General features: G+C 42.0%; 2 protein-coding genes and 1 long non-coding RNA gene across 4 annotated transcripts; all 3 read right to left on the reverse strand.

Annotated features, from left to right (window-relative positions):
• Positions 1-6,926: 6,926 nt before the first annotated feature.
• LOC105921640 (centrosomal protein of 120 kDa) lies at positions 6,927-57,124 on the reverse strand. 2 transcript variants are annotated; one of them, XM_036144288.1, is made up of 22 exons: positions 56,605-57,124; positions 54,555-54,736; positions 51,663-51,810; positions 38,065-38,221; positions 36,395-36,509; positions 36,163-36,310; positions 31,360-31,508; positions 29,624-29,821; positions 29,334-29,552; positions 28,411-28,612; positions 28,158-28,335; positions 27,925-28,074; positions 25,882-26,055; positions 25,710-25,806; positions 25,335-25,514; positions 23,414-23,503; positions 23,248-23,340; positions 21,231-21,392; positions 19,874-19,996; positions 19,688-19,786; positions 9,879-10,024; positions 6,927-7,731 (listed from the first exon to the last, which is right to left on the reverse strand). In XM_036144288.1, exons 1-22 carry the CDS (start codon positions 56,909-56,911, stop codon positions 7,515-7,517), a joined length of 3,534 nt encoding a protein of 1,177 aa, XP_036000181.1. In that variant the 5' UTR covers positions 56,912-57,124; the 3' UTR covers positions 6,927-7,514. The 2 variants fall into 2 exon arrangements, with proteins under 2 accessions (XP_036000181.1, XP_036000182.1); XM_036144289.1 differs by lacking the exons at positions 51,663-51,810; positions 54,555-54,736; positions 56,605-57,124 and adding an exon at positions 40,239-40,648.
• Positions 43,793-49,992, reverse strand: LOC118564901. The gene is made up of 2 exons (XR_004932082.1): positions 49,516-49,992; positions 43,793-47,357 (listed from the first exon to the last, which is right to left on the reverse strand). It is a non-coding gene; the product is annotated as an uncharacterized LOC118564901 (long non-coding RNA).
• A 98-nt stretch (positions 57,125-57,222) lies between the features above and the next one.
• Positions 57,223-106,049, reverse strand: znf608 (zinc finger protein 608). The gene is made up of 4 exons (XM_036144290.1): positions 105,535-106,049; positions 77,264-77,534; positions 65,517-65,604; positions 57,223-60,339 (listed from the first exon to the last, which is right to left on the reverse strand). Exons 1-4 carry the CDS (start codon positions 105,955-105,957, stop codon positions 57,879-57,881), a joined length of 3,243 nt encoding a protein of 1,080 aa, XP_036000183.1. The 5' UTR covers positions 105,958-106,049; the 3' UTR covers positions 57,223-57,878.
• Positions 106,050-112,832: the final 6,783 nt, after the last annotated feature.

The raw sequence follows: 112,832 nt of genomic DNA on the forward strand, positions 1-112,832 counted from the left end.
TGATGGCTTTGCAGCAATCCCTCATACTGAGCATGCATGAAGCGACAGTGGAGAGGAAAACTCCCCTTAAACAGCGAGGAGAACCTCCAGCAGAACCAGAACCAGGCTCAGTGTGAACGCTCATCTGCCTCCACCCACTGGGGCTTAGAGAAGACAGAGCAGAGACACAGAAAGCACAGAAGCTCACATTGACCCAGGAGTACTTTCTATGTTAGATGGTAATGGAGGATGATCTGCCTCCCCTGATGATGTCACAGCTAACAGAACGCCAGACCAGGTGTACCTTCTATGAAGAGAAAAATGGACATTCCTAATTTCCTAACATCTGTCTGATCATTCAGTTCAGAGCTGGATTTCAACTGGACTCGTTTACAGATTCACTTATGATGAAATTAAAGCAAATTATTATTTTTTTGTTGACTATTTAAGCTAATCAAGCTTTTATTAGTGAACGGTTCTGGTTCTGATCAATTGAAAAACAATCTCAGCACAAGAACTGGATCAGAACCGTTTGGGTCACTGACAGAACGGCTGCAGATTTCCTTTTCATTTAATTAAAGCAAAAAGCGGAAGAGTCAGAAAAGTTTAAACAAAACTCAACGTTTTTATGCTCTACATCATTTTGTTCTGAACCCAGATCCTGGTTCCGTGAGGCCCACTGACCCGCGGGTTCTATGCTTCCTGCAGCACACCTGATCCACAGGATCGCGTTACCTCTTCAGAATCCAGTCGGGTTCTACAGAACCCAGTTTATGACCCGTTCCAGAGAGACCCGCGGGTTATTTTCTATAATGTGATGAAAATAAAAGTTTGTGTTCAGACGTCTCTAAGAAAAGTTTTTAAAGCTGTACAGACTTGTTTTTTTTTTTTAGTAAAGGCATTTTGTTCCTGAGTGAAGCATCTCTTTATTTAAAACACAGAGCTGTGGACGGAGCCGGTAAACAAACTGGGATTTCTTCATGATGAATCAGTGGAGGAGAGGATAATCTGAAGCAGACTCATGATCTGTTCCCGCCTGTTTGGATGTCTGACATGAGCAGCTCGGTTCTGATGGCAGCAGATTTTTAAAAGCCTCCCGTTTAATAAAGGAGCTTCCTGTCAGCTTTGCAGGACGAGGTTAAAACCGTCGGAGTTACTTTGGGTCTGATCTTGTCTGCATGGTTTTCCCTCTTCTTCTTTTTTTAAAAACAAACATACAGTGACTCAAATAACTTTGTTCCATTGGAAATAAAACTAAAGTCCAGTTTTGATTCTTATCAGCAACGCTCTCTGATTTTTTTCCTTCTGTTCTGATCATTTAATTTTACAGCCTTATATTTTTACAGCGCTGTTCAGCTCACAGCAAAAATAATGTGGCGTTTTATCTGTATTAAATTTAACAATCTGGGTTCTTTCAACTTTACACACCAATAACATCCTTTATCCAACATTTCTTTATAGTTAGCTACTCTTAATCCACACCATTTAATCCATTATATTTTCCTTCCTTATAATCACCCACAAATGAGACTTTGGGATGTTACAGGTTTTAATTAAAAAGCATCAAAATACATCGGAAACTAAATCTTAGGATATACCATAAAATGAAGTAAGAATTTCTCCCCTCAGACTACGTTGCCCTCAAATAATTTGATATAAAACACGGGTATGTATTTTATTACATTTTTCTCACCTCATAACAAAATCTAAATAATAATAAGTGGATAAATTTAGACGCAGAGAAATACTTCAGAAACAGAGAAAGGTCTCAAATTCAATTACACTCCTTAAATCACTGAGTGCTGCACTTTTCAATTATTGGGTCCACCACAAAATACAAAAAATGTTTTCCTTAATAATACAAATAAAAATGCACTACAATGCAAACTAAAACAAATTGTTCTAAGTGATCAATTAAATAAAGTGATAAGCTCCTGGAAAGCTGCAGTAAACAGCGATGTTTTTAGTTATGATTTAAAATCCAGGGATCTGCAACCTTTAAAAGCCATTTCTGCCTCAGCCCAGCAAAATAAAACTCGTTTAGAGACACTAATGTCATACAATAATTTTTAATTTAAAAAAAAGACGTAATTTTTGACAAATATCTGCAACAGGAAATTTGTCGTCATTTTTAAACAAACACCTTTTTATTTCTTTAGGTTAAAAGAAAGACAAACATTTAAAAAACACTTGCAAAAAGAGGATGGTTAGATTGTCTTGTATGGGCTGTATTTATGAATAAATCAAAATGTATTTACAAATATAGCCCATGCAAGAAAATGGCTTTTCTTATGTTAGAAAGGATTAAGAAAGCACATGGGTTCCACTATAGTAAAATTAAAAATAGATCTAAAAACTATCACTGCTACTTTTAATGTCATTCTGTTGTGCAAATTCAATGCAAGGACAAAGCTGCAAAACTGCTAAAACGGGTTTTAGTTACTTTATTTATGTTTAAATATGGTTGCTTCTTTAATTGATTTTTTGACCAATGCTATTAAGAGCCATTTTGGAAGGTCTAAAGAGCCGCAGGTTGCAGAGCCCTGGTCTAGTTAACCTTAAATTAGCTTTAAGGAAACACCAAAACCAGAAGATAAAGTAAATAAAATTAAACAGTGGAAAAAAGCTTAACAGTGGAAAACACTCCAGCCTGTTTATGTAATATACCATAATACGATATGCAATGTGCATAATAGTACAGCAGCATCCCAAAGTAGCTAAGGCTTCTGCAAGTTTAGCTTAGCGTAAACGGTAAATGATCGGATCAGAACCTGTGCAACGTTTAGCGTGATGTAAACGGTTTTTATGTCTGTCGGGAGCAGCAGAGATCATGAAGTCTGGGAGGAAGGACCTGTGGAGGCGCTCCTCAGAGCATCTGGGATGCAGCCGTCTGTCACATGTGATTGTTTGTCCAGATTTATTCTCACTAAATCAGAAACAGCAGCCTCTCCTCTTAAATAAGTTAGATCACTCATGTCTGTGTGATGTCAATAAATTAGAATAAATATAAATAAATTAGGTTCTGTTAAATCATTTGTCTGAAAAAGGGAAGAACAAGTAAACAAGTTCTGCTGATACTCAGAAATTTACTCCTAAACTAACTGATTACACAAACAATGTTTTACGACTTCAGTTTCTGAAACATGAAACTCAATAAAAGAACAAATATATTTTTACAGGTTTTCTTCATTACATTTCTTCCCTTTTTCCGTCAGAAGAAATGTATTTGTGCTGATTTGTAGATGCAGGTTTTTACCTTCAGCGGTGCTCAGTGTTTCAGGACCCTTAAAGTCACTTATTCCTAATTATCCGGCGTTTACCGTGACGTTTCTGCTTCATGACGACTAAATCACTTCCAGAGTTTATTTGCTAACTGGAAAAAAAAAACATGGATCACCCAGAGGGATGGAAGAGAGGATGCTGCCGTACTGCGGAGGGTCTGGAGACCAGCCACCGGCGAGAGAAGAGGTGGTCCTGATCAGACTGGGTGGAGACGCCTGCTGGACTCACGGATTCCTTTATAAATAAAACATCAGTTTTAAAGAATACAACTTTTTTACAAGAATTTATTTTAGTTGTATTTATGCCAATCAGAATTATTTGTTTTGGCTGGGTTAAATATTTATTATAATATTTTAACTATGCATGCAAATTTTCATTACATGAAAATATGGATGCAATTTTTAAGGGATTTCAACACCAGAGAAATAAAAAAAAATACCAATGCAGTTTAAAAATATAAAAAAATATTTTAGATGGGAGTCAACTGCATAACTAGAAAAAGCTGTTCCTGCGTAACAGCGAGTGAGAATGCTAGTCGGCAGAATGATTTGAGCAGAAGATGCAGAAGATCCATGCAGAAGAGCTGAAAAACATTGAAATCAGATTTGAAGAATTTGAAAAAATTGAAGAATTTGAAGGTATTTGAAGAATTAAAAAAAAATTTATTTAGAAGAAATAGAAGAATGTGAAGAACTTGAAGAATTTAAAAAATTTGAAGGAATTTGAAGAATGTGAAAAAATGTGAAGGAATGTGAAAAATTTGAAGAATTTGAAAACATTTGAAATAAAATTAAAAATTTGAAGAAGCTGAAGAATTAGAACAACTAGAAGAATTGGAAAAATTTAAAGAATTGGAAGAATGTGAAGAAATTTGTATCAATTTGCATTGATTTCAATGGGAACAGCCAAAAAAAAAAAAAATAAAAAAATCGCACAAAAAGTGAAATATTTTAAAAAGGGTAAAATTTAGCTTAACCATGAGATATAGCAGTCATGCCGGGAACGAGCCGAACGTTTTGACACCAAAATTGTTGAAATCGGTTGAAGTATGCGGGAGTAGTTAGACGCCGACGGAATAATAATAATAAAGAGAAACAGGAAAACAATCAGTGAGAATGCTGTATAGCATTCTCACTGATTAAATACAGGAGGGCACCGGGTTTTATTTAGCTTTAAATACTTTATGAAGATCTTGAATAAAAACATTAAATCCTCCCAAAGATGCACGGCCAGGTAAAATCCGGCCGGTCACATCAATTCAGCTAAAATTACACAGAAATTAAATCCTGCAAACACAAAAAAAGGACCAGGATGAAAGAGGGAGATGTTATTGATAAGCAACTGTAAATGTATTTTCTTTAGCCAAACTGAGCTAAATGCTGGTTGAGGTTTTATTAAAACGTTTAAAGGTTATTTTAATGACTGGAGGTCTTATCCAGGCCGACCAGCTGCCAACATTCAGGGCCACACGGAGCCCTGCAGCCTCCGACCTCGGCTCCGTCCGTCTGCAGGCTGCATTTTTCCACTTTCCAACTGATTCCAGAGATTATTCCTGCGAGGATTCAGAAATATTCCCCAAAACAAACACGGTCGGAGCGCTCAGACATCCATCACGGCTGTTTTCTCACTGTGAGAACCGGATCTGAACCCGCAGCCCAAACAAATGATCACACAGCAGCCAGTTTCAGGACTTTTTCCTCTTATTTAAACGAGGCCAGATCAGGTTTCATGTAATGAGATTACAGCAGTGATAGTTTTAATTAGGAGCAGTTAGCGCGAGAGAAGGAAAACAAACTGAGAGGAACTGCTGACGGAGGAGGAAAACCGTCGACTTTCATTTGTTTGAACAAGTTTGAATGGAAAAAAAAAAAAAAAAACATGAAGAAAGACAGAAAAATTAGACCAGATTGGCTGATTTATGACATGAAATTATATAAAACATATTCACACACTTGGAGATTTTCTCGGACTATGGCGTTCTCTGTGTCTGCAGAACTTCACCGTCTGGACTGTCGGGTGATCAGGTGACCGCCTGATGACCCTCCGTTCATCGCGCCTCAGCTCCTGCACTCACAGGCCCGCTCTAACACCGCAGCTCCTTATCAATTAAATGCTTCACAGTAATATATTATTATTATAATTTTTTTTTTTTTTACAAATACAAATCCATAAATGTGTCTTATTTCTTCGCAATAAGCCCCGTTTACTCCTCCACCTCCAAATAAAATCCTCTGCAGCCGGTCGTGTCCAGAAGCTAACGTAGAACATAAATACATCTGAATACCCATCCAGATGTTCTGCTTCTGGCCTCAGAGGTTCTTCAGAGAACATTAGAGAACATGCAGCATCATGGAGATCCAGGTCCAGGTGGAAGTTCTGGTCCAGTTTACAGCAGGATCAGGTTCTACAACAACATCCAGAGCTCTGATCCATCCATCATCTGGACCTGGAGAGAGGATGGACCACCTGCAGACCTACCAGGACATGGACTAGAACAGTGGGTAATAATGGCACAACAGCAGCAACAAGCCAGGACTAACAGTACAATGGCGCGATCTATTGGTCCAATTATTGGCAATAATTGGTCCAGTCATAAAACTCAGACCACCACCATCAGCTTGTCTTCCATGTTGGATGAAAACATCTTCGCCTCCACTGCAGTCCTCGCCACATCGTTCCAGTTCCTGATTGGTTGCCAAGACGACGGTTGTCGAGGCAACGAGACACAAAAGTTCAGATTTTTCCTGCGGCGTACCTGTAGGTTTATGATGTAAATCTGCAGCTCGGTCTGCCACATTCAGCTCAGTGTGAACTATTATTAAAACTTTATTCTATTTCTGATGTCTCAGCCTTGGCGGCTGCCTGCTTTAGGGACGCAAACTCCTTTAAACCATTAAATGTCATGAACTGAGCCTTAAAGCGTAAACTTTACTTTTTACTGTGAGATCCAATCAGGGCAGATGTTTGTTCTGAGCTCAAAGCTTCTTAGAACCTGAAATAAAAAAAGAACTGATCACTGAGGTGATCCGTTCAGCCTGAACTTCATACGAAGCGTCTACAGCCGTGTCAGTTAGCGTGTTCAAGCACACGCGTGACCTCAGGCTGGTTTTTTATTGCCCATCACCGGAGCGACCCGTTTCTAAAACATAATTCACCTGATCAGTCATTTTTATGGCTCATCGAGCTCAAATGCCTGGTTTCGTCAGTTTAAAGAATTTAGAGTTTTGGTTTTATATCAAATCTGTTTATCCAGCAAATAAACATCAGAAACACATTCGGAATAAAAGACTAAAATGATTCTGCAGCTGCGAAGAAAGTGGAAAAAAAATAAATGAATAAATCAGGTAAAACGAACAAGATCTAAATTTGATACAATTATTTCTAAATATTAGAAAAGAGCTTCACTGTAAAAACGACATTAACGTTTCGTTTAATGCAAAAATAATTTATTCCAACCAACCAAAGATTGAACCAAACAATAAATAAAATGCGAGGCTACAGCGCCACCTGCTGTCAGAGGATCTTAACGTTAACTAACGAGTTATTTCAGGTTTTATCGCCCTGAAGAACGTGTCTGCTGGTTCTACTTCCTGTCACATGATCGCTTCGCTGTTAAAGCCACAAGATTTCACTTTTTCAGAGGAAATTTACATTCAGAGACTTAATTATAGAAAAACTTACAGAACTAGTTTTAATCTGAAGGTCTACAGCACCAGGAAAGTGATTTTAAGAGATCTGTGTAACAGATGCAATAACTTAATGACTAAAGGAAAACTTTAGTCACTAAGACATGAAAGGTAGACGTTCTGGATCCGGAACCGTCCAGCGTTGCATCAGCAGGACGAACGGCGTCGACAAAAACACATAAATATATCTTTAACCAAATTCTCCCAGACATACAGATTTATTCCTGCTGCTCTAAACAGTCAGGAAATTAGCCGAGCTTTATTTCCCTGAAAGTCAAAGTTTCTTTACCCAAAGAAACTGAGTCGGGTCCAGTTGAAGGTTTCCAGCTTTGGTTCCTTCTCGCTGCTTAGAAGGTGAGAAACGAGGCGACTTATTAACAGAACGTCCAGCAGATCTCAGCTGAGGAACGTCTTCCTGGTAAATTCTCCTCATTTTACCTGCAGATGCTGCCGATCCGACCAGAAACTAAAAAGTTTTATCTCTTAACGGAGTGGATCTGCGGCTGATCGGACTTGCCGGTGGCCTCAGGCGATGAGCCGTCCTCTGATTGGCCAGTGCAGCGGCTGTCAGAGCTTCCTGTCCCTCATGGCTTCCTGTATCTGTCTGTTGAGCTCAGCAATGATGCGGTCTTCGTGCGTGTAGACGCCGGTCCTCAGCAGGGTGTCTCTCTCCTCCAGGAGGCGGCTCAGGTGTTCCTCGGCGCTCTCGTTCAGGTTCAGGCTGGGGGCGGAGCCTGGGTCTGCGGGGGCGGGGCCTAACCTCTCTTCTTCCTGCTTTTTTAACCTGTGGGGGACGACAACATCCAGTAGTTTATACCACTTGTCTGATCGTAAAACACAAAAACAAATCTTTTATATTTCCGTTCAGAACAGGAATATTAAACACATCACGTCAGCGCAGATTAACGTGTTTTTCAAACTATAAATCGCTCCGGAATATAAACCACATCAGTCAAAAATGCATCATGAAGAGGAAAAAAAATATATCTAAATCGCATTTATTTAAGGATTTATTTCACACAATCCAAGAATAAAAACTGACATTTAATCTGGTAAACCAATATTTTTAAATTACACAGCTGCATCCACAACCGGCTGAATAATCTGGAACATACCTGGTAGGTTGAATAAATTAGCATAACAAGCCACCAACTGCAACCAGCAAAGTTCTGGTCAGAGCATTTCGGTCTAATTACGCCTAAATCAGACCGTGAGCGTAACGGTCCTACGTGCTAAGCTAACAGTACGACACGGATGTTTCAGAGCAACTTGAAGCTCAGGGTTTTGGCTTAATTTGCATGTTATCTAAGCCATAACAAGGCCTTTTTGGGCAATAGTATAAAAACTTGGACCTCCACACTAGTCCAGACATTTGAACTGAAAAAGCTTCTTGGATAAGAAGCGAAACGTCTTCAGACTTCGCAAAATAGTTTTTTTTAACCTTTTTTTTGGAATGACCATGACCTGGATGACTGAGAATCTTCACCAGCATAAAGCTCACGTTCATCAGTGAAGTTGTAAAGCGCCCAGACAACAGAGCTGTAAGCTAGCGCTAGCTGCTGTTAGCTTCACAGAGAGACCAGTAACAGGTTCTGTCTCAGTCTGGTTCCTTAGAGCTGCACCACTCAACGCTTTGCTGTGTGAATAAAGACTGAAACAGTGAAACTACGTATAAACATGTTCAGTCTTTGTTGTCTATAAGTTAATGTTCAATTAATGTGTAAGTGGTGAAAGAGCAGGATATTTTTCACAGGCCTAGAGCGCACCCTTGTGGCTATAGCTGGTAATGTTTACTCCTTGGTTCATGCTGCTCATTATTAATTACCATTTAAAATTGATATACAAGTCACACCTGAATATAAGTTGCAGGAACAACCAAACTATGAAAAAAAGTGTGACTTATATCTGAAAAATATGATAGTTGTTTAAACCAGGAGTGGTGAACACATGCAGCTCTGCTTCCTGTCCTGATCTGTCAAGGTTCTCATTTTAACTGCTGCTTGGTGGCATTTTATTTAGAAAAATCACTTTTTTTTATCCAGCGAAGACGCTTTACACACAGCTCTGCCGTTCAGCCATCTTTGTTGCAGTTGCATCAACTGAGTTCAGTTAAACCATAATGGGGGGCAGTTCTGCTTGTTGGCCCGGCCCAGTGGGGAGGGAGGAAGCCGGAGTACCCAGAGAGAACCTCGGCACGCACACGGAGAACATGCAGAAAGAGCGCTCTATAGATTTAAGGGTTTTTATCCTGATTTCAGCTTTAATAAATGTGTAGAACGTGTGAAGGACCAGAGGAGAACTAGAACTGCAGCTAAAGTGTGAAGCCTGAGCTGCTGAGAGCAGAACCAGCTTCATAGAAACTGAACCGTTCCTTCAACTTTACTAGATGAACGTCTCCTGTCTTACAGTGACAGCGTCATTTTGCTCACCATGACTTTAAATAAGATGCTGGAGATCACAGGGCTGGACGACGTAAAAAAAAAAAAAAGCATATGGATAAAATAGAAATCATATTGATCGATATCGATAATTATCAAAAAATTCAAAACGTATATTTTAACTGCAGCCCTGGCCATTTTATGCTGTTGCTTAGCAACCTATTTTTAGTTACAGACACAAACACTGAGTTCAAACTCAAACCTTTGTTCAACCAACTTTTTACCAAAACTGTAAGCTTTTAAAAAAACGCGTGCTCTCTGGACTCTCTGAAGGGGGCGGAGCTTGGTTCCTGGGTCTGCGTTGTGATTGGCTGCCAGAATGTAATGATGTAACATTAACCTACACGGCTAGAATGCATAAGGAAGGAAAACTGTTATTCTATTGAACTTTTTGACCCTTTTTTCTATCATCGATAAATATTGTTATTGCTCTGGGAACGGAGGAGCGACTGGGCCACACTTCCTGCCGGGACCCGGTTCTGGTCCTCCTCACCTGTTCAGTTCGTTCCTGATGTCATCCAGCTCCTGCCGGTCCTGCCGCACCGCCTCCTTCTCCTCTGTTGCTAGGTAACGCAGCCTCATGGCCTCCAGCTCCGCCTGCTGCTTCTTCAGACGGGCCATGGCGTTCTCCTGCTCCCTCTGCAGACAGCAAACACGAAACCCACAAAGCCCGTCAAAACCAGAACCAGCGAGCGGCTCTGAACTCTCACATCTCAGCTGAAATCATTAGAAAACAACCGTCTGACCTCGGCACTGACATGCCGGAGTTTCCCTTAATTAGAGCGCAGAGAGCAGCCGTGATAAATTTGTCTGCTTTTACATTTTCATAAAAACCTCCCTGAGAAACAGAGAGGCTGTGAGAGCAGACAGAAAACTTCATAAAAAACACCCCAAAGTCATATTTCTCTCAGCCGCTCGGCCAGACTGACCAGGAACGCTGGTCTGAGGTCAGTCTGCCGACTCGTAAATCAGAGGAGCCGTCTGAGGGGGGAACAGAAACAATCTGGAGTCAGGGCTCCTCTCTGCTGCGCTCACGTCTCTAATAAAAGGTTTCACTGAAATCCAGCAGGTTCAGATCTTCAGGAGGACGGCGACTGAAACGACCCGTTGGTTCCTGGGCTGCTCGGTACCAGCAGAGAGACCCGCAGAGCTAATCAGCACCAGACGTGTTCTGATAAAATAACATGACACCTTTTAGGCTGCAGAGAACCAGGTTTAGATTTTAGTCCTGAAAAACCTTCAGACAACATCGTGAGCTCTAAACGGACCGTCGGCTCAGAACCAGGCGGGTTTCCTCTGAGCTCGGGTCGCTTTGCCTCCTCCACCGGATCGGTGCCGACGGCTCCTTCTCCCAAAATACTAGTTTAGTCTCAGTTAAAACCGATCAGTGATCGTGAGGAGAAGTGAGGAAGAACCAGAAGGTCCACTGAAAAAAAAAAAAAAAAGAAATCTGTTGAACTAATACAGATATGAATGAGACTGGAGCGAAGGTTCTTTAAGCCCGTTTGCTGCTGTGATAAGCCGATAACTGAGAATTTTAACAGACATCAATGAGAATTAAAGTAGAATACATAAACAATAATAAAAGCTACAATAAAATACAGTTTTAGATGCTTTTTGAACTTTTTCACTGAAATTCTGTTCATTACTAAGAGCATCTGTGTGACTGGCTGCCTTGCTGCAAGAAGGTCCTGGGTTCAGACAGAACCGACCATTCCTTCACTGATATTTAGAAAGACAGAGCGCTGAAGTCTGGTAAAGTGAATAAGAATTAATCTGCAAATTGGAATAAGTGGTAAAAAGTATGTTTCCTTCACCCTGATAAATGTAAAATACAGATTTGAACATGTTGAAGTGTAAGTCACTGCGATGTAAAAGCATAGCCGCGCCCCCAGTCAAAGTTTAAAAACTATAAATATATCAAAATAATAAAAAGAATAAATAAAAAACAATAAAAAATAAAGTGGACGGCGCCAAGGGACCCGGAGGGGCAGGGCTAAATGTGGGGGTGTGGTAAGGACGAGGGAAAGTAATATGTTGAAGCATGAAGATGACCAGGGGTCGCTCTTTTGAGGTGGAGGGTTTAGTTACTAGTTCAAACCACTTGCTCAAGGTGCTGAGTCAGTGAAGCCGGCGCTGTGGAGGACCGGAGGGGCCCAGTTAGAGGACTAAAGCAGTAACGCTAAACGCTCGTGGTTCAAACCCAAGCATGAACCGTTTGGACCAACAGGAAAATTCAACCGCAGTAACCACCGTTCAGCCCTAAGAGGGCAGCACTGAGACAGAACTTCACAGTAACTTTAAATGCGGTACCGCGCACGTGACGTCACCGTCTCAAGAGCAACGCCTCTTTTGCCGCTTAGGTAGGGCATACAGGAGAGAACGCACGGATAACCCAGCTATTACAAGCGCAACAGAAACAGCGATATGACCGACTTTACAGCCGTTAAACTTTCCCAAGACGATGTCCCAGGCACACGGTTTACTGGTCGCACTGTCGAAGAACACACCAAACTTCAGCTCAAACGATGGCTTGAGGTTCGAGGGCTTAAAAAGACTAGAAAACTGGCCGAGTTGATGAACGGTAAGCTTTGTTTTTTTTTTTCCTGCGCGGCGATCATGGCGTCGTCGCCCGTTTTTTTTTGTTTGTTGTTTGCAATCACCGTCCAGGAATGGGTATATGTTTAATGTTTGTCTCATTTGAAATGTTTTTGAGTAAGCCTGGTAGCAGGCTATCATGTTAGCGCCTGCTACCATGATAGCATATAGGCTATCATGTTAGCTCCTGCTACCATGATAGCCTATATGCTGTCATGGTAGCAGGCGCTACTTTATTAACATGTCGGCCACCAAAATACTCTTACCTTGACTTGATGTCGCTGGAATTGGGTCAGGATGTTCTTCGGTTGGGCCCTTTCCTCCGACAAAATGCTTGCTACATATGTACTTGAATTTGGTAACTTTTTCCGAGTTGAACTGTTGTGTAGGCCGACCGCCCCGGTGTTCCAAGCGCACACATTTCTCCTTGGCAGTCTTGAAGAAAACATCCTTCATATGCGGCCGATCAGCGTAACTCGAGTCGCTGTTGCACGTTCCATAGCAACAATGTTTAAAAACCATGGTCTTAGATTTGGAAAAAGCAGTCGTTTACCGAGTAAAACCTAGGCTAACGCACGTCTCTTTTACAGCAAAACAACGGCGGCTTTCCGGAGTTTGCCCCACTGCGTACCACGTGATGTGACGTCATCGTGACGTTGTGTTTCTAAAAATAGCTCGCGCGCGGTACCCCATTGGAGCCTTTGGGTCCATTTTATACAGTTTATTCTGCAGAATAGCTGATGTTGGGTTGAGTTACACTTTAATGTTACCAGCAGTGAAAATCTGCTGCTCCTGAATCGGTGCAGCAGACGGACGACGTTGCGGTTCCAACGAGCGTCGGCCATCAGGAAGCGGCTCGCTGTGTTTTGCTTTGATTAGTTTATGATCAGTTAAATTTCAGCAGGTTTTAAATCCAATCAAAAGAAATTGTGTGAAATAAGTGATCAGTTCAATTAAACATGTGAACATTCCTGTGATAATTTACCTCATTGACACCACCTGGTTTACCATCTATGCTTTTATAAGTTGATTGATATATTTAGAATCCATCAATTTTTCAATAACATGTTAATCGTTGACATTTTAGGCGTTTATTTTCTCAAATTACATAATTCTGTCATTTGGAATATGAAACTATTTGAAATAATAAGCATTAAACCAGATTCATGTCATTGTTCCTGAGTGTCTCCCCTAATATCCCTGGTTCTGCCAGATTGGATCACCGAGACGCATCAAGGCGTCAGAGCGGTTCCGAAGGACCAATCAGAAACGCAGCGACAAATTAAAGTCCGATTATCTCTAAATGATCAGAGTTAAATTAGGAGAGAAATGAGAAACAAGTGAAACAATTTTCTTTATGTTCGGGTTTCTGTCAGAACACGAAGGACGGCGGTTCTGAAATCAGTCAAATTCTGCAGCCGTTGGACTTCTGAGGTTTCTGGATTCACGTGCAGCAAGTTTAAAACACGCTCCAGAGAAAGTTCTGATTTTGGGTTCAGAACCTGAAGAAGAGACGTTCAGAACCGGGTCGGTCCTCCAGAAACATCTCGTTACTCAGCAGCTTCAGCGAGCCGGTGCACTGGGTCCTCTGACAGGATGGAGGTGCTGGTAATAAGCAGGTTCTGGTGATACACAGCAGAACCGCAGCCGGCCCGGTCTGAGTTTCAGCTCAGCACCACCTGACGGAAAACAGCCGCAGCAGAGTGTTGACTCAGGCCCGGTTCTCTGTGGACCATGTGACGTCTGTATGCCCAAATGTTTATCTGCCGTCAGCGGCCAAGGACAACCCGGGTCCGAATGCCGGAACGATCAGGACCAGGTGATACCGAGGCTTCAGTGGTACCGAGAGAAAGAAAAACCTAGAGCTGGAAGCAAAGTTCTGACCCAAAAACAAACCTCCAGCTGAGAGACGGAGCACGACCAGAATTACGACCCGATGGGAACAAAGAAAACCGTTTGAAACCCAAACCAGAACCGAGTGTCTGGCTCCGTCCTTCACCAGGAACAAACCTACCCTGGTTAAACCCGGTTTATTGGTACCTTCTACAGCAGAGGGTCCAAACGGACCTACGGTGGAGCAGCAGAACCGTGCATGGAGGCTGCCGTCACAGGAACGTTTAATTTAAGAACATTTATTCTAATTCATTTTTAAAAAAAAATTATTTTCAATATTTGAATTGACAAACAAAGTAATTGCTGAAGAAACAGGATCTTTAAATCCTGCTGATCTGAAAATAAAACGGGTTTCTGCTTAAATTAATTAGAATAAAGCCCAAAATGTATTTGGGTTGAATGCAACCAGAGCCGGGTCTAATAATAATAATAATACATTTAATTTATACTGCACTTTCTATCAAACAATCTCCAAGTGCTACAGAAAAAAGCTTCTGGGTCACGCTTGCTGTGTTCAGACCTTTAATGATGGAGGTCTGGTTTGGAGGAAAGGTCCATGAACGTCTGTCCTCAATTTTACAGTTAAAATAAAACCAAAAATCTTAGTAAATAAAAAGGAAAAATAAGATTTTAAAGTGTTAAAAACAGTCGATCTGCATCAGGCGGCCGGTCAGGGCAGCAACTAATCATCATTTTAGTATTCGATTAATCAGTTGATAATTTTTACGATTAATCGATGAATCGGATGAGAAAAAAGTTTAATTTCTATTTCTTTTTTCCAAACTTTAAAATTTGGAATGAAAGAGCAAATAAAACACAAATTGCTACTTAGGTGTTCGGTTACAATATTATTAGGTAATGAATAATTTTTTCTTCAAACAAAGAAGCTTAATGTTAATTTTATTGTCAGTCAATCATTTAATAGTCAACGTTGTCTATATGAACAGAGATTTAACACAAAAGGGAAGCTGTAAAACTGGGCGGAGTCAACGCAGTTTGGATGAACCTCTCCTTGCTGCGTTTACGTCGCTCTGCAGCCAGTCAGCCATCTGCTCTTCTTCTTCTTCTTGGGTTTAATGGCGGTTAGCAAACATCTTTTCAGTGTGCATTACCGCCACCAACTGGTGAGGAGTGTGTGTCAGCTAGCAATGACGACCGCCCGCATGAGGTAAACGGCTCCGCGACATGCAGAGTGATGCATTAATTGCACGACGCAACGTATCGATAACGAAATTCGTGGCCAAACCTTTTGTCGATTTTTATCGATTTTATCAATTCGTTGTTGCAGCTCTACGGCCGACGTTTCGTTCTTTAGCCTCCGGACCGAACTTTGTTTTAAACGAGCCAGAAAGCGGCTTTGAACTCTTAACCTGTGGAGGTTCCTGCTTGGAGTTCAGGAACCAGAGCGCCCCCTGGAGGACTTCAGGAGAGTAAATAAAACAAACAACCCGGCATTAAATTAAAAATTTATTTGAGCTTTTTAACCACCCTGCACTTCTCCTACCATCACTGAACCAAACAATCCAAAAGCCGATCACCTCCACATATGTTTGCTGATTATTTATTGAAACGGGTCATTTACAAGAACTTAGATGCACATTATGACTCTGCAGCTGAATGACAAAGTCGGAGCGAAATTTAGTCGCAGTCAGACTGCCTGACTGTAATGTCTGAACTAGAAGTGCATTCATGTAAGGCAGCCTGGAGTACGCATTAGCAACAATAAACCTAGTAAGTTAATTGAATATAAAAGTTACGTTTATTTTGGCCTTATGTTAGAAAAAGGGCAGTGTAGTCCAACTACCACATTTTTCAGACTATAAGTCGCATCAGTCAAAAAATGTGCCATAAAGAGGAAAAAAACATAAGTCGCATTTATTTAGAAATTTATTTCACACAATCCAAGACTAAAAACACTGACATTTAGTCTGGTAAGCCAACTTATTAAATTACTCAGCTGCATCCACAGTCGGCTGAATAACGTGGAACATACCTGGTAGGTTGGATGGAGTAAATTAGCGTAACAAGCGAGAAACGGCAACACAGAAAGTTCTCGTCAGAGCATTTCGGTCTAGTTACGCCTAAATCAGACCGTGAGCGTAACGGTGCTACGTGCTAAGCTAACAGTACGACACGGATGTTTCAGAGCAACATAAAGCTCACGTTCATCAGTGAAGTTGTAAAGCGCCCAGACAACAGAGCTGTGAGCTAGCGCTAGCTGCTGTTAGCTTCACAGACAGCCCAGTAACAGGTTCTGTCTCAGGCTTGTTCCTTAGAGCTGCACCACACAACGCTCTGCTGAAATAAGCAGCCCTGTAACTTTAACTTGAGTCTGAGAAAGAATTGTTTAATTTGAGTATAAAATGTTAAACAAGAAGACAAAAGTAAAATAAAAAATAATATTTTCTATGGTGGTAATTCTATTTCCTAACGAGCAGAACGAAGCAGCCCAATGAGTGACTGCAGGGAAGACACTGATTGCTCGTAGACTCCTCGCAGAACCACACCTTAACAAAAAAACTAAAGTTTCTCCTAAATTAATTTTCTCCGCCCAGATAAAACTCGGCTGAATGTTTGACGTTGAGGATTTCTCAGCTTTAAAACGGTGTTGAACTGCTGCCCAGCGGGAACAAACTGCTTTCGGTTCCTTATCGGACATCAAATCCTGCAGAACTTTCCTTCTTTGGCTGCGTTCTGGCTGACCTCTTTGCTCCTGTTTCTATTTACATTTCTGTTCAGACCAGCAGCGTTTTTAAAAAGTCTGGTTGAGTTTAACCGACCTCCCGCTCAGCCTTTAAAAAAAACAAAAAAAAAACACCAAATTTAGCTCTCAGCCTCAGATCTTTAATCTCTTTGTCCCAATATTTTTCCTGAGGGAAGAACAACTTGGGGTCCTTGTCCCAATATTTTGAATTCATGAAGACAGCGGCCGGCGCGCCGGTCCAACACCGCGGTCCTGTTTGGGCTTTAACTCTCCGGCCGGCAGCGCCTCCCGGGTCGGGAAGCACATTATTCCTCAGACAGGAATTTTTATGATCCGACGTGAGCTAAACAGGAGGCGGCGCGAGGTGCTGAGAGCAGAGAACAAATCGACGAGGAGCGCCAGAGAAAAACCAAACAGGAGACGACTTTAAAAACAAGACGGATGGTCGTATAAACACGGGCCTGAGATTTCAGAGAGAGACGTCTGAATAGTTAACGCCTGACTCGCTTATTGCTCAACGGCCCCGCGGATGATTAATAGGCGGGAGGCGACACTCGGCACCAAACCCCCTTAAAGATGCATAAATCACCGCGTGTTTTCTTTGCCGTGATGTGGCACTTAGCGCGGGAAGGAAAGAGGCAGAGATAAGAGGAAAACGACGTGAGAAAAAAAAAACGGGAACGTTTGGGAAGAAATGCTGAGAACGCGGAGGAAAGTTCAGGGAGAAAAGGACGGAGATCAGGAGGAGGAGGAGGAGGGACCGTCAAAGTGAAGAAAGAGATGATGAAGAGGAGGGAGGAGAGCAAAAATGTGGGTCCAGCTTTCCAGCTGCTTCCCGTCAGTAACAGTTTCCATCAGGTTCAGTGGGACTACGGCCTCGTCCTGCGCCCTTTGACCTTTGGGAGGAGCAGAGAAGGCTCTTATTTACACCCCTGCCTCCCCAGCAACATCGATTATCAGCGACTCCTTTCTCTCTAAACTTTATTAAACCCGATAACTCGTCATGAAATCTCTATTAAAAACTGAGGGAAACGGCTGGAACCAAGACGTCCCGGCTCAGATCTGAACCTGGAGACCCAATCAGAACCGGCTTAATTTACCGGGTGATGATATACGGGGAATCGGACTCTGGGTCATAAAACGCTCACAGAGTGCTTATTTAGACAATAATGCAGTTATATGAACAGACCATAAACAAGCAGACAGACTGAGACAAAACTGCATTAGTGCAATGAGCAGAAAGCAAAGGATGCAGGTCTAAATATTATCACAATAATCATTATTATTGTTGTCGTCGTCATTTTATTTTTACCGTTGTCGTTATTTTATTTTTACCGTTGTCGTTATTTTATTTTTACCGTCGTCGTTTTGTTATTTTTACCGTCGTCGTTTTGTTATTATTACCGTCGTCGTTTTGTTATTATTACCGTCGTCGTTTTGTTATTATTACCGTCGTCGTTTTGTTATTATTACCGTCGTCGTTTTGTTATTTTTACCGTCGTCGTTTTGTTATTTTTACAGTCGTCGTTTTGTTATTTTTACCGTCGTCGTTTTGTTATTTTTACCGTCGTCGTTTTGTTATTTTTACCGTCGTCGTTTTGTTATTATTACCGTCGTCGTTTTGTTATTATTACCGTCGTCGTTTTGTTATTTTTACCGTCGTCGTTTTGTTATTTTTACCGTCGTCGTTTTGTTATTTTTACCGTCGTCGTTTTGTTATTTTTACCGTCGTCGTTTTGTTATTATTATTATTATTATTATTATTATTATTATTATTATTATTATTATTATTATTATTATTATTATTATTATTATTAACAAAGTGTCGGAGGTGAAGTGATGTACAGGAGCACAAACGCACACAAACCGTGGGATGAGTGCAGCGAAGGTGGCGATAAATAAGTGTTAAATACGGTGTTATGTACGTAGGGATGGGTACCTGAACTCGGCATCAGAACGGCCCCGGGGCCACGGCGGACCGACCAGCTTCAGCCTCATCGTCCTCCTAACGGAGTTTTTCAGGGAGATTCAAACCCAAACGATGTTTTTTTGTCGATCTTCTCCTCAACAAACACGCTGAGGCGACTGATGGGAGGAGCTAACGTTCTCATGATCTCCTTGCTTACGTTCATCAACACTGTTGACAACTATTCAGCAACTTTTCAGACCGCTCTGGTGACGTTTTTATCTTTTTGGTGTTGTTTGAGGCGGCGGGCACAATACAAATAAAATGGAAAACATCTCTGATAAAAACACATTTAGGATTACAGGACTGAGGCGCTCAGTCAGTCAGAGACGAGGAAACGAGTCTCACATGAGCAAAGCTGCGCTAGATTACAAAGCGGGATGTAAATATGTTATAAATCTTTAACGGGTAATGTTAATTTTTTAAATAGATTCTCCCTGTAACTGATTCACACGCAGCCTCATTTATTCAGCTCATCCCCTCTGATGCCTCTGCTATCTTCGGTTAATATTGATAGTATGAAAAATATAGTTTTTATTCAGGTAAAATATTATTTAATCCTTAATTATTTTATAGAGCATTATTCAGTGTTGATACTCTTCTCTCCTACAACATACGTTGTATTCAAGATAGTGTTTTAGCGTTCTGTTTATATATAAAGTTATTTGTATGTTTTCATTACTCTAAATCTATAAAAAAATATATATATTGTGCTTTTATTTTGTTTGCTTTTGTTCCAAAAGTTTAATAACTAAACCAGTCAGTGATCATGATTTGTTTTTCAAAAAAGTATCGATAATGGCAACGATAAAATACCGGATCGATAAGGAGTATCGTTAAAATAAATCCTTAATACCCATCCTCATACGTACATAAGGATTGAGTATAAACAATACGACAATATGAACAGAACAGCTGGTTTTGTCAACCTAAGAATCTAATTTAAAATGTTTTTTTTTTTTTTATTCAAACAGATGCCAGGAGGGAATCTGTTTTATATTCTTAATTGTATGTTTAGAAATATTCAGGAAAGACCATCTTCATTGCTGCTACAGCTTCAGCCGCTCGTTTTCTGCCCAGAAGCAGGAAGAACGTTTAGATCTTTTAAAGAACCCAGAACCCGCTCCTCCTCCTCCGTTACCTGTTTGAAGCGAGCGAGCTCCTTCAGGGCGCGCCCCCACTGCTGCTTGTAGTGGAGCTTGGACTTGGTGGCGGACTCCAGCTTCCTCTCCAGTTCCACCTGAAGAAGAACCAAGCGGGGGAGAAGCGGTCAGAACGGAGGCGCTGCGAGCGGCAGAAGCAGAACCTCTCCGTCTCTCCTGCCCACCTTCTCCAGCGTCAGCAGGTTGATCTCAGACTGCAGCCTGAACTCGGGCCGGACGTTCTGCTGTTCTCTGTAGAGCTGGAACTCCTTCTCCAGCTGCTTGTAGCGAGACTCTCCGTCTGCGATCTGAAAACAAAGCGAACGTTTAGGAGGAGGAACGGCCGGCGGAGCAGCGGCTCTGTCACTACCCGATCCGTACCATCAGCTCATAACTAAATATTTAGCTTTTCTTTTTGAGGCAGGGGTTTCTTTTTGTATGTCTTTGTATTTGCGGCAATATTGCATATTCTAAAAATTAAACATCAGCAATACATAAAAAAATACATTGTTTTTTTGTTTTTTTAATAGCAAAAATGTTTCCCAGTTGTGGTTAGGGAAATAAATGTATATAAACAATTTCTTAATGTACATAAACCTCCAGCTATAAACACATATGAGTACAGAAACGTATTTGGTTTTGAATTTTTTTGAAGTTTGAAGTTTTTTTTAAATAATTTATTTGATTTGCATATGTATGTATTGTGTGCTTAATAAATGTATTTTAATAAGGTATGCCTTCGCTTTGTGTGTGTTCTTTGTTCTATTCCCTGTTCGTTTTTGTAAAACATAAAACAACGAGGTCTTCTCTAGTTTATGATACGCACTGCAAAAACAGTACTAAAAATAAGTCAAATCTTCTTGAAATGAGTGCATTTGTCCTTGATTTGAGCAGGTAAATAATATGATTTGCCAATAGAATAAGATTTTTCCACTTAACATAGGAACAATTCATCTCCATCATCTTATTTCAAGTGCAGGATGTCCAATTATCTTATATTATATTAGGGGCAAAGATACTCATTCCGCTGGCAGATAATCTTATTTACCTGCTCAAATTAAGGACGAATAGACTAACTTTAAGAACATTTTACTTGTTTTTAGATCCGTTTTTGCAGTGTGTACACCAGAGGGCGCTAAAATCTCAATCGATAACTTTAACTTTATAATAAAATAAATGTTTAGAACAAGATTATTTGTACAATGAAATTTATCGTATAATTAAAAGGATGAAATATTTTTTTCCAGTCCTGTTTGAACAAGCAATAAAACTAACAGATAAACGTTACGCAATGATAACTTCCTGGACTTCTGAGCATAATCCGATGATGACGTCAAGCAATACAATGGAGAGAATGTAAAACGCATCAATTTCTTTCAGAAAAGTCTTCAATATTTTATTTACGATTTAGCATTATTTAATGATTTAAGTATAGAAATAAGTATTTTCAGTACCGTAATTAGATTATCTTTTTGGCGACCAGGAAGTTATTCTGTTCGCGCTTGCGTAAAGGAGCTGATGGTACGGATCGGGTAGCTCTACCTGCTGCTGCAAACGGCCTCGCTCTTCCTCCATCAGCCGGGCTTTGTCCCTCTCCAGCGCCACCCGGTGGTCGCACTCCCTCTGCAGCCGCCTGCTGGCCTCCTGCAGCTCTTTCTGGGTGAGGTCGTGCTCAGCTCTCAGCTCCCTCTGCAGCCGCTGGGTCTGCAGGGAAAAAAAACAGAAACCAGGAGGTGGAACCGAAGCAGCCGTCGTTACAAATAAGACTCAGATGAGAGGAAAACATGCCATACGCGATACTTTTAGCAGATTAACAGTTGTCAGAATAATCAATATCTCCGTATAATCAGTACTAAAAAAAAAAGATTATTCTTCAAAGATACTCGTTTGTGCCTAAAATCATTAAAACCGACCTGTTCCTTTGCCAAAACTGTCCCGTTTCTTTGCTCTAACGAACTCAATCTCCCTGCAGCCCAATGATGATCCACTGCTGGAAGTTTAAACTGTTCTGACGTTTCAACCAAAGTCAATTTATGAGGTAAAAATCTCCTTTTAAAGACAGACTGCATGCGACTCCAAACTGTCCACTTGTGTTCAGTCTATAAAAAGCCTGAGAAGACTTGAGCCTGGGTTCTACGACGCATTGAGAGATTTCTGAAAAGGCCGACATGGAGCTGAGAGAATGAAACGTTTGTCAGCAGCAGTGCTTAAAAACCTCATATATAAGTTTATATATGGTCTAAATAATCCAGAGGAAAAGATTCTCCAGGCTTTAGTAAACCTGTGGTGCCTTCTCAGCTGTTTCTGTTAAACTTTTAAGTAAATGTTTGAGATGACTGCAGATGTGTAATTGTGTCATCTTGTTTTTTTTTTTTTAGCAGGATCATGATTCTCAAATTTTGTATCAACAATTTCATCTTTTGATATTTTTTACTTTTTAATCCTGGGTATTATTTATATAGTTGCTGTTATAACTAGTTTTTGTTGGCGTTTGTGTTTTCTCACAGATGTACCTTATTCTGACCACTGGGTGGCGCTACAGTTCTAGGAATAAAGAGACTGAAAAAAAAAAAAAAAAAAGGAATAAAGAGACTGAAGCAGCTCGTTTTTTTAAACGATTAAAACCAAAAATTACTAAAATCTTCTGCATGAATGCTATGAATCTTTTTTAAATGTGTTTTTTCAACAGATTTAGCAGAATTCAGATGATTCTTTAGAAATATTGGAGAATTAATGGGTTTATGTTTCCATTTCTCAGCTGTTTTAGTAAAAGTATCCACTGGACATCAATTTTAACAAAACACCGTAATAGTTAAGGTCTTCTCTCAGGGAGTTTTGTAATTCAGGGTTCCTACAGCACAAGGCAAGTTAAATTCAAGACTTTTTAAGACATTTTAATGCCACTTTAAATAAAAAGTTAAGACCAACTTCACGATAAACGAGATAAACCTGGTTGCGACAACTTCACCCAAATGTTTATTTTAACATAAACCATTACTTTCTGGCTCAGCAGACATGTTAAAGATTTTGAAAAACATTCCATATAGGAAGAAAGCTAAAAAAAAACACACAAATTACAGATTTATTTTTAACAACTACTGAACTGAATTCACAAACTTTGTTTTGTTACTAAAATAAACTATAAATCAGTGCCAACTCTTTTTCACAGCTATGGTCCGGCAGCAACAGTTTTTATTGGTTCTGCTATCGGGACGGAACCAATAATGGTTACATTGAGCCGTTCAGTAAATTAAAAAAAATATAATTGTGTCAATTATTTTACCGTTTGGTAAGGATTACAAAAATAAAATCCTATTTATGACATGGTAACAATTTTAAGACCTAAGAAAGACTGATTTAAGACATTTTAATGCCAATTAAGGCCTTAGTTTTATATTATAGAATTCAATGCCTTTTAAGACTTTTTAAGGATCTGCAGGAACCCTGTAATTAAATCAAAGTTTTTAGCATGTTCTCCCAGTAAAAACCACCAAAGCGGTTAAACTCGGGGGGGGGGGGGGGGGGGGGGGGGGGTGAAGTGGTTTGGAGGAGCTCTGACCTGCAGTTCAGCTTCAGCCAGCTGCTTCTCCCTCTTCTCCAGGTCTGACAGCGTTTTCTGAAGCTTCTCCTCCAGCAGGTTGAACTCCAGCTCCTGCAGACAGAGGAGGATCAGCTCAGCGCGCCGTCGCTGCCGTGAAGGTGCGTCTCGCTGCTGAACTCCTCACCTTCTTCTGGACCAGAGCCTCCCTCTCTCTGTCTCGCTTCCTCCACTCCTCGGCCAGCGCCTGCATGTGCCTCAGCTCCTTCTGCTTCAGCTGAAACAAACGTTTGACCTTAACTCCACGTTCACAACAGCAAACATCAGGTCCACATGACCACCGCCGCACCAGAACCACAGGATGTGATGCTGAATATATGTTTAGGCAAATATATTGTCAAAATATTGTTAAGTAGAAACTTTTTTTTACCATAATACGAGGTTCTTCATTTACTTATTTTCTTTTTTTTTCAACTTAGTTTGAAGTTCACAAGTGCAGTGGAGCCTGTTCTTAGCTCAATGTGTAATACCACTAGCAGCAAATGTTTTGTTATATTTTCATTGTTTATAATGCCACGGCGGCCATCTTGTTTTACAAGCATGTTTCACAGCTTGTTTTTAGTTGCACTTTGAATTCAGGTCAACTCCCTGATGAAATGCTTGACCTAAAAGCAAGGTTTTAAAATAATTTCTTTAATTTCTTTTTATGAAACAAAAAGGAGGAAAAAAAAAATTTGATTAATCGGATTTGGTATGATAAAATCGGAGATTTATTTTTTAATCCATATCGCCCAGCCCTACCTCAGGGTTAAACTTTATTCTCTGGTTTGATGAAATGTTTTTTTTTTAATATCTCAGCTGCTATTTCCGTTCCGCAGTAACAGCAGAGATAAAAGCCCTGAATCACAGAGGAGACCTTTCTAGAGGAAACAGTTACGTCGACGTCTTCGTCAGCGAAGCGGCTCCCTGCAGACTTCCTAAGAATCACGACACGCCTCTTTAACGTTAATTTGTCTGAATAACGCTGATAAAAAAAAAAATCCATGAAATGTTTATTTTGGATCCCCGTTAGCTTTAGCATGGCTCTTCCTGGTCCGTCCACGTCACAAAAATATTAACTAAATAAGCTGAGACGTTTCCTTCATTTGCTTCCTATAAAAATAAAGACTAGAATTTGTCTTTTATTTGAAACGCCTCCATGTCTGAGAGCCACATTAAAGTTCCAGCTGGGAGAAAAGCTCCCGGTGTAAATAAGCTAACAGGCTAGCTCTCACCCTGTGCTCCTCAGGTTTAATAAAACTGATTATATTGCAAAGGCGATTAACCGTCCAGCCCTACTGTCAATGATATAATGCTCATTTTGAAGTATGGCATCAGAAGGGGTTGATTAATTGGTTGATTGGAAACGACAAACTTGAAAACACATTTGTCGAATCAGTTCTGGCGTAGCTTTACCTCAAATGACCGATCGTTTTTTTCTGTTCCCTGATCTCTGGTCCGCGCTCGTTACCAACGTCTACTTCCTGTTTATTACAGCGTAACGAATGACGATGTTATGGTGTACATCTCCTGGTTGATTCGCTACAAACCAGGAAATGGAAACGCGTATGATGCTAATTTTAATTTTTTTGTGATATTTTAAAACTTCGCTTAAAATTCGCATGAGAGACCTAGGAAACAAGCCCCGCCCCCTTCATAGAGTTCAGAGAACGCGCGTTCTTTTTAAAAACTTGTAGTTTTGGCAAGAAGTTGTTGAATAAAGGTTTGAGTTTGAATTCAACAGTATAAAATGATCAGGGCTGAACTTAAAATATATGTTTTGAATTTGTTGATAATTATCGATATCGATCAACATGATTTCTATTATATATATATATATATATATATATATATATATATATATATATATATATATATATATATATATATATATATATATATATATATATATATATATATATATAATCCAGCCCTGGTTGAGATCATTGAAATTGTTTAACAATCTCAGTTTGAATCTAAACCAGAAACTATGTTGGATAAAGTTAGGCTGAATTGAACAGACGCATCGTCATTTTCCTTAAATCTGTGAAGTAGAGTTAAATTTCTACCTGATCATCAAACAGGTCCTCCTGCTCCTCCTTCCACATCTCCAGCTCCAGGGCCGCTCGATACTCCAGGGTGTCTCTGGTGTCTCTGGGGGCCGTGGGGGCGGCGGGCCCCTGGGGGGCCGACGGGTGTTCAGGTGCCGCTGGGTGAGACGGCGGCTGAGGGACGGCCGGACCTTCATTCTTCAGACACAATACAAACAAAATGGAAAACATTTCTGATCAAAACACATTTAGGATTACAGGAGATTTTAGAGAAAAACTAATAATTACAATTATTCTGAAGTTTGTTTCCAGATCAAAGCCTCATGCTGGTGGTTAAAATAAGAAGCTCGCTCATTTAAAACTAAAAAGTCCAGCATGTTTACCTGGACTCACCTGTGAGGAGTCCGACACCAGGACCTCTTTGGCTTTGACGAAGCCGAGGTCCTCCAGCGTCGCCGCGTAGCTCAGCTCAGCCACTCGCTCTGTGGGGCTGAAGGACGGAGACGCTGCCGTTAGACGCTGCGCGGCTCGTCGGCCCGATCAGAACCGTCAGAACCGTTCCTACCGCTGAGGGTGGACCACAGGGACTCGGTCCTGGTGGGTCTGCCTCCAGCGGGGCTCCCCCGTCCACGCCGTCTTCTCCGGGCCGAGCAGGCGATGCAGCTGGATGGAGGCCAGTCCCACCAGCTGGTCTCTGCTGCTGGAGCCTCGGTCCCACAGCTCCACCACCAGAGGAACCCTGCCACCCAAACCGTGAGAAGACAACATGGCCGCCGCCGATATCACAGCAGGTTCATCCTGAAGCGGAGCAGCTGTAATCAGCGCCGCACTAAAAACCTGATCAGAGGATCCATGACGACCAGCCGGCCAATAAAAACGCACTAAACGCAGGGCTGGACGATATGGAATAAAAGCTTATAGATAAAATAGAAATCACATTGATCTGCATCGATAATTATCAACAAATTCATAACATTTATCCTAACTGGAGCCCTGGCCATTTTATGATGTTGCTTAGCAACCTGTTTTTGGATAAAGACACAAACACTAAATTCAAACTCAACCCTTTATTCAACCAACTTTTTACCAAAACTGCAAGTTTTTTAAAAATAAAAAAAGAACATGTGCTCTCTGAACTCTGAAGAGGGCGGAGCTTAGTGACAGAGCGTTTGTGATTGGCTGGGAGGATGTAATGATGCAATATTAACCACTGAGCTATATAATACACTGGAGTGCTGTTTTTGCCGAAAAACTGAAGTCACTGGCCGCCATCTTGCTCCTCCCTACTCTCACAGAATCCCACAGGATTTGGTTGCAATAACAAGCAGTTTTCTGGCTGCGTGAAAACGTTTCACAGGTAATTCTACAGTCAGTGGATGTACTAACACTATTAACTACTAGGAAATTAGGTGCTGAAATATTTTACATGTTATTCATATTAAATATATATATATATACATATATACATATATATTGTTATTTATATATTTATAAATGTTAAACATATATATTTAAATGAATAAAATGCAAAATATTTCAGCACATGACTTTCTCAGTACTTGATAGTTTTAGTACATAACATAAAAGTATATGGCATTTGACATTTTAAAAATCTTAAGCCCCCCTGAACATGAGAAAATCCTCGTTATTCGATGCTGTAGCGCACATATTCCCTAGTTACTGGGGGGAAATAGGGAGTACCAATATGGCGGCTGGTGGCTTCAAAGCGACTCGTTCTAACAGCGGGCGATTAGCACTCCAGTGTATAATATAGCTCAGTGATATTACAGGGTTCCTACAGCATAAGGCAAGTTAAATTCAAGACTTTTAAGGCTTTTTAATGCCACTTGAAATAAAAAGTTAAGACCAACTTCACGATAAACAAGATAAACCTGGTTGTGACATAAACATAAACCATTACTTTCTGGCCCAGTAGACATGTTTAAAATTTTGAAAAACATTCCATATAGGAAGAAAGCTAAGAACACACAAATTACAGATATATTTTTAACAACTACTGAACTGAATTCACAAACTTTGTTTTGGTCCCTACTAAAATAAACTATAAATCAGTTTTTAAAAACCACAACATAACCAGTGCCAACTCTTTTTCACAGCTATGGTCCGGCCGCAACAGTTTTTATTGGTTCCGCTATCGGGACGGAACCAATAATGGTTACATTGAACCGTTTGGTAAATTTTTAAAAAATTATAATTGTGTCAATTAATTTACTGTTTGGTAAGGATTACAAAAATAAAATCCTATTTATGACCTGGTAACAATTTTAAGACCTAAGAAAGACTGATTTAAGACATTTTAATGCCAATTAAGGCCTTAGTTTTATATTACAGAATTCAATGCCTTTTAAGACTTTTTAAGGATTCGCGGGAATCCTGTATTAACCTACATGATAGAATGCAACAGGAAGGAAAACTTATTTTATTAAACTTTTTATTGACCCTTTTTTCTATTATCGATATTTATTGATATTGAATCATCGTCCAGCCCTAACTAAACTACAACTAATTAGGTTCAGAAACCATTTTTCCTGACATCTGACCAGATGTGCGGTCCGCGGAGGAATTGAACCATCAGCCGTTGGTCTACCTGAGGAAGGTGTCCTGCAGCTGGTGAGGCAGCGCGGCGAAGTCAAAGGCGCAGTAGGACTGAGGCAGCGACGCCTCCATGTTCCTCTGCAGCTCCACGGGGGGGTTGGTGATGATGGGAGCGGAGCTTCCAAAGAACTGGTACGAGTACCTGCAGAGCAACGAGCAGCCGATGAATCAGGGAACAGGCCTGTGACGTTCTGAGGCGGTCCGGCGCTGACGAGGAGTTTTCACCTGAGCGTGGCAGCGATGGGGTGAGGCAGGGCGAGCTTGGCCAGGCTGCGCAGGTCCAGGGAGAAGCAGTAGTGGTGGGCGGAGGAGGGGATGGACACTTTGGGAGCGGAGACGCTGACGGACGACGGTCCTGCTGCAGCTTCAGGCTGAGCGGGCGGCGGTGCAGGAAGCTCAACATCTGGGTCCATAAACACAGCGTCAGCAGGAAGGCTCAGAGAGAGAGAAATAAGGGAGATGAGGGCGTTAGCGTCACCTGCTGTCTGCTTCCTGTGGAGATCGAGCTCCTCCAGGAGACTCTCTGCTTCGCTCTCAGTGCGAGAGGAAGGAGGAGGAAGAGGAGGAGAATCAGGTTTCCGGACTGGAGATGGACTTGGTGCTCTCTGCTCAGGAGGAGCAGCAGGAGGAGCAGCAGGGAGAAACGGACCTCTGATGGGATCTTTGTTCCCCAAAGACGCCTGAAAAGATAAAATGTCCACAGAAATGTTTCCCCTTCAAACGGCCCAGACTTTTCTTTAAAGCTAAACTCGCCCCAAATCAACGTTTCTCCCAATAAACTGTTAACAGGCTTGTTCTATAGCGCTGTCTGCATAGCCTGGTCATTATTCTGACCAATTTACTGCACATTTGTTGAAATCCTGTCTCTAAAACTGTCAGTGTGGCGCCATCCTGAGGTTAACGGTGGTATTGCATTGAATTTGGAATCAGTGTTGCGATTGGTTGGTTTTTGTGACATCACTCAGTGATTTATCAGCTTAGCATTCACTTGGTTTATTTAGCATTTCTTTAGCTTTTACTAGTAGTTAAATACCTAAATTTGATGTTAAGACAGGAAAAACATCAGGGAGACACAGTGCTGCTGAAGGTAAAAATGGCTCTGAGGGTTGGAAAGGTTGCTGCATTGGTATGAATAATAATAACAATAACAATAATAATAATAATAATAATCTATATTTGCTACTTTGTCCGTTCCAATGAAGCTTGTCGTTTGCATTAACTCTAATGGAGATGGGGGGGCTGCCCCTGTGCTGCTGCATTTTATTGCAGCCATGACTTTCACATTAACTGAAATAAATAGATGTGTTAAAAAAAAAGCTGATATTTTGATGAAAGAAGGCCAGAAAGCCGGGATATTTCCTGATATCCTCTCCTGAGCAGCGCTGCCATCACGTGGCGTACCTGAGGCACTAGCTCCTCCCTCCTCAGGGTGACGGCCACTCCGACCGTCGGCTGCAGCTCCGCAGGAAGAGGCGGCAGCTTGTTGCGTTTCGGAGGCTGCAGGACGAACGCTCCCTCCACCGTCGCCGCCGTGTTCTCCAGGTCGACAGAAGCAGCAGCCAGGGCGGCGAGGGAGACGTCGGTGCTGCCCAGGGAATGATTCCCACAGCACAGATGGATCTGAGGAGGCACCAGAGCGTGAGGACCAGGACGGGACCCTGAGGAGGCCGCGGCCCGCTGCTGTGACTCACCTGTAGGCCGGGCTGCTGCGACAGGAAGGACCGCAGGACCTGGCTGCTGCTGCGGAGGCGCACGGAGGCGCGCTCCGGCTCAAAGTCAGGACTCAGGAGGTTGTGGAAAGGCTCGCTGGTGATGTCGTTCCCCAGCAGGGAGTAGTAGAAGAAGAACCCGGAGTCGTCTGCTGTCAGTTTCTTCGTGCTGGGAATCAACTGCAACAACGTCAGAAACGTCTGATTAGTTAAAAATCACTCAGAAAAATTAAAATATACAGAATAAAAGAAGCAAAGAGCTCATAGAGCCGCCTTTAGCAGCAATAACCCTCAAAACTAAGACGAAATTAATTGACACTCCTTTCATCAAATATGAGACATAAATGTTGACAGAGACGACATCCAATCACAACCTATTTAATTTTATGGTGACAGGGAGAAGATCCAGTCATATAAACTTTAGATCACTGATATTTACATATATAAACAATATTTAGAGCTTTAAAATGCAGAAATTAAAAGGTGTCATCAACTGAGGACCTGGAAACTAAAACTTGCACCTGTTCCAGTTTGGTAGCGAAGGCCACGGTGACGGGACCTAGCTGTCATTTTTAGTTAAAAATCACTCAGAAAAATTTAAATAAAAAAGAAAAATATACAGAATAAAAGAAGCAAAAAGCTCGTGGAACCACCTTTAGCAGCGATAACCCTCAAAACTAAGACGAAATTAATTGACACTCCTTTCATCAAATATGAGACATAAATGTTGACAGAGACGACATCCAATCACAACCGATTTAATTTTGTGGTGACAGGGAGAAGATCTAGTCAAATAAACTTTAACTCACAGAGCTGAAATGCTAATATTTACATATAAAAACAAATAAACAATATTTAGAGCTTTAAAATGCATAAATTAAAAGGTGTCATCAACTGACGACCTGGAAACTAAAACTTGCACCTGTTCCAGTTTGGTAGCGAAGGCCACGGTGACGGGACCTAGCTGTCATTTTTAGTTAAAAATCACTCAGAAAAATTTAAATAAAAAGAAAAATATACAGAATAAAAGAAGCAAAAAGCTCGTGGAACCACCTTTAGCAGCGATAACCGTCAAAACTAAGACGAAATTAATTGACACTCCTGTCACCGAATAAAAATGGGACATAAATGTTGACAGAGACGACATCCAATCACAACCTATTTAATTTTGTGGCGACTGGGAGAAGATCCAGTCAAATAAACTTTAGCTCACTGAGCTAAAATGCTAATATTTACATATAAAAACGAATAAACAATATTTAGAGCTTTAAAATGCAGAAATAATAAATAAAAAGGTGTACTGACGACTTGACGACCTGGAAACTAAAACTTGCACCTGTTCCAGTTTGGTAGCGAAGGCCACAGTGACGAGACCTAGCTGTCATTTTTAGTTAAAAATCCCTCAGAAAAATTTAAATAAAAAGAAAAATATACAGAATAAAAGAAGCAAAAAGCTCGTGGAACCACCTTTAGCAGCGATAACCCTCAAAACTAAGACGAAATTAATTGACACTCCTGTCACCGAATAAAAATGGGACATAAATGTTGACAGAGACGACATCCAATCACAACCGATTTAATTTTGTGGCGACAGGGAGAAGATTCAGTCATATAAACTTTAACTCACTGATATTCACATATATAAACAATATTTAGAGCTTTAAAATGCAGAAATTAAAGGTGTCATCAACTGACGACCTGGAAACTAAAACTTGCACCTGTTCCAGTTTGGTAGCGAAGGCCACGGTGACGGAGAGGACGAACATGTCGTTGCAGCGCTCTGCAGGACCCACTTGATGGTACCCCTGGTCCGGGATCAGCCGGGCCTCCAGCGTCTCAGGGAGCAGCCCGCTTACCGAGGCGGAACCTGCAGCGGCGTGAGGGCGCAAACAACGAGGAATGAGAACGGCTGTCAGGCAGGAACGGCGTTAAACTGAAGGCTGAGCGCCTTTCAGACACGACCCAGGGCCCGACGCGCAGACAGCAGGCAGGACAGGTGTAGGTACCAGATCGACTCGGGGCGGGGTCTGCGCTTCTCCAAGACGTCAATATATGGCAACTCATCTCAAACACACTACATTGCGCCCGCACTCTCCATTTACAAATCAATTTTATTTTGTTAATTTATGGTTATTTATTTTCCCGTAAATTAGTCAAGATACATCACTGATGATGCGTCCCAGTGCATCCATGAGGTGTATCTTGTATAGTTATCATCTGGCACAGCCAGTGACTCCTAGGAATAGACTAGGTGACAGCCAAGAAGAGTTTGGCCGACTACTGGAGAGACAGTGGACAGCACGGAAAGACGGCACTCGGGGCAGGTTGGGGTAGCATCCCAACCTGTATCTTTCGCGAGAGAGAACCCAAATCAAGCTACGGAAAGCCCTACAGTAAGATACCCCCAGGAGATCCCGAGAGGGGGGGAGGATGAGATCTCCAACCGGACGGACCACACGGTGATGACCCAGGCAAACGGACAAACGACGAATGTGACATGCATTTGCGGAAAGCTGTGCAAGAACCACCGAGGCCTGAAGATCCATCAGGCTAAAATGAAATGCCTGGACAGAGACAATGAGGTACAACGCTCAGGTCTTGTACCTGGTGAGACGCAGGAGGAGCCCGGCCAGGAGGCAACCCACAGAGCCCAGTCCCTCCACGTACCTCAGACTCTCAACCCTAGCAGAGTAATTCCACAGCAGCGGATTAAGTGGCCCCCAGCCAGCAGGAGGAGCGACTGGCAGCAGTTCGATGAGGATGTGTCCAACATCATCCAGGCCACAGCCAAAGGAGACGTGGACAGCCGCCTTACATCGATGACCACTGTCATTGTCAGCTACGCCCGGGAAAGATTTGGACAGGTGGACAAAGGAAAATCGAAATCCACTCCCTACACAATTAGCCGCAGAGCCACCCGGATACACCATCTACGCCAGGAGCTTCGCACCCTGAAGAAGCAGTACAAGGCTGCTACGGAGGAGGAGAAACAACCCTTGGCGGAACTGAAGAACATCCTGTGCAAGAAGCTGATGACGCTTCGTAGAGCAGAGTGGCATCGGAGAAGGGGTAGAGAGAGGGCAAGGAAGCGAGCAGCTTTCATCGCCAATCCCTTTGGCTTTACCAAACGACTCCTTGGGGACAAGCGCAGTGGCCGGCTTGAGTGCTCCATAGAGCAAGTAAATCAGTTCCTCCAGGACACTGTGAGTGATCCGTTGAGAGACCAGGAGCTGGAGCCTAACAAAGCTCTAATCAGCCCTGATCCCCCTACAACGGAGTTCAACCTGAAGGAGCCAAGCCTAAAGGAGGTTGAGGAGGTCGTCAAGGCAGCCCGCTCTGCATCAGCACCAGGCCCCAGTGGAACCCCTTACCTGGTCTACAAGCGTTGCCCAGGGATTCTTCGGCACCTGTGGAGGATCATGAAGGTGATCTGGAGAAGGGGAAAAGTGGCCAACCAGTGGAGGCATGCTGAAGGAGTTTGGATCCCCAAAGAGGAGAACTCACAAGACATCAGTCAGTTTAGATCCATCTCACTGTTGAGCGTGGAAGGGAAGGTGTTCTTCAGCATCGTCTCAAGAAGACTGACAGAGTTCCTCCTCAAGAACAGCTACATTGACCCATCTGTACAGAAGGGAGGGATCTCGACTCCTGGCTGCTTGGAACACACTGGGGTCGTCACACAACTCATCAGAGAGGCCCATGAGAATAAAGGCGACCTAGCTGTGTTGTGGTTGGACCTGGCCAACGCCTATGGGTCCATACCACACAAGTTGGTTGAGCTTGCTCTCCACCTCCACCATGTTCCCAGTAAGATCAAGGACCTGATCCTGGATTACTACAATGATTTCAGGATGAGAGTTACTTCTGGGTCAGAGACTTCGGACTGGCATCGTATTGGGAAGGGGATAATTACAGGCTGCACCATCTCTGTTGTCCTCTTCTCTTTAGCCATGAACATGGTGGTAAAGTCAGCTGAGGTGGAATGTAGAGGGCCCCTGACCAAGTCAGGTGTGCGACAGCCTCCCATCAGAGCCTACATGGATGACCTGACCGTAACTACTACTGCGTCAGTCCCAGGGTGCAGGTGGATCCTGCATGGCCTCGAAAAGCTTATCTCCTGGGCAAGGATGAGTTTTAAGCCCTCCAAGTCAAGATCCATGGTCCTGAAGAAGGGGAAGGTGATGGACAAGTTCCGGTTCTCCATCTCAGGAACTGTCATCCCAACCATCACAGAGCAACCCGTGAAGAGCTTGGGGAAACTCTTCGACTCCACCCTGAAGGACTCAGTAGCCATCCAGAAGGCCAGCTTGGAACTTGGAGCCTGGCTTACCAAGGTAGACAAGTCTGGCCTACCCGGTAGGTTTAAAGCCTGGATCTACCAGCACTCAATCCTGCCCCGCATCCTCTGGCCTCTGCTGATTTATGCAGTCCCAATGACAGCAGTGGAGTCCCTAGAGAGGAAGATCAGCAGCTTTCTTCGAAAGTGGCTGGGACTTCCTCGCAGCCTCACCAGCGCTGCCCTGTATGGGACGAGTAACATCCTGCAGCTTCCTCTCAGTGGCCTCACAGAAGAATTCATGGTGGCACGCACCAGAGAAGCGCTGCAGTACAGGGACTCGAAGGACGGCAAAGTTTCAGCAGCTGGCATAGAGGTGAGAACAGGAAGGAAGTGGAAGGCCAGGGAAGCGTTGGAGCTGGCAGAGTCGCGCCTTCGACAGAAGGCACTAGTGGGAACTGTGGCAACAGGCAGAGCAGGCCTGGGATACTTCCCAAAGACCCTCATAAGCCAGTCACGAAGGAAGGAAAGGCACCACCTGATCCAGGAGGAAGTCAGAGCAGGTGTGGAGGAAGAGCGTGTGAGTAGGGCCGTAGGACTACGGCAACAGGGGGCCTGGACAAGGTGGGAGAGCGCTTTACAGCGAAGGATTACCTGGACAAACATCTTGCAGCCAGATTTCCAGCGGGTTCGCTTCCTGGTCCAGGCTGTCTACGATGCCCTGCCAAGCCCAGCAAACCTCCATGTGTGGGGAAAAAGTGAGACCCCTTCCTGCCCGCTATGCTCTGGTAGAGGCTCTTTAGAACACCTCCTTAGCGGCTGCCCGAAGGCTCTGGCTGATGGTCGCTATCGCTGGCGCCATGACCAGGTGCTCAAGGCAGTCGCTGAGAGCGTAGCCTCAGCCATCAACTCCAGCAACAAACAACAGGCTCCAAAGAAGGCAATCTCCTTTGTCAGAGCTGGAGAAAAAACCCAGAGCAAACCAACGGGCTACAATAGGCCTGCTTTACACAGCATCTGACTGGCAGCTGCAGGTCGACCTGGGTAAACAACTAAGGTTCCCCCAGCACATCGCAACAACAACCCTCCGCCCAGATATGATCATGACCTCTCAGTCATCAAAACATCTGATCATACTGGAACTGACAGTGCCCTGGGAAGAAAACATCGAGGAAGCCAATGAGAGGAAGAGGGCTAAATACCAGGAACTGGTGGAGGAGTGCAGGGGGGCAGGCTGGAAGACATTCTATGAGCCTATAGAGGTAGGCTGCAGGGGTTTTGCAGGGAGGTCCCTGTGCAAGGTCCTCAGCCGCCTGGGCATCGTAGGAGCGTCTAAGAAGAGGGCCATCAAATCCGCAAGTGAAGCCGCTGAAAAGGCCACTAGGTGGCTTTGGATAAGGAGGGCAGATCCGTGGGCAGCTACTGGGACGCAAGTCGGGGCCTGATCACCCCCGGCTGGGTCGCCTGGGTGAGGGTGTATGATGTTGCGAGACCCGAAACACCCAATGACCCCAGGATACATCACTGATGATGCGTCCCAGTGCATCCATGAGGTGTATCTTGTATAGTAAGGCATGAAAACTTTTAACATCATTTTGCAATGTAATTTTGCAGGATCAAAGTTACAACCTTAGAGAGATTTCATTCCTCCAATTTTTTTTAAGTTGTGAAGGGAAACTAAACCATGAACTCATTTCATTTTTAATAAAAGTCAGCAGCCAAATTAAATCTTATCACGGCATTCATCACTTTAAAATCAAAACGTTCATTCCTCCTTTTTGTACTGATGTTGTTCTTTCTGATCACGTTTTTTTTATTATTCCAGATGAGATTGTGATGAATTTGATTATTTTTTTATTGTGGTATTTGGTACATTGTTCAAGCTTTTGAGAAAAAAGAAACCGCTAAATTAACTTAACAAAATTGATTCGTTACAAATGCAGACCGCGGGCTCAATGTAGTTTGTTTGACTGGCGTTGCCATAATGTGACGTCATCGGGAGGCGCATGGACAATGGAGAATTTCTTCGTAAAATTGTCCATTTACAAACGCAATCCCGCTCTCGAATAAAACCTACACCCCGCTATAATTACTTTAGTAAGTTGTCCAGACCAATTTCAATATTTTGCGCAATTGAGCAAACGTTAAACCAACTATGTATAGTGACGTCATCAGAAGGGGCAGGACCCGAGTCGATCTGGTACCTACAGCGGCCTCCTCTGGGCAGCGTGGAGGTGAAGCTCACCTTGTCGAGGCGGCGCCTTCTTGGCTTTGAACGTCTCCGCCGGAGACGGTTCTTCGGCCTTGGAGTCGTTCTCCAGGATCACGGAGACGAGGAGCGCTGGTTTCTGCTTGGTGTACTTACTGCTGAGCAGCTGGTGCCAGCGAGGCTCCTGAAACAAACCCCGACGGTTACGGCGGGTTTCTAAAGAGACCGAACCCTCACCTGGTGCTGCAGCGGCCGGGCGGAGCCTCACCTGTCTGACCTCGGTAACGGAGCGCAGGTCCAGGACGACGTAGCCGACGTTCTCCTTCTTCTTGCTGCTGGGGTCCAGAGCGAAGCACTGGAGCTTGATGGGAGTCCGCTGCAGCCTGACGGGACAGAGACGTCAGCTTTGAAATTCAAATTTATTTATTTTTTACATTGAGTAATACAAAGTGACAAAAAGAGGGTAAGCAATAGCAGGGCTAGGGCTGTACAATATAGAAAAAAAGCTTATAGATAAAAAAAAAAAATGCATATTGATCGATATCGATAATTATTGAAAATATGTAAAACCATATTTTATGTGCAGCTCTACCTGGACATTTTATGATATTGCTAAATGATTTCATTTTAATAAAGAACAAAAACACAGAATTTCAATTAAATCTTTAACCAACTTTTTTAACCATAACAGAATTAAAAAAAATAAAATAAATAACTTAAGAGACCTGAGCATCAACTAATATGTTAGGCTGAAAGGAAGGAAGGAAAAGTGTTTCTATCAAAGTTTTATCAACCCTATTTTTTCCTATCGCGCCACACGTCTATCGATCGATATATATTGTTATCGAATTATCGTCCAGCCCTAAGCAGGGCTGTGCATAAAAATCTATACAAAGATTAATATCAATGTTTTTAAAAACGATTTAATATTGATATTCTACTTTCAATATCAATATACCTCCCATCCCCTAGGGGGCATTATTACAGCACACCATTAGCGTTCACAGCGAGGAAGAGGAAGTGAGACGAATTTGCTTAACAGCCGACAGGATCTTAGAAGCACCTTCGTCCCTAAAATCAGACATTTGGAACATTTTTGGTTTCTGTGAAATGTTAAATGCATTCATGCTTTTGTTAATATATCAATATATAAATATAATATTTGGCTGGTTTGGTTGATTGAATTACTGAGTATTAATTTGAAAGTGATAAATATCGACATTGGAGTCAAATCAAATCAAACTATATTGATAATCGTATCATATCGGCTCATCCCAGGTTAGAGACCAGAGCCATTTCTGCCCTCGGTCCAGCTAAACAAATTTTGTTTAGAGCCATAAAGTTACACGTCTTTGAAACAAGCTTGATTTTATAGTATACTATAGGAAATTTGTTTAGATTTTTTAACTAAAGATCAACAGTTATTATTTAACCAACAGTATTTTCTATTTTATGTTTAGGTTTAATACATTGTCCAAATTGGACATTTGATTTTTACAGCAAATGGCATCAAAATTATGAAAAAACAAGTCGTTTGCAACCTACTGACAAAAAGACACTTAATTTATCTATAGTAAAATATTTTACACACCATTAGCTTCTTTCTTTCTGGAAATGTTATGCATATATGGCAGAACTAAATGCATCCCAAAGCTGGAAATTTTGAATTACCTTTACATTTAGAATGTTTTTTTAAGAGTTTAAGAGTTTAAGAGCCAAAGCTGAAGGTGTGAAGAACCACAGGTTGCAGACCGCTGTCCTGACTGATACCCAGGCCTTTACAATAGCCTGCAAAAGTATTCTGCCTCCTGGAATTAAGCCAGACTTTCCAGAACCACCGTTTGCTCCTAGTGTCTCCGCTTCAGTCTCTATGAGCCGATATTAACCGTTTATTCCTCTAATTAAGCCGTGATAATGACAGGATGAGTCCGGACGCACCTGTGCTGGTGCAGCGTCTTACGGTCCAGCTCCCAGGCCAGCTCGGTGCAGAACTGGGGCTGCTCTCTGTGCTCCACCGGATCCGTTTCCAGATGTTCGCCGTCGAAGCTCGCCTGAACCACCAGACTGAGGCGCGGCGTCTTTGGAAAGTGGCGACCTAAAAATAAGATTTCAGAGTGAGATTACTGTTAACAAGAGTCGTCCCACATTTATCGTTTTCTTCCAAGCTGCCAGACTTTCCAGCTTCTATCTAGGACTGGGCGATAAATCGATTTAATCGATTAATTCGAATTTACAATTCTTTAGGATTTCATTTTTGGAAAATCTGGATTTTATTTTGCCAATACACTCATTAGGTTTCCATGAAGAGAACAGCATGTGATGCTGAATATATGTTTAGGCAAATGTATTGTCAAAATATTGTTAAGTGGAAACTTTTTTTTACCATAATACGAGGTACTTCATTTACTTATTTACTTTTTTTTTTTAACTTAGTTTGATGTTCACAAGTGCAGTGAAGCCTGTTCTTAGCTCAATGTGTAATACCACTAGCAGCAAATGTTTTGTTATATTTTCATTGTTTATAATGGCACGGCTGCCATCTTGTTTTACAAGGTTTTAAAATAATTTCTTTAAATTCTTTTTATGAAACAAAAAGGAGGAAAAAAATCGATTAATCGGATTTGGTATTATAAAATCGGAGATTTATTTTTCAATCCTTATCGCCCAGCCCTACTTCTATCTAAATTGGTTCTGATCAAAGAGTTCAGAGAGCATGTGTTCTTTTTTCTTTTATAAAAACTTGCAGTTTTGGTAAAAAGTTGGTAGAATAAAGGGTTGTGTTTGAATTCAGTTTGTGTCTGTATCTAAAAATTGTTTAATAAGCAGCAGCATTAAATGATCAGTACTGCATTTAAAATATATGTTTTGAATTTGTTGAAAATAAGGGCTGGACAATGTATGAAAAAAAGTATATAGATAAAATTGAAATCCAATTGATCGATATTGATAACTACCAACAAGTTCAAAACATATATTTTAAGTGCAAAAGAAAGGAAAACTGTTCTATGGATTTTTTTTTATTAACCCCTTCTATCATCAATATTTATTGTTATTGAATTATCGTCCAGCCCTATTGATATCGATCCAATATGATTTCTTTTTTTTCCTCTACATTGTCCAGCCCTACTTTACTGAACGTTTTATGTTGCTGTCAAACATCGAGCGTTTCACCTAAACAGTCCGGACCTCAAACTACGTCTTTGGGATGATTTAAAGCAGAGGCTGAGAGCCAGGCCTCCTCGTCCAGCATCAGCGTCTGACCTCAGATACGAGCTTCAGGAAGAACGCTCAAAAATCCCCACAAACACTCCAGAACCTCAATTCAATTCAATTTTATTTATATAGCACCAGTTAATGACACACTCTCAAGGCTCTTTCCAAAGTCAGACTCCATCAGATCCTCCAGGTTGGTCAGAAAGTTTCCTCTCTAAGGAAACCCAGCAGGTTGCATCAAGTCTCTCCAAGCAGCATTCACTCCTCCTGAAAGAGCGTAGAGCCACAGTGGACAGTCGTCTGCATTGTTGATGGCTTTGCAGCAATCCCTCATACTGAGCATGCATGAAGCGACAGTGGAGAGGAAAACTCCCCTTTAACAGGGAGGAGAACCACCAGCAGAACCAGAACCAGGCTCAGTGTGAACGCTCATCTGCCTCGAACCACTTAGAGAAGACAGAGCAGAGACACAGAAAGCTCAGAAGCTCACATTGACCCAGGAGTACTTTCTATGTTAGATGGTAATAGAGGATGATCTGTCTCCCCTGATGATGTCACAGCTAACAGAAACTTTTGAGTAACAGCTAAAAGCAGAAGAGTTTCTAAATGGAACGCAGCCCTCGTCTATTGTTCTGCGGGAGCAGAACCACCAGAACCTCTCCACACATCTGTACAGCCGGTGTTTGTTTGGGGATTAAAAAAGGCTTTAAAAATAAAGATTAGAGACCAGTAATGAGCGGCGGTACCGGTGCAACCCAGCAGAACCGAACCAGGTGCAACAATCAGGGAGGAGCTGCTGACACGGAGGACTCTGAAACGGGCTAACTCTGCCAGAAACACGGCAGAGAAACTAAAGAATATACGGTGTGTCACCGTTTATCCCGCATTAACCGGCTTACCTTCCAGAATGGACACAACGATGAGAAGTTGCTCCGACCTGGCAGCCATGTTGACGGCGGCGCTGCTTAAAACCGGACGGACTTTACGCCAAAGTGGGGAAAAACACGCGTCTATCACGGCGTCGCTTTCATTCCGGGCTCCAGGGTAGACATTAAACTCTAACAGTTGATGTTTGATCAAAGCGAAGCGTCACCGGCCGTTACGACGTCAAACAGCCGCTTTGTTGTCAAGCTTTGGCGCCACCCACCTTGTTTAAAAGCTGAGAAGATGATGGAGACGTCAATCAGCGCCCTCCGCCGGTTGGAGGTGGAACTGCAGTCACACTATGCGGTCCTTCAATAAATCTGAATATTACTTATTTTAGTAATTAGGGGAATACGTTATGTATATTAACACAGACTGATGATATTTTAAAGCCTTTTTTCTGTTAAGTATGATTTGTTTTCATTTCCAGCTAATAAAAACACAGCATTTAGGAGTAAAATAATGCATCAGAGCAATAAAAAAAGCAGAAATTTTAATGCAGAAATCTGTGCTTAATGTTGACAAGCAAGCAAGCAAAACAAATTATCTCTCTCTCTCCCTCTCTATCTTTGTATATCTATATCTATCTATCTATCTATCTATCTATCTATCTATCTATCTATCTATCTATCTATCTATCTATATATATATATATATATATATATGACTGGATGTGAAGTGGGCTTGTTTGGCCTGTTGGTTTTCAAATAAAGAGCCATAAGACAATATTTTATGTGATTTGGCACTGTGTATATAAACTAAATTTAACTGAACAGAATTATTTAAAATAAATCCTCTTTAAAACATAACAAAACAGGACATTTCTGAGAGCAATGATGACCTTAAAGCTGTGAATGATATTAGGTTGTTGTTTTTTTGGATTATAATTACAATGCATTTGTGTTTAAACCAATGACAAATAATAATGAACCCTTAATTAGAACGTGCTTATAGGTGGGCCTATTGTTATGGCTAATCTACTGTATTTTTCCTTCATGATGTTAAGTATGCTTTGTTTTCAGCTCCAGCTAATAACAACATAGCATTTAGGATTAAAATAATGCATCAGACCAATAAAAAAGCAACAATTTTCATTTCACCTTTGGGCCAGGTGGAGAATATTGCTGGTAAAAAAGGCATGTAGAGTCAATAAAACCTGTAGGATAGACAGCATCCAGTCCTGTGTTGGAAAGACCGAACTGTATAACTAAAGGACAGCCAGGAGATTTGAGGAGATACAAAAGCCTTCTGTGGACTTTCTTGATTGTTATGGTGCACATTACATCTAGTATTGTAACTCTTGTGTTTTTTGTTGCTGTCTGTTTTGCCTTTTTTTAGATTAAAAGGTTTTGTAAAATAATGTTTTAAACAATTACAGCACAGGATTCTACACATTAGCAGTAGATTTCTACCTAAAGATGAGATTAGATACATGCACGTTACTGTCCACAAGTGACGGAAAGAGGGATCAAAAGATATAGGCAGATCGGGGCCATGTGTGAAGTGCGTTGTGTTGCTCTGTCATTGTTAAGAAAGAGCGGAGCCCAAAATTGAAGCTCTCATTTTCTTGTTTAATCTATGTTTTAGCTTTTGCCTACTGTTAAAAGAGTGAGATCCTAGATCAAAAGAGATGAAATCATCTTCCTTTGTAGAGTCCCTTTGAAATGAGGTGAGAGCTCCATCCAGGGGGAGCTTGGCGAATCGCTGCAGCTCCTCTACATCAAGCGGTGTTCTCTACAGTAGTTCGATGCCCTTCTTTTGCAGGTTTCCCAAAACTCCCACTGAAAGGATGCCAGTAGAACTGCATTTTCTTTCTGGTGTAGAAACAGCTTGGGATCTATTGTAAAAGGCCAAAGAGTTTCTTTGGCTACGTGTTTCATCCTGAACCTCCCTGCAGGAAAGACGGGATCCCCGGATAGATCCATGCAGAGACTTTAACAATGCCGGTATTACTCAGGTCCGGTACTGACCTGCTGTTGTGGGAGAGGATTTAACCTTAAAAACAGACAGACGAGACCAGACACCACAGCTTCTCTTCAGTGACCAGCAGGGGGATTCGTTTATTCTGGACTTACAATCATCTTCATTTCACAGAAGTCCCAACAATCCCAACAATATGGGGTAACTTTCAGCCTTTATAGGGATACAGTATGACGTAAATGGGAACATGATATCTTACTGTGTACAGGCGCTGCTCTGGACCAAAAGCCCTCCCTCCCTAGTTGGAGGGGTGTGTGTGTGAAATGGTGTGTGTGCTGCTCTTCCATTTCTAGGAAGTCTTATAAACAGATCTTTGGAAAAAGATAGTAGGAGCCAAGAGTAGTTTAACTAAAGTTCCTTTGGCCTTACTTGTTGTGATTCAGTGAAACATTCTAGAACTAATCATTCTTTGGGCAGTGATTGCAGTTATTAAGACAAACAGGGTTCCACCTTGACAATATTAAAAGATGAAATCCACCATACTGTTTGGGCCATAAGACCAAACAACCAGCCCAAAGCTTCCCTCCTGTTGCTTGAGGCCACAGAGAAGTAGCCTTTTCTTTCACTTAGGCGCTCAGCAAGGTGAGCTCGTCTGTATCTATACAGCCAACCAGCACCTTGCCCTCTGGTAGAGGAGTCCGACACCTGGAACTGGGCCGTGTGTGAAGGTGAGACTGTGGCCCGGCCCAGACCTGCCACCACCAAAACCCACGACCCTCCCCACATCCTGGATGTTCCTCCTTACCAAGAGAACTGACACGTTTCTTTCAGTAGATCTTTTACTTTTAAGACTAATCTTAAAAGTAAAAGAAAAGAAGCTTCTAGTCAGAGTGGCTCATGTTACCCTGAGCTACCTCTATAGTTATGCTGCTATAGGCTTAGGCTGCTGGAGGACATCAGGGTCTATTTCTCTCACTCTGCTGAGTTCTACTGTTCTCCAATCTGCATTGTTTGTCGTCATTTCAGCTTTTAACTTTTTGTTCTCTCTTCTTTTTCTTTCTTCATAGTAGGTACACCTGGTCTGGCGTCCTGTTAGCTGTGACATCATCTAGGGGAGGCAGATCATCCACTGTTACCATCTAACATAGAAAGTACTCCTGGGTCAATGTGAGCTTCTGTGCTTTCTGTGTCTCTGCTCTGTCTTCGTTCACACTGAGCCTGGTTCTGGTTCTGCTGGAGGTTCTCCTCCCTGTTAAAGGGGAGTTTTCCTCTCCACTGTCGCTTCATGCATGCTCAGTATGAGGGATTGCTGCAAAGCCATCAACAATGCAGACGACTGTCCACTGTGGCTCTACACTTCTCCAGGAGTGAATGCTGCTTGTCGGGACTTTGAAGCAATCAACTGGTTCCCTTAGATAGGAACTTTTGGACCAATCTGTATAATCTGATTGAATTTGATTTTGTAAGGTGCCTCGAGATGACATCTTTCATGAATTGGCGCTATATAAATAAAATTTAATTTAATTGAATCTTTTCTTAGTCTTAGTATCTAGATTGTTATGTAAGACAATTAAAATTGCAGAAATGAAAATAAAGAAATACAAACTGGTATATATATAAACATCCTTTAATCATGATTGCCAACCATATGAATTAAGGCATATACAGTATAAAAAAGCAACAGCAGGACTCATGTTTATACAGTTTCTGAGTGTTATTCACTGGGTACACCAGGCGGATGAACTGAACATACCAAGCAGCCTTTATGAGACAACAATGGTCTCTCCAAAGAGTAGACAGAAGTTTGTAAACAGAGTTCATAGCACTAGATTCAAGTAATAAAATGACCACTGATACTATGAAGGTAAGGTGTCGTGTTGGTGAGGCAGAGCCGCTGATAGATATGCTGGGGCATTGGGGTGTTTGCTCTCAGCCTAGTTTTTTTTTTTTTTTTTTTTTAGGTTGTTGCTGTAAGTAAGAGTATGAAACTAATTACATAAAGGTTAATTTAAAATAACATTCGGTAAGTCCCTCATGATGTGAGCCCGGAGGCCTGGGAGGACCAAAGTGCTGCAGAATGCTTTTAACGGTCTAATCAGCCATATGTGAGGAAACCTGCAGAACTCAGTGCACTGCAGGGCTTCTGTCCTTTTATACCTGCTATTGGTCAAATACTGAATAAAGAGAACAATCGATAGTTTTCAAATGAAAAGCTTTGTGACCATCCATGTGATTGTGATGCTGGCAAACATCCAACGGGCTTTGTTTGAGTGAGATAATCATACACTGAGTTAGTCGATGGACGTTGAATAGTTCTGGAGGTTTGGCGGAGGTTCAACCCTCGAGGTAAAAGCTGATTGTGTTTATCAGAGGCTCTGCTGTGAGCTGCTCAGCTGGTAGGAAGAATGGGAGCAGAGAAGGGGCAAATCATCCAACATACTAACGATACAAATGTATGCCTTACACTTTCAAAGCTTTTTTTTTTTTACTTTATGCATCCATTTACCATCATCAGATATCAAATCAGCCATTGTTTCCTGTAACATGGCAGTTGTCACTTAATAATTAAGGAAAATAAAACATTCCTAAACCTGAAATGTTCAGGTAAAGCTGCAAACAATGAAATATTTAACAAGCTGTGTGTAAAAAAAACAAAAAAAAAAGAAGAAGAAAAAAAAAAACAACTCGTCTTGAGCTGTGAAATACAGTCCTGCTGCATGTAAATGTTCTAACAAGCAAATTAAACATTTATAGGAACAAGATATTGAAGAAATTAAACTCTTGTAACAAACAACAATGAGGTTTTTGGTCAAAATTTCCTAGTTTACCTGAACAAAGATGCCCAGATCGGTTTGTAAACATATCAGTTTGACACTGATTCTTATTTAAGATTTTTAAACAAACTTTATGTTGAGGTAAAAACTTAATGTTTGGGGCTACATTTTTTTTTTTTCCCATATCTGTAAAAACATGTCAGTGAGAAATGGTGTTTAAAGCTCATGTTCAGATCAAAAGTCTGGGATTTAGGGCAAACCAGGAATCTTATAACTTACAGGTAATGGATTAATAATACAATTAATTTTTTCTCTCCATTGTTACCTTATCATTCCTTAAGATGGGGACAGCTAATTGGCTGGAATTGGGCTGTTGTCTGTCTTGCCAAGAACACTTTTGTAAAGCATTTATTAGTTTTTTTTTTTTTTTTTTTTTAAGTTTGAATCAATAAAACTGAGAACCTGACTTTTAGGCACAGAATTTAACAGGCCCTTTACAACGTGTATGAACATTACTGTGACTGACTGGATGTGAAGTGGGCTTGTTTGTCCTGTTGGTTTTCATATAAAGAGCCATAAGACAACATTTAATGTGATTTGGCACTGTGTGTATAAACTAAATTTAACTGAACTGAATTATTTAAATGTAATCCTCTTCGTAAGATAACAAAACATTGATGACCTAAAAGCTGTGAATGATATAATTTTTTTTTAGTTACAATTACAATGCAGTTGTGTTTAAAACAAACTGCATTGTAATAATTAGCACCTGCTTATAGGTAGGCCTATTGTTATGGCTAATCTGCTGTATTTTTCTTTCATGATCAGGTTCAGTTGGAGCAAATACATAAATTAAAATATTAAACTGTAAACATCCTAGAGGATTGAAATGTATATAATGTAAATATAAATAAGAGTCAAACCTAATCCACTTGTGTCAGCTAACACCCTTGGCCCGCAAGCTAACAGCTAGCCAAGCCAAATCACTCCAATTTTATTTACTTAAACACTATTAACACCAAAGTACATATCATAAAATAAATATTAAAAGTTAAAGTAATTTCATGATTTATATTAGGATTTTAATATATTTTGATGTTGCAGTCAAACATCGCACAGTGAACATGCTACCTGCTAACTGATGCGCTAATATAGACGTGGCTGCGGCTCCTGTAGTAGATTTTGAAACCAGCCACTCCAACATCTCTTAAAAGCACTGACTTCTTTTTATTTTAAAGCACAGTAAACATGTTGTTCCTTTAGCTGTCTGTCAAATTAACATTTTTATTTCAACACAAAATGATCAAATCCGTGTCATTAGCACGAATACCTAGCACTCAAGCTAGTAATATAAAGGGTTCAAGCGGTTAGCAGTTTTGTCTAAATTTGGACTAATTTGTATCAAAGCACAATTTTAAAAAAACAAAACAAAACAAAACTGAAGTTTGATATCTGATGTTGTGATAATTCAGAACAAAATTTCTTTTGGAGATTCAATACATTTTGATTTGAACTAAAATGTGTGTTAATAGAGTAAGCGTGAGGTTTTACTTCAACCAAACGCTTTTGATAAAATATGTGACTTAAAAAATAAGACGAGGAGGGAAATAAACAGATAGAGGTTCTGTTTCCTGTTGGGTGCTCCCGCTTTGCCCCCCCACACCCTGCATGGCTGATGGTGGTCAACAGTGAGCATTTTGGTGCTCTGCCATAAATCTGTACAGAATATATTTACACCACTGGGGTTCGTAAATGGCACTGGGTAGGTCGATGTGAAAGGTTTACTGCCACATAAAGACAATACAATCAACATGGTTACACTCAAGTACAGGTTAGTAATACAAATGTAGCGTCAGCACTATGAAGGAGGGAGGACCACTTCAATAATCAGAATGAGAACAATAATTATACACTTTTTAGCTTCCTAATGCTGTTCTTGTCCCAACGGGGCTTTAAAAAAAGAGGATCCACATAGTTGGAACACTGTGAGTTATTACCTTTTACATTCAGTCATATTGTCATTATATTACACTACAATAAATGTGCATTTTATAAAGTTAAACACAACAGCAGAGGTAAAGCTGAGTGCACAGGGCTTTAGGATGTATCATCTTATACACAACATCTGCTTCTCTCAAAACTATGACGTCTGGGTTCATACAATTAGTCCCGCCTTTGATTTCTGCGATCTGTCCCTCACCACCTGACCTGCTCCTCTGTGACGAGTTATAAAACCGGTGGCTGTCATCAGTAAGAAATGAAAGAGGTTTGTTTCTCTGTTTGCTTGTTCCCTGCCTCTCAGCGAGGCGAAGCTTTTTCCACACCAAGGAATTGATGTCTGATAAATCTGCCGTCCCTCATGTGAGTCCCTCACATGGTTCTACTTCTTCCCTTCACTGTCTGTGGAGACATGGAGACAAAATAAAGATGTTTAGGAGAGAAACCAGTCAGGGTTTACGTTTAATAGGAAAATCTTTCTGGGGTTGAAGAAACAGGCTCAATAGACCTGTGTGGATTTCTTTTCTCATTGATCCTGCTTTATTCGGATGGGATGGCAGCTGGAGCCTTTAGAGACAGACCAACGACATGACCTTATGTGTCTTGATCTGACAACAACAGGTCGTTTAAAAAAACGGCCTAAAATTCCTGAATCTGAGTGAAAAGACATGGTTTAGTGACTCATTTTATAGTAAAACCCAAATCACGTACAAATCTTGAGAGGCAGGAGTTGTTTCCAGTGTTAAAACTGTTTAAACTATACCAATTCCCAAGTCGTTCAAACACATTTTCTATCGGTATTCACATTTTCTATTCTAGTTTTCCATCCACTTTAAACTCACTTTTTTTTGTTACACCTGTTCAGTTCATTGTTAACAAAAGAGCACACCAGCCAATCAAATGTCAGCAACACACTGCCTTTAAGCGTCTAGAAGCGGCAAATAAAAACTTTCTGAGGTTTGTGACGAGCATCAACATGGGGATGTTAAGTTATAGTTTGTAATCCTGTTGAGAAACACTTTTTGTTATACTGGATAAAATGGTCCTTTCATCCTGAAAGTAGTTAATAGATTATGTATTCAGAAAAAGGAGGTTAAAAAATAATCAATCTCTGTGTGATCTACAGGCCTGATTGCTGGCTGCGCACTTCTAGTGTTTACGTATCCAGTTAGCTTAGCTGTTAGCTTCGGTGTTAGCAGGTCATTGTAGCATTATGAATACATAATGTATGGACTATATTATGTATTCAGTATAACAAAATCTGAACTATAGCTTTAAGCGGATGATGTCTTCTTCTGTCTTAGCAACAGGATCTGAGAAATTATGAAGAACTGTCAACATTTTGATTATATTTATAATGTGGCTTCTTTTGAACAATTTACAAATATACTAAAACTCTAACAATTTTGTTTTCCTCAGAAAATACATTTATTAATAGGTCAGGAAAGCAACAATATAAGGCATATTGTCATTCTCTCTGACGGTCTTCTATCCCTGGGAAAGAAAACTTATGATGGTTCAGTTGCTGCGAAACGCAACACGGGGAAACTGAACTTGGCCCAACTCCTTGTTTAGAAAACTGTTTTAAACAATTATAAAATGATGCAAGTTAAGCGTGGGTAAACCTGGAGGGATTTACCACTAAGCAACCAATAAAATAAAACATTTATATAAAACCTCAAAGATATGGTCAAACTACAACTTTGAATATTAGATTTTCTTTGTTGACACAATTTTCTAAGGTTGTGTTGTGATCATAGGAAGGACTCATTTACAGAAATAATTTGATGTAAGCATCTAAACCAGTTATGCATCAATAATTACTCGCTATGCAACAAAACGGTTGTTTGTTAGGATGAGGAGAAGATTATCTGCCTGGGTTCCTCCTCCGTCTCCATCACTTCTGTTAATCTTCCTCACAACAAGTCACAGATACCCGCCATGTTTGCCGCAGTGGCCAATCATCACATGATGCTCTCAAACTTCCTGGCAGATTCCCTCTGCATTATTTTACACTTTCAAACAGATGAACAGAAACGCTGCAGAGAGAGTGACGCTCCACAGGAGGATAATTTATTCCACAAGGTGCCTTTCTCCAGAGAGGAGAAGTTCAACAGTAATATTTATGAAGAAGATGAGACAATTCTCCTCATCATTTGTTCTCTGTTTGCATTTTTATAATAAAAAAACCCCTCTGCTGATTTATTCTGGAAAACTATGAGTAGATCTATCCACTAAAAACACTTCAGTTACTGACATCTAACAATACCTGCCATCTTTTAATATATTTTATGTCATATTTTAAATATGAAAAATTAAAAATGAATTACTGCGTATCTATAAATAGAGATTTGTCTTTAACTTCAGTAGTTTTGATACTTCACTATATTTTATATTTCATACAAATGGTGTATAGCAAGGTCGTTGCATGCTCATTTTGTCTATTCGGTGTTTTCACTTTTTACTGCCTTTTAAAGAGGAATATATCGAATAAAGTAACTTTTTTCTGTACAGGTTTCAGGTCTGCCACACGCTCTCAGGTCCAGAGTTTTAACCATACCTGCTGAGGAGTGTCCTGACACCTGCTGAGTGGAGACCAGCGACCTGGAGCTCAAACCTTCAAAACATAGGAGAGAAAATCAGCTGCAAAACGCTTCAGCATAAAATATCCTGAAATAAAATGTTTGCACAAAAAATAATATTTATTCCTCCCAGTTAGATCAACCATTTTATGTCTGTTCCAAACCCATTTTAATCTGATTCACACCAGGACACAAAGAGTCTGATGAGCAGGTAGGTTTTATAAAATAAAAAGTAAGGGAAAGTAACATCTAAATGCACATAGAAGAAAACCTGTAAATCATAGCCACTATTACCTGGTTATTAACTAAAAAAAAAAAAAAACGAAATCAACTGGTTCTGTAAAAGCAATCCATAAATTCTGAAGACCGAACCTGTAATATCTGGAAAGCAGTAAGTGGCGGGGAAATGATCTCTACACTAAGATTTTTGCACTTAAAATAGGAACAACTCGTCTTATTTATAAGTGCAGGATGTCTAATTAGCTTATTTTAGGGGTAAAATACTAATTCCTTTGGCAAATAGTCATATTTATCTGCATCAAAAATACACTAATTTCAAGAAAATTGTACTTACTTTGCAGTGTTACTTACTTTTACAGTGCAAATTAAAGAGAAGTAACCTAACTGTGGCACCCATGGAAAAACGAACAATTCCTAGAGAGAACCCTCAGAAATGCAAAAACACAATATGGGAAAAAAATGTTATTTAACTGTAGGTCCTGCTTTGTAACTTTGTTTCTGGGGCAGAAGGCTGAAACTCTTAAAAAGTAATGAGTGCATCAAAAAAGGTCACCTGTAAGTGGGGGGGAGGGTAAGCGGTACATTCTGCAAAAGTAATGAAGGACTCTAGATAATTAACCTGTAAATTGAGAAAAGATAACGGGTACATTTTAGGGAAGAAACCTGTAAGTCCTAGGAAATTAATTTGTTAGTTTAGGGAAACAAATGTGAAGTTCCAGAAAGTAACCTTGCCTGCTGGTGGTATTTGTCTGTTCACAAACACACGAGAATCAATCTCGCATCGTTTCCGGCCTCAGCTGTTTGTGTCCGAACCAAAAACGGTTCGGGCCAATCACGTTGCAGTATTCAGATTTAAGGCGGGACATGAAAGCAAGAGCTTAGAGCCGACAGCGAAACCAAAATAAACATAGCAGGCAGGAGGATTCAGACGTAGCGGCTGCTCTCACATCTGTTTGTTTTAATCACATTTTACAGTTTTGATACTGTGATTGGCTAAAACCAACCTTTGGTAGGCGGGCTCTAGGCGTTGCTTCACCCAATCAGCTCAGAGAGTTCTGCTGAACGTCCCTCCTTTCCGATAACGGATTGAAATGGACCCAGATTGATGATGTGCAGAACCTGCGTGCTACACATCATCAATGTGGCTGGCAGGTTGCAGGGAAAGCACAGCGTGCATAAAGTTTTGCAACCTGGTTTGTTTTTACTGCAGAACATTTAGAGATTCTAAGGCTTAATTTGGGCAGTAAAACAAAACTTCTCACCAATTCTGACGGAAAATTTCTAAATGAGTTACACACAAATACTACGGCCCCAAGATCGGATCGACCAATCAGAACACTGGATATGCACATGTGACGTTTACGTTCTGCTGGAAAGTGTGGGACCATCTAGGCAGATTTATCTGTAGATCACATTTCAGTACAAGGACAATTCAAAGTGCTTTACATGATTAAAACATTGGAAAGTAAAAAAACAGTTGGAATTAAAATGTGGGAACATTTAAACAAAATAAAACATAGGAAAATGGAAACAAAAAGCAAATATTAATCTAGTGATGGTCGGCCTTGCAGGATCATTAAAGGATGGATGTGAATCTTTTCTGTTCAGTAAATGAATATTATGAGTGAGCTTTATTTATAATTTTATGTATAAAAATTTTATTACATTTAGCTTATATAAAATGGCATTTGTAGAGTGTTGGTTTATGCTAATTTATCTGTTTCATTTAAAACTGATCAAAGTGAGGTTGTATGCATCACAAAAAAAAAAAAACTGTTGCTGCTGATAGGTTTTGAGTTTTTGTGCCCCACTTGAAAACATGAACGCTTCAAAGCAACTAGGCATCCTTTAAAACGGGGGATCAGATTCTGGCGGATCTCCGTACCTTGGTAGATATCGAACTGTCCGGACATCAGGTTGTAGCTCATACCCAGGTGTGTGTGATGGTGCGTGTGGAGGTGTCGAGCAAACGACACGTGGTTCCTCTCCCGTTCCACGTCTCGTTCTCCATCGGGCGATCCCTTATCGCCAGGCTGCGCAGAAAACAGACAAACACGCGACTCGTTCTGAGTTTGCAAACTGCTGCTTCAGCACAAAGTCCATCGGGTCACATGGAAAGCTCACAGAGCTGCAACACAGCGGCGCCTCCAGAAATGTTTCATAAGGAGGGCAGATGGGCCTCTTAAACTCTTGGGGTGGCACTGAAACTAAAAGCCATAATTTCAGCATTTTATTCTACTGTTGTAGTAAAGCTGCTATAGACAACTATCTTAAAGACTCAAGTAAACGCCTACTAACATCTTTTTGGTTTATTGGTTGATTTTTAATGTTACTAATTATCTAATGTGCGTAGACCAATAACAGTGCAGTTAACATTCTGAGCTGAGCCACAATTGCTTTTTATTGTGTAATTATATTAGGAATAAGGTGCACATTTATTCATTTATTGAAAAACAAAACAAGAAGAGCAGCTCCTTTGCTGGCTGTGCATGAAATGCTAATTGATGCTACTTCAATTTACACTGGCCAGTGGGAGGGGGGGCAGGGGTGGCCACGGCCCCCCGTCCCTTGTCCTGGTGGCGCAATTGCTGCAACATGTACTTAACCTGCAGTGTGTTTAGTTTTTAGAGTTCATGTGTATCAAGGTAAAGAATAACTAAATGCATTTCAGTATTTAAGTCAGGAAATGACATCAGCTGATCCTCACACATCAGCCCAGCCTCAAGTTAATGGAACAGGAGATATTTCCCTGTCTTCAAATCGATTTAAAAATACTTTAATAACCCCAAAGGGAACTGAAAAGCTGTTGTGATCTGGAGGTCTGTCTTACAGCAGCGCTGAAGATGCCTCTGACTGAAGACGCTCTCCTGTTGACAGTCTGATGAAGAGGGACGCTCAGGGTGGTCCAGCCTTCGTTATCAGCATGTTGGCCTTCCTAAAGTCCTCGGCTCTGGTGCTGCGACCCAGCAGATGATGGCAGAACACATCACACTAACTCCAGTCAGCGTTTAGATCCGTCTCTGCTTCCTCACACCTGACTCCAACATGAGCTCATTAGCAGAGTATAGGGGGGGGTGCAGCCTTTGGATTCAGGTGTGCAGGGCAAGGGACACACCTACAAGTCGCAGGATACCGGCCCTGGAAGATTGGCGTTTGAGACGATCTGCAGCATCTTGCTGGATTCACTGAAGGACTAAGCTTCCTCAAGACGTCTGCTCTGTCCCTCCTCCAAGATGGCACCTTGCCCAAGATGCTTTCATAAATCTTCATTTCCTGATTTTCCTGCATTTGTCTACTTTGGTGTCATCTGTCCAGAGGGCATTGAATAAAAAGTCGAGCCAGATGCAACTTTTCAAGCCTAGAAGCCACAACGTGTGATCCGCTAGAACAGACCTTTGTTTTTTTCTCTATGGTTGCGACAACAGAAAAAAACATCATTTTGCTCTTGCAGCTTTTTCTCAACACGTTTTCTGGGCAGAAATTGTTTTGTTGTGCGTTTTTCCAAAAAGCATAAAAAGAAGTGGGTGTGCTGCAGCAGGGGACATATTTGAAGGCTTCCAGAAAGTCCGTACTTGGGTTCTGGTGAAGGATGAAATGTTCTGGCCAGAGAGAACGTCTTGTTTGGCAGCCATGGCCCGGAACGGATGTCTCTGTCCATGTGGAGCACATATATACACTCCACATTTAATATATATATATTAGCCTTTAATACTGCTGCTATTTTGTTTTTAGAGAGAAGAGGCTTTCCTTTTCTACTTTTCTAATTGACCTTTAACCTGCTGACTGAGGCCTGTAGAGTCTGAGGTGGAGCTCTTGGGTTTCTGGTAATTTCTCTGAGCTTCCCGCTCTGACGTTGGGCTGAACCTGCTGGTCGTCCATCCTGGAAGTTTGGACGCTGCTGAGATGTTCTCCTCCTGGGAATAATCTTGGAGAATGATGGTTCAGAAAGTTTGGAGACGACCTGATGAACCTTCTCAGGTTGATGGGCAGCAACGGTTGCTGCTCTGAGGTCATTGCTGATGTCTTTCCGTCTTGTTAACACACACGGCACGCTCCAGAGCGGCAACAATAACAATAAAAACGCTGTAATTTTTCATTTATAATCTTAACTGGCATGTTTTCATCAGATGCAAGCAGAAAATCATTTTTAACAGAAATAAAGGCTTTAGATCATCAGTCTGTGTGTAATTAATCAGTATAATGTGTTTCACCTGGTGATAAAGTCACTGAAATAAATGAATGTTTCAAAAATATCCTTATTTATTGAATATGACACAGCAGCAGTGCTGCTACGTCATATTCTCGTAGAAGTACAAAGGATGTATTTCACTACAGTTGCTGCTGCTGCATTTTGATCTGAAAACCTGATAAGAACCAGAGAAATTCTTTGAACTTAATTAATCCTTAAACCTTAGAATTAAACGTGCTCAGATGTCTTATAACTTGACCTGAGCTGCCCTGGACATAACCGCAGGCTTTGTATGGAAGGAGTGTTCATGTTTGACATTAACCAGGATACATTTAATATATTTAGTGTTGCGTGGTGTTTATGCAGAAAAATAAAGGTCAGAGTAATTGCCTGAAGTTAGAACAGACTTTTTCAAGAGCAGATTAAACATTTGCTTCCTGTTGTGCCCGTCTTGTTTTTAATCCTTTTCTTTTAATCCCTTTGTTCTTGTTTTTTTAGCAGCAGTCAGATTGAATGTGAGGAAAAACAAACATCAGCGGCGGGACGCAGTGAGCTGCACTGAATGCGGCCGTGGGGCCCGTTCCTCACCGCGGGGGATTTTCCGTGGAAGTGACGGCTCGGCTGCTGCAGCAGCTCCACGGAGGAGGAGGAGGAGGACGATGAAGATGACTCTCCGATCAGCTTCCCGCTCGCCGTTTCTCCCCTGCTGGGCGGAATCACCTCCGACTCCTCCCGGCCCGCCGTCTTTCCGTACAGAGGGTAGTGGAACCCTGAAGAACATGTTAAGGATGCAGACACAGAGAAATGTGGAGAAAGTAAAGAACAGTTCTGCACAGAATGATTCTCCCTTTGTCGCTGCTACGGATGCCTTGGTACTAAAAGTTCTATTTTATTGTGAAGGCACAGGGTTCTTTGTGGGTAAGAGGAAAATGTGATTAATTACAAGGCAAACTTAACTTTAAACTTAACTTTAAAAAAGGACATATCCTGCAAAATCCACTTTTTTTAGCCCTTAAATCCATGTTGTGTACTTGAAGTCTCTAGGAGAGCAGAATGGTTGAGCGTAGTCTCTCCATGAGCTGCACAGATATCTTTATATTCTGTTATTATCATGTTTTCTCTGTTCTCCGTTATGTTTTTAGGACAATTAGGTCACAGTATTTACAGAGGAGCTGCTAAGCAAGGCCATTTTTTATTTCTCGGAGCGAATTTGTTGTCCGACACGAAGGATGGCGAAGCTAAAAGCGGATCAGTCGTGGGTTCAGTCAGTAAATTATTTAAAAGTTTAAAATCAACAATACTGCGGTTAAATAGAAGCATTCCGTCTACATGACAGGGATGTAATAGTAATAATTATCACTACCATATTCATCCAGGTTATCAATATAACCTCAGCCAAAATGCTTTTTATCATTACTACCATTAATTCTTGAAATTGATTTGAGGTTTTTAGCTTAAGGCTCTTATTGTGAAGTTCTAGAGGAAGTTGTCGCAGATGATTCGCTATAAAACAAACTCTTGCCCATCGTCTTCAGACCCATGTTATTATTTTTGGCAGTCTGGTCCAGTCTGAGCACACCTTCAGGTAAAGTTCTGGTTGTCTGAGCTGGTAACAAGTTAAACAGCCAACCTGTCTGGACATTCGCTAATTTTTTAAAGACGGTTTGAATAAGTTAGCCTTTGAAAACGCTTCGACACTGATCCAGAAGTCTTTGTCAGCTCTAGCGGCTCACACTGAGCAACCTGCAGTTGTAGCGCTGCTGGTTTTAAGGACATGGAGGCCCTTCCTCCTATGCTCAGGGGCGGTTCTAGACAGGGGCCAACAGGGGCCCATGCCCCTGTAGAAATAGTCCTGGCCCCTGTTATGGCCCCTGTACTAAAGACATGATATTAAATACACTTCTCATAATTATTTGCAATGGCAAAGAAACCATAACTGATTGGTCACTTTGAAAAATATTACTATTTTTTACCTATACAGTTTTACTCTAAAAAGAATCTAAAACTTAAAATGTTTCACGTTTAGCTTTAGCTGTATTGATCTCGGGGAAAAGTTTTCAACTGCTAGATCAGGGGTCAGAAACCTGCAGTTCCAGAGCCAAAAGTGGCTCACTTAATATTATTACACAATTAAATATTGCCATTTTATTTTTTTTTTTATTTTTTTTTTGTGCCCCTGTGAAAAAAACACTGGCCCCACCTTGGCCCCCCTGGTAAATTTGGTCTAGAACCGCCACTGCCTATGCTCACTCCAAGTCAGATGCAGAGCGACGACCAACCCGTCAACGTAGGAGGACAAAGACTTCTAGAAGGGTGTCAAGGCATTTTCAAAGGCTAACTTATTTAGCGTTACCTGCTAGGCAGCAGGAAGTAGGCTGAAAAAGTTATAAATATATGCGGAACATAATGAACTGCTCTAACAGTCATGATATCTGTTATTTCTTAAAGACTCAATGATTGGAAACCTTTCAGTATTATTTGCCTCCCACTGGTCAGTAGATTCAACGCAGGCATTTTCTCCCCCCCCCCCCATTGGCTTCATTTTGTATTTATTTTAATGTGTGGAAGAAACTGACGTGTAAGTGCTCCACCTGTTGTCTCCCTCTAAATGCTAAGCTGTTTCTCACTTCGGTCTTACCTGGGTAATTGTGGACCAGGGTTGGGGACACTCCCCTGTAGGAGCCCCCGCTGCCCTCGCACATGGCCAGGTAGGGAGAAAAGGAGGAGTGCTGGTACTGGACGTAGGGCTGCTGGGGGGTCATGGGAGGAGACACTGCCGCCCTAGCGCTCTGGGACTCCTCGGACAGCCCTCCCATTGGCTCCCGCTCCTGGTCTTCCAGCCCCTCGTGCCGGTCCGCATCCTCCGTGCCAATGGCAGGTGGGAAATCCTGGAGCCCGTGAGCTCGGGACTTTTTAGCGTCTACGCCAACACCACCTGAGGTCATCTGGGCCCCAGCCGGCTCCACGGTAGCTCCCCACTCTTTCCCAATGCCCGCTTCCCCCTCCTCGACATTCTCCCCGTGCTGACTCTGTAGCTCTGAATATTTGCTGTGCGCGAGGCGGTGCGCCCAGGCGGGGCCGTCTGGGGACTAGATTGATGGGGACAAGAGTTGGTGCTGGTTCAGTGTTTCCCCTATAATCCTTCGTTAACAGTGGTGGGTGGGAGCCATATTTCGGGTCAGTTCGACGTCAGTCCACGTCTCGGTGCTGCAAGACGCCGTTCTATTTAAACGTCAGCAAATTGTCTCTTTAGTGCTTTTTTTTTAAGGGGAAGCGAAGGATAATTTATGACATTCGTCTGTGCTTTTTTTTTTTTTTTTTTGTTATAGATGAGGACAATTTCTCTGAGCAGTGGCCCACCGCTGCTGCACGACTATAGAGGAAACACTGTGGTTGGGTGAACAGAGCCATAGACAGACCATCTATCACCGGCTCTGGATGGGATGTTGATGAAGGATGACGACGTTTCAACAGCAGGCGGCCATTCAGCGGTGAGATGTGAGGAGGAGAGTGGCGTCTCACACACGATCGAGTGCAGAGTTTAGAGCAATTTGGAGGAAAAAAAGAACAACCTCTCCAACACGGCTTTCATTGTACTCGGGTTAGAGGGATGACGCTGGTGGAAAAAAAAAAAAAAACAACAACAACTGTACAAGCTTTTTTGTTCCTTTGCAGCTAACGTTGGACAAAAAACCACATTTCCTCCAATAAATTTGACTCTAAACGTAAAAAAAAAAAAAAAACATTTGACAGAACGGAAGTAGCATGTCAGAGTGGAGCTATGGCAGCACAGAAGCCACGTTGGTCCTTGATGTTAGCACCTATTTGTACACAATGTGAGGTTAATCTCTTTGTGACACTCAACAGCAGTCGGTAAAGCACACCAACAACACCATCAGCGGCGGCGGCGGGTTATAAACAGAGGGAGAAACTTACACTGGAAAATGAAACATTTGAGTCCAGATCTGTCTGACTGTTTGGATTGTGGAGGGATGAAGAGGAGGAGGAGGAGGAGGAAGAGGAGGAGGAGGGTGACTTGATGTCATCGCAGTCTTTCATTGACACCTGGTGCTGGTCCACCATACCACTGTGCACCACCTTCACGCCCAGACTCTGCCCCCTTTCTCCCCTTTCACTCATCTCCACATAGGAAAGCACCGGTTTGGCACAGCAGCCTTTAGCACCGTCTGGACCTTTACCTAGCACGGCTCCACTGGCTGACACCCCCACCACATGTTTAACATCCTCGCCGTCCCTTAACCCCTGTCCCCTTTGCTTGGCGGTGAGGGTCTGGTCGCAGCACTTGGAGGCCAGTAGGAGTTTCTGGTCCATGTAGAGTCCTCTGGAGTACTGGCCGTAGTACAGGGACTGAGCCAAAGCCGTCTGGGTCTGACTCATGGCGAGCTGCAGCTGAGACTGAGGTGGCCCGTCGCCTTTCTTAGGGTCCGAGAACTCATGGGAGGAGATCTTGACGTCGTCTTTCACCTCCTCTTTCCTGTCTTTGCCTTTGCCGTCGTGGGGGGAGTTTTTGTGGAAGGCCACGGGCCCGCCGCTCTGCCTCTCCGGCTGCATGTAGCCCTGCAGGTAGTAGGGGTCGTAGCCGTGGTAGTACGGGGACTGGGGCTCCTTCAGGGCGGTGGGAGGGGTTTTACCCGGGTTGGCGTGGTTGCTGCTGGAGCTCACCTCGGAGGAAGACGAGGAGCTCGACTTAGGTCTGAGCCCGTCTGAGCGGCACTCTGAGGAGCCCCCGTCGTCCCCGGCGTCTGAGATGTCGGAGTAGGCGGGGCTGTCGTTCTTGCTGCCGCCATCTGCCGCCAGACTCGAGTCAAGTCTCGACGAACCGCCGATGGACGGGCTGGGGGCGTTGTCTGTGAACGTGTAGACCTTATCGGCCTCTGCTCGGATGCTGGCCATCCTGCTCTCCTGGCTCTCCGTGAGTCCGTTCATTACGTCCTGTTTGCTAAGGTGCTCCTTCAGAAGGCTTCCCGATATCTCCTTAACCCCACCTTTAGGTCCAATTCCAGCCTCTTCCCCTTTGAGGACACTACTGTCGCCGTTGGAAGTCCTGTTTGCTGGTTCTTTGTTATGTTTGTCCTTTAGCTTCCGTTTTTCTTTTTTCCTAGTCTCTTTGCAAGCGACCATTGTGGCTTTAACAAGGTTTGGCTCCACTACGATGCTAAGCTTTGGTTTAATGGGTTTTAGGGAGAGGTTTTTACTGGTGAGGCCTACGGCAGCCACCGGGGACGGCTGCTGTGGGGGTGCGACATCGGCTGTGCTGGTTGGGTACGTCGTGTTGGGTATGGCGATCAGCTTCGGTGGCGCAGGAGCTGGAGCGATTGGACGGTTGGTCCTGGACTTGGATAGCTTTTCCACCTTGCCGTTGGCCTTCTTGCCTTTATCGGACACCCCTCCCTTTTTATCAATCAGCCCTTCTGCCTCCAGTTTGGGCATCTCCACAGAGGAGCTTCTGTCCGGGACCATGCAGTTCTCCAGCACCACCGTCATGTTGGAGATGATGGGCAGGTTGCTGAGGTCGTCGATGAGCCCGTCTTTCAGCAGCGAGGTTCTTCTGGTTTTGGAGTTGGCCGTGGGGCTGTGGTCGGCGCTGAGGAGCAAACGTCTGTTCTTGGGAGACCCCACCGTGGTCACCTTGTAGAGAGGAGCAGGCTTCTTGGTGGAGCTGTGGGCGTTTGTGCTGTTCTCCGGGGGCTCGTACGTCACGTTGCTGATGTTGTCCTCGCAGTCTGATAGTCGATCCTCGCTCTCTCCGTCCTTCGGGGGACCCAGCTCGGGCTTCCTCTGCTCCTCCGCCTCCAGGTGTGCGTGTGTCTGGTGGTAGCGCAGGCCGTTGATGTGCTTGTAGCGTTTAGTGCAGTTTGGATGCGGGCAGTCGATGAGGATGGGCGGGGGAGGAGAGGAAGCGCATCCGCCTCCCGGATCCATGAAGGACGGGTCGGATTTGCCCAGCGGCGTCGACGGGGCGCTCCGGGATTTCGCTCGAATCCGCTTCCCGTTCCCATTTTTGATGTCATCCGAGGAAACGTGACTGAGGTCCAAGTCGGCTGGTGGTTTGTTCTTCCGCTTGCCGGCGGGGATCGAGGAGGTCATGTTGGGGGATTTGACGTCATCCACAGTGAAGAAGGAAGGAGGCGCTCTGCCGTTGCTGTTGATGAGGTTCAGGCTAGCCCTCCTTCCCTTGCTGTGGATGGATCCCGCCACACCGCCTCCACGGCTCCTGTGGTGGGAAAGTCCCCTGACTTTGGTGGCATGTGACGGCTCCATGCAGGACCGCTCAGACATGGCCATTCTCATCCGTTTCCCTCGTCCCCGGCCACCAGGGAATTCAGGATCACTGCAAGGAGACTCGCAAAACCTGGAGAAACAGAGAGGAAAACGTTTAGATCGTCTGTTTTAATAATCCTAATCTGATGGGATTCAGCAGGACTCGCCCTGTGTAGGTTCTGAGGCAAAGATTGGGGAGATTCATTAAGTTTTGGACACATAGTGCAGGTATAATTCACTTTTTTTTTACACTGCATCTATCAATGCACACATAAATGACCACAAACCAGTTCTTCTCCCAAAAGCCCAACAGAATTTATTAAAGAACAATGTTTAAAATTAATTATACTAAACTTATTCTACTATCATTGTACATACAACACGTAAAGAGGACAATGACCTTAGGAAGATCAGGATGTCAGAGTCTGGTCCTGGTTCACCATGGTGAAAAGCTTTTAACGTGTGACTGATGTGGGCTCTGTTAGGAATATATCGAGATTTTAAAAATATCAAGATTTTTTTAAAGGGATATAAGATGAGGCTATATAGTTTATATCACAACGGTCTATGTTAGGTTATATTCTTTGGCGTCTCTGCATTTTGGGCCAGATGTCGCTGTGGAGCTTTATGTTCACAATAGTCAGTGGGACAGGATCATTCTTTATAGAGTAATATTGTAAAAAAAAAAAAAAAAAAAACATTGATTCCCTTAGCAATAAAGTTCTGTTATGAACATGTGTGTCTATATATCTAAGTCTGTCAGAAAACTGACAAGCTCAGTAGCTAAATCCTCCTGAGGCGCCTTGATATTGTGGCCGGCCCCCTAACGTTTGATATATGCCTTTTTATAGTTAATTTATGAAAAGGAAAAACATATTGCGATAAATATCGGCATTCAGCCTAAAAATATTGATATACTGTATTGCGTCCATATCACCCAGCTCTAGTTTCTTTCATCAGAACCTCAGGCAGATGTGTCCATAAAGAATAACACCACTATTGTTCATGATCCAGCAGTGCATTTTAAAGACTTTTTTTAAGGACTTTCCAGGCTCTAGTGTTTTTTGTTAAAAAAAATCTTTCAGCTGAAAGTCTCAACTTTCTTCTGAATACTGATTCTAAAGTTGCACAGATTTTCAAGGGGTTTTCTTTACTATATGATGCTGCAGTCATCATCTGCAAAGATTTTCCATGACCTATAGTCCCTCTAGGCTTTCTTTAATCTTAATTGTATTTTGCAAAGTTAATTGTGGCTATGTGAAGTTTGCATGACAATCTCTAAAGGTTAAGCTATTATTTTCAAGGCTTGTAATAGCTTCATAGGCACAGATCTGCTCTTCATATGCAGCAACAATGACTACAGATTTTAAGCTCAAATATCTTCTATATGAGAAAGAATAGAAAGATTTATTGTCTCACGGTGGGGACATTCAGGTGTACCAGCAGCGAAGTGCAAATTTACCACAAAAGAAAGAGTATTGCAAATTGCATACTCCAGAAATTAAAAAAGGGACAGTTCGTGACATTGCTGCCTTGCAGCAAAAAGGTTCTGGGTTTGAATCCCAGCCTGGGGTCTTTCTGCGTGGAGTCTGCATGTTCTCCCCTGTGCTTACCTGGGTTCTCTCCAGGTACTCCAGCTTCCTCCCATAGTCCAAAAAACATGACAGCCAGGTTAAATGATCTCTCTAAATCAAGGCTGTCAAAACTTTTTATCACGTGGGCCAAAATTGTCACATCAATAGTACCCGAGGGCCAAAAAATGGAAATAGAAAAACAAATTTTTAAAAGGGTTGCCCGATTTTTGTTGGTATATTCTCTGGAATAGGAAGAGAACTTCAGTCGGTCTTTCTTTGAAAACAGTCCCTGTATTTAGCCAATTTAAAAATAATAATAATTAAAAGTCGGTTTTGGTGCACTAAAGTCTGCATTTGAGTAAAAGTCATTGAACAAATGTTCTATTTCTACTATGAAATTAAAGATACTTTGTGTTATACCCAACAATTTCAATTGTAAGAAAATGTAACTTATTTATAACCATTTTGTCCTCAAATAAGAATAAAAAGTCTCCATCGGCATTACTCAGATGTGCTTGTGCGTCTAATAATTGTTGAATTGCAGTTGTGGGCCGCACAAAATCAGTCCAGGGGCCGGAAATGGCCCCCGGGCCACGCGTTGGACACCCCTGCTCTAAATTGACCTCAGGTGTGAGTGCCTGGTTGTTTGTCCTGAGTGTCTCTGTGATGGACAGAGCCTGTCCAGGTGTCCTCTCCCCCACTGACCACTGGGGATAGCCACCAGCCTCACCGTGACCCTGCATGGATCAGCAGGCATCCATTATGAAAGGATGGAAGAAATTAAAGAAGTGTGCAACTGAATATGGTGATTTTAAATAACGCGAATGTATATTCATGCATGAAACACCAACAAATTACTGCAATTTTCCAGCTGAATGAAAACACCCGAGTGATAAAGTGTTCCCAAACATCTGTAGAAAACGGGTCATTTCTAAATGATCTCAAATTAAAGTGTTGGACTGATTATTTTATTCAAACTGCTTGGCTGAGCATCTTAAAATGACGAGCAGACGGGTTCAGACATAATGAAGGGATCTGTACGTTCCCCATTCATTCGGTTCCTGAAAGGTTTTTTTAACCAAGTAAGATCAGATTAAAACTCAAAGTGAACCACTTCACCCACACATTATGCACAAACATGTTTTTTTTTTCCCTCCCCCGGTACAAAGCCTGTTTCTCATTTGATAACATTAAAGAATCGGTAAAATCCAGCGTTATCTCCGTCTTTTTGACACGGAGTCGTTTTGTATTCGCGTGGCGTTTCCCTCTACCTTGAAGTCTTTTGATGCTTTTCACTGCTGCGCGTTGCATCTTAACGCTGCTTCTCTACACTCACATTCGTGCTGTTATTTATATCAAGAAGCTGTCTGCCGTGATGAGAGCGTGCAGCCGCCGCTCTGCATCAATAACGACCCTTTAATGCAGTAATCGTGGCACTTTATCACAGGACCGGATGGTGTTTAACCCCTCTGAGTTGTTTTTTTTAATCCTCGCTGTATCAAAACGATGATATCTCCCATTTCCTGGGATGTTTTCCATTGGTTTTCACACAGCTGCTGCTATGGCATGTGACAAAAAACAAAAAAAAAACATATTTATTTGACATTTCAAGGATGTTTCCTGCTCTTGAGCCCTTATTTAACAGCGTGGCCGAGCTTCAGAAACGTGTTTCCCATGCCAAGTTGGTCTGGTTGTATTTAATCTTTTTGTTCACTTAATTCAGAAAATGAATCAACAAGAAGAAAAAAAAAATCGGCTTTATTCCATTGAATTACATTATGAAACCGCAGTCAGTCTCCGCTGAGAGACGAGTTCAAAATGAAAAAAGCAATTTAGTCCCCACTTTTGGAGATTAAGCTGTAATTGCCATGACAACTATCACTTACATACAGGAGCAATAATTGAAAGGTTTCAGCAGAGCGAGCGAGGCGCCGTCACATTTCCCACTCAGCAGCAGAGAGAAACACTCACGGTTTGTAAAAACGCTTTGGACACAGAGCCGAGAGTGTTTTTATTAAAGCTCATCGTCCAACAACGGCGGAAAGCCTCCGAGACAACTTAGACCTTTAATCATCCCTGCAGCAATAAAGAAAATAAGAGTTTTTACCCCCCCCTTAAACACGCTGGATCTAAATGAACCGAGCTGACACAGTTTGAACCCGTTTCCCCGGTTCATTCTGTCTCCATTTATGTTCGTTTATGTCCAAAGTCATTTAGAAAACCTAGAAATAAATAGACGACAGATTTCCGCCTGCTGTTATGCGCCAAACAAAGATGAAGACAAAGAAAAACGATTGCGTGAAAAACCCAGAAGAGTCCTGCTTAAGTCTGAATTTGTGAGCCAGGCGAGGCTAATCGTCTGTTGATTAGCTGATTGTAATCAGGGTGACGCCGCAGCAGAAGTAGCTGTTTGCTTTAGTTTGCTGCTCTGTGGCGTACAGAGGACAGAAGACTGCTGGGTTATCGGCTCGTCTCCACAGCATCTGAAGTCCACCGCCCTGCAGAGAGGAAGAGTCTTTGCAGGAGGAGAACGCCTCTGCAGAATGGAGGTCCAGGAGGTTCAGCCCAACGTCAGAGCGGGAAGCTCAGAGAAATGAGCAGAAACCCCAGAGCTCCACCTCAGACCCTGCAGGCCTCAGGTAGCAGCTTAAAGGTTGAAGCAGGACAGGAAGGATTTATCACGCGTCGTGAGGTCATAACAGGGAATTCTGGGATGCCGTCCACCGGATCTGGACACGGTTTATGCAGCACTGTCACTACACGATCCGTACCGTCGACATTTTAGCGCATGTGAAAACAGAAGAACTTTGTTTTTCTTGCTTTTTGCAAAAGTCTTATTTTGGCTGGGATATTTCTTGTTGCATTTCATTGTAAGTATTATGTTACAGCTCACTCAACGAGTTTAATAAACAATTTTCTAATACATTATATTTGTTGTACAAAATATATTGTGAACCATAGCATTTTGTGGGAAAGGATGGAAATACTTTTTTTCCCCCAGTCCTTTTTAAACTAAAAAAATCGCATTAAACGGCGACCCGGAAGTTATTCTGCGTGCGTGAAGGAGCTGATGGTACAGATCGGGTGGTGACAAGCACGAGTCCAGAAAAATCTCCACACAGATCCCAGCCAACCTGGGAAACCATGCAGGGACATTAAATCAAAAACTAACAGACTTACAAACAGCTTCTTTCCCAAAGCTGGGAGAGCTATCGCCCCCTGCTGGTAATCATTAAACCAACAGCCCAGTTCATGGCCCGTTACATGATTACAAACATGCAGCTGGTTCCACAGGTTCTGAGCCGATGAGAATTATTTACACTGTCTCTCTCTCATCATGCTGACGTCTGTTTAGTCACTTCAGTTTCTCAGGGAATGTCTGATTGGACCTCCGTGCAAACTGAACAGTTCTGTAACTGAGGAGGTAAATTTATTGTGCAGTATCTTCCTGTGTGCATGAACGTATCAAACGACGGAGCGTTAATGTGATGCACTCATGCAGCTGCACAGCACTCTGCTGTTTGACTGGAGAACGAGTCTTTCTAGATGCTAAGGACTGTTTGCACATTTAGAGTTGGCGCTATCAACTGGTTTAAAAAAAAAAGGTTTGGAAACGTTATGTCTAGTCTGTGTGTAATTCAAATTATTAAATGATGAAATGATGAAATGTCTGTTATCGGCAGCGGAAGGTTACCTTGGAGGAGCCCAGTCGTGTTTGGTGCAGTCCAGCAGGGTTCCCACGTAGGTTCTCTTTCTCCAGGTGACGTTCACCACCAGAACACCTGTCAGAGACAAGAGGAGGACATGGAGTTAATCCATCCATCAATTCATCCATCCATCCATCCATCCATCCATCCAGGCAATAAAAATGTCCTGAAGGTGGGACAACGTAAGCAGAAACCTGACCGGAACAGAAAAACACTGATAAAAAATACTGGATAGCATGAAATGTGCTTCAGTGGTTCACATCCTGATAAATCACTATCTAATCACTGTGCAACACAACAAAACTAAAAACATATTGGAATGCTTCAGGGCAAACACTCAGCATGATCTTCAGACTCATTCTTCTGATGGATTTTAGGATTATTCAGTAAGGCAGGTGTTGGACAGCTTATTCTTCTGAATATCAACGGCCTGATTGTCTGAGAAGAGCTTTTCACCTTTTCCCCCCGGCCCCTTACGTCCCTGCAGAATTTCTCATTTCTTTGTTCTCGCCTGTTTCTGATGAAGGAGGACGCGCTGATGAAAGGAAAATGGGCCGGGGACATGAAACAATAAAGCAGCAACAATCCCCTCTGATGACGAGGAGTTTGAGTCGTTGTGACAGCTGAGGAGCTCTAAACGAGAAGCTGTTGCAAAGCGAAGCAGCGTTCGCGTTTTAAGAGGCTCCAACTGGTCTCACAGCGACTTTGACTCGTTCAGAACTCTGTGTAATGGACCGGACCGGGTTCCTTTGGAGAAACCGGAGCAAAAACAGCAATCCCAAACTGCTGGCAGGTTCTAATGGGAGAAATGTTGCTTTCATGCGGACCATTGAGCGTCTGGCAAGACTTTGTGAACCTCTGTGAACGTGTGATTAGTGATGGACCTGCAGCTCCCAGACAAGCTTTCACTGCAACTTCTAAACATTTTATCACGTCTGATGGCGTTCACCAAACACTCACAGATACATTAGAGAAGAGAAACCGGATGTGTTCAGCCAGAGGCGCTAAAGCTGGGAGGTCCAACATGTGGCCCGGGGTCCATTTATGGCCCATGGACTGATTTTGTGTGGCCATTCTAGAACAGACGGCTGATGTGGATGGAAACTTTTTAAAGAATTTGAATATATTTTAACTGACATTGGAATTCCAAATGTGTGTCATGCTTTGGTTTAATAATTCCTAAATTCAGACGAACTGGCAAACGCAGGATTTTAACAATCAGATACAAATGAAATTTAAAAAAAGCTTCCAGTGAACAAAGAAGCAGAGCAGGGGGCAACACAGAGTCAACCAAGATCCAGAACGGAACAACAGAAACAAAAGGCAGCAGTGAGAACCAGAGAGCTTAGCTACAGAGGGAGGTGTGGAGAAATGTGAGGCAGAAACAGGGGAAAGCAATCAGGTGGAGATGAGGAACCGCTGAGACTAAAGAAGACAGAGGAGCTGAGGGGAGAGGTGTAATGAGCAGGAAGTGAAAGAATAAAACATGGAGGAAATCTAACAGAAACAATAAAAATGTAAAAAGAATGAATCAAAATGACAGCAACCAGAAAATTCAAACAGGAAAACATAAGGAAACCTAAAATCTCAATCGCCCAAGGATTGTGACAAAATATTTGGAACAAAACATTCATTTTTGATCAAATTTCTTATTAAACAGAACCATGAATACCCAGGGAATGGATGCAATCGACCAGTTAATTGATTTATTGAACTTGGCCAAATACAGCAAAAAAACATTTCAAGCAAGAGATGCTAAATCTGCTCTTATTGCTAAGAATAGAAAAGAAAATAAAAATAAGCCGGCCCCTACTTAAGAATTGACCAAATGTATGACTTTGTCTTAACAGAGCAAACCTGATTTTATGTTTTGGATCCACAACGGTTTACAGATCGCTGTCCTCAGTAATGACTGCTTGGTTTACTAAAGTATTACACGAGCAGTTTGGACTCAACAGAGGTTTTCTGGGTGCAGGACAGCGCTGGCCTAAAGTCTCCTGCTAACGTTTGAAATAACGACTTTTCACATGTTTAGGATTCTTCTTGATGTGAAGCAGCAAAACGAGGAAACAGTGGAAATAAATTAATTTAGTTTCAACTTTGCTTTAAGCGTCATTCTTCCCTAAAGGGTGGTGGAAGATGTTCTATCCATTCATTCATCCATCCATCCATCCATCCATCCATCCATCCATCCATCATCCTTCTATCCATCCATCCATTCATCCTTCCATCTGTCATCAATCCATCCATCCATCCATCCATCCATCCATCATCCTTCTATCCATCATCCTTCTATCCATCCATCCATTCATCCTTCCATCTGTCATCAATCCATCCATCCATCCATCCATCCATCCATCATCCTTCTATCCATCCATCCATTCATCCTTCCATCTGTCATCCATTCATCCTCCCATCCATCCATCATCCATCCATCATCCATCCATCCACCCATCCATCATCCTTCTATTCTTCCATCATCCATTCCTACATCCATCCGTCCATCCATCCATCCATCCTTCCATCATCCATCCTTCCACCCATCCATTCATCCTTCCATCTGTCATCCATCCATCCATCCGTCCATCCACCCATCCATCCATCCATCCATCCTTCCTTCCATCCGTCATCCATCCATCCATCCGTCCGTCCGTCCACCCATCCATCCATCCATCCATCCATCCATCCATCCATCCATCATCCATCCATCCATCCATCCATCCACCCATCCTTCCATCCATCCATTCATCCTTCCATCTGTCATCCATTCATCCTCCCATCCATCCATCCATCCATCATCCATCCATCCACCCATCCATCATCCTTCTATCCTTCCATCATCCATTCTTCCATCCATCCATCCATCCATCCATCCATCCATCCATCCATCCATCCATCCATCCATCCATCCATCATCCATCCATCCATCCATCCACCCATCCTTCCATCCATCCATTCATCCTTCCATCTGTCATCCATTCATCCACCCATCCATCCATCCATCCATCCTTCCATCATCCATCCTTCCACCCATCCATTCATCCTTCCATCTGTCATCCATCCATCCATCCATCCGTCCATCCATCCATCCACCCATCCTTCCATCCATCCATTCATCCTTCCATCTGTCATCCATTCATCCACCCATCCATCCATCCATCCATCCTTCCATCATCCATCCTTCCACCCATCCATTCATCCTTCCATCTGTCATCCATCCATCCATCCATCCGTCCGTCCATCCATCCATCCATCCATCCATCCATCCATCCATCCATCCATCCATCCATCCATCCATCATCCATCCATCTGTCATCCATCCATCCATATGTCATCCTTCCATCCATCCATCCATCCATCCATCCATCCATCCATCCATCCATCCATCCATCCTTCCATCTTTCCATCCCTCCCTCCCTCCTTCCATCCATCCATCCATCCATCCATCCATCCATCCATCCATCCATCCCTCCCTCCCTCCCTCCCTCCCTCCCTCCATCCATCCATCCATCCATCCATCCATCCATCCATCCATCCATCAATTTCTACAGCTAGTATCAAGCTCACAAGAAAATGAAAAACAAAGAAACTGACAAACAGCAGCTGAATGTGGAGCATTTTTCAGAGATCGCTGAAATAGCAAAACACTGATTGGACCACTGGTATGTGGATAATTAGATAATGACTGCTGCAGAACATGACCTTAAGAGAGAGGAGAAGGAGCTCTGCTTGATTTACTGAGGAATCCATTTAATGTTGTGTTTTCAATGACGAAATAAAGGAAAAAAACAGGTTTTGTTTCTGCACTATTCAAGCCAGAGGAAGTCAGGTAAGAATTACATCTGCAGACCCAGAACCTGCAGGATGAACGTCAGCAGCGAAGGTTTTCCTCGTCACTCTGACAACCCCCCGATGCTCCATCAGGTCTGAAATGTGGCAGAGTTTCTATTTTTAGCCTCTCTGTCTCCTTTTGGGAAGAAGCCAAAACACTCGATGGCTCAACAGTTTGTGTCTCGCTGCTGGAAATGTGAGCCTTGATGCCAACATCAGGATTTTTTTAAGACCCTCAAAAACAAAATACCTGCTATTTTTTTAAAAGCAGATAAAAACTAAATGTACCAGCATTAAATCATGTTTAAGAGCGTGCCTTTCGCTGTTGGTTTGCAGACTGACAAACTGCCTCTGTAATCACAAATCTGTCGTAATCATTATTTTTAATGATTAATATGAACAGTTCTTTTCCACAAGATACAACAGCAATGATTCAGGTGCACAAGTCTGAATTTATCGCAGCTTAAATAGCCACAGTTGAAATCAGATATTTACATAGACAGTATTAAAAAAAGCTGATTTTTTCCTCACAATTAGAATTAAATCAGTGAAATCACCAAAACTGTTTGTGTTTGCTAAAAGTCAGACTGATGAGATTCTTTTTTAAGAGATCGATGTTAAACTAAGATAAAACATACATTTTCCACAATACAATATTGTTTTGTTAAGGGTTGGCCTTCTGTGTCTGCTTATTGTTATCATTCATTACTTATTCTTTTTTCTTCTTTTACTTAGTTTTAGCGTAAAGAGGTAGAAGCGCTTGTCATTTTGTTGTCTATGACATATGATGACAGTAAATGTAATTTCCTGCTGATGGATTTTTAAGTCAAGCTCCTTTATCCATTTTTTCCCTCTTGTGAAAGCCTCATGAAATTATAAATTTGTAAATAAATGACCAAATATTTTTTGCTGTGCCATTTTCTCCTGGATTGCCATTGTTCTGCCAAGGGAGGGACTTTGACCAACAGGTGTGAAGAATTAATCTGATTGGATGAAGAACAGAACAAGCACTGATTGGCCAGGGGCACATAGAGGTGAGAACTGAAGACAATCTTTAAGTAACCAATCAGAGACCAGCAGGAAGTCACATGGAAGCCAAGATTTCACAGACAAAAGAGCAGCAGCCTGTAGACATGGAAGCCAGCAAGAGAAGCGGAGCAGAAATAGAGCAGAATACATCATAGACCTGTCCTGTGGAAGTAAAAACTCACAGCAGCAACAAACCGTTTAAAAATGGCATATCAGATTGTTGTGATTGGTAAGCTGTTATACCGATTTGAGCCACAAGATGTCAGTATTACCTATAGCTCCTTTAAGGTATCCCACAATCCTTTGCATGACATGACGTGTCAGCAAAGCCCCCTCGCAGAAATCAACGAAAACGTCCGGAGAGCAGAGCGAGCGGCACTGTGTGGTTCATTTTCAGAAGACTGTAGGAGTCATACCTGAAACGAGCTATCAAGCATGGTGGTGGCAGCATCATCCTGAGGACCTGTTCTACTCCCAGTTAGCTGAGGAGTTTTGCACATCAAAACTCCTCAGTTTAAACTCGCATCAACAGCTAAACAGTTCAAACTTGGATCCAGTTGGGTGATCCACCGGAGCAGAGACCCAGAAGAAGCTTAAAAAAGTGGTTTGGGAATAAAAGGAGTGTGACCTTCATAGAACCATGTTAGAGTGGGTTAGGTTACCCTGAGCTACCTCTATAGTTATGCTGCTATAGGCTTAGGCTGCTGGAGGACATCAGGGTCTATTTCTCTCCCTCTGCTGAGTTCTCCTACTGCTCTCCAATTTGCATTGTTTGTTGTTATTTTTCTCTCCATAGAAGGTACACCTGGTCTGGCGTTCTGTTAGCTGTGACATCATCAGGGGAGGCAGATCATCCTCTATTACCATCTAACATAGAAAGTACTCCTGGGTCAATGTGAGCTTCTGTGCTTTCTGTGTCTCTGCTCTGTCTTCTCTAAGCACCAGTGGGTGGAGGCAGATGAGCGTTCACACTGAGCCTGGTTCTGGTTCTGCTGGAGGTTCTCCTCCCTGTTAAAGGGGAGTTTTCCTCTCCACTGTCGCTTCATGCATGCTCAGTATGAGGGATTGCTGCAAAGCCATCAACAATGCAGACGACTGTCCACTGTGGCTCTACGCTCTTTCAGGAGGAGTGAATGCTGCTTGGAGAGACTTGATGCAACCTGCTGGGTTTCCTTTGAGAGGAAACTTTCTCACCAACCTGGAGGATTTGATGGAGTCTGACTTTAGAAAGAGCCTTGAGATGATATGATGGGAATTGGTGCTATGTGAATAGAATTTAATTTAATTGATCATTTATGAACAATAATTAAAAGTTGGGCCATGAAACCAACTAATTTAATAAACTCTACCAACTTTACCAAATGTCAATGTCTGCCCTGACAGAAGAAACGATCTCAGCACCACAACAGCTGGTTTGATGTTGGAGAACTGTCTGGTGTAACGATCTGAGTAAGTTGGAGCTGACAGGGAAAAAAAACACCTGATTTATTCTTATTTTAGTGATATTTAGGTTTATTTACGGGTTAAAATCAGGTTGTGAGAGACTGAACCAGCATTCAGGCAGTTTGTGGTTGAGGATGGAGTCGATTCCTGTTTAATTAAAGCTCTTCTGAGTCTGATCTCCTGCAGAGAGGAGGAAGAGGAGGAGCTCTTCATCTCCTCTCTGTCTGTCCAATTAGTATTCAGCTTAATTAGCATGCAACCTGCATCCCCCCCCCCCCCCCCCCCCCACACACACACTCCACCCCACCCCTACCCCCTGTATCCCTCCGCCTCCAAACAATTATCCTGGAGCTGCAGGGAGAGAAACGGTCCAACTTTCCTTCTCTCGTTCTGACAGCATCTGGGATTAAAAAAAAAAACTCTCTGTGTCTCCTCCAGCTTTTTATTTACATTCCTCTCCATCGCCAACCTTCACTGCAGTCGTTGATTAACAGAGATTAACTCGTTCTTCGGTTTGCTGCAGTCCTCTCTCTCTTAGTCTCTCTGTTTCCCGTTGCATTCTACCACCTTCCTCCTCGTCTCTGGTTTTCCTTTTTCATCTCACAGAAGCAAAATGTCTCTTTTTACTCAGAAACCCAATCAGCTTAAGAACACATCAGGTTTGCATTAATTGGATCTACACCAGCGGTCCAGCAGAACCACATAACCTGGAAAAATGTTCTGCTGGTTTCTTCAAATCATGACCTTCAAAGTGAGCGGGGGAAATTTGCAGCTGACTGTGAAAGAGGAGGAGATTCCCCCCCTCTCTATCCTGTTCTTGTTACTGAGAATATGCACAAAAAAGTTTAGATGAATAAAAAACAAATTGCACTCTGTTTAAACAGGGCTGATATGCAGAACTATTTAGCCCAGAGGGTTTTATGAGCAATTTTCACCTGAAATTACATGATAACTGGTATGAATCAAATGCAACTTTGAGTTTCTGTGTGAAGTTAAGGCAGTGAATAAATACTCTTTTTCAGTGGAACCACTATTTTAAATTTAATAATGTCTGATTTAAAGGTGATTAAATAAAGAAAAATACAAATTTTTAACTTGCCTAATTTTTTTGCAAAATAAACTTTGCAAAACACCAGCCTCAGATTTCATAGATTTACAATTTGACTATAACAGCAGCAAATCTGGACACCTTTGTTCCACAAAGGTTTTGGTGGGCAGTGTACCAGACAGAGCGGTGATTTGGCACAAACTGTCCCAAATATGTATTTTTGACCTCATAAAAGATAGTATGGTCAAATAAAAGTGCTGATTTCTATAGAAGGACTACTTCTGCAAATAATAAAGCCTTTAGTCATAAGATCTATCCTGTGTATCATCAAAATGTACCAAATTGTGCAGCAGAATATCAATAAAATGAAGAGAAAAGTAGCTGAATTGTGTCCTTTTGTGTTTAAAAAACTGACGTATTTGTAGAAAACATTTTTATAGTTGTTTTAGAAACATTGAAGTCTCGCCCTTAGAGGGATATAGGGTGAAAACTGTGACTGTTTCTGATCTGCTTTTAAAGGATGATGGGTTTATACTGGTACCAGTACAAACGGGCTAAATGGGTTCTGCAATGAGAAATCACACTATGACATTGCTTTCGTTAAGATATTGAAAATGCAACAACTGTTTTATGTTACATTTTTACTAAGGAGAAAAAAATCTAAATATTTTTGTTCCCAGTGGACTGTGGGTGCTCGTACGCCGCCCCATCAGATCTGCATAAAAAACTGAAGAGAGTAAACATAAATTATAAAACTTCTAGATCTCTGGAAAAAAACATCTAAAGTTTTCACTAACCAGATCATGTCAGACTTAAAGCGCCTGCCGTGTTTGTGGTACCTCAGGGTTCTTTTATATATTGTCCCCCTAAGCCAGAAAATCAGGCTACACTCTAACCAGCTTTATCATTTCTATGCTGATGATGTTACGCTCTACTGCTCCTTTAAGCCAGCTGAATATTTAAAGTTGTTCTTCTGGATAAACTGTGTTAGTATCAAACTACTGCTGGCTCTGTCACAACTGCTTGCAGGTAAACTCTGATAAGACCGAAACACTAATTATTTCCCCTGAGAACCAAATACATAAAATTAAGCAACAAGCATATCTATAAATATATATATATATATATATATATATATATATATATATATATATATATATATATATATTTGACCGTATAGCTCTTAAATTGCCATACCAATGTTATTTTCTGGTTGACTTGCTATTTGTTGGAAGTTTACTAATTATTTAAAGTTTTCATATCATTTTTTTTCTCCTGTGACGTTAAACTTTTTTTTAATTACTTTCCTGTCCTTCATGTTGCTCTCTGCTTAAAAATGGTTTTATAACCAAAAGAAATATTTTTGTTTCCTGGAAAATAGCTAATTGATGCAACGCTTCACATTTTAGGAACATGGAACAACTTTAATTCAACAGATGACTGGGATGATCAAAGTTTTTTTTTCTGACCCAATGATGGACTGATTACTTAATTTGTTTCATTATTGTTCCCACATTCAGGGACCTCAGTCATCATTTCGCCTCATTAAGATAAATCAGCGTGGTTATTGAAGTTTAATATGAGTAATTTCAGAGTTAACCATCTGCATTTTGCACTCTGTTTTTACTAATCTACCCTATAAACCTTGATCTAACTGCGTTTTTGACTCTTCGGCTCGTTTCTCATCCCCTCCGTATTTACAGTTGAAAGACAGGAGGCGCATTTATCACTCAGTCCTCTCTCTGTCTCTCCAGGCCTGGGTTTACATCCCCCTGAACTGTGCTTGTGCTTTTTCCTCTTAATTGTTATTTCCCCAGGCCAAGAGTGCAGCTCCTGTTAATTATTACTGGGCTGGGAAACAAAGGCTCCCCCCCCCCAAAAGAACCAGCGGTCAACATCAGAGGCCCGGCGGTATCAGAGCGGGACGGGTGCAGACAGATTTACTCGTTACGCCTCCGTAGAGGAGCGCCGTCCTCGTTAACGGCCTATCAGAGCGAGCTGGCGTCCACATCAGCCGATGGATCATCTGTGCGTCTGATCCGCAGCCCGGGACTCCCATGGCATCACTTTGCTCCGCTGGACCGCTCTCTGGTTCTGCTTTTCTTCTCCATCTGAACGTCATACAGCTGAAAGGCCTCTCTGGAGGATTCCCTCTTCACTGGGAAAGATTTGGGTTGTTGTTTTTTATTTTTAAACAAATAGTCTGAAAGACTATGAATAAATATCGTGTTCTCTGCTGGGAGCAACATTTTAAACCCACACATCCATCCTTTTTCTAATTAGGTGAGTCTTTTAAGAAGACGGGTAATGTTTGAAAAACACCAAAGAAGAACTGTGTGGCTGATCTTCTTTCTAAGCAACAGCATCTTTATTCTTACATTTTCTGAGTTATCACATCTACGCTGGTTGGAAGTGAACGGGCTGCACAGTGGTGCAGGTCTCAGTCCTGCTGCCTTCCAACACGTTCTCCCTCTGTATGCGTGGGTTCTCTCTGGGTACTCCGGCTTCCTCCCACAGTCTAGAAACATCACTGCTAGATTAATTGGTCTAAGGTGGACCAGGCTTTCACCCACTGACCGCTGGAGACCAGGAACCAGGAACAAGCCCCCCAGTGACCCTGCATGGGTAAGTGGCCATAGACAATGGATGGATGGATGGATGGATGGATGGATGGATGGATGGATGGATGGATGGATGGATGGATGTCAGTAATGGTAAAATGTAGTTTATGGAACAGCTTTTATCCTAACATACGCAGACATTTGTGCTTGACAGGTGGCTGGACATGGAGGAGGAGGAGGAGGAGCGTCTCCTTCACTCAGTTAGGCCATTTTAGTTACTCCTATTCATTCATTAATGGTTACAAGCCAGCTTCAGAGTACAGTGTTCCGGTATTATTTTTATTTTAATTCATTGTGCTCCAACAAAACAATTAAACATAAAAACAATTAAACATAAAAACAAACAATGTAAGATCCCAGATGAAAGGGAGCAGAAAGAAGAATAAGATTCTGTTATCTGCCCTCTTAACCTAAAGACATTTACAAAGAACTTAGATTACAAAAGCATCAACAACAATACAATAAGCTTTAAAATATACATAACAAAAAGAACAAAAAAGATAATGAAATGAAATTTCTGTCCTCCAAAACTGAAAGAAATTTAAATTAGGGTTATTTACTTTTATACTGGGAACAAATAAAACTCAGAGCTCCATCCTTCACATTAACATTGTTTAAAAATCATCATTTACTCCTTCGACTCCATCCATCCATCCATCCATCCATTTATCCATCCATCCATCCATACATGCATCCATCCATCCATCCATCCATCCATCCATCCATCCATCCATCCATGCATGCATGCATGCATGCATCCATCCATCCATCCATCCATACATGCATCCATCCATCCATCCATCCATCCATGCATCCATCCATCCATTTATCCATCCATCCATCCATCCATCATCCATCCATGCATGCATCCATCCATCCATCCATCCATCCATCCATCCATCATCCATCCATTTATCCATCCATCCATCCATCCATCCATCCATCCATCCATCCATCATCCATCCATTTATCCACCCATCCATCCATCCATCCATCCATCCATCCATCCATCCATCCATCCATCCATCCATCCATCCATCCAGTTGCAAGCACAGCTGGTCCAGAAGGAACCTCTAGCTCATTCTGGGGAATTCAAGGTGGGGTTTGTAATCAAGGAGCTACAGACTTATTACATAACTGTGTTCAAAATGTAACTCAGACCAGATGCCCTTCTGCTTATACTTGGTCAGTGGTTCTCAAACTGTGGGGTGCGCCCCCTAGCGGGGGCGTGAAGGCATGGCAGTCTGGGCGTGAGAACAGCTTTCCCTGTTTCTTCTGCTTTCATCTTAAAACGGTCCGTGGGGAAAACATAAATCTTCCTGAATAGGATAAAGTCTTCATCTGCTGGTTGGTCTATACCTGCAGCATGGCTAGCAAGGGATTCTGGGTAATCCTAAGAGCAACGATTTCACTGTGCTGAAGTAACGTAAGTCCACAAAACAATAATAATAACAAAATGAATGCGCTCCTGAAAGACATTAGTATTTTGTATTCATGGCTTGACATTATTTTTGGCATATTTTCAGAGCGTATATCCTGGGTTTCTGTATTTTATTGATGAGGCAGAGACCGTTGTTGTTTCATCCTTTGGTTTGTGACTTTTTTGAGCCACTTTGTTGTCTATGATTACCAGTGAGGCTGGTACGGTTATAAAGATTAAATCCATCTGGACTATTTCTGCTCACCAGCATGAATCAAATGCCCATTTTATGTTCCCTGTTGTCAAAAACCACAGATGTAGAGTTTCCAGATCATTGCTCACCTTCTTCGGTCTCGTGCCAGACGATCCCCTCCAGGTTGACGCTGGTCCCGGGCTGACAGGGTCCCAAGAAGGCCGGCTCGCCGTCCGGCGCTCCTGAAACGCCTCCGTCCTGCGTGCTGGTGCCGACGGACCGCGTCCGGACCGTTAGCTGTTTAGGGTTGGAAGTGGGCAGGGCCGGAGTGGAGAACGAAGGGACCGAGGGCAGGGAGGATCCGGGGGCCCCGGGATGCCCTGGAGCCGGGGGGGCTGGCACTGTGAACATGGGGTCCATCTGAATGGAAAAAAAAACAGATTTAATAGATTCATCAGGACGCTTAAAAAGAGATTTTTCCTCAGTATAACTTCAGTTATTTCAGTCTGACTGTAATAAATTAATCCACTGGATGTTTCTGCAGAGACGATGAAATGAATAAAAGGGCTGGTTGGAACTAAAAGTTTAATATTACTAAAGTGAACAGACATTTGATTCCTGAAATGTTTTGCCAATATTCATAATAAAGGAAGGAACATATTTTAACAGAGAGATTTTCTTTTAAAGTCACAGCATTAAATTAAATCTCTCTCATTGCTTCACTTTTTAATTTCATAATCCTAAGAGGCAGTTAATCAACTCTCCACCAAACCCAGACTTAAATATATTTCTCTCCCTTTTCCTCTAAATCAGTTCAGCTAAGACTCCCTCACGAGGCAAACGTTTCCACTTTTGTCTCGCTGAAGTAAACAGAAGAATTAATTCACCCGAACATTTTCAATGGAGTGACTTAAGTCATTGTGCGAAAATAATGAAGGTAAGAACAGCTTCAGTATAAATAAACAAAGGGTTCCTGTAACAAAGGGTCCTGCTAATTCAAGGACGCCGCTTTACAATTTGAAAAATATGAAATTAATAAAAGGAATGAAAGTTTTTATATATCTCAAAAAGAATAAAAAAACATGAATAAAGACTAAAGTAATAAACTCTTTCTCTCTCTCTCTCTCTCTCTCTCTCTCTCTCTCTCTCTCTCTCTAATAAGATACAGATAATTAGTCTTCAGTAATAATTAATCAATGACTAGCCAGGTATTAATTAATTATTACAGAAGACAGATTTAACATCCTAGATGGGCCCAGACTGGTTTCCAGCATCAAGGCATAACAAGAATTTACAAACCTTTGGTCTTAAAACATCTAAGAACTACTAAAATGCTCTGACTCCTTAATTATTGTAACACATTTCTGGTCGGCTGGCTGGAAAAAAGCTTCTTAACTCATGTCAGAACAAAAATCAGCTGTTAGGAACATTTCCGGTTGCAAAACACAGTTATTGTGTAAATAATATCCCCACCCATCACTCCTTATAACGTGTCTCTGTTTAAAAGGGGACATTTGATGCTTTTATATTATTCCTTGTCACACTGGCATTAGTCAGTTGTGGACTATATAAAGTGGAACTGCAACACTTTGGTCTTAATTCCCCGTTATGGTTCCCCTACAGCTCGTCGTTTTGCTGCTGTCTCTTTAAATCTAAAGGAGGCCCTTCTCCTTTATTTAGCATGTATCTATCTATCTATCTATCTATCTATCTATCTATCTATCTATCTATCTATCTATCTATCTATATATACATACATACATACATACATACATACATACATACATACATACATACATACATACATACATACATACATGTACACACAAAACATGGAATACATATTTATCACTTCTGACAGTTCCCTTTCAGGATAGATTTGGAATATTTGTTTTTTATTTAAAGATATTTCCATTACTGTCTGGTCTCAATCACAGTTTCTTGAACTCCAGAACAACATCTTTAGCTTTTCAGGCGCTGTGAACAATCGTAACAATCGTTATCACCGCGCTTGTAATGAAATCCTCGTCACTGGCGGCTTCCAGAGCTCCACTCTTATCATCTGTACTTATTATGTGAGCAGTTACAACCGCTGTGGGAAATAAGTCTGCTGAGAGAGCTGCGGCGGATTTTCCTCCCCATTATGACTTAATAAAGATTACAAGCTTGACAGATATCTCATTGCTTTTGTTCTTGAGTGATTTAAAGACCCATAAAGGAAGCCTTCATCACGAATCTGCCTGTGAAAAGTGCGTTAAGAAAGAACGGAGGCGCTCAGGCAGGTTCAGCCCTGAGCCTCGCCGTGGTTTCCCAGAAGTCTCTGCTGTGTCCTTATGACGATCAATCAGCTGCTCGCACATCTCTTTCACATCTGACAAGAACAGATCTTTCTGTTTCCTCAGTGAGAAAAACAAAAGAATCAAGAGTGCTTACTGTGTTTCCTAAAGCTTCTGTTTTTTATTTTATTTCCTACAGCAGCTAAGCCTGAAGAGGTTAATGCAAAGCCTTCAGCGCTGTGAACTGCATACATGCCCTGCTCTGTAAATATTATACGTCAATATGAAGGTAAACAATTTACCTCTGAGCTCTTATCAGTTCTCCAGCAGCATGTTGATCAACCATTAGTCTAAAGCAGGGGTGTCCAAACTGTGGCCCGGGGGCCCGGGGGCCATTTGGGGCCCCACTGCTGATTTTGTGCGGCCCTCCAACTGAATTTCAAGAAAGATTTGACCGACCGGCGCTTTTTGCAGATGGAAACATTTTATTTTTTAATTGGGGTAAATTTATTATAGACAAGTCAAAATCTTACAATTGAATTTTTAATTGAATATTCGGTACAACACAAAACATTTGTCTTTTAATATTAATATAATCATCTTTATTGTCATTGCAACGTACATTCCTGTGAAATTTGTTCTCTGCATTTAACCCATCCCCTTGGGGAGCAGCAGGCTGCCACTGTGCAGCGCCACTTTTTAAGTATTCTTTAATTTTATAATAAATAGGGCGACATTTACTCAAATGCAGACTTTGGTGCATTAAAATCTGATTGGAATTCGTTTAATAAAATAGGCTAAATACAGTTTAATATACTTTTCTTAAAATGATCATATTCTGCAAGGCAAGGTTAGTATTTTTGGTTATGTTTTTTTATTTTTATTCATTTTTTTGGCCCTCAAGCGCTTTTCGATTTAACAACTTTGGCCCAATAGCTGAAAACTTTGGACTAAAGTGTTAGTGTCAGTATAATTGATCTAAGACACCAGAAGGAACACAGGGAGAACAGAGCTAACATGTTTGTACATGTGGCGTGCCTCAGGGCGCCATATTTGGCCCAAAATGTTTTGTTCTTTAATGTGAGCGATACTTCTTAAAGTGAGCATCTCAAATCTTAAATCTTTTACTAATTTTTTGTTTTTCATTTAAGTTTAATTTAAATTAGGCTTTTGCATTTCTGCTCTAGTGTTGTTTTTATCAGTTTGTTACCTTATTTCTCATAAGTTCCCACAAGAATTGATCATTCTCTTACACTTCTGTTCTCTTGTTCAGTTATGTAGATTTATTAGAGGCAACCCAGGTTGTATCAGAGCGCTGCACCAAAGTATATTTCAGTTGCTAATGCACAAAGATTATATCAGGGATTTAAGAACGTTGCTTCAACAATGTCTAAAAAATTAAATTTATTAATCCAACAACCTCTTGGGTTTCCAGAGGTTATGATGAGTTTGCATGAATAATTGGAGTAAAAACACCTGGATCTCTACATTACTTGTTAATGCTGGAATATAGTCTTATAGTAAGTCTTATAGGATGCCATGGTAACAATTAAAACGTAATAAAAAGCTGTGCAGAACAATTTATTTCTGGAATGTGTTGCAGGAATGAAATAAGTGAGAGATTCTTCATTAACCAATAAAATAAAGCTGATGAAATAAAAACAGATTTTTTTCTGAGTTAACTGTAGTTAAATGATAATTATTTAAGTATTAAGAACAATTTGCAATCCAAATAAATAGATTTAAAAACATAATCAAAACAAATGTTGCTTGATTATCATGTTAACTCATCTATCATAGATTATAAATGTAAGTAGGTGTTTATATTTCTCTTCCTTATTGTTGGTCTGTTGGTAGATGATAAACTGATATTTATATTACTATATTATTATGTCTTGTAAAAAATCCAAAAAAGAAGGTCAATAAATAAGGGATATTTTAACCCCCTTTTTATTCATTTTCATTCTGTTCATATAAATTTGTGTTTGAGTCATATTAAAAATTATTTGTGTAAATAAGATAATAAAGAGTTCTGCACTTTGAAAGAATAATCACTTTTGCCTGCATGAATCAATGCTCAGCAAAAGCCGCTAATATACAATAAATTTAGAAACTGTGACCTGCTGTAGATTTATGTAAAATCCAATGCAAATGTCTCAACAGCAATAAAACAAAAGGCGTTTAATCCTCTATGCTTCTTAAAACAACCTGTTTACTCCCACACAGCCGCCGACAAACACCTTCTTACACAAAATCACAAAGCAAATTAACAACAAAAGGAAAAATCCGGATCCCCCGATGGATTCCACAGCTTTGCTTTCTGCAGACGCCCAAAACAAAAGACAGAGGCACACAGAAACTAAGGATAAAAACACAAGCCTGCTCCCACAGTTCATCCAGGAAAAAGAGCAGAAAAGAGAACAAAGCAGGTGATATTATGCATTAAAGCGTGTTAAATTTGTTAAAATCATAAATAACGCTAAAAATCTATTGCTTTACTATGACTCTACTGAACTGATCAACGGAGGACTGAAACTTTATCGTATAAATGACTCTAAATATAGTTGGTGGGGAGTGGGGGCCTCAGTGATTAGAATAGAGTGCTTGAATCTTTGAGAGGCTGCAAGGTTCCTGGTTCAACACCCAAAGACTGCCCTTCTATGTCCCTGAGCAAGGCAGTTAGACCGCCGAACAGTGGAGGACGAATTTCATTGGGATGCATGTTGAAATTACTATAAAGATGATCATTAAGTTACTCATTAATACGCAGCGCAGTAAAATTCTTTGTCCCCTTACAGATTTCTTCCATTTTTTCTTTTTTTTCAGACCTGGCAGAGTTTTTATCCCAGAATCCTTTGCTGACACAACTGGGATTCAAACCCAGGTCCCCCAAACTAAAATCACAGCACTACACCACAGAGGGACTACTTCACTGTTTCAGATCATCAAACATATTTTAATACCAAGATAGCTTGAGTAAATACAGAAAGCTGTTTTACAGAGTTGGATATATTACCCTTTCTGTGACATAAAAGTTACGTTAAAAAGTGTTTTAGGCAAAAAGTTAGCTCTTTTAACCCCAAATATCTGCTGGGTGTGTTGAAATTTTGCTTGATTTTAAAAATGTCCAGCTGACCAGGCGGCCGAGGCTCTCTGTCCTGAGAGAGAGCGCCTTTTTTTCCGACACATCGCTTTCCAGCTCCTGCTGACTTTTCACAATGAGAAATAATTCAGATCCCAAGCGTCACTGTTTGGTTAGTTCATTATTATTATTATTTAACAATATTTAATATATAATTTAAATACATTTACACTTTGCTCATAAAGTTATAGGGTTGGTGTTTGAGTTGGAAAAAGCTCTACTAATAAATGACAAACATTTGTCGTCAATGAATTATGTTTAGTGGTATATTTCTATATCGACATAAAAATAAACATTTGGCTGATTAATGAATGAGAATGAAATTAAAGATAATAAAACTACTTTTTTGCATTTGAGGACGCAGCCCTGAACTGGGACCTTTGGGCCTGACTTGAAACTCTGTGTTTGATTGCTTTGGTCTGGGTAAAGCAGCAGCCAATCACACTGCTTTTCCCGCCCTCTTTCTCTCCAACACACTGATGATGAATGGTGTGATTCTGCTAAAAAGTGTCATTATGGAATAAAAAGGCCATATGGAAAAAAAAACATCATGAAATAAAAGATGACTTTAAAAAAAAATGACATTTTGAAATAAAAATTTATGGAATTAAATAAAAATAACTTATTTAAAAAATATTAATGTCAAATAATTGTTTTATTACTACACACATTTTTAAAGAAGGATGAAAAATATTTCATAATAATGAGCTGATAATTGTTATTTCACAATTTCATTGTCACTTAATATTTATATCTTATTTATTCAAGTAAATAAATGTTTCATGTTTTATTTACATACTCTAAGGCCTGCTAGCTTCCCTTGTTTCCCACCAAATATAACAGTAACCTCAGTTTTAGTTTCATAAGACGTGTCTCACAACATTAAGAGCTTCGCTGCTTTTGGTTTCTTTGAGGGGCCTTTCAGCTCATGACCTTGTTTCACTGGGGATTATACAATTCTAAATCCAATGTATTCATAAAGCATATTTAAAAAACAGTGCGTTTACCCAGAGGGCTGTACAAACATAAGATAGATAAAAGACGAGAGCTAAAACCAAGACATAAAGCCCTCACAGAGACTGAGAAGAGCACATCTACTCACCCTGGGCCAAACGCTACTGAAAAGAGGTTTGCTTTTTAAAAAGAGCCACGACAGAAACAGCTCCATCTCATATAAAAGCAGCGGCTGGCAGATCTAAGGATCTTCTCAGGGTTTTAAATGAACAGGAAGGAGAAGACATGTGGGATGTGCTCATGTCTGTGTGGAGCGGTTAAAAGGCGGGCAGCGGCATTTTCTACAGGCTGGACACGTGCGATGGATGCTTGACCGACCAGTTTCAGCCAGATAGTTGCAAAAAGTTTTTTACTTTTCACATTTCAAACCAAAACCCAATCATTCCTGCGACACAGAACCCTCCTCTGACCCGTATGAAGGCAGGAACTCCCCTGATCCTCTGAAGAGGTAAACATGAACCCTTCAGGCGTCTGGGGATCATTCCCACGGTTTTCTTCCCATTAACTTTGGCTCATGTCTTTGTTTTTTTCCCCATTGTGACTCACATGGAGGCGTAGAGGTGTGGACTTAAAAAGCCTCCGCAGGTGAACTCTGAGTTAACTCGAAGTATCTGAGCTAAGCTTTCAGCTGCATGCAAAGACAAGACATCATGATCTGGGCGTTTCTGAACGGCCTAAAGGCAGAAAAATCTCAGTGTATGTAAACTTATGACTTTAAAGAAAGAGTCTTTACTTTGCCCCTTAGCAAATAGAAAGGGTTCCAGTAATCCTCACGGAGCTAAAACAGATAAAAGTGTCTGATTTAATGTCACGCATTTAGGGAAAAAACATCACAAGTGTATGGAAATAAAGAGTTTCCACAGTATTTAATATTTAAGACATAATAAGGTTTAATCCAGAGTTTTAGCAACTTAAATTATATAGTTGGGAAACTTCTTTTTTTAACTAGATGAACGTCTCTGAGGTTCAATAAGATAAGAAACTGTCGGCATTCCTAAAGAGCGGATAATCTGAACCCTCTGGTTCTGGGGCTCAGAAAGGCGTGACAACTTCTGATGAATCCATAAAATTATAATCATGTTGACAATATCAGATTGTTTGTGTTCTCCTTCAGACTTATGCTGAAAGCCACGCTGATAGAAAGCTAGTATCCCTGCTGTTGCTTTGAGCTTTGCAGACATTGATTCTTTTCCTTTTTATGAGTCTCTAATATCTTTTTTTGTAAGCTCTTTGGCATTTCTGCACAACAAAGACCAAACTGATAAAAAAAAAAAACAAGTGAAAAGAAAGAGAAACTCAAGCATTACTCCTAAGCAAACCACACAGGAGCTCCAGGTACACAAAGACCCAAACAACAATAAAATATGCATGGGCCCCGGAGCTGTGCACAAACACAGAGCCCATCTTCCTCGCTCTGCCTGAAATCGATATCGACCCGCCTCTGCCTCACCGCCTCGTACAGAATCCATTCACAGACAGTAAAACAGCTTCATTTCGCATTTTCTGAAAGCAACTGGCCTCTTGTAAAGAACTCAGAACCCAGTAGACTAGAGATGGAGATCATTTTCCCAAATTAAGCAAGTCAAACTGCAGCCTGGCAGTAAAAAGTTCCCAACCCTACCACAGGGTGGCAGCAACGCGCCAAGGTTGATGATTAACCTGCAAAAAAAAAAAAAAATCCTAAAACATATAAACAACATGTGAAGTGATCACTCGTCTCATTCTGCTGTTAAACTTTTATTTTAAAGAAAATGGAAACTCAGGCCAGGAATTTCGTCTTTTCTGCAGGAACAAATGTCCTGGATTAAAATACATATTTTAATATATATGATACTGTAAGCGATATAAGCGGCAGACTGAGTGGTAGACGGTTGATGGTGCATTCAGAATAAGAAGCAGTCAAAAAATTAACGCCATCCTTCATTGTGCAAAACCATAATTGCTCCATAAGTGCAAAATAGCGATATTTTAGCAGATATTTGCCTTATGAGCAGACTTCCTCGTCTCTGGCATCATTTCTCCACAGCTCATTGCCTGAAGCCAGGAGTTAGAGAAACTTAATCAAGAGCCAACAAACCGAAGCAGACAGGGTTGGCTATAATTGCTCCATCAATCACACGATGAGATAAAAAGTGTTTTACTTTTTAAACTGCGTTTCATGCACTTAGTTTTGCAGGCAGAGCTGGAAACCCCAGGTAGCACCAGTCCAGGCGGGACGTCGGCGCTGTGGTGGCCGGTAACTGTGCTGGTTCATTGAAAGTCGATTTGTAAACTGGGAAAAGTTGCTGAGCCAAGAAGAGAGCCACAAAGTCAGGCGCAGACGGGGCAAAAGAGAACGACTCCAACTGCAGTCCTCTCCAGGACTGCTGTGGGCGTTCAGTTATCTTGTTAATTTTTTACCTTTATCCATACTAGTTTTATCGCAGCTATCTGACGTTCTCCCCTTTATTTCTACTTTTAAGACTAATCTTAAAACTTTCCTTTGTGACAAAGCTTCTAGTCAGAGTGGCTCATGTTACTCTGAGCTATCTCTGTAGTTATGCTGCTATAGGCTTAGGCTGCTGGAGGACATCAGGGTCTATTTCTCTCACTCTGCTGAGTTCTCCTACTGCTCTCCAATCTACATTGCTTGTTGTTATTTCTACTTTTAACTTTTTGTTCTCTGTCATTTTTCTCTTCATAGAAGGTACACCTGGTCTGGCGTTCTGTTAGCTGTAACATCATCAGGGAAGCCAGATCATCCTCTATTACCATCTAACATAGAAAGTACTCCTGGGTCAATGTGAGCTTCTGTGCTTTCTGTGTCTCTGCTCTGTCTTCTCTAAGCCCCAGTGGGTGGAGGCAGATGAGCGTTCACACTGAGCCTGGTTCTGGTTCTGCTGGAGGTTCTCCTCCCTGTTAAAGGGGAGTTTTCCTCTCCACTGTCGCTTCATGCATGCTCAGTATGAGGGATTGCTGCAAAGCCATCAACAATGCAGACGACTGTCCACTGTGGCTCTACGCTCTTTCAGGAGGAGTGAATGCTGCTTGGAGAGACTTGATGCAACCTGCTGGGTTTCCTTAGAGAGGAAACTTTCTCACCAACCTGGAGGATCTGATGGAGTCTGACTTTGGAAAGAGCCTTGAGATGACAAGTATCATGAATTGGCGCTAAATAAATAAAATTTTATTGAATTTAATTGGATTTACTTCACAGGTGAATCTATAAGTACAGTTTTAAGGACATTCCTTTTAAAAACAGGGTCCATTTATGATCCTCCAGAACTTCTTGTCACCGTTTAGCTTGGATCTCCAGTTGAAGGTTGAGACGAGAAGAATCTGCTCCAGTTGCAAGGCAGCAGTCTCCGGTTTGTTTCCGGCGTGCCTCTGGAGCTCCGTGTGGAGGTTGAATAACAAAGAATCGTCCTGCCGGGCGAGCAGAGCCGCTTTTACCCAAATTAATCAGGAGAGAGAGGCTGAGCGGTGGGCGTCGGGGGAGCCAGCTGAGCTTTCCATTAATTCTGCCTCTAAAATCTATAATTAAACAAAGAGACACTGTTCTCCACTCTGCTTTTACGCCTTTTTATTTCTTCTTCAATCACATTTTCATGCACTAAAGATGACAGAGGATTGTATTTGTGTTCCAAAATGCCAACAGAGATTTCTTCAATCCAATGATGCAATTATTCCTAAATCTTTCATTTTCCCGCCTAATAAATTCATCATTTTATTGATCCGGCTCCACTAATGTTTTCTTTCCTTTGTTCTACACACATTTTCTCTGGTAACTGTATTTTCTTTTTATTTCATTGTTTTTTTTTGTCGTCCCTTTTCATCTTTCTTTCAGGCCTCCTTTGATTTTCTATCCTTTACATTTTCTTTTTTTTTCCGCTTCCTTGTTGTTTTTTCACTCATTCCTGCTTTTATTAAACTCTTTACGTTTTATATTTTCCCATTCCTTCTGATTTATCTTCCAGTTTCTGTGTTTTATTTCTCATTTTAAACATCCTCCTGACTCTCGCCCACACTAGGCTGTCCTGTTCCTGTTCGCTCCCTCCTTTTAGCGCTTTAATGTTCTCATCATTTTAATTTTACTCTATCCTCTTATTTTCTTTCACCGCGCCACCAGAAAATATTCACACCCCTTTCCTTTCCCCCATCTGTTAGAATAACGACTTCCAATTCAAGTACAGTTATTTTTAAACATCCTATAATCCTATAATAACAAAGTGAAAGCATATCTTTATTGTCATTATGTGATCATGATGAAATTTTGGTGTGACACCAAATTCACATGTAAGACTACATTTTAATTTAAAAAGTTACTTATGTGTCTAAGATTAAACATCATAGACACATAAGTATTCACACCCCTTGACTCTGAAAACTGATGCATCTAGTTTTTCAGATAAGAAGTTTCTGTAAATAGTTTGTAGTCTATCTGCGGTTGACGGGAATTTAATAGAAGACATTTGCAGAAACTAAGCAATCGGGTCAGAGGGATTGTTTGCAGACCTCAGAGACCGGATTGTGCCATTGGACGAATCTGGGGAAGGATACAATAACTGTTCACCAGCTCTGAAGGTCTCAGGAAGCGCTGAAGTCTCTGCTATCTGGAAACAGAAAAGGTTTGAAACCACCAGGACCGTCGCTGGATCTGGCCCAAATAAACTGAGTGGGTCCAAGAAAGTGACCCAAAGGTCAGGGTGTTCTCTTGTGGGGATAGGAGCTCTTTTAAAGGCATACTATGCAACATTTTTCAGTTAATTAATATGTTCCATACCGTTTTGGATGATTAAATGAGTCATTTCAGGTCGAACAAAGGTTTTCTCGGCCGCCCTGGTGGTCTGTGGGGGAAATACCGCACTTGCAATTGCAGGAGCCCTCAGCCCGCACCCACAGGCTCAGAAGTCTCGTGCATCGTGAGAGTCGGTCTTGCTTTATGGCGAGAACTGCTACACGCCCCCAGTGAAAGGCATGCTCGTTGCTAGCGCAGTGGCAATATTTGTGCAGTTATCATGGCGGAACCAGCGAGAAAACAGCGAAAGCCCATGTTGGAGCAGGGCAGAAAGAGGAAAAAGGCTCTGGACAGAGAGAGGAGTCGTACACGGGTGAACATCGGGCAAGCTTTTTCAGAATGGCGAGAGCTAAAAGAAAAAGAAGGCTGCAAGGCTGACGCGGACCTTGCGTTTCTGCTGATGCGATTGTAAGTAACATTGGAATGGTTTCTCTCTCTCTCTGCATGTTCATACTTTCACTGTGTTAGTCATTGTTTGTACTGCCGTTTTTTCCACTTTTCGTTGCGTTCGCCTGTCTGCTAAGCTCAAAACAACCGCGCCTGGCTTGAAGAAGAAACCAGAACAGCTGAGCATCTTTATGACAGTGCACTTTTACTTTCGCCCTCTGGGGGGAGCCTCGCTGGAAAATCAACCCCGGTTGCATAGTATACCTTTAAACTTTAGTAAAAAAATAACCTTAGAGGTTATCAGACCAGATGTTCTGGCCAGAAAACATCTGGTCCGATGGAACCAGAATCAGCCTCTGAACTCTGAGGGAACTTTGGGTGGGAACTGAAGGTCCAGTTTTAGACGGGTTCTGTTCATTCCTGCAGGACAGAAGTTTCTGTTTCAGCTCATCTCTCCTGTGGAGTTTCTCAGGGTTCAGTTCTCGGCCCTCTCTTTCTCTGGGGTGGATTTTGAGAAATGACGGCATCTCTTTTCACCGTTATATGCAGATGACTGTCAGATTTATCTCCCTGTGAAGCCGAACCGTCTCTGCTCCTTCCAGCCTCTCCCGCAGCGCCTTAATGACATCTAAGCATGGACGGTGACGACGTCTCTGAGCTTTAATCAAAATGAAACAGAGCTGATTGTATTTAGTCCTAACAGTAACAAACCTCGGTGATCTGGAACCACACGTGAAGCAAAAGGTTTGACATCTTCATCTAAGCCTGAATTCAGATTTCAAGTTCAACAAGCAGCTCAGCAGCGTTTCACAGAAAGGTTTCGGTCAATCCAGATTCCCAAACTAAAACCCTGGTTTACACCAGCCGTACTGTGAAGCACGGCGGCGGCAGCATCATGCTGTGGGAGAGTTTCAGGAACTGGTTGAATAGTCTGTATGGAGGGTGAAATGACAGCAGCAACATGAAGAGAGATTCTTCTAGAAAACCCAGACCAGGACGGCGATACAACCTGGCAACGACCCGACGAACACAGCCCAGAAAGAGGAGTGGGTTCTGGGGATGCGCAGCCAGAACCGGGACTTAAATCCAATCAAGCATCTCCGTAAAGACCTGGCATGTCTGTGTACCAACACTCGAGAAAATACAAAGCAACGGGCGTGAATACTTTTAAAAGAACAAACAAACATTGGATTAACAAGCTCCTATGAATAAAATAATTTTCCAAAAATCATTTTTATCTTGTCGTCACTGTGTGAAGCTCTTTGGGAAATATTACATTTATTTTAGAATTAGTTTATGAGACAGAAGGGGTGTGAATACTTCCTGTTGTGTTTATTTAATTCACCTTTGGGACTAATCCAGTATTCCTGACTACATGGTTATTGTTTTGCTGTTTCTTCATCTCATCCTTCGTGTATCATTTCCTCCCTGTTTCCCTCCTTTGTGTCCGTCCGCCCTCCCCCCCTCTCTCTTCCTCTTAAGCTGCTCCTCTTCCTCCTCCCCTCCTATTAAACCCCCAAGTGAGCATCCACTCTCCTGTTGTTTTCTCCTCTTTTCCACAGACACAAATCCTGCCTGTCTGCATCACCAGGCTGCAGAAAGAGGAGGCGTCTGTGTGTGTTTTGCATGAATAGTTGCTTTTTTTCCCCCCCCTCCTCCTGCAGCGTCTTTCCACGCCAGCCTCCCTCATCTCTGATCTCATGGTTTCAGTTTCTCATCAAACACACACGCCTCACCTCTGAATGGAGCGAGCTCTGACGGCATCCACACCGACCGAAGGAAAGATGCTGCAGGATGTCTGCGCACCGCTGCTCCACTGAGAAGAATGGCTAAAGCCCGGCTCTGAGTGAATTAAAGCGCCGCGTTTTCACGAAGACGACACATCTGAGCTGACAGACACGACAGGCTGCCAGTGAGGCAACCCATGAGCTCCTTTTAGTCAGTTTGTGGGGAAGCAATCTGAAACGATGACCACCGAGGAGCTGATGGACCACTGATGACAAGAAATCCACGAACAGTGAACCACTGGGACCAGTTATCGTGTCAAAGTAACATCTTAACGACATGTTAACGCCTGATCTGATTCCCAGATTAGCCCTGATGACCTCATGCAGAATAAAAAAATAAAAAAATACCATGATACTGCTTTTATTCTGCTAAAGGAGCTGGAGCAGGCTGATTCTCTGAGTGCCTCGTACAGATAATATTCTATTTTCTATAAATCCGAAGAGGAAGGAAAAGAGCATTTAAGCAAAACACCTGAAAGAAAACCGTTATATCTTTCTGTGTGGTCAGGTGAAAAACTAAGATGCAACGTAATTCAAGAAGGAAAGCAGCAGCCGGGCGCTGATAATTAAATACACCAGTTAACTGATCACCATCAGTGAGAATAAAACAGCCAGTTTGCTGCTCTGGAGCAGACAGGTGAGCCATTACTCAACACCACGATGGGAAGACATCAGCAACGACCCCACAGCAGAAGCTGTTGCTGCTCATCTACCTGGACATTTATCACTTATCAGGACATTTTAAAACTATCTGAAGTCCGTCGTCCTGCAGGAAGACTTTTCCCAGGAGGAAAGCCTCTCAGCAGCTGCCAATCTTCCCAGGAGTGGATCACCCAGCAGGTTCAGCCCAAGGTTGGAGCGGGAAGCCCAGACAAGTGACCAGAAACCCCAGAGCTCCACCTCAGACTCTACAGGTCGCAGTTAGCAGGTTAAAGGTTGTGGCAGGACAATTAAAAGAACTGAATAAGAATGACTGTTGTGTCTCTGCTCTGTCTTCTCTACCATAGAAAGTACTCCTGGGTCAGTGTGAGCTTCTGAGCTTTCTGTGTCTCTGCTCTGTCTTCTCTAAGCCCCAGTGGGTGGAGGCAGATGAGCGTTCACACTGAGCCTGGTTCTGGTTCTGCTGGAGGTTCTCCTCCCTGTTAAAGGGGAGTTTTCCTCTCCACTGTCGCTTCATGCATGCTCAGTATGAGGGATTGCTGCAAAGCCATCAACAATGCAGACGACTGTCCACTGTGGCTCTACGCTCTTTCAGGAGGAGTGAATGCTGCTTGGAGAGACTTGATGCAACCTGCTGGGTTTCCTTAGAGAGGAAACTTTCTCACCAACCTGGAGGATCTGATGGAGTCTGACTTTGGAAAGAGCCTTGAGATGATGTGTGTATCATGAATTGGTGCTATTTAAATAAAATTTTATTGAACTGAACTGTTTGGAAGGGTTGAAGTAAAAAGACAATTTTCTCTAAAAGCAACATGGCAGCACAAATAGGTTGACAAGGATTTGTCTGAACGAAGCACAAGATTTTCGCAACAATGTCCTGACAGACAAAATCAAAGTCGAGATGTTTGACCATGAAGGGCAGATCTGGAGAAGACCAAACACAGAAGATCAGCATTACCAGTCTTGCATCATTTGCTTTTATTTCAGCTTTTAACTTTTATTTATAGTTTCTCTTCACAGTAGCTACATCTGGCCTGGTGTTCTGTTTAACCGTGACACCGTCTAACTTCATGTTCTCCTACAGATGATACAGTGGACCTGTCTTTCAGTGTTTAGCCATGTTTCTCTCCTAGACGTCGCTGTTGGCTGAGCTTTTACTACGACACTCCCTTTCAGTCTCTGGACCTGCAAACTGGCTCAGTGATTCTGCTTAGCTGTGTTTTTGTCCCAAATGAAGCCTCAGAAGGAGATGGTACTGCCACTACCCTTTCTCACATAGAAAGTACTCCTGGATCAGTGCTTATGGACTCTTTTAGTAAACCCCCAGTGGGTCGAGGCAGATGAGCGTTCACACTGAGCCTGGTTCTGGTTCTGCTGGAGGTTCTCCTCCCTGTTAAAGGGGAGTTTTCCTCTCCACTGTCGCTTCATGCATGCTTGGTATGAGGGGATTGCTGCAAAGCCAACAACTCAATGCCAGCAACCTTAGAGAGAAAACTTTGAACCAACCAGACTGAAGGATTTGACTGAACTGACTTTTGCAAAGAGCCTTTAGATGACACCTCTATATAAATAAACTAAATAAAACTAAAATGTAATTTCAAGGAACTTTACAGGAAAAACGTAAAATTAACACGCAGTTTGATCACATTAGGAAGCAACTCCTTCTGATTTCTGCAACATAAATACAATCCAATTCAATCCAGATGAATGCATCTTATTTTAATTCAACAATTAATTAATTAATCAATTAATTAATTAATTAATGCAGCCTAAATAAATCCAGCAATAATCCATTTCAACCCAGTTTTAATAAAATAAATAAAAAATAAAATGAAAAAATAGATAGTCTAAGTCAGACTAATAATAACCCTGCTTTTTTCAGCTAATTCAGCTCACAAAGATAAAGTTTAGTCCAACACAGCTCATAGAACTGTTAAATTTAAGGGGGGTAATTAAACAACTAAGTAATTTAAGATGCGTCAGTGTTTACCTTTAAGAACTGATGCCTTTAAAAGGAGTCGAGCCCAATGTAAGGTAGCTGAAGGACGGAGCAACATCTGTTTTTCTGGAGGTTCCTCCCATTAGAAGAAAGTACGTCTGCATCAGGAAACAGCCGAGAGTCTCTAAACAACCAGAGGAAGGCTTGTTTCTAGGAGCTCAACAAATTACCACAACCGTAGCACGTTTCAGAAAGAAAACCTCACGGAGCTTCTCGTGTTAAACCTGAACAACTTCATCATTTTCACAGGAGGGTGAAAAGAGAGAAAGGGAAAAAAAATATAGTCCTCCAAGGTCACTCACTCATTTGAAAAACATCTGAAGCTTGGGTTCTCTCTGAAATCCACCAGGGAGTCTCCTCCTGCTCTCTGCTTGTCTGATTTCCATTTTTCAAACCAATAACTTCCTGTCAATCACAGCCGTGTGGAGCCACAGAAAAACGCCTTCCAGCAGGACACAGAAGAAATAAATTAAGAGCGAGAAATCAAGGAAGTAGAAACATTAGAGCGACGTCGGGTCGTGCAGAATGAACGGAGAAACTCTCAGGAATAAAAGCAACCTTCAACACAGGCAGCTGGCGGGCCCACACTGAGACCTGCTTATTCTAAAGAAATTCAGATTTAATTCCTTTTTCATTTCCACACAAAAACATGCAACTGATAATAAGGACGTCGCTCTTCTTAGGAGCAGCAATGAAGATAAAATAAATGAAGCTCCAGCATGAAAATCTCACTAAAAGCCAAAATCATTATCATTACAAAACTTATCTGAGAAAAGGTGAAAAAAAATACTCGACTATTCAAGAGTCAACACTCAAGACACTAATATAGACAAAGAAAACCTTTGTACAACATGACAGAAAGCCTTTTAGGTTTTTATTTTAATTAATTACTGCTAAAACAGGAGTTTCTTGTTTTGTGCTTTTTCAACAATGTTTAGTATTTAATAATAATAATAATAATAATCCTGTTTGTCATTTTAAATTTTGCACATGCCAATGAAAAATGCACCTCCCCCCAGCGTTATTAGAAATCTGTAGTTTCACTGAAACAGAATCTATACGATGTTTTACAGAAAGGTAAACTGTAATTTCAGGTGAAGCAAACATGTACACTCTGTTAAAATAACCCGTCAGTTCCTGATTTATTTGGATATTTACCCTGAAGATTCTAGAAAAGTAACCTGTAAGTTCTGGAGTACTTCTGTAAAAGTAACCAGCTGGCTCTGGGAAAACGAGCTTAAATTAACGGTCAATTCTGGAAAGTCATCAGTGAGCTGGTGGAAGATAACTTGTAACATCTGGAAAAGTAATTATGGCAAAACTACTGAAAGTACTTTATAAACTGCACGGAAAATAATCTGTAAGCTCCAGGAAAGTAACCTTAAGTAAGTTCTGGAAAGCAACCAGTATGTTCAGAGTAAAGTAACCGTTAACTAACCTGGAACTAACCAGCTCCAGGTTAGTTCCGGTGAATGACCTTAAAGGAAATTAACCTGTAGGGTCTGGCCTGTGCTGTGTTGCTATGAAGAATGTTTAAAACTAACATTCAGGCTAGGAAAAGTAAAACAGGAACGACACAAAAAGGAAAGGAAATAAGTAAATGGATAAAAATTAAAAAATTAAAACAAAAAATAAAGCAAAAACAAATTGGATGTGATATGAGATAAACGACTAGATTACAATTAAAATTACTCTTCCAGCTGTTATTTTCACATTTGCCTATTATTCATCCAGTTTTGTAACTTCATACATATTAAATCCAACATAACTTTATCTCCCTTTTCATTTTAAACATGCTTTGTTTAAAAGCTGTTTGTCACAGGATTGATTTCAAAAGGGTCCTAATATTATATTTAAAGGCTCTCATGCAGCGTTAAACATTAAAGCAGATGTTCTGAGGTCCAAGCAGATCTGGTCATACTGACAGAAATTTGGAGGATATTTCCGCATTTGATCTTTTCTGCAACATTTTCTCAGTCGTCATTAACTACCGTCTGGTCGGGTTTATCTGCTTTGAAGCGCTGATAAGAGCCATTGTCCTTGTTTAAATCAACAACTTCTCAGAGAAAGCCTCTGGGCTGCCGGCATTTCGTCTTTGGAGGGAAGAGTCAGATCTTTGCTTTTCAGATGCTTTGACCGCTATTCGGAAATCTGCATGAAGGCATTTTGCAGCTGCAGTCGTGTGTTTTGTGCATTTGTGCATTTTGAAAAGCCGTCCGGCTGCCTGTTGGATATCGGTCTGAGGTCCGCTCGAGCCGGCGTTGTTTGAAAATGAAATGAGCTGCAGACCACGAGCCTCAGGTGAAGTCTGGACTCACAGGAGGCGCGTCCTGGCTGAGGTCTGATGACCTTTGTGTGTCGATAAGGCGTTAAATTAAAACGCCACCATGAACCTCCACTGGTGATCCGTGCAGGGCGTGAACACGAGGAGAAGGTAAGGAATCATTTTATTCTGAAAGATAGAAATTATTCTGTCACATGTTGGGTTCGTTATGACCTGAAAGCTGATTGGCTGTCAACCTGAGCAGCTTCTTCTTGTTTCACTGATGGTTAGAAGGTTGTCTGTTTAATTAAATAACGAGGTTTTCTAAAAATATTAGTAAGATTCTGTGTGTTACTAAAATGAATGTGTGACTCGAGATTGTGTTTGTTGTTGTGATTTCTGGTGCTTTTGGATTCATCACATGGTTGTTAATAATAATAATAATAATAATAATAATGATAATAATGATGATAATAATAATAATAATAATAATAATAATAATAATAATAATAATAATAATAATAACAACCTTTATTGTCCTTGCAGCAGACATCCTAGTGAAATGGCTAAGGGTTTTGATCAGGGATCCAGGTTGGCGGTCTTTGGGATTCGAACCCAGAACCTCAAAGCTTCTCCAGAACTAGAGATGCACCGATCCGATACCCGGATCAGATATCAGCTCCGATATTGACCAATTAGCAGGATCGGATATTGGATGAATGACGGTGATCCAGCTTTCCCATACGGTCATTTATTTTTTATTAATATCAAACACAGCAATACAGCTACAGCAATCTAGGTACTTCAATTCTATCTTTGCAGCCCCTGGTTATGTCATCACACAGAGCAGCTAGTGACGAGCAAACAGAGAGCAACACGGAGCACGCGCCGGACCGAGCCAAGTCTCCTATCCGTTAACAATGTCAAGCCTGATGCCTTCACCCACATGGCAAGGTGTACGGTTCATTCCTTAGACAGTAGTACCGGATCGGTACCGGGTATCGGCTGAGATGCTCAGCTCAGGTATTGGTATCAGAAAAAACTGGATCGTGCATCTCTGTCCAGGACGCAGCGCCTTGCTGCAACCACCAGGCCTCCACTCGCCCACCCCAACACCTGAGATGTCAGACCGGAGTCCTGCATCGGGTCGGGTACCCGTAAAACCGTTCAGAAAATAAAACCAGATTATTTCATGGGTACAGGCACGATATAAATGCACAGAATGCGGGCGGGTGGCATAAAAAGAGTTCCAGCATGAATAGATACCATTTTCTTATCTATTAACTCTACATCTCAATAAGCAAATTCCTTCAAGAATATCCAGATAATAGTTATTATTTTTTTTTAAAAACAAGGCAACCTGTCTTACTTTGGCCAGTTGCAGCACAAACCACAAAGCAAGTTGGACAGGTAGCGGCGTAGCAGGTGTGTCATTAAGGGAATAAGGGGAAAAATAGCCAAATATACCAAATAACGAACATCATCCAAGGCCGAGTCGGACATTTGGGAGGAATTTGATGTAATTCGAGACCACGAGAACAACGTTGTCAGTGGATTTGCAGCTTTTAGCAAAAATAAAGCTTGTTGTGATAGCAGCAAATGAAATGAAGGGCTGTGTCTATACATTATGATCACGGGTCGCGCAACGATTTATTACTCACAGGTCCGGGCGGTCCCGGGTTGTAATGGGGATAATCGTAGGTAACGGGTCGGGTCTCGGTTCTGAGCTCTACGGGTGTGAGCGGATACAAGTTTGAAATAAATCGGATTAATGCATGACTCTGTGTCAAAAATGTGCAGCTCTGACCATTTTATAATGTTGACTAATGACCTATTTTTAAATACAGAACAAACACTGAATTCAAACTCAATCCTTTATTGTAATTTTTACCAAACCTGCAGGTTTTTAAAAAAGAAAAAAAGAACATGTGCTCTCTGAACTCTAAAGGGGGCGGAGCTTGGTTCCTGGGTCTGCGTTGTGATTGGCTGAGAGGATGTAATGATGTAATATTAACCTACATGGTTAGAATGCAACAGGAAGAAAAACTGTTATTCTATTGAACTTTTATTGACCCTTTTCCCCCTATTGCACCACACGTCTATCAATTGATATATATTGTTTTTGAATTATCGTCTGGATCTATTAAATAGTTTATAAAATGGGGCAATGTTTAAAAATGCCAATTATTAGAAACTGTTATTGTTATAAAATGTATTTAACTGTTAGATGTTTAACTGGGCTTCATCACTGCCCACCTTTAAAACTCGCCTTAAAACCTTTTACCACTAGTGAGACTTAGCTTTCGTTTTAAATTGGTTTTATTGTTTCTTTTAAGCGTTTTTATGCATTATCTTTTTATGTTTGTTTTTGTAGTTTTAGTTTGTAGCGATGTGCAGCACTTTGTGTCAGCTGTTGGTTGTTTTTAAGCGCTTTATAAATAAAGATGTGGTATGGTTATAAAATGTAAAAGTTTGAGACCCACTGCTAACATGTTGCATGGTACCAGACGTGGGTTAGCAAGGAGAAGAAAGCCAGGAAAGACAAAGATTTAGCTGAATATGATCAGAATAAAGAACCGTGGCGTGTGAGTGAGCCAGAGGACTCGCTCAGGCTGGAAACAGTTTATACTGCGTTAGCTTTGCCTGTATTTGTGGACACTCACCAGCCTGGTGTTTGCCGTCAGCTCATTAACTGGGAATCCCATTTAAAATCACAACAAGCTTCCTGAAAGCGCCACGTAAAACCGGACAGTTTCACACAGAGAAAAACCCAAATCACAGTAACGAGCTCAGAGAAGCAGCTGTGAGCCGATCAGGTTTCATTAAAGTCCGGCGCCATCCAGCAGCTTTTCATTCCCCTGGAGCCCGCGGGGACGGCGGCTGACAGGCGACGGTGAAACAAAGCAGAGCAGCCGCTGTCACTCCAAACTCCGCAGCATCTTGTTGTCACGCAGATGAAAGCCTGCGCCTCTGCAGCGGCTGAATTATTTCATTCCTCTCAGCCTGGATGGAAAACATTTCTTTGTCGTTTCAGCGCTTGAATCTTTCGGCAGCTGGCCACGATCAGCCTGACACTCACAAAGAAGCACATGGAGACAGTGGCCCACACCTGGAACCACGCGGAGGGATTTCTGGACCACCGGCGGGTCTTCAACCGGACGCCTTCAGATGGTACAGAGCGCTGCTGGACGTCTTCTGACGGAGTCACGCCGGTTTGAGCCCATTTCACTGGTTCTGAGGGGAGCCGCCCGTCCATCTTAAGATTATTTTACTTGTTTTTAAGTCTTTAAAGTCTTCACTCTGCTCTGTATCTTAACTTTTACAGCCCTACGTTCCACCTCGCTCTCTCAGGTCAGCGGACCTTCAGCTCTTCTCGGTACTAAGAACCTAAAGCAGGCCCGCAGGTTTGATTCCTGCGGCCGAGTCGCTGTGCTGAGATGCTTGTCAGGTATCAACCATGTCAGGTCATGAGAACATTTAATGGCAGATAAAACTATTTAAAATGCAACGTATCGCTTCTAGAACCAGAGAAACGTGCTCTCGCTCTCTGGTACCAGCTAATCTGGACCAGCTAACATCGAGCCACTGAAGTTCTGCTAAGTCCAGCGTAAAGAGCATTTCTGTGATCTAAATCAGCTGCGATGAAAGCATGGCAGGAGAGCAGCTGGTAGCGTTGTTGCAGCTAGAAGGTTCTGGGTTTGAATCCCAGCCTGGGGTCTTTCTGCATGTTCTCCCTGTGGATGCGTGGGTTCTCTCCTGGTACTCTGATTTCCTAACCGGACTCTCGCCAGGATGTGGTTCCGCTGAGCTCTGGAGGAATTTCACTACCCCATAAAACGGATGAGCCAATCAGGATCGCTGGGCAGGATGGTCGTAGATGTGACGTATCAGAGACTCTTTGGATTCAGACAACAGTGGCGGCTCACAGCGAGGAAGCTAGCTGTGACACTGATGATGCATTTTCATCAGAGTTGTAAAAATCTACCGAAAATTAATTCCTTTAAAGAACACCAGAGAACGGCTTTGAAGGCTTTTGTTTGTGGAAACAATGGTTTCGCCATTCTTCCGACCGGGATTGGTAAGAGCTTGTTCCTCCGTCATCTTTACTTGTCCGTCAATAAAGATGACGGACAAGTGGTTTATCCAATGAAATGGAAGGATAAGGCCTCTCCTTCTGAAATACATCTCCATCAGGGTCTATTTCTCTCACTCTGCTGAGTTCTCCTACTGCTCTCCAATCTGCTTTGCTTGTTGTTATTTCAGCTTTTAACTTTTTGTTCTGTAATTTTTCTCCTCCTAGAAGGTACACCTGGTCTGGCGTTCTGTTAGCTGTGACATAATCAGGGGAGGCAGATCATCCACTATCACCATCTAACATAGAAAGTACTCCTGGGTCAATGTGAGCTTCTGTGCTTTCTGTGTCTCTGCTCTGTCTTCTCTAAGCCCCAGTGGGTGGAGGCAGATGAGCGTTCACACTGAGCCTGGTTCTGGTTCTGCTGGAGGTTCTCCTCCCTGTTAAAGGGGAGTTTTCCTCTCCACTGTCGCTTCATGCATGCTCAGTATGAGGGATTGCTGCAAAGCCATCAACAATGCAGACGACTGTCCACTGTGGCTCTACGCTCTTTCAGGAGGAGTGAATGCTGCTTGGAGAGACTTGATGCAACCTGCTGGGTTTCCTTAAGCCGGGCGTACACTGTACGAGTTTTTCCCCTTTTCGGGCCGATTCTTCAGTCGTGCGAGCATTTTTTGAATCGGGCCGAATTTCAGCTTGATCGTAGAGGGGGGGAGGAGGGGGGACTGGCTTCTCACGACTACCTCCCGATCAGGAATCGGACGATCGTGAAAATCAAACATGTTTGAAATTCAGTCGGCTGTCGTGAGGTTTTTGTGAGCGCATCCTGCTGTTCAAGCAGAGCTACGAGGGGGCACCCTCCCCTCCCCTCCGTCCCCGCCAGCGGAGGGAGGGAAGCGGGCGTCCCTGAAGCGACCTCCGGCCGGTGTTGGGGAGGGCGAGCCGTCAGGTCCGCGCAACGCGCTGGCCGCCTGTTTCGGCACTCCTCCGCTTGCTGGGGGGGGGGGGGGGGGGGGGGTTGCGGGCCAGGCGACCTGCCGTGCCGCGCAGCCGCCGATGCGTCTCGTCTCTCCTCTCTCTCCCCTCGGTTCCCCCGGCGCCGGTGCCTCCTGCGGGCCTCGCCAGAGCTGGGCTCGAACCCCTGCTCTGGGTCCCTGTCACCTACCGTCGCTCGCCTGCCTCTGTCCCCACAGCGAGCGGTCCCAGAGGGGACACGACGTACAGTGTGAGCAGTCTGGTCTCGTCCGAGCGTCGCGCCGCACAGATCGTGAGCGGTGAACTTTTTAAACCCCGCGGTTCCGTCACGCAGTGTTTGAGATGTATATAAGTACCACGACTGAAAAACTCGTACAGTGTACGCCCGGCTTTAGAGAGGAAACTTTCTGACCAACCTGGAGGATCTGATGGAGTCTGACTTTGGAAAAAACCTTGAGATGATATGTTGTTAATTGGTGCTATATAAATAAAATTTATTTGAACTGAATTGGTGGCAGTGTGATGGTCTGGGGTTGTTTTTCTGCTTCAGGAACTGGGCACCTTGCACCAATTTCTTGACTCCTTTGCCTAAAATACCAGAGAATAATATCCATCTATCAGTTAATTACCTTAAGGTCAAGTCACATGGGGTCACTTAGGTTATACAGCAAGACAATGATCCAAAGTACAGCAAAAAGTCCACTTCTGAAGAGCTCCTCGTATCAAAATGAAAGTTTAATGTGGCTGAATTTAACCAATTCTGCAAAGCAGAGCGGGTTAAAATTCCTCCACAGTGACATGAAACACCAGCTATTAGGTTAAGGGATTTAAATGCACTCTGTATTTACTCAGGTTATCGTTGTCTGATATTAAAATTTGATCTAAAACAGAAAAAGAGGGAAATTGGTTTTACTTAATAAATATAAGTTTATATAATATAAGTTTGAATTGAGAAAGCTTCCTGGAGAGGAAGCAAAATGTCTTCAACTACAGAAAATAAGTCCAGTTGCTTTGTTTTTTACTTTTTTTGGATAAGTTTATGGGTGTCTAAAATAGTAACTAAACATTCTGCTGTGTTTCATTAGGAGACTTATTCTCTGTAATGCATCATTTTAGAGAACGATGAAAAATATAAATGTTATACTTCATCTGGTCTGCTGTTTATAACCTCTTTTTAATTGGACAAAATGTGTTTTTACCTCTAATTTATTGATATATTTGGATAAATATATGAAGTGCACACATTTTCTATATCTATCTATCTATCTATCTATCTATCTATCTATCTATCTATCTATCTATCTATCTATCTATCTATCTATCTATCTATCTATCTATCTATCTATCTATCTATCTATCCAGTCAAAAGTTTACATACACTCATGATTGCTATAGAGATCTTAAGTTTTCAGCTTTTAATTACTTCTTTAAATACCCTTTTTAGGTAAAATGACTAATGGATCAGAGTTCTGTGGGTCAGAACCGGTTCCTAACCAGAGTCCATGTTTCCATCAGAGCAGCGGTCTCAGATTTCAGATCCCCCAGGGCTGGTTTCCTGTGATTTCTACATGTGTCCCTTGCCCTGCGCACCAGAATCAACCAGAATCTCTGGGTCCATGTCTGCCAATGAGCCAACGTCTCCGTCAGGTTGAAGCAGCTAAAAGCTGCAGGACTCCGGCCCTGGAGGACTGGAGAAGGAGACCGCTGCTGTAGTGTTAGGGTTGGAGTCATTTCACAAGCCTTTTTTTGTCGCCTGATGGAAAACATTATTCAACCAATGCAGCAGTCCCATCAGGACGGAAACATGCCCTCAGCATCATGCCGCCGCCGTCATGCTTCACAGCTGTCACCAGTTTCAGTCGCCACTGAAGATCCGAACCACGCCACAGCTAAGAGTTTGGGTCGAAATGGCTCACACCGTCACAATATTTTTGGGACAAATGACCTCAAACACAGATTAAAATCCATTTAGGAACCTAACACTAAGCTTCCAGAATGGCCTCCCCAGAGCCCTGAATGCTCACCACCTCAACCCTGTTTGATATGTGTGAACCGTGCTCCTTTACAGGAAAACATACAGATTAAACGAAGATCTACCAGAAAGGAGCGGTCTGATCCAGCCAGAAAAGCAGGGGATAAAAAGGTGTGAGCGCATAGTGAGCATTACATAACCCAGAGTCTAATTCCTCCTGTACTCTGATACACGAGTCTACACGTAAACCTGGTTCTGATGGAGGAAATGTTCTGAGACTTTGTGTTTCTGGTATGAAAAAAGTTTCCTTTGCAGTTTTTCATCCTGATGAGACCTGACTTCCAGCTGTGAGTGAAGTTATAGAAAGGTGGCATGGTCTGGGCTCCATGCACACCATCAACATTAATCACAGAGGTGCATCCTCGGTTCATACATGGTCAGCAGTGTTTGCTTTTAATTTCTGTGGCAACTATGTGGTTGGTTGATGATTTCTGGGACTTTAAGTATAGTTTACATAAGGATTTGTTGTTTGTGCGACACCTTAACCTCCTAACCCGGTTTCAAGAGGGAGCGTTGAGCTGGTGGACTGAGGGAGAGTCCCATGTGCCGTGGTTCTGTGTTCGCTGTCCTGCCCTTTGGACATAAATGAAGAAGTTAGCATTGCACCTGCAACCCCTGAGACTGGATAGGCTACCAAGTAACGAATAAGTGTTACAATATAATAAAAAAAGGACCACCATCAGGAAGTCATGTTCAGATATAATTATTCATCCTCGAGAAACTAAAAACGGTGGAAAACACAAGTACCGGTTCTCTAAAACTCCTGCTGTTAATCAGATTTAACTTATCTTTATTAAATAATGATGAAGAGACTTTGCAGACTAAGTTTAGGATACGTTTGCAGCTCCGTTCTGGAAGTCCCAAAGGGTCTGTGCAGAAATAAGTCCCAAAGCTTCAAAACATTTCAGTCGACCAGAAGGTGAAACACAGAGGAGAGTTAAATAAAGATTAAAACTGGCTGAACAAGAAGGCTTCAGCCTGGGTTAGGGAGCATTTCCAGGTGTTAAAATGAAGGAAAGCAGAGACTGAGTTTTAGAGGTATTATTTATGGATAAATACCTCTAACCAGTATCTTGCAGCACTTTAATCTATAATTCCTTTTGAAGGTCCAGTAATCGGTGAAGTTTTATTACATTTTTCAGCAAGAAAGAAGGATTATAATTTATCAAAACTTCTGAGAAATGAGGATCTGGATCCGCATCACATAGAACACGTTAGCTTCTCTTCATCACCTCTCTGCTAAATCCAGAGTAAAATGTTAAACTCATCTACGTACATTAAAAAATCTTAATAATGAAGCTCCATCATATATCAGAGCTCTGATTACCCCGTATGTTCCTAACAGAGCACTTCGTTCTCAGACTGCAGGTCTGCTGGTGGTTCCTAGAGTCTCTAAAAGTAGAATGGGAGGCAGATCCTTTAGCTATCAGGCTCCTCTCCTGTGGAACCAACTCCCAGTTTTGGTCCGTGAGGCAGACACCCCGTCTACTTTTAAGACTAATCTTAAAACTTTCCTTTGTGACAAAGCTTATAGTCAGAGTGGCTCATGTTACCCTGAGCTACCTCTATAGTTATGCTGTGATAGGCTTAGGCTGCTGGAGGACATCAGGGTCTATTTCTCTCACTCTGCTGAGTTCTCCTACTACTCTCCATCATTTCCAATTAATGCTGCCATTAACTTTGTCCTCTATCTATGTTTTTTTCTGTCCATAGAAGGTACTCCTGGCTCAGTGGCTAAGTGTTCGCTGTCATCGCCGGTTCTATTGCTTACAGTGAGCCTGGTTCTGGATCTGCTGACATGTTCTTCCTGTTAACTGGGTCAGTGGCTCCACTGTCGCCACGTGCTTTGCTCTGGGAAGATGGATGACAGGTGGCAATCAGCTGGGCTTCGTCAGAAAGAGGAATTATCACCGTTTGGCCTAAAATTATATACAGTGTTTTAGAATTTGCACTGAACCAGACTGCATGTGATTAAATATGAATAAGAGCACCTAACAGGGAGTATGGATGGTACAGGTTGGTCTAATAAAGTGCCTCCAGGCGATAATGTGTTATATAAACACTGGACAGAATAACAGAACGTCCAGCATTGGTTTTACATCAATATTCAGTGAAGAAAAGAGATAAATAGAGCTAAATGTAATTGTCATGATGTTAACGCATGCGATTATAGGTGACGACTAAGATTTGTGTAAAAATAAATGACGTTTTTATCCATAATCTGAGCATTAAGAGGCGACGGTGCGACGCCCGTAGACCCACAGGTGGAAACGTTTCCCAGCAGGGAGAGTTTTCAGCGTTTGATGACGTAAAAGCTGCTGCAGTCCAGCCAGGACCAGACGCCCATCAGCTGAGAGGAGGACGATCTTCATCCCTCAGACCGGCACTCAAACTCCTCCTGGACATTTGTCTCCCAGACTCCTCCAGCCCGCGTCCTCTGCTGTCACATCTAATTCCTCGCTCTCCCTCATAACATCTCTCTTCTCCTCACCTCACCTCTCCACCCGCCCCTCCATCTTCCTCCACCCCCCACCCTAGATGACTTATTTAAGGCTCCAAAGATGAATTCTCAAACACAAACCTGTTCGCCTCTGCCTTTTACAAACATTACGGCATGAAAGGTGAATTAATCTGACAGCACAAAGCAAACAAAGCCTGCAGGAGAGGCTTGTTGTCACTTTTACTGGAGCTGTGGCTTTCTCCCAGCGTGTGAAGGAGGAGCAGAGATTGGGTAAAAAAAAGCTGAATTAGGAGGAGGCTGGAGATGGAGAACACGCTGGTGCGTCTTTATCTCCCCCTCCACCAGGAGGAAGCTGGCTGGAGGAGACATCTGCGTCCATCAGCACAGACTTTCTTTCAGGCCGGGAACAATGACAGCAGCTGGGCAGCAACAAAAGGAGACCAGGATGCTCCGCGTCTTTGTGGCCTTCAACCTGCAACCCTCCACAAATTGTCCATTTTGTCCCCAGAAGACGCGCAGACGCAGAGGACTGCCCTGGTTGGACAACAGCCCCCCCACCCCCAGACAATGCCTACCTTATCAGCTCCTCTGTGCTTCTTGGCCGCCGGGGGCTCGTCGTGCAGCCGCCTGACAACAATAGCTCCTCCGCCGCTCTTTGCGCCGCAGTCCGGCGCCGGTTTACCGGACATGTTGGCGTTCTCTCCCGCGGGGACGCGGGGCTCCGGCGCGGGGCCGAGGCAGTGTCCGGGGCCCAGGTGATGCTCCGGCAGGAAGACGGAGGGCGGAGGAGACGGGCCGTCATCGCCGGGCTTCTCCTTCCTGACGCGGCCGGGAGGACCGGCGGCGTCCCGGTCCCTCTTCCAGCCCCGGATCAGGCTCTTGCCCTTCCGCTCCTCCTTGGCTTTGGCCGCGGGAGGAGCGGCCGCGGCCGCCTCGGAGATGCCGCCGTTGCTGCTGCTGTTGCTCCCGTCCGCATCCCTGCCGACCGCGGAGATCATCTCCACACCTTCCGCTCCTCCGACGCCGCGTCCTTGAGCACCGACCCCCGGACGCGCCTCCGCTGCCGCAGCCGCTGGGCGATGCGCCGCCGCCCCCTCCGGGTCCTCACGTCCGTCCTGGCCGCCTCGGCTGCGTTTCGGCGCGGATCTCCTCGCCTCCGACCCGCCGCCTGGTCCCCGGGTCTGGAGCGAGGACAGGGCCGCGTGTCTGTGGGCTGAGGAGGAGGAGGAGGAGGAGGAGGAGGTGATGGAGGAGGAAGAGGAGGAGGCGGTGTGGTTCTGTGACAGCTCGCTGCAGTCTGTCAGCAGCTCTCAGGAAGCGCTTCATCTTATGGAAGACCGAAGCTGACAAAATAAAAAAGAAAGCCTGAAACCTACAAATGGCCCGATAAATAAACAAAACACACGTAAAATATACATTTTGCATTAATTAAAAAAGTAATAATGTAACTTTTTGCTTTAACATAATACATTTATTTACTTTATTACATATTTTATAATTTAATCGACCTACACATTTTCTCCTTTATTTATTTCCAACATACTATGTATTTAGCCATTTAATTTTTATGAGTTTTGCATTTTTTAAATGCTTTTTCTTTTGCTTATAGATGCATTTATGCCCACTTTATTTATTCCCTGATTGTTTTCTTGTTTTCCTCACAAGCGTTTCTTTTTATTTCCATGTTTTCTTTTTACATATTTGTTTCTCCTTTTTTAAAAACCTTTCCTTATGCATTTCTGCCTCATTATGCAAATAATACGGGGGGTTCTTCTTTGGGTCAGGTTGTTCCAGTGGAACTAAAGAAATCTAGGATTTACTTAGCTTATTCATTACAATGAAACAAAATAAATTATACTAGTTGTAGCTTTAGAAAACAAGATTACTTTAGACCAGAGAACCCCCAACGAGTTTATTTCTTATCATGAAAAGAAATAATTAAGCTTTTCGTGATGAAGCTTGTTCCAGTGAAACTAAAGAAATCTAGGCAAGGATTTACTCAGTTTATTCACTATAATGAAACAAAACGATTTCTTGTAGTTGTAGTTTTAGAAAAGTTGGATAAAATTACTTTAGATCAGAAACCCCCAAGGATTTACCTAGTTTATTTCTTATTATAATAAAAAAATTAAATACTGTGATTTTATGCTTTTTGTATGTTTGTTAATGTATAAAAGAAGTCTAGTCAATGTCTAACTTGGCTTATTCCTGTGTTAATGTAATGTTTTTCTTCTCCTATGTAAAATTTCCCTCTGTGATGTTTTCTGTTCATGTACAGCACTTTGAATCATGTTGTTACTGAAAAGTGCTGCCTGCCTATTGTTCAGTCAGAAGGAAGTTGAAGGATCCATGTGCAGATTGATTGCGCATGCCTGCCTCCATTAAATAGCCAAAGTATAGTTCAATTCAATTCAATTCAATTTTATTAATGTTGCAGCATTTCATTAAACATATCATCTCAAGGCTCTTTCCAAAGTCAGACTCCATCAGATCCTCCAGGTTGGTGAGAAAGTTTCCTCTCTAAGGAAACCCAGCAGGTTGCATCAAGTCTCTCCAAGCAGCATTCTCTCCTCCTGAAAGAGCGTAGAGCCACAGTGGACAGTCGTCTGCATTGTTGATGGCTTTGCAGCAATCCCTCATACTGAGCATGCATGAAGCGACAGTGGAGAGGAAAACTCCCCTTTAACAGGGAGGAGAACCTCCAGCAGAACCAGAACCAGGCTCAGTGTGAACGCTCATCTGCCTCCACCCACTGGGGCTTAGAGAAGACAGAGCAGAGACACAGAAAGCACAGAAGCTCACATTGACCCAGGAGTACTTTCTATGTTAGAGAAGACAGAGCAGAGACACAGAAAGCACAGAAGCTCACATTGACCAAGGAGTACTTTCTATGTTAAATGGTAATAGAGGATGATCTGCCTCCCCTGGCTAACAGAACGCCAGACCAGGTGTACCTTCTATGAAGAGGTGTACCTTCTATGAAGAGAAAAATGACAGAGAACAAAAAGTTAAAAGCTGAAATAACAAAAAATAATGCAAATGTATGTTATTAAGGTAAGAGAGCGTATTTGTGTATTACGTTAATAAATATAAAATAGTTTCTATTTTTTTTTATTAATTGATACGTTTTAGGTGTATTGGTTTATTTATTGGGCCGTTTATATTTCTGTCAGTTTCTGTCCTCCATATATCCTTGTCTCCTTTGTTGATCTCCGCGATCATCAGCATTCCAGTCATTGTCAGAGCGCCTGCAGCCGCAGTGTGGCTCAGAGGAGGTGGACACTTCAGGTCTGATGGAGGATCAGAGACACCTTTCACCTCACCTGTCCTGCAGTCCGTTAAATAAATAATTTAATATACATATATAACGTTAATTAGTGATGGGGGTGGACTATGGTTTGGATTACCATAATTTTTTGCTGTTATTTGGCATTAACATCACATCAACATGCAAATTAAACAATGAAAGCAGCTTTTATTAGTTCATATTAGGCTTTTTAAACAAAACTTAAACGGTTTTATCTCCATTTCTAACATCTGAACGCACAGTACCGTCACAAGGGGGCGCTGTTGTTTTTGTTTCCCGGTTCATCGGCTTTATAAGCTTTTAAATGACAGAATGTCCACATTAAACTGATTGATGCACAATTCCTTTTTTTAAATGATGTGATTGCGCTCATTGTCCGCAAGGGGGCGCTACGTGAGCTGGAAGTTTTTTTTTTTTTTTTTTATCAACACACCTTAAAGCAGCCGTGGGAAAATGCGGTTTATCAATGAGAATATGACACTTTTGGTTTGCAGTGGGAGAAAATATTAACAATTGAGATGATCTGAAACACTTCTGTCAAAATGTCACGATAGAAAATCATATTTTTGATGGTTTTCAACCAGAAATGGGTGGATCGCTCCCTCTGGCTCTGGGCTCAGCCTTGCTGTTTGTCCACTGAGTCCTGGGAGATGGACAGACAGATTAGAGATTAGAGTCACAACAAACTGACCAACAAAGCCACACGACCTCCCCTCAACGTCCGAACACTCGGGCTTAAAGCTCGGTTGTTCCTCACTGACCCAAAGTTCTCCACTCTGTGAGCTACACACAACAAAAACTCCCATGGTGCATCATCCCTGAAAGTGACCCGTATGGAGCCTTAAACAAAAGAAGTAATGAAAATAATAACCACAATAGCTAAATATACAAATTCCCAAAATTAATATGAATTACCAATATTATCTAATGATTTCAAGAAAAGTAAATTTAGCAAGAAAAACAAACCCAAAACATTAACCATAATGCATATAAAAGAAACCGCTAAATATAAATTCAGGCTCCTACAGATTCCTCATAAAAATCAGTGTTTTTGTCATGAGTTTCAGTCGCCGACGTGAAAATTAGGACAGCGGCGAGAGACGGAGGAAGAGGAGGCCATGAAACAAACTGCGAGCAGAAATCAGTTCTCACAGCAAACAAACAGAGCCGCAGATCGTTGACGGGACATGTTCCAGGGGTCGTCTGGCCCGGCGTGTCCCGCTGTGTTTGTTTGACTCTCAGACTAAACCAGGACACAGAGTCTCACGTGTTTGGATGCAGCACAACCAAACACGTTGGTTGCGCTGTTTTTGGCACAAAAAATGTATGCATCCCTTTCCTACAAAAAAGTCAGGCTAATTTGTTTGATTAAAATGTTGAATAATCCTATTATGTGGAACAAGTAAAAATAAATAAATCCCAAAACAATTTTGGGGTAATTATATCTTTTTTTAATTAATGCTTTTTGGCCCTCGAATACTTTTGACTTGACAATATTGACCCACATAACTAAAGGTTTGAGCCGAAGCAGATGCATGGGTTAGGATGGCCTAGTCAAAGTAAAGATCTAAAGGCAACTGAGAATTTGTGAGGAAAGACTTGATGATCATAGATCCGCTCCATGCAACCTGACTGAACTGGAGCTAATTTAGCTAAATGTGTAAAGATTTTAGCCTCCTGACCCCCAAACACAACGGCAGCTTGTTTCTACGAAGTATAACCCAGGGCGGTTAAAGCTGCTGCAATTTTGGAGGATGTATATTTGTGAAACATTTTAAAACCCATGAATCATTTTTACTCTACTTCATAACTATCCCCCATTTTGCATGAACAGTGACGTAAAATCCCAGCATGATACATGAGGGTTGTGGTTGTAGTGAAGCGTAGAAGTTTGTGAGCTCAAAGTCACATTTCTATTTCTAAAAGGAAGGAAGGATTTGATTAGATGCACTGGAAAAATGTTTTTTTTTTTTACAGAAACACAGGAGTTTTCTCCTGACACAGCAAATGTTTACAGTTCAAAAGTTGAGTGGTCGCTTTACAGCAGTGATTCAGGTCTCACTGAACAGAACGTTAAACACGATTATTTATTTATTATTTATATTATTTATTACACCTTCTGTTTAGCTGCAGGTCAGCTGGAGCCAAACTGTCCAGGAGCAGCAGCAGCTTTTACAGCTGAAGCAGAGAGAAAAGCATCATGGCTGACGGAGCGCGGTGAAACACAACAGTGGCTTAATTTGTTAAACTTAATGAGCAGCAGCTCCTTCAAAAGAGGCTCCGCTCAGAACGAGAGATAATATGAATCCTATAGATTTGGCTGAAGGTTCGTCTCTGTTTGTGTTTCAAAGTGCATCACGTTGTGTCTGTGTGGAAAGCTGCTTTATCAGTCCTCAAACAAACAGACACGCACAAAAAAAACAGTCAGTAACAACTTTTATTTCTGCTCTTCGGTTTGGATGTGAGTGTTTCTGTAGCTGAAGCACGGAGCTGCAGCAGCGTCCGCCGTCACCTTAACACTTTTGCGCTTTTCTGACACAGATATGGGCCAAAATAAAACACATGTCCCATAAAAACAAACGGAAAGACAGCTTTCATTTTAAAACTAAAATTTTGACTTGTGTTGATATTTAAAAAATATATCATTTCAACTCATTTTATTGATGTAGTAGGAATTCAGAACAAACATCACGTCACTGTATTCTATATGACAAACTGGTCGAGTTAATATCCAGAAATATTAATTACAGTTGGATTCTGATTCAAAAACAGTTCAAGTTAATTTGATCCAGTTTTACTCTGTGGAGTGAGATTCATTTGGCTATAAAACCAGAAGGAAGTAAGTGGCATCCCACAGGGATGTGTGCTCTTCCCACTCCTCTTCTCTCAGGTTAATATGAGGCTGCACCTCAGAGGACCTGTCTGTAAAACAAGTATTTATACGCATTATTTCATTTCAATTCAATTAAATTTTACTTATATAGATCCAATTCACATCATATCGTCTCAAGGCTCTTTCCAAAGTCAGACTCCATCAGATCCTCCAGGTTGGTGAGAAAGTTTCCTCTCTAAGGAAACCCAGCAGGTTGCATCAAGTCTCTCCAAGCAGCATTCACTCCTCCTGAAAGAGCGTAGAGCCACAGTGGACAGTCGTCTGCATTGTTGATGGCTTTGCAGCAATCCCTCATACTGAGCATGCATGAAGTGACAGTGGGAAGGAAAACTCCCCTTTAACAGGGAGGAGAACCTCCAGCAGAACCAGAACCAGGCTCAGTGTGAACGCTCATCTGCCTCCACCCACTGGGGCTTAGAGAAGACAGAGCAGAGACACAGAAAGCTCAGAAGCTCACATTGACCCAGGAGTACTTTCTATGTTAGATGGTAATAGTGGATGATCTGCCTCCCCTGATGATGTCACAGCTAACAGAATGCCAGACCAGGTGTACCTTCTATGAAGAGAAAAATGACAGAGAACAAAAAGTTAAAAGATGAAATAACAACAAGCAATGCAGATTGGAGAGCAGTAGGAGAACTCAGCAGAGTGAGAGAAATAGACCCTGATGTCCTCCAGTAGCCTAAGCCTATAGCAGCATAACTATAGAGATAGCTCAGGGTAACATGAGCCACTCTGACTAGAAACTTTGTCACAAAGGAAAGTTTAGTCTTAAAAGTAGACGGGGTGTCTGCCTCAGGACCAAAATTTAATTTCTCCTGGTAATTTAAAAAAAATAATTATGGGGATAAATATTAACATTTTAAATGCACAAATCCACACGAATAACATTTTATCTAAATTTAGGAACATTATGTTGTCTGTCCTATTATCATTTGGCTCTAATCCTGATTCTAGCCGAACCAAAATAACTATGAGCAATATTGTGCCGCTGAATATTTATATTTATATTTATAAGTCATTAAATCCCATTTCCTGTTAGGAACTGCAATTTCATAACTCTTCTTTCCTGTTGGCAGGCAAGGCTATTAACTCAGATGTCTAAATTGTTAAAAAAAAATTAAAATTCCTTACAGCTGCAATTGTCTGAGCTGCAAATGAACAGCGTAGTGTAAATTCTCTTCAATGGTCCCTGCTTCTAGTAACTGTTGGCGTCATTCCTCCATGAGAAGTCCGCAACGTAACATATTGACAGTTCAGATCTCCTCCCCATAATCCCAGTTTTAAAATGAACTGAAGTGAAAAATAACTGAAAATTAAGGCCTATTCCCTTTAAATCAAAGTGAATTGTGTATGAACTCTGCTGGTTTGTCCATTTTAATAACAATGAAGTAACTGTGGTGCAGTCGTCGTTGCTTATTTCACTGCAGATACAAATCGAGGCATTTAATAGTTTCTTAAAGAAAAACTGATTTGTTAAATTAACCGAAGCTTTATGCATGAAAAAAACACAAAAACACACTAACAGCAGCGGGGGACAAACATGCGTTCTTTGCAGAGGTTTGGAGATTTTCTCAGTAATCCAAGCAAAGGGGAACCGGTTAGATTTCAACCTGTGTGGGATCCGTTTTTGTTGTTGCTGTAATTTGAGGATCAGTGAGACGCTTTAACCG

The sequence above is a fragment of the Fundulus heteroclitus genome, chromosome 12 (assembly GCF_011125445.2).
Source record: "Fundulus heteroclitus isolate FHET01 chromosome 12, MU-UCD_Fhet_4.1, whole genome shotgun sequence".
Lineage (NCBI taxonomy): Eukaryota > Metazoa > Chordata > Actinopteri > Cyprinodontiformes > Fundulidae > Fundulus > Fundulus heteroclitus.

What these genes read in the sequence shown, in the direction of transcription:
- LOC105921640 (XM_036144288.1), bottom strand. Translation starts at nt 56,911, where the DNA reads ATGACCTCAGGTGGTGTTGGCGTAGACGCTAAAAAGTCCCGAGCTCAC. An exon ending in TCGCTACCAAACTGGAACAG is followed by an intron (nt 29,822 to 31,359) that starts GTGCAAGTTTTA and finishes ACGTTGTTGCAG; the next exon opens with TTGATTCCCAGCACGAAGAA. An exon ending in CCTGTGGTCCACCCTCAGCG is followed by an intron (nt 25,807 to 25,881) that starts GTAGGAACGGTT and finishes TCCGTCCTTCAG; the next exon opens with CCCCACAGAGCGAGTGGCTG.
- znf608 (XM_036144290.1), bottom strand. Translation starts at nt 105,957, where the DNA reads ATGATCTCCGCGGTCGGCAGGGATGCGGACGGGAGCAACAGCAGCAGC. An exon ending in AGCACAGAGGAGCTGATAAG is followed by an intron (nt 77,535 to 105,534) that starts GTAGGCATTGTC and finishes TTTTCCATTCAG; the next exon opens with ATGGACCCCATGTTCACAGT. An exon ending in CTGGCACGAGACCGAAGAAG is followed by an intron (nt 65,605 to 77,263) that starts GTGAGCAATGAT and finishes TGTCTCTGACAG; the next exon opens with GTGTTCTGGTGGTGAACGTC.